This window comes from Saccopteryx bilineata, chromosome 4 (assembly GCF_036850765.1).
Source record: "Saccopteryx bilineata isolate mSacBil1 chromosome 4, mSacBil1_pri_phased_curated, whole genome shotgun sequence".
Lineage (NCBI taxonomy): Eukaryota > Metazoa > Chordata > Mammalia > Chiroptera > Emballonuridae > Saccopteryx > Saccopteryx bilineata.
In genome coordinates, this window is record NC_089493.1 from 17,263,842 (window position 1) to 17,408,020 (window position 144,179).

The 144,179-nt window shown below is 40.5% G+C and overlaps 1 protein-coding gene and 1 non-coding gene across 7 annotated transcripts; one reads left to right on the forward strand and one right to left on the reverse strand.

Annotated features, from left to right (window-relative positions):
- Positions 1-16,043: 16,043 nt before the first annotated feature.
- Positions 16,044-16,119, forward strand: TRNAY-GUA (transfer RNA tyrosine (anticodon GUA)). The gene has a single exon. It is a non-coding gene; the product is annotated as a tRNA-Tyr (tRNA).
- Positions 16,120-21,081: 4,962 nt separating this feature from the next.
- On the reverse strand, positions 21,082-117,028 carry FLRT2 (fibronectin leucine rich transmembrane protein 2). 6 transcript variants are annotated; one of them, XM_066272436.1, is made up of 3 exons: positions 116,800-117,028; positions 116,078-116,401; positions 21,082-23,876 (listed from the first exon to the last, which is right to left on the reverse strand). In XM_066272436.1, exon 3 carries the CDS (start codon positions 23,480-23,482, stop codon positions 21,500-21,502), a length of 1,983 nt encoding a protein of 660 aa, XP_066128533.1. In that variant the 5' UTR covers positions 23,483-23,876; positions 116,078-116,401; positions 116,800-117,028; the 3' UTR covers positions 21,082-21,499. The 6 variants fall into 6 exon arrangements, with proteins under 6 accessions (XP_066128533.1, XP_066128536.1, XP_066128534.1 ...); XM_066272439.1 differs by lacking the exons at positions 116,078-116,401; positions 116,800-117,028 and adding exons at positions 70,057-70,165; positions 112,668-113,340; XM_066272437.1 differs by lacking the exons at positions 116,078-116,401; positions 116,800-117,028 and adding an exon at positions 112,668-113,340.
- Between the last annotated feature and the right edge of the window lie 27,151 nt (positions 117,029-144,179).

Consider the following 144,179-nt stretch of genomic DNA (forward strand, 5'->3'; position numbering starts at 1 on the left):
GCATGAGTCAAACATTGACCCAAGTGCAGGTCCGAGCACGGGTCTGGGTGGGTCCGTGCAGCACTGGCCAGAATGCAGCAGGGAGCAGGACGTGCTGGACTACTGAAGCCCAGGGTGATGGCATTACAGTGGATCACTGGATCAGTGACCTGCCTCATGCACACGTATGTTTATCAGGCCCAAGACTTCCTCCATAGTGGGTCAGAGCTGAGCCATCAGCCCTGGTTGAGGTCCTGGACACTTGAAGACCTTCCTTTGTTTTTGCTCAAATAAATCTTATAACTACACCTCATCATGCTTGCTATGCATGGGTCCTAGAAATGCTTTTCTCGTAACTCTGTATAAAATCCTATTTCCACCAGCAACATTATGATGGGAGCTGGGAATATGTGTCTTATCCAAATAGAACAATTACTAGTGGAGGATGGAACAACAGATGATTGAGTCTGAATAGAGAAAATATATAGAAATGGAAGAATTTGGGGCACTGGCCACTAGTATGGACAGCCACCTGAAGGGATCCCACTTTTAGAAGCGGCATCAAGGACAGCAAGTTTGCCTGTGTGGTTGGCATTCTAGCAAGTGCCTTTGTGTAACTGGAAGAAGCTCAGAGCTGAAGACGGTATTCACCAAGTTTGTTTCCACCTCCCCAAGCTATACTTACATGATGACTGGGCATGGGGTTGCGAAAGCCTGATGATTTTACCCCAAATGCGACCAGCTCTGAAGGATCATGTCATCTTGCAAGCAGGTCTCAGGTTCAGTTTAGGTTTCTCCTGAGATTTCATCATGGTTTCACTTCTCCTAATTTTAGCCCAGTGGTAGTCAACCTGGTCCCTACTGCCCACGAGTGGGCGTTATAGCTTTCATGGAGGGCAGTAATGGAGTAACCAGAATATAAATTAAAAGATAGATTTAACTATAGTAAGTTGTTTGATAAAGATTTATTCTGCCAAATTAGTGAAAATCCAACATAAAGTACTTGGTAAGTAATTATTATTATATGCTTTAACTTGCTGTAACTCTGCTTTATAAATTTTATAAAGTAAAGTTACTTCTCTACTTTACAAATCATCATTACTGTGGAACCCGTAAGTGGATAGAAAATTTTGCTACTATCAGAGATACAAAAGTGGGTGGTAGGTATAGAAAGGTTGACTACCCCTGTTTTAGCCCATCCTTCCTCCTTCCCATCCCTTTCACAGGTGTTGATGGCAAGTGCCCTCCTTTATGAACCTCACATACACTAATCTCTGTCTTTGAACTCAGTTACCTGGAGCCCAACCTGCCACAGTCCACACTGTAGTTCTACTCAAGGCTGTCTTACATGAGATGGGGCTGTGAGTATACAAAAGAGAGAGCCTGAACCCCGAGGTCCCCATGTGATTAAACAAAGTGAGGTAACATTAACTTTATGTTATATCCTCAGACTTTTTAATTCTCTGAATTTGAATGATGCACATGAACATTCACAAGGCGTAAATTTCGCTGTGTGTTTCTGGCAAACCTATTTTGCCTAATTTGCAATTGACCTTTCCCCTTCTCTGATGAGTGTCAAATTTCTAAGGAGATAATCCTAATATACCCTAAATATAAAAATTAAAAAAAATATTCCTGAAGTACAAAAAAAATAGTCTACATTCAGTTCTCTGACCCAGTGAAACCAAATTTATCAACTAGATGAAGATAAAAATGTCTAAGCAAAAGGCAAGCAACATGATTGGTGTGTTACGACAAGTGTCTCCTGTGGATAGATATAAACTAGAGTAAAACCAAAAGAATTTCTGGAGCTGACGGTTTCTACTCCATAACAATGTTCTCTCACAATCGATTTATTGTAACTATTCCTGCTGGGTCCCAGGAATTTATCAGTCATTGACTGGACGTTAGGAAAATGGTGGCTCTCATTCACGATTGCTGTTTCTTTTCTCCAACCCTAATATTACTTGACAATTTCAGTTAACCAGCAAGCAAGTTGTTTATGAGCATGCCTTCTCATTTGGTTGATGAAATATTGACAGGAGTAAAAGAGAATTGCATTTTTTTTTCTGAGTGATTTAAGGGTTGTCCACATGGGAAAAAAGTAGATGAGTAGTGTGACCATCAGGTACGCAAAGTGCCAAATTTCCTTTCTATAAAGCATGTAGCAAAAGGGGCCCCACCAATAACTCCATGTGCCCACGGAATGGTAGCAGTGAATGATTTGTCTCAACTCAGTTAGAGAGTGGCTAAATTTTCCGTATGGTTTACCTAGGATTTGAGCATGCATTAATAGTTTATATTTATTGACTGTCTTGCTATTGTTAAGTGTATCACCCATTTTAAAGATGGATAAGTTGAAGCTCTGTGAAAGGATGGTGCATGCTATAACAAGAAGGAGTGGAGTATGCTTCAAAATACAAGGCTTAGGATTTCAAATCAGGTGCAGTATAGTATTTCATTCACATATTTTTCTGGAAGTTATTATTATTACCTAATTCTCTACCTAGCATAGGCTCTACTGTGGGCTTGTGGTGGACCAATCTGCAGAAAAGGCCAAGGAAATTTGGAAGTGACCAACCTGAGCACTTTCTTCCCCAAATGGATATTTTATCAGGATAGTAAGGCATTCAATGAACTAATGACCTTATCAACGTGCTGACTACATTTGAAATCATGCAATTACTAGTTTTTAATGTGGAGCATGACCCAGCTTCCCTTGGGAAGTAAAATTTGGTCACCAAAGTATATATAGCAAGTGTTAGATATCTTGAGAGATTTTTAATCCTTGGTAGAGCCACTGAAAGCCTTGTCTCCAAAAGCAAATTAGAAGAGGCAGAATTCATTAATAATAATAAAAATAAAGACTAAGTTCTCTCATTAAGATCTCTTCCATTAACAGAACCATTTGCTGCCATAAATTTCTTACTTTTTTAATAAATGTGTCTTGTGAATATTACTCTGTGTACATGTACTGAATTCTCCCCGGCCAGGCTCAGTCTTTTCTATTACAGTCTAACATCTCTGCAAAGAGATTTAAGCCACTTGATTAAAACATAGCAAACTACGCAGACAACCTGCAAACACATCTTTAAAAGCCACCTCCTATTCTCTCTCACTAATAGCTTGAGTGAATTAGTGTCAAGCTTTTTAAAATGCAGGTCCTACCATAAGCTTCTCTGCAGTGCAGCTGAGTTGCCTGTGTGAAAATCCTGACCTGGCTTTCTACTAGTCATGTGAACTTGGGCAAGTTGCTTCAACTGGCCATACATTCCTTATAGGTTTCCTGTAAATACTAAGTGAGTTTAAATGCGTGGAAAGAATGTGTAACATCCAGGGAAGTTCTCTATTAGGCGGGTGGCAATGTTCTCATTCCTTCCACAATGTATTCAGGCTGTGACTTACTTCTGCTAAAATCCACTAAAGTGTAAACTAACAATAGAGAGGGCTTTGGAAACCATGACAACCTCCAAGGATCAAAGAAGGGAACCTGATATGGAATGGTGAGGTAGCAAGCTACTAGAGTCAACTTTTTAGACAAAGCCTTAGATATGACTGTTCATCATTTTAATTCCTTCTGGACACTTTTCTTTCCCAGAGGAATCAGCCACATTTGCTGGACCGCTATGTCTGCAAGGTTCAATATGGGAACTAGGCTCTGCTGATGATAAATGTATATATAAAATTGTCATTGCTGAAGTGAAGTGGAATTTATCTACCTGTTAATGTTCAGGCTTAAATAGAAGAGGCAGGCAGGCAAGGTAGCCATCTTCAGTGTTGCCATGTCTGCTTACTCACCTCACTGAGGTCAAGAAACAGTAGTCAGAGCTAGCCCTGATTTCTGGATAAAGGCTACAGCAGAATATCCCTGGAAACAACACTTTAGAAGGTGGCCTCAGATTTCTACTTCTTCATCACTTCCACTGAGTTTGTACAACCTAATATATACTTTAAATCTTCTGCTTAAAAGAACTGGAATTATTATTATTATTTTTATTTTTTAGAAAAGTATATGGTATCAAAATTGGTTGCAGGGTTTACTGACTCAAAGGCATGACTTTGGTATTCGTTGCCTAACCTGGTGGAGTATGAAAGAGGAGACCCGCCTCTGACTGTGCAATGGAACACTGGTAATTCTTGGCTTGCCATGAAAAGGAAATAAATCAGCTACTGAAATGATTACCTGAGTCACTTGGGATGAAATACCCATTAAAGCCAAAGTTTTGGTGGACTGTGATGTCTTCAATGGAATGTGATGATGGGAATATAAATATAATAATTGTGGGGTAAGCTACCTCTTTCTGACTAAACTGGAAAGAGTAGAGAAATAAAGCAACAAGCTCAGGGTTTTAAATACTTTGCTCAAGGCAAATCAGAGGCTTAGGGAACATCCGTGACTCTTTCCCATAATCTTCTGTATCTTGTAGCTGCAGGGCAGCTATTGGCACAAAACGGCACACAGCGTCTGATCTTGTTGATTGCTGAGTTATAATTTGGGCTGAATTACTCCCTGCTAGGTCTTGTGTGTGTGTGTGTGTGTGTGTGTGTGTGTGTGCGCGCGCACGCGCGCGCGATAGTTATGGCATCGATTGAGAATGATCAGGAATCCAGAGAATTTGAATGTGAATGTTAGGTGGATTTAAATCATTGTGCCTATACTGAACATCCGCAGTCCACTGAACTCCCCTTGTTAATAGAAGCCTCTCACACATGTTGTGTAAGGTTGATCCTTTCTTGGAGAAGTAATTCCCCTAGGGTGACTAATGCATAAGGAATGCCATTTCTCCTCATGTCTTTATCTTGCTAACCCACTGCCTTTAGACCTAGAGTTAGAACTGGTTTCCAGTGAATTAGTAGAGGTCAAAGTGTGCACATGAAAAAATGACAAGAATTAGTATCTGTTTACTTGTTTAATCCTAAGAAACCTGGGGAATATTGCAGCTTTGGATTTGAAAGAAACTGCGGCAGGTAGGAAAAATCATAAATATACTGGTTCAAATTAACCATTATGGGTGAACCTACCTAAGTCTGTATCAAATTAGGCAAAATAGGTTTGCCAGAAACATACAGCAAAATTTAGGCCTTGTGAGTGTTCATGTGCATCATTCAAATTTACGGAATTAAAAAGTCTGAGGATCAAACGTGAAGTTGATGTTACCTCACTCTGTTTAATCATATGGGGACCTGAGGGTTCAGGCTCTCACTTTTGTATACTCACAGCCCCATCTCCGGTGACATGTAAGACAGCCTTGAGTAGAACTACAGTGGGGGCTGTGGCAGGCTGGGCTCCAGGGAAGGGAGCTCAAAGACAGAGATTAGTGTATGTGAGGTTCATGAAGGAGGGCTCTTGCCATCAACACCTGTGAAAGGGATGGGAAGGAGGAAAGATGGGCTAAAACAGGGGTATTCAACCTTTCTAAACCTACCACCCACTTTTGTATCTCTGGTAGTAGCAAAATTTTCTAACCGCCCACCGGTTCCACAGTCATAGTGATTTATAAAGTAGGGAAGTAACTTTACTTTATAAAATTTATAAAGCAGAGTTACAGCAAGTTAAAGCATATAATAATAATTACTTACCAAGTACTTTATGTTGGATTTTTGCTAATTTGGCAGAATAAATCTTTATCAAACAACTTACTATAGTTAAATCTATCTTTTAATTTATACTCTGTTACTCCATTACTGCCCGCCATGAAAGCTATAACGCCCACTCGTGGGCGGTAGGGACCAGGTTGACTACCACTGGGCTAAAAGGAGAAGTGAAACCATGATGAAATCTCAGGAGAAATCTAAATTGAGCCTGAGACCTGCTTGCAAGATGAGATGATCCTTCAGAGCTGGTCGCGTTTGGGGTAAAATCATCAGGCTTTCGCAACTCCATGCCCAGTCATCATGTAAGTATAGCTTGGGGAGGTGGATACAAGCTTGGTGAATACCATCTTCAGCCTTGAGCTTTCTTCCAGTAATACGAAGGCACTTGCTAGAGCGCCAACCACACAGGCAAACTTGCTGTCCTTGATGCTGCTTCTAAAAGTGGGATCCCTTCAGGTGGCTGTCCATACTAGTGGCCAGTGCCCCAAATTCTTCCATTTCTATATATTTTCTCTATTCAGACTCAATCATCTGTTGTTCCATCCTCTACTAGTAATTGCTATATATTTGGATAAGACACATATCCCCAGCTTCCATCATAATGTTGCCGGTGGAAATAGGGTTTTATACAGAGTCACGAGAAAAGCGTTTCTAGGACCCATGCATAGCAAGCATGATGAGGTGTAGTGATAAGATTTATTTGAGCAAAAACAAAGGAAGGTCTCCAAGTGTCCAGTACCTCAACCAGGGCTGATGGCTCAGCTATGACCCACTGTGGAGGAAGTCCTGGGCCTGATAATCATACGTGTGCATGAGGCAGGCCACTGATCCAGTGATCCACTGTAATGCCATCACCCTGGGCTTCAGTAGTCCAGCACGTCCTGCTCCCTGCTGCATTCTGGCCAGTGCTGCACGGACCCACCCAGACCCATGCTCGGACCTGCACTTGGGTCAGTGCTTGACCCATGCGGCTGTTGGGGAGACAGAATGCACTGACGGATGAATGAATGCATCTTACCCAGATGGGCCTTTATTAAGCTTTGATTGTATTATCTTGGGCTTGGGAGAGAGCAGGCTTTCTTTCAAACTATCCAATCTCTTTTCTAATCCTTTCTGGGCTTGTGCTGGGTATTTCCCTCTATACAATCCCTGTCTTTTTCTCAAGTTTTCCAGGCAAGTTTTCCTCTTCCCCTTTATGTCACCATTTTGGCTCCACTGCTCATGCTTCATTTTCCCTCATGATCTGGTTTCTACTGTGCGTACGCTTACCTCCCCCATGCCTTCTTGGTTTTTACTGGGCATCAACTCAGCACAAAGAAATTTCTCTTTTATTGTTTATTCATCCTTCCAGAATCTCAGTTAATGACCAGTAGCAGATTCTTCTGCCCACTTTAATTTTTTTTTTATTTATTCATTTTAGAGAGGAGAGGGAGAGACAGAGAGAGGAGAGATAGAGAGAGAGAAGGGGGAGGAGCAGGAAGCATCAACTCCCATATGTGCCTTGACCAGGCAAGCCCAGGGTTTCGAACCGGCGACCTCAGCATTTCCAGGTCGACGCTTTATCCACTGCGCCACCACAGGTCAGGCTGCCCACTTTAAGATTTAAGTTTCCTCCACAGAGGATGCAGCAATCCCCTAGGGATCTTGCAAATGCTGTTCTCTTATGAATCAGGCTTAATATCTGATTCCATTTGCTTCCTTCCTGAACTAACTACATAGCTACCTATGCAAACAATAATAGCTAATGAACATCACTACTTGAAAATCTAGACAACCTGTACAATGTTGGTAATGTTACCTGAAATCAAAGGAATAGAGATACTGGTGGAAATTCCAAGCATAGTAAAGGATGGTGGAGTAAAGAGTATGTACAACAGAGAATTGAAGCCGCTTTGAAATGGCATAATTATGTAGTGCACACTGTTACCCCAACAATTGTTAATGTTTGCAGATTACACCATGAAAAATTTATGAACACATGTGCCCCATCAGAAGCACAAGAAGAAACGACTGTATTCTGATTCTTAATTTAAATCCAGCAGCAGATGCACAAATCCAGAGTAGAGCAAGATTGGTGGATTCATGGTCAAAACTTCACGTAAAACCGCACATCTCTGAGGGTCTGTGAGATGTTTGTACTCACTAAAAGAGTACAAGAAAGCATATGATTCTACCAGGAGTGATGGGGGAAAAAAAAGAGTTGGGAGTGAAAGGAAGAAATTGGATAGAATTAAGATGGCTAAGTGGCAGCTTTGTACTTCTAGGTACTATGATGGTTGACTTGAAAGAAATTCTCCCGCCAGTACTGTGGTAGGTGTTGTGTTGCTATTATCCTATTTTAAACATAGTAAGCTAAATCTCACAGAGGTTGGTTATTTCGCTAGGGACTGCAGCTAGTAAGTGAAGAAGCCAATATTTGAACTCCAAAGGCAATAATACTATTTCAATTCCTTATTTACCATGGGGATTCTTGAGTAACTTTTAAATAACAGCAGTTAAACTTTCTAGTACTGGAAGAGTTAAAATTTTAAACTACTGGTTAATATTTTTGATAGCTTCTTGGTCTAGATGTAAATTTTTTTTCACAATTTCTAATCTAAACCTGATTATTTAACTTGTACTCATGCCACAATTTATTTGTATGTTTAAATATGTTTATTCATATGTCCACAAAACATGTTGCTTATTTTTCCTAAAAAAAAATGTATGTCACACCACAATTTACTTGCCTACTCTTTGAAAACTGTTCTGCAAAACATGCTTTTTTTTGTTTTTGATGGATTGTTTGTTTTTAGGTGTTTTTTTTCTTGGCTGTTAAAATATTGATAACTTCTCAAAAATCTTTATTTATATATTTTTTTCTTTCTTGTACTGGTTGATTTTTGCTTACTTCTTAGTTTATAATGCTTTTTAGAAGGCTTACTTTATAGCAACTATTTCATTACTCAAACCTTTCTTTATTAAAGTAAATGATTTTAAAAGCATGTTTCAAGTTTTGAATTTTCCTCAGTATAAACAATAGTTAAGATTAATAAGAATGTGCTTTTACCCCAGACTTCACCTTTGATTTACTTGTATTTAAGCAGTGTTAAAGATATTCCTAAACTTTCAGGTAAAATGTTAATGTTTGGAAAAAAACTATTAAATAATTTTATAAATTATGCTTTGATAAATTCTTTTTAAATGTTATTTTGTTTTGTTATAGAGGTAGTATAGTACTAAACTACTTTAAAAATTGTTTTACTGATTTGGTTACATTTTATTAAATTCTCTTTATAGAATAAAGTTTTAAAATTTTTATAACAAAAAGCTAATAAATGACTATCATAAATAACAGCTTGTAAAAGAGATAAATAGATAATAATACCTCAGTTTGAGTCCCAAAGAGCACTTTCCAACTACACAATTAAAAGTCATTCATTTGAAATATCAATCATTAGACTGTTGTAAATTATTGAAAAGTCTGCAGTATATAAATATTTTTAATGGAACAGTGTTTCATTATTATATTTAGGTGTATTATATAATCAAATGAAGTTATTGTTTACTGGTAGGAATTCTTAAGCAACAACTTTAAGGCTAAAGATTTTGAAATTAACATTCTATCTTACTTGTTAGGCTGTTTAAGAAATATTTTTGAAGGTTCTAGATATATAAGTATTTTCTAATTATTCTAAAAACTTATAGTTTATTTTTAAATTGATTTTAGAGAGAGAGAGGAAGGAAAAGAGAGAGAGACAGGCAGAAACATTAACCTGTTTCTATATGTGCCCTGAAGGGGGATCAAACCCACAATCTTGATGTATTGGCATGATGCCCTAACCAACCGAGCTACCCTGCCTGGTCACTTGTCCTTTATTTTTTAAGACCATAACTGTATACTTTTCTTTAAGGTTTAATGATAAGAAATGACAGAGTCAAGTGTTAAAATCTGTCCTATTTCATCAAAAATAAACCACAGTTAACAGTTAGCTTTTTTCCAGATAGTCTTCTCATAATTCCCTTTTCTGTTGAATATTTAAAGTTTGATAGCTGTTACATAAAAAGGCCTTCAAAGAGAGAAAACGCATTCAATATTTTAAAAAAACAATTTTACTTTATATTATTTTCATTGTAAGGAAATCTATCTTTGATACTTTTTTATGGAAATAATGTATTTTATACATTTGTCTACTTAGTAATATGGCTTGAATTTCCCTACTTTAAGGGAAAGGTATCTGAGTTAGTAAGAGTTGTGATTCACTTGCTTTTTAATTCTATTCATTTGTAGCTTTTCAGCCATAATGAATTTAAGTGACTCTTACTAACTGCACTGAATGAACCCTTGACATAAATTCTCCCATTGACTCCTCACAAGTATCAGTACTTTATTTCACATGCAAGCCAACTGAGGCTTAGGGACATGAAATAATAGCCCACAGGTACAAAGTGGGAGTTCTTCATGATTCCCCGAATCCTTCTTTTTAACACCGAGCACATTGCTTCGCAAACAAATGAAGTTTACTAATGGGAGGCCTGCCAGTCTTTATAATAAAGTTGATGAAACTGAGTGTTTGAATCCTTTCTATTTTTTATCCCATATACATCTTCCTGAAATTCACAGAACATATACCAGCCCAATTAACTAAAACTAATCTTCATGAAAAATTAACAAGGATGAAACAAAATTGAAAATCCAAAAGAACTTAAGAAATCAGTCAAACTCATGCTTTTCACTAGAAGAAATAAGCCAGAGAGATGAGTCATGCTCCCTGAAATCCAAGGAAGACCTGAGCTATGTAGCCTGACTTATTTTGGATATCAATTTCATATGTTTTTCAGATAGTAGCTAACATCTCTTGAGCACTTGGTATGTGTTAAACATTACACTGTTTGGTTCTCGCTGAAGTGAGTTTTGTAATTTCTCCTTGTACAGAAAAATAAACTAAAGCATACACATGTCCAAGGCCCAAGGTTAGTATGGGGTGCAGCAAGAAAGGATCTAGCTCTAGACAATTCTGAACTCAGAACTGAAAAGTTTCATTATGTTTTCATACTTCAGCTCCCCATTCAATAGACTGTGTAGAAACAGCTGTTCTCTCTCAGTTGCACCTGACCTCCGTTTCAAGCACCTGGTTCCCCTTTCAGATACACTAGTGGAGCGCACTGTATTCCAACTACGAGAGCTGATATGTAAAATATTTAACAATAGAAAGAGCTGGGGGCCAATCTATCAAAACAAGACACTGGCCCAAACAGAATAGAAATTGGCTATGGACCATGGGAATGCCAGTATTGATTTATAACTGCCCTGAAACCAATTAAATTCTGCAGTCAAGGACTAGAAAATAGTTTTTCCTCTAGCATCCAAATACCCCATCTCTCTCATTTATAGAACAAGGAAGGACAAAATAAAAAAAAAGGAAAATAATGCTCACATAGACCCCAGGAGAGAGCCGTCTTAAGACGATTTGAACTACCATCAACAGAAACTGCACAGAAGGAAAAAATAAAAATACCCAGTTGAAGAAGATACCTGCCTCTTTTTTTTTTAAATATTTTATTTATTGATTTTTTTAGAGAGAGAGGAGTGAGAGAGAGAGACAGAGAGAGAGAGAAGAGGGAGGAGCAGGAAGCATCAACTCCCATATGTGCCTTGACCAGGAAAGCCCAAGGTTTCAAACTGGCGACCTCAGTGTTCCAGGTCGACGCTTTATCCCACTGCGCCACCACAGGTCAGGCGATACCTGCCTCTTAATTACAAGTAGACTTCAAGATTAAGAATGGTATTGATTGCAGTAAGTGTGTGACAGCTCCTATACTATCACATCTACATCACGGAGACTTGAAAATGCTCCTCCTTTTGGTCGCTTCCATTCCCACTATCTGCCAACTCAATGTAGATATAGATCCTATGTTTGATCATGGAGTAGAATGAAATAAAACCAGGTCATTTAACATTAGATATGTTTAAAACAAAGTCATTCTCTTGACTTTTTAAAAATGTTTCAATCCGAACACTCATTTCTGGGGACCAGTTGATACATTTTTTGAATTGCTTTTCCTCAATAACCACACCTGTCCATTCCCTTCATGTCAGAGAAGAAATAGAATACATTGCAGAGACATCTAATGTGGTTCAGTGATCTCAATCACCATGAGGCAGAGGACCCTGTAGGACCTTACCTCCCCAGGAAAAAACAAGAAAGACTAGGGAAAATGGAAATCTCCCTTTCAGACTTGTATTCACAATGTTTGAACAGATATGTGAGATTTGGGATGTTAATTGCCCTTAAGTAAGTGATCCTTACATATAATACCTGTATGAATACTCAAAGAAGCTTGGTTTTATCACATAAAATTGGCTATGTCACCCTGTGCTGGGTTTGGCTGAACAATCTATGATGCTTTGTATCATTTATTCAGCCCCAGCTCCTGTGTTAATTGCTCTATAAGCCTTCCATTCTGACAACCACCACATGTGTTAGACTTCACCATCTCCATTTACAACAAAGGAGACCAATGACCATAAAGTGTAAGTCATTAACAAAGCCAACTGGCAGGTCAGTGGCAGAAGCAGGTTTCCAAAATAAGTCATCCTTGAGTTAATAACCACAGTTAATAACCACAACTGTCCACGGCCTCCTTCTTTATGGGAATCTCATTTCCAGAAAATAACTATTTTCATGGTAATGACCTAGAGATTACACTGTGAACCTTTAAATAATCTATACTGTAGTTAGATATAGGCTACGTACGACACAGTGAATAAGGACTGTCCCTTTTGATATTGCTGATGGAACACCCCCCCCCTTAAAAATAAAAACACCTACCTCTGCTTTTACATGTGAAGAATTCATTTTGACTAGCAAACTGTCAAAATGTTTTACTTTGATTTGTGTCTACTATACTTTTCATGATGGTGACATTTTGTTACAACAATTCTTTGAGATATTTCTTTATGTGCCTTTCTGCAAGATGGCTCAGAGCTTTGAGGCTGTCTGTGAAATGTAAAAAGGATGTTCTTCAAATCATTTTAATAGTTCTCCCAGCCTTCCCTGTGGGTGTATACATATCCTGATTCCATCTAAAGCTTTCAAGTCAGATTAATGTGTGGCCAGCAAATAATCCCCACAGCAAAAATTCTGTAAAAAAAAATAGTAACGAGTAACCGAGAGATTTTTAAGAATATGTATATGTTCTGCTGTTTCTTGTAAAGTACATGTTGTGGTGTTTGAGCAAGCCTTATTCCACATAATTCAGAATTCCACAGCTCTTTCTGAGGTTTATTTTGAAGTCATCCAGCCATAGACATGGACAGAGTAGTTGTTATTTGAGCTGCTGCTGTAAGTGGAGACCTTATCCCACAAGGAGCCTGCAGGGCCCCTTGTGTTCCATTCACACTTTCTCGAAAAACGTGTTCTGGGCACCTGCCAGGGGCTAAACACTGTACTCAGCACAGAACGAGATACAATTGACAGACTATGTGCTCCGTCTCCACGGGGCCCAGAGCAGAGGCATCAAACAGACCCATGAAAAGTCATAATGGAGAAGTGCTATAAATAAAACTAGTTTAAGGTTATATTTAACTGAACCAGAGGAGTCAGATGATTGACAGGTGTGATTAAAGAAGCTTTCTGGGCTGGGGGATGGAGGACATTGGAATTATATCTTGAAAGAGGGACTTGTCAACTGGCAAAGGAGAAGGTAAATATCATAGTATAAAAGCTTTAAGCAAAACTACAGCAGTATGAGGAGCTCGAGATCTCTTGATGATAGCCTGAGACATTGTTTGCTTATTCATTTTCAGTACATACCCAGCTCTGGCTGGGTAGTCCGGTTGCTTAAAGCACTGTCTCTAGGCACAGAGGTCGCTGGTCTGACCCCCAGTCAGGGCACAGACAGGAACAGACCGATGTTTCTGTCTCTCTCCCTTCCTCTCTCTTAAAAATCAGTAAATAACTTTGAAAAAAAATAAAACACATAATGACTGAGAATAAAAAACTAGTAGAAATGCCAGGGAGAAATGTGTGGTATGACATACATGTGACACAAAGAGTTTGGATTCTACCTTGACAGCAATGAAGTATCTTTGAAAACAAGACCATCCTACCTTCAAGCATTCCTTAGAGAGTACCCTTCGCCCTGCAGTGCGTAAGAAAGGTTGAAAGGCCCTGGCCGTTGGTTCAGTGGTAGAGCATCGGCCTGGCGTGCAGGAGTCCTGGGTTCGATTCCCGGCCAGGGCACACAGGAGAGGTGCCCATCTGCTTCTCCACCCCTCCCCTTCTCCTTCCTCTCTTTCTCTTCCTCTCCCACAGCCAAGGCTCCATTGGAGCAAAGTTGGCCCAGGCACTGAGGATGGCTCTATGGCCTCTGCCTCAGGTGCTAGAATGGCTCTGGTTGCAACAGAGCGGCCCCAGATGGGTGGAGCATTGCCCCCTGGTGGGGCCATGGATCTTGGTCAGGCACATGCGAGAGTCTGTCTAGATTCCCCATTTCCAACTTCAGAAAAATACAAAAAAAAAAAGAAAGAAAGGCTGAAGCAGTAACAAACTAGAGGAAGTGTCCTACGTGTTAGAGAAGCACACACGAGACAGCATGTTAGTGCTGGGACTCAGACAATGGGCTGACTCAATGCAGGACGGTGAGTGCTCAAAGGCATAATGCAGCGACCTCCTAGACAGTGTGTTTGTTGATTATTAGCAGCTTCCAGGAAAGATTTTTGATGATACAAAGTTAACTCTCCTGGAAAACAGTCTTATTCAGCACCAAAACATATCTGGCCTCAGCAAATATTTGCTGAATCAAAACAAAATGAAACAAAAGCTCATACTACCCAAACCAGGGAGTTCAGTAGACTCTGAGCTAGCAGTTTTCTATTTGATTAGGAAAAGATTGACCCAAAATGGAGGTCTAATATGCATTGAAATGATAAGAATCTCCCTCAGGGTACACTGAAATTTTTATCTAGTTTATACTTCCTATCAAGAAAATACACACATGAAATTATCGGATGGTGTGTGTGAAAAAACGATATCTATTTTGAAGTGAAGTGTAACATTAAAAATTCTTGATCCTGAACTTTGTATGTTTGTGTAATAGTCTCTAAAGCACACATTCTGTATTTGTGCTACAAAAAAAGGTAGTATAACTCTAGAAACTGGTTTGTTACTTCCCTAATAGATCCAGACATGTGAAGATCTTCAGTAGGATCTACAAAATACTTAGAGCAACATCTCAAGCATAAAGCAAATTTATTACTAAAAATAACCTAACTCGAGTCCTTTTAATAGTTCTGTCAGCTTACCCTGTGGGTGTAGACACGTCTGCGTTCCATTTGAAGCTTTCAAATCACATAAACATGCAGCCATCAGATAATCACAAACACAGAATTTCTATGAAAATATGGAAATGCATTACCAAGGGATTTCATAGACATGAATATTTTAAGTTTTATAAAAATATTCCCTTGATTTGTCACAAACAATACATCATATATGCATTTAGAGTAAAGTTGTATCTCCCTCATCAAAAATCTTAAACATTGACTAAGAAATTGTCCTAAAAACTAGTAAGTCTTAAGGCTAATCAGTTTATTAAGAGGTGAGTTAAAAAACCATGGAGTCATGCTTGGGGTTAATTCCTGACTGTCATTTTCAGGATGCCAAGTTTTAAAATCTGAAAAATTAAAAGAATAAACCTCACAAGGTTAAAAGGAAAATGCAATCATGTATGTCAAAGCATGTGGAATACAGTCTTACATATACAAAGATGCTCCATAATTGTCAGGTGCCATTTTTATGTTTTTAGTTTGATTCCCATTCTGGTGCTCAATGGGACTATAAGAGGTTGCATGTGTAATCATCAGTGGCAATTCTTACATTTTAAATGACTTGGCCTAAATTTGAAAATTTAATTCAAACTGAGTTCTGATTTTATCAATGCACTACCACTTTTTTTTCATCTATTAAATACCATGATCATCTAATATATAAGTTAGTTACATCAGCAAATTTACCAGTAAGTATGTTATGTCTCTTTTGTTACATTTGATATGCTGTTGAGTTTAACGAGAGAATGTTAAGTCATTACATGGGCCCTGAGACACTAGAATAAGTTGGAACATGTGTTTATTACACGATCTGTGAGCTCCTTAACAGTGGAGCCATGTTTTTCTCAGAGTCTTCAGTAGACCCTAAGATAGTCCTCTGCAGAAAGTGGATGAGGAGTAAATACATTGAATGAGCAAACAGATTTCTTTAGGAATATTGTGGGATAGAATGCTCAATTTGGATAAGACCGCATTTTATTCATCTATGATACCTCTGAACTCATCCAAGTGCCTGGAACAGAGCAGGAGTTTAATAAATGTATTTAAATAAATTATATTTCTCAACTAAGGGTCTGGTCTTCATAAAATAAAGTCTGTAATTCTTGATAAAAATGGCCAAAACACATGAACATTATTTAACATTAAAAAAAATCTCCCTGCCCTGGCTGGTTGGCTCAGTGGTAGAGCGTCGGCCTGTAGTGCAGGAGTCCTGGGTTCGATTCCCGGCCAGGGCACACAGAAGCGCCCATCTGCTTCTCCACCCCTCCCCCTCTCCTTCCTCTCTGTCTCTCTCTTCCCCTCCCGCAGCCAAGGCTCCATTGGAGAAAAGTTGGCCCGGGCACTGAGGATGGCTCTGTGGCCTCTGCCTCAGGCACTATAGAGTGGCTCTGGTCACAACAGAGCGACGCCCCGGATGGGCAGAGCATCGCCCCCTGGTGGGCGTGCCAGGTGGATTCCGGTCGGGTGCATGCGGGAGTCTGTCTGACTGCCTCCCCGTTTCTGGCTTTGGAAAAATACAAAAAAAAAGAGAAAAATCTCCCTAGATATCATGATTTTATTTTCTGATTCAATCTCTGTGAAATGTAGTATTATTGAAATGGCCAAAAGGGGATAAGAAAGGGGGTTCTGGAAGAACATGAGATTAATACAGAGTTCAACTTGAGCATATAAGTAAGTAATTTTCCATGAGTGCTCATTAAAAGTATAGGTGGATGAAAACAAAAAATTCTGAAATAGAAAAGGACCATGAGAATTCTTCAGGAAAACCGACATTTAAAACCAACAGAGAATAGAGGAAAAGACTACTCTGATTAGATAACTACATTGGTGTTTTCCTACATACTAAACATAGATTTCACAAATACAAAGTAATATGCTCAAGGTATGACGTATATTTAAAAGATACTTGTAGGAACAACACAATTCAGGAACTAGAACATGAAGATTTCATGTAAATCCCACCCAAGGAGACTCAAATGGTCTTAAGACACCAATGTTGTCTTCAAGATAGGAAAAACAAACAAACAAAATTCTATTGCTTCCTTCATTCCTACCCACCTCCTATATGGTCTGGAAGCATCCCTTATTTCTCTTCAACATCACAATGTTAGTTGTAACCCAATAAACTTACTCAGATAAACACAATGTGGTTTTCTTTTAAAATAAGCCTTTACTGAATATATCAACAAGGTACTGTATAGTGTAGAGTGAATTTGTAGTTAACAAAGTGTGCGACATGATAGGTCTCAGAGGATGAGTGGTGCAGAATCTTCCAGCCCCTTGCAGTCCCTTGTCAGCAAGAATGCACTAAACACAAACCAGAAGCAAATCAACATACGAGTTAAACAATAACAAATCATCAGGATTAACTTTCGGGGAAGATATACTGGTCCTCTGAGGGACACACGGTGGCTCCGCATTCACCTTGCCTCTTACAGGTTGTAAATCTGACATCCCAGATATACCTCCACAAATGCCCCCGTGCGTGTATTTGTGTGTGCGCACACATGTGTTTATATACTTCTTTGAAAATGCCTGTTGCGATGCCCTTGCTTTGTGCTCTTCTGGTGGGTGTGCTGCTAGAAAAACGAAACGTTTAGCAAAACAGTCTGATGCGTGTGTTATAACAACAGTATCAGCGTGTACACAACTATCTCCCCACAATGAGTGACAAGCATCCCCCATCGTCAGCATTGTCTTTCCATCCTGCTGAAGAAACCAGAGAAGGATGTAAATGACAAGATTAAGGCCTGGAAGGGGCGGTTCATCTGTTTTGTGTCTCTTTCCCAGTTGGGCACTCTTTGCTGCTTTGCTTTCCCACGCAGCTAGAAAGGTAAATCATGAGCAAAACCGTTATTCTCACCTTCTAAAGTGAAAGTTAATGTCTCCTTGTTATAGGTTAGAGAAAAAGAAATGTTATGAAAGAAGTCAATGGAAATTAACCACTTCACTGTCAAAAGTTGCAAATGGGCTCTGCAGCTGAGCTTTGCTGGCCAAGGGCCACACCTGCTCCCTGGGGGCTGCAACCAAGTTGCCTGTGTTTGGAATGGAAGCTCTGCTCCCATGAAGAGTGTATCCTCCTCAGTGGGGAAGGAAGTTCTGACTTCCGTGAAATGTCTAAGACCCTTACGATCGGCACTAGTAGGAAATGGAGGCGTAACATTAGCTACTTCATTTAATACTTCTTACCAGACTGGTCACATTACACTTTTTTTTTTTAATCTCGGGAAAAAATAATGTCTAATCTATTTTCAAACAACATCCAGATCATTTAAAAATGGCATTATTTCTCACAGGATAGAATGTTTTCCACTTGTTACACAAGGAAAAGAGGCAAGGGGAACACACTCCTCTTTCTGCCTTCCATCTGACGGGCCACGGCTGTGTCGGACAGTTTTGAGGAAACCTCAAGGTTTTTCAAACACATTTCTCTAGACAAGCAGGTATTAATGACAACCCTGGGCATGACTGATGGTTACTAATACCTCTACTATCATGATGATGCCTTTCCCTTTCAGAATTTCCTCTGCACAGTGGTGCCTTACTATGTGAAGTCACCTCACTTGGTCAGATAGCATTCAGCATTTAAAAGCCAGTGACTGTGGCTTTGTTCATGGACTTGGCTTGCACCTTCAACCTTGTCTTTTAGCTAAACACCTCAAAATACATAATAATGTCATCAAAACAAGCCGAATACGGAGCAGATGTGTTAACAGAAGACATTATGTTAACTAAAACTGTCAATCAAAGCCCAATCCACCATTGATGGTGGTTCAGCAGTTTTCCTAACACACGTAAGATATTACAAATCCCATGATGTGCTTTCTATCATGGTGTAGGTCAGAGTCTCAGGTACGTTATTGCAAAGGGGGGATTGGTTTTCATTTCAGCCATCCTTGTCATGTTGTACACAAGATGAAAGTAAAGCCTGCCACCAGATTCTCTCTCTTCAGAAGCACCTTCTAGCAATAGAACCTTTTCAGATCAACCTAACCATTTCACATGACTAGATCCGCAATGTACCAGTAAGCCCCAAATAGTTCTTTGAATCCTGTAAGGCATTAAAGACACCTCTCCAACCTTGGTCTTCTTGGCCCAGAGCAAAACATTTCAGCAGCCAAATATCCCACTAGGGGTTATACACACAACACAAATAAATAAGAATGATTATTTTGTGGATAAAAGAAAAAAAAATACCTCAAAAGTCAAAGTACCATCATTTTGAACACATAATTTTATCTACACAGCCAAGGGGAAGAGGGCCATTGAAGAGAATAATCCAGTTAAATACACAAAACCCCATGTCATTGTTCTGAATTTCAGGTAGCTTCCTGTCTCACTGACCACCTTCATGGACTGCCTTATTCCTTCACTGTGTGGGGGCTAGCTTTAAAAAAGCAACAGCCAATACTCACTAGCTATTCGACTACGATGGAAACCAAAATCACTGCAGAATTAATTCAAATTAATTCATAGTTAATTTTGGCCCAACTGACTGCACAGTTTCAACTCTTGTGTTTAGAACATTGTGTCTTCAGTTATATTTTCTGCTTATTTGGAGAGACAAAAGAGATTAAAACATAGAAGATGGGCTATATTATTAAAGAAAAATAAAGCTCTTACTCTAAAGAAAAACTTGCATAGCATTTTATACCTAAACTTTTACAAAGAAGACACGTCACAGTTCTATTTTGTTCCAAGTGAGTGAGAGAGAGGAAGAGAGTACAAACACAAAATGTGAGAGTAACTTTATGGGTCCATAAAATAATGGCTCGTGGTATAGGGAATGTGCCACACAGAGAGAAATGCCTCAATTTGATTTTGAAAAGAATTTTCCAAGGTTGTATATTTTAGATAATAGTTGTGATCTATAGCCCTTCTAAATCTAAATCTAAGGAATGGAAAAAGTAAGTGGTATATGCTTTCTAAAGATGACATTGCTTCAAAATTATCCAGATAGAAGCACGAACACCCTTCTCTTCTATGTGCCCTCAGCTCTGTACTCAGCTGTGCCAAGATGAGGGTAACACACCCTGGCTCTCTGACTTGTTCATTTTTCATCTGTTATCCTGTTAAAATAAGATTGATTATCCCTCCGCAATTCCCAAAGAAGAGGAACATTTCAAGATTGAAAAGAAATAACTAAAATTTCAAAAAATGGGACAGGCTCAAAGTCAATCCAAGGAGGAAACTCAATATTGTTTTTTAAAGAAAAAAAAAAAAAAAAACCCAAACATACATTATTTCGGCCAGCTTTGATCTGTTCTTTTGGAATTATTAACAGTGAAAACTATTATACATTTTAAAGTATGTAAGTGTCTATGAATATTTTGTGCAACCAAGACTGGCATCCATAATTTTCTTTCAAATTTTGAGCAGGGGGGGTGGAGAAAAACAAACAGCATAAACTCCTAATTACGAAAATATATGTGCGGTGATTGGAAGACAAGAATTTGCAAGGGGTTTAAGGTATTATTAATTCAAGCTATTTCAACATGATACTAACAAAAGCAGTTGACAGAGTATAGCAAAATCACTGATTGCTTGCTTTTGTCTAAATATAGTATCAATACTTTTGAAATAACAAGTTGCTTGAGTATATTCCACACATTGATTCCCTTCTTGGTCTAAATATCATGTTGACATAGCTGAAGTGAATCTACCCAAATAATTCTCATTATCAAAAATAATTCCATTCAATATAATCTTCCCATTATTTGTATTAGCCTCTTCTAAAAAAAGTATTCTAGAATATATCTCTGTTGAATGTGATTCAACCTGACATATAATTTGAACAGTAACACTTTTAAAGGGAATATTCCTGCTGGGACATCATACCTGTCCCTGAAGATGACGCCAATCAGACTTCGGTCTCTTAACTCTGTTATCCCATAGGGCCAGGCAAGCGCAGGGAGTGATGTTTAAGTTCCTGGTCAGAATGCCAACCCCCAAGTTTAAAGGTCTTTTCAAAATTCATCTCATTTTCTTGATTCCACCACATTGGGTTAACTTATCTCACAGGAACTGACTTCCTTGTGATGCTTTTTCCATTTCCTGTTTTAAGTCAAATCAAGGTAACTACCCCCTTTCTTCTATGTAGGAATTTTTAACTTTTCTTCCAGACTAGGAAGTATAGAAATAGCCTGAAGCTATCTGGGCCCTTCTCTGTTTGACCCTTATAATTTTTCCGACCCTGATGTGTCCATTTTCATCTGCCCTTTCATCTGACCACCAGCCCTAGGAAAGGGATTTACTCTGACAGCTTCTACAGCGAAGTGGTTAATGCGCACATCTTAAGCAAGAATCACTTGTTCTTTCGCCTTGGCGTTGGGTTCTCTTTGTACAACCCTGTACAGTACTTCAGCAACTATTTTTTTTTTTTAGGTTTTAAAAAGCAAAGAGTTACAAAACTGTTTGTAATTAACTTGAAATAGAAAAGATAGCACTTTTTTTTTAAATCCCATTATATAGTACACCGTATAAATTACAGAGTATTCAAATGCACAAATGCATCTGGGGAACATTTATCAAATGTAATTGGCGAGTCGTTCGGGCACACACGCGTGTGTTCTCAGGCGCGTCACTGTCCGCCTGTGTGACGCTGCACCCTGGCGGTCACGTGTGGCAGTGCTCCAGGTCTGGGACGCTGCTGTTGCAGTATCGCATGTTGTTGGGGATGTGACAGTCTGTGTAATTGATGCCCCCGTTTGGGGTGTAAATGGGCTGCAGTCTGAAATCTCCTTTAAGGAGCTGATCGTTATTTAAGGAGACGATCTGAAAGCTGGTTTCCGTCATCTCCAGGATGGAATTGTCCTTCTTGGTGCCCGCCTCGCAGTAGTCGTCTTTCCGCCGGCCTCGGTTGTACTTCCACTTCTGGGAGGTGTAGCGCCCCTTTTTGTGCATGTGCCAGCAGAAGACGCTGAGCAAGACCACGAGCACAAATATCACCGCGCCCCCGATCAGCCCCGCCAGCAGAAACGGGGAGCCCATGCTGTGGGACGTCGTCTGCTCATGGCTGGAAGCGGTGTTGCTGCCATTGTTCAGATAGGAGGCGTGGGTGGTCGCCTCGGAACAGATGGTATCTTCCACGGCGCGGTAGTTAAAAGCATCCAGTGGCACCAAACAGATCCGGTAGGTGGACCTGGGCTCCAGATTCACCAGGCTCAAATGCTGCTTCTCCCCACTGACTATGCGTTCCTGAACAATGCCCCCGACTAAACTGTGGCCCATTTTCACCCACGTGAGTTTGTAGGCCATCACCGTAAAGAGAGACAGCCAGCTGACTTGAATGGAAGTGTCATTCACAAAATGGACAGACAGCTGGATCCGTTCCGAAATAGGCGGAGTCACTCTTTCTCTGCCATCCCAGTCGGGAATGGTGGGGAGTTTGGAGGTGGTAGGAGTTGGGGGCGTATAGCTTTTGCTCGGGGTTGGGACAGGGAGTGTGGGCAGCTGTGTCGTGGGCGGGGCCGTCGTTGGGGCTGGGGTGAACACAGGCAGGCCGGGGGTGGTGGTGGGACACGACAGGAGGTTGAGATTCAACTCCCTGACAGCCATCCCCCGGACTTGCTCGGGACCCTGGCACATGAAACCTCGCACGTTGAGAGAGGACGGGATGTACTTGAGCCATTCCGTGACCCATTTAATACTGCAGTCACAAAACCAAGGGTTATTCCGAGCAGTGAGCTGTTTCAGGTTGGAGAGATTATCGAAGACCCCTTGAGTCAACATGCGCAGCTGATTGTTGGATATATCCAGCCGTTCCAGCTTCCGGAGGTTGGAGAAGGCTGTCAAAGGGATGTGGTTAATCTGGTTGTCCTGCAGATACAGCCGGAGCAGATGCGTCCCTGGGAGGTCAGGTGGGGGGTGGGAGAGCGAATTCCTCACCATGGAAAATTCCTTGAGCTTGCTGAGGTGGCTGAAGGTGCCCTCGGCGATGCCCTTGTTGGTCAGGAGGTTCCCGTCCACAATCAGACGCTCCAAGCTCGTGAGGTTCTGAAAGGCCATGTCTGATATGACAGCGATTCGATTTTCATCCACTCTCAGCTCCTGCAAGTCCACAGGAAGCCCAACGGGTACACTGCTCAGATGGTTCTTGGATAGAAACAACAGTTTGAGGCTAACAGCCTCCCGGAAGGCCCCGTCCTCCACTCCCACCGTGGATATCGAGTTGTCATCCAGGTGGAGCTCTTCCAGCTTCAGGAGCTGAGCCAGAGCCACCCGTGAAATGGTCTGAATGTTGTTTTCCTGCAAATGCAGAACTCGGACGTTCTTGGGGAGGTTCATGGGGAATTCATCCAGTTGGTTGCCATAAAGGTAGACCGTGTGCACCGACTGTACGTTGTGCAGTTCCGCAGGAAACCCAGCATTATTAATTTGGTTGTTGTGGAGGTAGAGTACGGTTACGCCCTCCGGGATCCCAAGAGGCACTGAGGTCAAGCTTCGCTCGTTACAGTAGACAAAGTTCCTGTCGCAGCGGCACACGCTGGGGCACGCCAGGAGTTCTGACACTTGTGAGTAGAGCCCCAGGAAAACGAGAAGCCAAGATTTCAGGAAGAAAGCCCCATGGCTGGGCCACGGTGTGGTCTGTAAGCCCATCTCTGAAGTACGGAAATAAAATATAATGCGGTAGGAGGGAAAAAAAAGAAAAAATATATATATATAGATAGCAAAACCAAAATGACTAGATGGAGTTCCGTCAAAGTCCAGAACGCCCACTCGAGGAAAAGTCCCAAAGGCTTACGGTAAAAGAAATCTTCCTGCGGTCTCTGGTCTTATCAGCCTGCGTTGCCCTCCTTGCTACTGTCTTCCATGTGCAAAAAGAAAAAGACAAGAAAATTCAATAGAGAGAATTTTCTACACAGGCAACGAATGAAGCCCAGTTATCAGCGGTCAACAGGGACTCAGGTGGGCAGGCAAAACACTCTTCCGTTTGTAGGTCAGGTCCGCGTCGGTCAGCATATGAACTTCTCGGTTAAGCTCAATCTGCAATCTGTTGTAGGAAAGTAGAGAGAGAAGAGTCAGTTAAGGGTAGTCACGGAAGAAGTGCTGACCTGACTGTACACTTTTCAGGAATGATGTGACTGAGAATAGATGACTAGGGGCAGGTGACTGACATGAAGTGATTATTTTAAGAAAACTAATTTAGTCAAGAAAGTATTCAAGAAATGAAAATGATTCAGTTATCTTCAGAACAAAACTATACTGTTACCTCTCATTATCAATGACTGCATCGTGAAATTGACAATTCCAAACAGTACGTACTATTGTATATCTAAATAGATAGGCATACAACTGAATCAAATAATGAGATCACCCATAAATCCAAATGGTCCAAGTCTTGTTTCATGATCAAATAAGTGACCGAGGAAGGAATAAAATTTATGGAAATACAATGTGAAACCTTTTCAGCTTATATAAATAAATAAACAAATGCAAAAAGGGGACTGACAAAGTCATTTGAAATGGTGCAGCTTTTTGCCTTGGCTGGGTAGCTCAGTTAGTTAGAATGTTATCCCAATGCTCCAGGGTTGTGGGTTCGATCACAGGTCAGGGCACATAAAAGTATCAACTAATGAATACATAAATAAGTAACAACAAATTGATTTCTCTCTCTCTCTCTCTCTTTCTCCTTTCTTTCTCTCTAAAATCAATTAAAAAGAAATAAGTAGGTAGATAAAAAGATGCAGCCCTTTGACCTGACCCCATGACAAAGCACTATAAATTAAACTTAAGTCACAGACACACGTGTGAAGGCAGACAGGAGAATTTCCTTCCCCACTTCTTGCCTCCTCTCATCTTTTGTCTTCCTCCAAAATAGCTAATAACCGAGTTACCAAGTAAAATGACCAAACTCTAGTCCGGGACACATTTCCACGTATCCCCTCTTTTGGAACCTCCAGGTGTCCGTGAGATGTGCCACTGTGATCCCTTTGAGAGTTGCAATGCTCGTGATTGAGAATACATTATTTCTTAAAAACACGACCTTCTTTCTTCCCATCTGTGAATGTGTACTGCTTTTAAAGGAGGACTTCAGTACACTTTGAAATGACAGAAGACACGGTTGCAGAAGGAAAGGCAACCCACAGATCGTAATCACGGCTTTAAGCTCCAGTACGCGTTCCATCTGCTTTTAGCTCAGAGAGGCAAAGAAGTTAATTGAGAGGTGCCAGATTTGATTTTTCTACAAAATAAGCTGACATGACAGGACATGGAAAGCTATCAGTCTCTTAATTCTCACCAAGAGCCAGAAATTGAAACAAGTTATATCAAAAAGCACAGAGGAACTATTTAAAATTGTTCCCTTAGCTATCTTTAGAAACATAATTAAAAAAGAAAAAAAAACCGTAAGTGCTATTTAAGTGTCAAGAATATTATAAATTTGCTCTACAATTTAAAAGATTGTGAACCATCTAAAAAAAAATACCTTGGAAGACCAAAAACCAATAAAATTCATTACTTATTTTTCAGAAACCTTTTTTAAAAAAGAGGAGTAGACATCTCCAGGCAAAAACAGATCACGTGATACTTTGTAAAAAATCAAACATTATTTAATTTGTTAAAATTGCAAATATATAGTTTGCCAATGAATAAAACCATCCCTTCCAGCAAAATTCCTCTATGCTTAAAGAATAATTTATAGTATAGAAAAAGAAAATGAGTTCAAGCCATAAGTTTGGAATCATCCTTAGCTCAGGTTTCAAATTTTTAAACCATTTTAATGTTCCCTAATAGTTTTCTACTCAAGCTCATCATCCTTGGTCCAGGAGCATGAGCTTGACCTCAAAATTTGATGGAAACACAGAATCAACATGTTAGCAAGAGCATCAGGGATGCACATTAAAATTTGAGAAACATGGCCCTAAACAGTTCCATCTTATTTAGTTGTGCAAATGTTTTCATTAACTACATGTAAATTAAGTGTAAGAGCAGGTCAAATGACTTTTTCGAGAAAAAGTCATAAGGCATAAGGCACACTAACCACTTCTCTCCCCAAGAGACAGTCTAAAATTACATCTGACATGTAAGTGACATTTTATAAGTGGAGCAGTGCAATGACTATGTATGTCTCCTGACCTCGGTGGACTTTGAAAGGTGTTTAGAAAAGCCTTTGAATGACAAGCGCTAATGGCTGGCAGAATTCATTTGTAATCAAAGGAGTCCACTTTTACAAAGCATGATTTATTTACGAAGAAAAAACAATTTCATGCTGTTAGCATCTTATTTTTTAAAAAAAATAAAATAAATGGAAAAGAAAGGTTACAAAAAATGAGACCTAGAATATTTTTGAGTATTCCACAAGCATCTCCCAAGTGTGACAGAATCACCCAGAAAATAAAGTTGCCTAAGGGGGAAAACAGCTGCTCCAGGGTCTCTAAGTAAGTTCCTACAGAAAAAGAATAGATGCTTACCTGTGCTAAAATGCCAAATTTAGGGCCTGGAAACAAGAAGCCAATACTTGAGGATGACAGAATTTACTTGGAAAACTTCTAAGGTAACTGCCTTCAGACAACAATCACTGGGAGCTAACGGGGGACACAGGTATGGACCTGGGACTCTCATGATGTACCCACACTGTAAATTCTTCCACTTGCCTGAGCTGTGACTCTGGTGGAAGAGGAAGGCTCCGGCCTGAACCCTTGCGGGTGTACTGAGTGATGGGTGCGTCTTTTCTAATCACGTGAGAAGAGGACATGGTCCTGAAGAGGACTCCTCATAGGACTACGTGGGACAAAATTACTGTTCATCCACCTTCCTAGAAGAAAAGTCTCATCAAGATCACAGTGTGTTGATCAGCAACGACAAGGGCAATTTGGAATGACAACAGACACTCAAGGTTTTCTTTGAGTTTCCTGAGAATCCCTCAAAAGAACCGCACAGTAGATTCGCCCTTGGATCAACAACAGCTGACCTGTCACGTCGGACAAAAACTGGATCTGTGTTCAAAATCACACAAGTGTAAAATTACAAACACGGAGACAAGAAACATTTAATTTCAGTAACCTACAGTTTCCTCTGTATTTTCAGCTCTAATTCCTACTGAATAACAAAGGCAGAAATCTTTTTAGACCTTAAGCTGGAAACTGTATTTATAGAGAAAATAGTCCACAGGAGAAGTCAATACACTGGGCCCTGAGTTCTAATCCTACTTCTGACTGCCATTTGCTAGAGGACTTGGATTAATTAATCTGTTAGGTCTCAGTCTTCCCACATGAAAAATGAGACTAAGCCCTGGCCGGCTGGCTCAGTGGTAGACCATGAGCCCAGCGTGTGAATGTCCTGGGTTTGATTCCCAACCAGGGCACACAGGAGAAGTACCTATCTGCTTCCTCCCCTCCCCCTTTTGCTTGTCTCTCTCTTTCTCTCTCTCTCTTCTCCTCCCCTCCTGCAGCCATGCCTCAACAAGAATGAGTTGGTCAAGGTGCTGAGGATGGCTCCATGGCCTTCACCTCAAAAGCTAAAAAAAAAAAAATGGCTCTGGTTGTAATGGAGCATTGCCCCCTTGTGGGCTTGCCAGGTGGATCTCAGTTGGGGTGCATGGGGGAGTCTGTCTCTGTCTCCCCTTCTCTAACTAAATTTTTAAAAAAAAGAAAGAAAAATGAGAGTAATAGTATTTCCTAACTCACAGCATTCTTGAGAGGATTAAGTGGAATGATATGGTGAAAAGTTGGTATAGTTGCCTGACCCATGGCAAAAAAGCGTAATAATTTTAAATGATTGTTCTATGTAGTTGTTACTATTAGTGCTACCCAAAAAGGTAAACTGCGACAGAAAAAGCAAAAGAATATCACCTTTGACCTGTCAATATCTGTGCCTTTTTACCTACCCCAAGATTTCTCAACCTCAGAACTACTGACCCTTTGAGCTACATGATTCTTCTGTGTGGGGTTGTCCGAAGCACCCAGACATGTCTTCAAACACTGCCATGTTATATAGTCCTTAGGATGGCAAAACCTCCTCCACCTTAAGACCACTGGCTTGCCCCACCTCCTATGAGCCCTAGAAGGTTAACATGATGATTCTGATTTTACACAGAAAATAGAACGTAAGTTTCTAATAAATGGAACCTAAAAACTTTCCTTGCCATATGGACATGGAAAATGCAGTATGTTTTTCATCCATTTCTTCCACCAATATTTACTGGGCACTAGAATGAGGATACCGTCTTTTGCGGAGCTGATGTGGTTTTCCGCTTCATGAGGTTTAAATTTTAGTGAGGGGAATAAAACTGAATATGCCAGGAATTACGGTACTGTGTCAAGAACGCTAACCTAGCCCATGAGGCACCAAGAAAAGCATTGAAGGAGAACGACTCTCTCTGTGACTATCTGAAGGGTAAGAAGGTATAAGCCAGGGGGGACTCCTGAATTCTTCACATAGATCCAAGCTGGTCAGATTGTGGCTCTAGAGGCAAAACACAGTCCAGCAGAGAAAAGAAACAAAATTTGAACTTCTCCCCAACTTTGCTCCTGTCCAGCAGAGAAAAGAAACAAAATTTGAACTTCTCCCCAACTTTGCTCCTCACTGAAGTAGTCTAGTTTCCAGAGGATCATAAAGAAGCCTGTGCTTCAACATCACTAGCCATTTTGTTTGTAAGTCTCTAACAGCTAGGAATAAAAAAAGATTCTGCTTTACAAGACGAATTTTAAATATTGAGAGCAAAAGTAATGGTTCTTCTTTTTTGCTTTCTGATTTGTTTGAACGCTGAATTGACTACACGCCCCCTCCAGGAAACTGGCCATTATGAAGGACGGCTTCATGGAAGGCACTCAGTAAAAACAAGAAATTTTTATTTAAAAGCATAAAACATGGTTTCAAAAGCCTGAGTGTAAATCAGCAAGAAACTAATGCTTGTTGGAGACAGCAAGCCCTGGGCCTGCCAGTCTATTAATGATGACAGAAACAGCAGAAGTTTTTCCAGACTACTTTTCTCTGAGACTCAAAGCACACAAATCACAGAAAAGCTTTCTGCAGAGTGTCTCTTCCTTAGTGCTGCCTAAGAAGGCTTTTCTTTTTGTTTTTTTTTTTTAATTGTAAGATCCTCTATTCCAGGAGCACTTAATAAACTCAGACTATACAAATCATAGTTCAGAAAATAGGAACTGTCAATAAAGACTGTCGATTGCATAATATAATGATACTAGAACAGACCTAATAAAATCGCAATGGTTTTGGCATTGACTGGATTGGGACAAGACAGCCCAAGGCAGAAAGTGATACAAACAGGAAAGCTCCCACGATGAGGGATCCTCCCAGAAGCGCTTCCCTGGGTCCATCAGACTTAGAGCTTCCGCAGGCAGGCAGTTTGCGCTTAAAATCAGACACACGCAGGTGCAGGACCCATGGGCCTCACTGCATTGCACGTGTCTTTGTTACAATCTGGAAATACTAAAGCAATTGTAGATCTTCGGCACATTTCCATATTCCTGAAGGTAGGTTATAAATACTGTGCATACAACAATCAGGAGAGTTCTATCAGTAGTTGGCCAATATGTGAGGCTTACCAGAGGAATTTGGGGGGAAAATATAACAATAGCCTTCCCCTAACTTGAAATCATCTTTCCCTTTCATTCACTGAACCTCAACCAAGCCCCTTACAGGTTCTTATTAGACAAATATTTTTTCGTCTAAAACAAAGAAAGAGAAAGGAAGAGAAAGAGAAGGAGGGAAGGAGGGAAAGAAGGGAGGAAGGAAACACTTTATTTAACCAGTTGACAATTTCCTGGCTCCAGGCCGTCTAGAACTGAACACATTAAAATTGAACAACAAAAAAAGCTATTCTCCTGGCAAACATAAAACTCTCCAACACATTTGAAGAGTTGTTCTCCCAAGATTTCCAATGCAGTTGGTTCAAATAATAGGGATAAGTGTAGAACAAACGACCAGTGTTACAAACTCAAAAGCGTAAACTTTGAAGACACACTCACTACTGCCGCAGGCTACTCAAAATCTCTCAATCCACCTGGGAGCTCACACTGACCATCCTTTGGGTCCATTAAAATCTGCATAATCTATATTACAGACTGGGTCTTCAGTGTGTGCAATAAACCCAGTGGTGAACAAACACTAATAGAGAAGAATTTTATTGAGACAGCACCAGTAAAATTAAAGGAAAAATAAATAAAAAAGCCATGTCCCAGCATGTACCTGGAGTAGGGAAGGAAAGAATAGATTAAATCATCTTGCCTCTCCCTCTTTCCCTTTCTTTCTTTTTTTGGAAGGTAAATTATGCTGGCATAGAACAGAAATTTGAACTTAATGTTTAGACAATTATTGATAATTCAAAAACAAACAAACAAACGAAGAAATAAGTAACTACACTCACATGATTCATCCGTAGGCTCCTGTGCCATTTCCAACCTGATTTCAGATGCAGCTAAATATTCAAATATCTATTGAGCGTTAGTGATTGCTAGTAGTGTGAAATACACACAGGATATGAAGAATAAGATGTTATTATCTTTGATTTACAAAGGAAGAAACAACCTGGGAGAAATCTGTGACTTAATCAACTTCAAATAGTAACAAATCTTAGAAGTGGAATTACAACTCAGTTCTCCTGGTTTTGAAAAAAAAAAACAAACCAGTCTTTCCACTGAATCACATTTCTCCCTTTTCAGTTTAGAGCTCACAATTTATCATTTTACAAATTCTGCCAACACCCCAGTTTCCCTGGCTTTCTGTTTTTTTGTTTTTTTTTTTACTTCACCTATCAGGCAAACATCTCCCACCCAAACACAGCCCGATCTCCCCTCTGCCAGGGTTTCAGATTCCCACTAGAGAAAGTCATTTAACAAGACAGACTAGCTCTACCTGGAATTAAAAATCTGCAGCTTAGAGTGAGACCTCCCCCTACCTAGCACTCTTATTCTACTTTCTCTAGAAAATTCCCACTCCCCCGTTCCTCAAAGTTGGTGTCAATCTTTTCTCTTAGACCACTAAACCTTCCCCCTTCACTCTCAGTAGACAATCTGATTTTTTTTAAAAAAAAACTAAAGGTATTGGGGTGACATTGGTTTATAAAACAATACAATTTTCAAGTTTACAACTCAACAAAAAGTCATCTGCACATTGCATTGTATGCCCATCGCCTCAAGCAAAGTTTCTTCCCTTCCCCCCGTACCCCCCTGTCCATCCCCAATGAGTCTCCATCTCCCTTTCCTTATGGCTCCTACTACCATGCTCTCTGTGACTATGCGTCATGTACCTGTGTTTTTTAGCTAATGCTTTCACCTTCTTTCATCTACAGCCCCCTCCCGCCACCCCTCTGACAGCTAGACAGCCTGGTTTGAATCTGCAGATAACTAGGAGACATCAGACAGCATCTCCCATGTCTTTCTGTTTCAAAACATATGAGTCTACCTGCATCCGCACCCACATTCCTCTCCTTAGAGGTTGATTACATGAGTTCTTCCTTGGAGTCCTTTCTTTACAGACTTCTGCAGAACATAATTCTCTATCTCCTCCTTTGCTGTATGCACAACCTCCTGCTCTCAAACTGGATCCACTTGTAAACTTTCTACAATATTTTCTACTTAAATATAATCCCTTTGGACCAAAATCTTACCCCCTGGCTGTTGACACTCTTCTCTCCTTACTTTTAGTCAAATTCACCCCCCCCCCAAATAGTTCATCATCAATACCTCTGTTTTCTCATCTCCCACCCATCACCATCACCACCCACACTGGTTCCTACCCTACTTTCTCACAAGCACCTCTCACTGATGTCAGCAGTCAACATCAGGTTGCCAAATCCACAGGGCTTTGCCTGTCTTCCTCCTATTTGGGTTTATAGCACCATTTCGATTTGTTGTGCATGCTCTTCTTAAAGCATCAGCATTTCTTGGTTGTGTTGACATCTTAGTGTGCTGGTTTTCCTTCTATTCCATTTGCTATTTCTTATTCTGTAGGCTCTCTTTCTTCAATTCTAGCCATTCAGTATGAGTTCAGTAAGCTTGGGTCCAGTGACTGGTCTTATATCCTTCTATAGGAAATGGCTTCCAAGCTTTCAGCTTAAATTATCATCTTATGCCAATGAATTGTACACTTTAATCTCCAGCCTAGGCTGTCCTCTCAGCTCCTTACCTGTACATTCCAACACCCACTTGATTTATTCACTTTGGTGTTTCAAGATCACTTCCAATTTAGTATGTATAATTTTAGATAATTTTCAGAACTTTACATGCACTGACTCATAACAAAGCCATGCATTTTCTACTGTAATTACTCCCGAAGAAGGAATGGGTGCCCCATGTTAAGTCGCGTCTCTTGGGCCAATGAGGAGATAAGAGCCAGAGATGGGATTTGAACTTGGATGTGAACTGGAGAGCCTCGCTCCTAACTCACGTCATCCTGACTCCCTGAAAGCTCTGTGCAGCCAGAGACAGCATTTTTCCAACTGCTTTCACCCACTGTTATTTCTCCTGAGCCTACAGCAGCTTGTGGCAGGATTCCAGAAGTTCACAGAATAAATGAACGTATCAAAAACGACTTTCAGATGATTACTTTGCTGGAAAAGACCATCTGTAAAAACACTTCAAAATCTTCAGTCTGAGGTTCCATAAGGAATCATCAAGGTAATATCTCAGAACAGACTACAAGGGGTTTTAGCCTACTCTAACCCATTCAGAGACATTGAGGGGTAAAGAAATGGATGAATAGTCCCCGAATACAAAGAAGCTCGATGACCTTACAAAAAGGTGTAGAACATGCAACTGGAAAATAATTGCAATTATGACAGTACCATTCTTGTTTTACAAATCATATCAAATTCTGTGTCCTCATTTATTTATTTTTTTCTGAATTGAGAAGCAGAGAGGCAGAGAGACTCCAGCATGCCCCCAACTGGGATCTACCAGCATCCCACCAAGGAGCGATGCTCTGCTCATCTGGAGCATTGCTCCATTGCAACCAGAGCCATTCTAGGGCCTGAGGTAGATGTCATGGAGCCATCCTCAGAGCCCAGGCCAACTTTGCTCCAATAGAGCCTTGGCTGTGGAAGGTGAAGAGAGAGATAGAAAGAAAGAAGAGAAGGAAGGGTGGAGACAGATGGATGCTTCTCTTGTGTACCCTGACGGGGAATCAAACCTAGGAGTTCCATACGCTGGGCCAATGCTCTACAACTGAGCCAACCAGCCAAGGTCATGTGTCCTTATTGACCCACAGTAGTGCTGACATGGGTCATTCTGACCCACTGTTACAAACCTCATTTGCTGAAAGGCATGTCTGATCATACCAGATACATAACACTGCAGTTCTGTGATGGTTATGACCTGAATTCAGTCAAGTCTTTAAGATCTATCACACAAAAACTACATGTTTTTTGCTCATATAATACCAACAACTTATATATTTATATAGAGTCAGTGTGACAGTGAACTGTGTTTTAGTTGCATATACTTTACCGCTCCACAGGGTTAGAATCAATACAAAACAAGCCAGCATCTTTCAGAGCTATGGAAATGCTTATGCACTAATCACAAAAGTATATGCACCCCTATGTTCACTGCCACATTATTTACAACAGCCAAGATTTGAAAACAGTGCAAGTGCCCATCAGTGGATGACTGGATAAAAAAGCTACGGTACATTAACACAATAGACTACCACTCAACTGTAAAAAAGAATGAACTCGTGCGTTTTGCAACAGCATGAATGGACCCAGGGAGTATTATGTTAAGTGAAATAAGCCAGAGAAAGATAAGTACTGTATAATTTCATCTATACATGGAATCTAATGAACAGATTAACAGACCAAATAGAAACAGACTCATAGCCCTGGCCGGTTGGCTCAGTGATGGAGCGTCGGCCTGGCATGCAGAAGTCCCGGGTTCGATTTTCGGCCAGGGCACACAGGAGAAGCGCCCATCTGCTTCTCCACCCCTCCCCCTCTCTTTCCGCTCTGTCTCTCTCTTCCCCTCCCGCAGCGAGGCTCCATTGGAGCAAAGATGGCCCGGGCACTGGGGATGGCTCCTTGGCCTCTGCCCCAGGCGCTAGAGTGGCTCTGGTCACGACAGAGCGACACCCCGGAGGGGCAGAGCATCGCCCCCTGGTGGGCGTGCTGGGTGGATCCCGGTCGGGCGCATGCGGGAGTCTGTCTGACTGTCTCTCCCCGTTGCCAGCTTCAGAAAAATACAAAAAATAAAAATAAATAAATAAACAGACTCATAGAGACAGAAAGAAGACTGACTGATGTCTGATGTCAGAGGGGAGGGAGGTTGGGGAGCTGGGTGAAAAGATAAAGAAATTAAGCAAAAAGAGTAAACCCTTATAGACACAAATAAAAGCATGGGGATTAACAGGGAGAAGGAGGTGGTCAGCTTGAACAGAATTAAAGGGGGATAAATGGTGATGGAGGGAGACTTGACTGGAGGTGGTAAACACACAATACAATATACAGATGATGTATGCATATTGTGCACCTGAAACCTGTATCATTTTATTAACCAATGTCACCGCAATATTTCAGTAAAAATTTTATATATGTATATATATGTGTATATATATATATATGAGCAAAAAGAAAGGCTTGTGAAAAATATATATAAACTGGATCCCAAAATATAAACATGGCCTACTTCCATAATTTCCCACCAATATATTGCATCCTATATGTAATATACATAATGGTAATGAAAAAAGTCAGGTGTCTCCTTCATGACAAGAATACAGATTTGACTCAGTGACATGGATTAGCACCTTGAATGCAATTACACAGAGTATTTCCAGGTGAGTTACATGGTTCTGAGTCTAAAATATGAAAAATGTATTGCTTAAATCTATTTTGGTATCACTGGGAAGGTTCTGAATGTAAGTACTATAACATTTCTCATTGAATAAATGAGTTTTATAGTGCATCTTTTTGTCTTCAGAACACCTGTCATGCCGACGTGCCAGGCTATGTTCAGGGACTATTTCTGGATGTCGAGGATAAAAGGGGGCAAAACAAACAGGGAAAAAATGATTATTTCTTATCTTTGACCCTCTCTTTCTCTCAAGGACATTTCTCCCCCTAAAATATGATCCCATGTGGGTCAAAATAAAATCAAGTGATTTCCAAGACATAACATAAAACCTTAGATGAGAAGGTTCAGTAACATATTCAGTGTAGCTACACAGAGCACTCAGGAATAATTCAATGGAAAATAGTGAAAAGTTAGATTTTTTAAAACTACCGTTAAAATAAATCTATGCTGGTGGTCTTTTTCATTTGAATAAATTTTGGAATATGTTCCCCAAATATAGAGGGGTTTAAACATACAAGGAGGCCCCTTTAAAGTTTAATACACAGACAGAACACTGCTTTCATTTATGGCTAGCTCAGGTTTCAAACTTTACTGCAAATGCAAGATGCTTGTATTATCTTAACAATATATCTGTTTCTAAAAAAAACAAAAAAGCAGTTAAACACACACACACACACACAATCAGGAGAACATCATTTTTCTTTTCTGTAAGGAAAGCAAGGTGCAGTGTGAGTCAGTCCACACCTCCCAGGCCCCTGTGCACATAGCTGCCACCAGAGGGAGGCAACACAGCTGAAAGAGGGTCCCATCACACACACACTCACACTGAAATGCACACACACTCTGTCTCTTTCACACACATACACACAAATACTCACACTCAAGTCACATGAGAAGACAGTCTTGACTGGCTTTTCATCTTTGTCTCAGCTACTTGATGGCAATCCAGAAAAAGAGTTCTAATCATGCTCTGGCCAGATAGCTCAGTGAGTTGGTGAGAACATTGTCCAGATTTGTACAGATTGTGGGTTCGATCCCAGGTCAGAGCATGTACAGGAACAGATTGATGCGTCTGTCTATCTCTCTCTCTATCTCTCTTCTTTTCTCACTAAAATCAATGAGCAAATAAAAAAAAAGAACATATTTTTTTAAAAAGTTAAATCTTCACTTGTAAATAAAACTAATAACTGAAATATTAGAGAGTAATGTAAAATCTGGGAGGATAAAAAATTTAATAGATTGAGACTAAAAAAGGCAGCATCATGTTTGAGATCAGATTGGATTACTTATTCCTTCCTTAGCTAAAACTACAACTGACTGAAATGCAGGCCCCCAGTGCTCAGGAGTATTGGAGCGGGTGTAGCAATGTTCACCCCCTAAAGTATTAATGGAAGTAGCAGATCTGCTCTTTTAAAACATTCAAGAAGAAACAGGTCATGGAAAAAAGACACATGAGTGGGCAATTACTTAATGTGATGTGAATTCCCAATTTGCTTCTGTTGTCTCTAAAATCTTTCTCACCAGTTTCTGAATCTTAAAATTTTATAATAATAATCCAATTCCTTTGGATTAGAATGCCATCCTCTCTATACAGGCAAATATTCTTGGCAGACATTCTATCTATATATCAAGTGAATTGTATCTACCATTCCCAAACGCTAGTACTTCACATTCATTCGTTCATCAAACACTTGCTAAAAGGCCACTTTGGACCTGATACAATGCAAGGTCCTTGTGATGCAAGGTGAACAAGACAGATAAAGACCCTGCAGTCAGAAAGGAGATGTTTAGAAAACAAGACAGAAAAAAAATTTATTAAATAAAAACTACAAACTTGAGATAAGAAATATTAATATTAGGAACCATGTCATGAAAGACATAATGAAGTGTAACAATATTCGGAGGCTGTGGGTGTGGGTTAGATATGGTGGTCATGGACGGCATCATGGACAATGGGATTCCCAGAGAATGAGTAGTGTTACTGGGGGATCCAAGACAAAGGAAGGGTGCATGAGAGGAGAGAGGCTAATGCAATAGTCAGGCCTAAGTAACAGCAGGTGCAAAGGTGTAAGGGGAGAAGAGCCTGCCCTCTTCCAGGAAAGATCAACATGGATGGAGACATCCTATACAAAATGGGTTAACTGGAGGACCAAGGATATGAAGGGCCCAGTCAAGCAAAGGCTTGTGGCTTTGGCAAATCACTAGAATTTTATTCTAAGGTCAATGGAAAGCTTACACTTACATGGACTAGAGCCAGGAGGGTATGGAGAGTGAAGATAAAGATCAAAAAGAACCACCAAATCTATACAGCAAAAGTTGAAATCTATACGGGTGGGAAAGTCTGATGAACTTGAACAAGAAATGTCATCAAGAAAAGGAGCTTGGGGAGGAAAAGTGAGCTCCAAACTTCTTCTGCCAGAATTTTCCCTTCAAATGTCCTGTTCATAGAGCCTCCCTAATATACCCCCCCACACACACACACATGCATTTATACCAGATGTTGAAAATTCTCTTTTGAAATACATGATGTATGAATAATAACTAAATAAATGAAATGCAGCTTGACTAAACAAGAACTTTGGTGTCAAGGTGAGACACCCATGCTGGGTAAAGACAGCCACGTCATTAATTAGAAGGGTCTCTCCCCTCCCACCAGGAGCACTGAAGCCTGCCACCCTGCTTAGCATCATGCCCCTTCCACAGGAAAGGCAGACCACCTGCTGTTTCCTAGCAAGCAAATTGGTCCCTACCTATAAATTATTCTATGTGGTGAAGAAAAGCTTCTTCTTCTTTTTTTTTTTTTCCTGAAGCTATAAGCACAGCCTGGTAAGCAACCATAGATAATTTGAAAGGCAGCTTTTAGTGACCCTAATGACAAAAACGTTACAAGTGCAGTGCAGGGGCTGACAAGGCTGCATCGTTCATGAGCATCTGAGCTGTCTGACCTGAGCACAGGGGTTGCCCAGGCTCAGTGCCAGTGAGGGGGCCCTCACTCGAGAGGTTCAGGAACTCACACATTACCTATGTCTACCTGAAACCTGTTCACAGATTTCTAGACCCAAGACTCCTCACAAGTAGTGAGGTACTCTTTTGGGGGAGTCATGGGTGCAGGACTTAGTGAAGTACATTTCTAGGTGAAGCAAACCCCCCCCCACGCCCCGCTTTAGCTACCTCTGGACGTGGTAAAGCCCCAGGCCTGGGACTTTCTCAGAATGTTCTGTCTTCCTAACTCTCCTGCTCATGCCTCAGGGAAATCGGAGAATGGGAGTAATCTCAAAAGTAGTGGGAGCTCCTTCAGGAGCTGAAACTGACCACAGTACCACGCTCAGAGCAATGACCCACACCCTCCCATCAAGACAAGTCATATCCTCGTGGTACGACAGTCTGAAGCCTGGGGCGCCCCTCCTGGGCTATGCTCTATGTAGACAGGTTCCAAAATTTCTGCCACTAATCACCTCCCAGTGTCTGGGTGGACTTCTCCACTGGGCCCTTCCCCCAAGGTGATGGCACCTCTATGCCCGGTCATCTAGGGGAAGAAGTGTGCAGATCTGGTGTGTGTGTGTGCAAGGCCGCTTTGGGTGTCAAGATGGTTTGGGACCAATTCTCTCTGTGCTGCCACTTTCCATGCAGAACTTGGTAGAGTTTGAGAATTCTGAAGTCAGTCCTACCTGGCCTTCCACAACACTTAGAAAGGCAGATCAGTCACAGGAAAACTGTACATACTTTTTAAACAATTTGTTGATATGATTTAGAACTTTTGATAGATCAGGGCCATGGTAGGCCTCTCTCTAGCTCGTGCCCAAGGCCTACAAACCTCTGGGCAGGCTCCTGATGGCAGTAGCTCTTCACGTGATGCGTTACTGAATCAATAAAAACATCGCCATTGAATTTTATTTCCTAAGCATATCTTCAGTCTGAAAAAAATATAAAAGTTTTAAGAGGCTTATTAGTAACTCATAAGTATTGGTAGAATTGCTAATTTCCCAAATTTAGCAAAATTATTCATTCATTCATTCACTGTTCAATGCATACTATTATATATGACAGGTAGTAAACTATTATAAACTGAATTGTATTCTCCAAAACTTATTTGCTGATATCCCAATCCTCAGTGTCTCTTATTGTGACCCTACATAGATACAGGATCTTTAAAGAGGTTACTAAATTAAAATCAGGTCATTCAGATGGGCCCTAATCCAATCTGACTGGTGTCCTTATAAAAATACAGAGATAGATGCTTACTTCAATAGTTCATTATAAAGTGGAAAAGAAAATATGCCACAGAAGACTCGGTGATAAAGCAATGGCTCACTTATATCCAATATTCATAGCAGGACTGTAGAGTAAACTTGATTGTAAAAAGAGGAAGAGTTTGCCGTCTGGACACCCACTTTGGACCTCATTTCAGCCTAGCAGCCTCTGAAGAAGCATGTCTCATTCCTGGAGTTCAATATCTTTCCCCGGGTGCCACGGTCATACCCCTAGCAGTTTCAAGAACCCTTTCACCCCCTACTTTTCAGACTAATAAATAATGATTTCATATTATCAATGACAATCCATTAACAAAAAATAAAAGCTACTAAGTGGTTATTAAGAATAGTAGTAATGACTGATTCTAATCACTTTCTCAGACTCTAAAAATCATTGATGTGCTTCAATCCTTTCTTGGGTTCTCCAAGTCAACAACTCCCAAATCTAAGTGTCTTCTCAGAGAGATAACATCCATGGGTGGAGAAAGCAGACTTCCAGGTCAACACTTGCTCAACCTTGTGTTATAAAGAGCCAACCCCACTCTGATAGTGGTGTAATGCCTTGTGTAAAGAGATATCATCTGAAATCCAACAGATTAAACATTCTCAACAAGGGTGATATCATCCCCACAGGGTAAAAATGGGGACTCAGGGAACAGAGAAGCAATTCTTAGATATTATAAGAGTTTATGGCCTTCCAAGTGGTCACAGTCTATAAATACATACACAATATATCTGCTGTATTAAAATGTCATAAGCAAAGAGGGGCTTTAGGTGAAAAAAAATAAGCAACCTCCTTACAGGAGTCAATAATGAAAAAGGTTTTAGAGACACTGCCATAGCTGATGAAGCAAAGAAGAAAAATAGCAGCAAACATGCGCTGAGTGAAACTACACAATACACAAAGCCACATGCTGAGATCTGCCAGCTCATCTCACTCTCATGGCAACCCAATGGGATAGACATTATTATCGTATAACCATTTTAGTGATATAGAAATGGAGTTATAAAGTGTTTAAGTAATTTTCCCAAGATTACAGAGCTTAGATATATAGTAGCTGGCACATCTGTAACAGAAGCTTTCTTACCAATATTCTACTTGATCAATATTTTGATCAATATACCAGAAAGCGCTGCGCTCTCATGCCCTAGTGAAATACACAGACCATACCCCTAATGTTCCAGCTGTTGGGCGCTGCTAAGATATTCTCCTGGTACCTTCACACATATTCTTGACCATCAAGCTCTATGCTTACCAAGAGATACAAACTATATTATGCCGATGACACTTGTGCACTGTAATTATATAGTAAGAACACATAAATTGGAAAGCAGTAAAATAAGAGTAAAAAAGAAGAGTTACTGCAATGAAAACCTAGTTGGATGGTTTAGGAAAACATTAATGGCAAATCAGTGACATTGCTGGTGGGGGGTGGGGTACTGGAGATAGAGATGGAGAGGATAAAATCTTAAAATTCCTTTATGATTTACACTCAGATTACCCTCCGACTGCTTAAATGTTTTCATTCCAATATAAGAAAGCAAACAAAAAATCAGAAATAATGCATTTGGTGGAGAAAATATTATTAGTCCAGTCAGTGGTTCCCTATATAGACAATGACTTGGGCACTACATCAAAAGTTTGACAAATTCATGTCCACTGAAATGTCTTTGTGTGTGTGTGTGTGTGTGTGTGTGTGTGTGTGTGTGTATGTTATTATTAAACATTTTAAATGATTTCATTTTGTTTTTTTTAGAAAATGAAACTTAATGGGGTGACATTGGTCAATAAGAGTACATAGGTTTCCGGTAAACATTTCTATAGTATTTGAACTGTTGACAGTGTTGTGTGCCCATCACCCAAAGACAAAACATTTTCAAATGCTTTCTTCACTAAAATAACTTCCCAGTTATATATGATGGATAGTAGGTGGCTCGTACACTAAATACATTTTCAAAAAGCGCATCATGGTTCCACCAGCCTTAAAACCTGGAAAACCTGTGACTTATTGAGGCTAAACTCAAGCAAAAGTGATAAGCACCATCCAATGGTGAGAGCTACCATTACCAAAATAATAATAATAAAAAAAGCTCTTTATTCCCAGCTAAATTTTCAAGTTACTGAAAGCAAAATGTAGCAGAGAGAAAAGAAAAAAACTGGGCACTGTAAGTGGGCTTTCTCCACAAAAGAGAGAGAAAACAGATAGAGAAAGAAATTATAGAAAGAGAGAGAGAGAGAGAGAGAGAGAGAGAGAGAGGGAAAAAAAGACATTAGGGGGGAGGTGGGGAAAAAGAGAGAGGTATAAGTTTAAATAGAATCAGATGGAAAAGCCTGGGTTGTTATTAAAGAGAAAAATGAAAAAGCCCAGTTGAAATCTTCTAGACCCAGGCACTTCAGACTACCTGAATTATTTATCAGGTGCACTGTAGTTAAACCCCAAAGAGCTAAGGGTTCTCAGCTGCGTCTCCTTTGTGCCCTGTGATGATTCTGAAGCCTACATGTCAAAGATGGGAGTTTTTGCTAACCAGCACTGACAGCTAGACAAGCTGGGCAGGCCACTGCCCAGTCCTCCCATTTCCTTTGCTAATCCCTGCATTCCACCGCTCAGTGCACACATACAGCAGCAAAGATTAATTCCTCCCCATTTTCCAAGCCCTCTTTGAAGATATTTCTCTAGCCCTGCTCTGAATGGTGGGTATTTAGAGCAATTTAGGTTATCTGCATCCGTTATTCCCTCTACCATTAGTCCAATTTCAAGAATAGTAAGAACATTAAAAAAAATTACTCTGTTTTAAAAACAATCCTTGTCTTGTTTATCTTGCTTCTAATGTTAGTTTTTTTTCCCCTCCTTTTTAGGGAAGTTTTCTTTCAAACTCTCCATTTCTTCACCCACAGTAATTTGTGTAAACAAATGCTGCCCAAGGCCATCATTAATCCTTAAAGTGTGACCTACTGTGAATAACAATGTTCAAAGACTTGGGTTTGTTTGTGAGAAGTCAAAGATACGGAGTCCTTGAAAAATTTACAATTTAGCTGGGTAAATAAAGTACGCACACTGGGGAAGATTACCAGGCAACAGATGAATGCGTGAAAAATCCGTGAAATAAGGTATAAACCAGAGGAAGAGTTTGGAAACATTTTACTCCTGAACAGTCCACTGAAACAAGCATGTCACTTAACTTGCCTGGGCTTCACACCACACGGCTCTTTGGAAGGAGAAGGACTCGACTATATCTAAGCTTCTTTCCAATTCTAAAATTAGTGACAATTTCTAACACACCCCAACCGCCCAAATCAACAACAGAAGACCTCCACAAAAAGTATTTTTAAAAATTAATAAAACAGGGTGAGATTAATTGAGAGAGAGCCTTCGAAGTCTTTTTCATAAAAATATACTAAAGAAAACAACTCACCCAGACTTCGACAAAAACAGTACATTTCAAGACGTCAAAATAGGTCCCGTCAAGATGCAATGAAAAGTCACTCTCTTTGTTACCCAGAGATCTGTACAATTTTAATCTCTAAACTTTTCTCTGTTCCTAATCCAGGTCTCACTTACCTGCCAAGATCTGGAAGAAAAAAAATAGAAGAGAGAAGAAAAACTAAAGAAGGAACCCCTTCATCTTCTATCAGAAGTTATTTATCTGCCCTTATCTTGTCCTCAACGGAGAGTTTCATTTATCAATGAACAATCAGAAAGGGCAAGTTCTTATATGCTAGTTTTGAGTTTATCAGTTATTCAGTCATTATTCTTGAGAGCATTTTGACACATCTTTTTCTCCCTCTATTTTAATAATAAATGCCCAGAACCTCCACTTTCCTCTTCCCTGTGAACACAAGCAAAGGGGCTCCTATCTATTGTTCTCCAAAATTTACATCACTAAACAGCTTCTGCAGTTAGGAACTCAGCTTGTCCTAAGTGGAGGGCTCTGTACTATGTGTCTTCAGGGAATTCACAAGTGTACCAATTCAAGTCCTTCTCTGCATGATAGTTAGGAGAAAGGAAGACAAGGAAGATGGATAGATACCTAACTGAAGTTAGAAAGTCACAAACCCCATAAGTAGAGGTATCCACCAAATTATATCCAGGCAGAAAAGGGATGGAATATTTGATTGGGGACTTGAAGAAAAATGTCTGTTTAGTTCCAAAGAAGAAAATCACTTCAAGACTTCCCTAACCTCCCTCCCTCCCACAACTAAACCTGAGAAGAGAGATGATCATAACCTGGGGTTATGAGAGATTTTTCTCTGCAGTATACCTTCCAAAAGGTTATTCGTTTCATTTTATAGGAATGAAGGATTCCATGCAGAACTCACAAGCATCCAAGTATACAATGTCCACTTAGAACATTTTAGCAAATTGGTCTCTAATAAATAAATTGCCAGATCCATTCAGCTACCGGACAAATTGGTCACTGGTGTGAATAAAAGCTTCCAACAGCAAAATTATGCCTACCCTTTCTATTTCCCTCCTCCCAATAATGGGATGTTTCTCCAAATCATAGTTGACTGGACTGAACGTAGAGCCCCGTTAAGCGACTCTCACTCAGGGAACTCTAACTTGGCCTTGACCAAACCCCGACAAAGACAAAGAGAATGCAGAATGTAACCAATTTCTCCAATTTGTTCCCCAAGCTTCAGGGTGCTTTCATAAAGTCAGAGGTGCCACCTGGCCTTCTAGTGATGACTCCGGGAGGGAAAAGAGCCAGGAGCACACCAGGCGTGACTCCGTCAGGGTAACTCCAAATCAAGAGTACAGGGAGAGGTGGTTTTAGCAGGAAGCTGACACTGAAAACCTGGAAGAAATGCATCCTCACAGGAAAAGCCAGTTTTGTCAACAGTAAGCAAAGAAAATAAAGTAGCTGTATAGATATTTTCTTGTAACACACATGTACAATTTTATATGCCTTTGTGTGAATATATCGTATCTATGTAAATATATGTACATACACAAAATATATTTTATTATCCTGTACTATAAATGACAAATTTTAGCTATACTTTAAAAAAAAAGTGTCTATTGTGAAAAGAACTTTTCTTCCAGACCAACCAAGAAGCTCTGTTTGTCCCAGACAATGGACTCTCTAACCTGACCTTCAGGAGCAACCACTGGTATAACCTGGTGTTCAGAACATTCCATGGAAGACTCAAGGATAAACCTCCCATTTCCCAGCTATGGGCCATATACAGGGCCACCCTTTGCTAATACTGTTCTTTGCAATCCACATCTCGGTGGCTTCACCAATATAATTATGAAAGAGTCAGCATTTGAATAAAACATACAGAATACTCACCCATACATCTCTATTAAGACAGGTCTCGTCATCAGTCCCGTTTCAGAGTGACAAACTGAGGCTCAAGCAGTTCCACCCATTTGTTCAAGTTTGCCTAAGTAGTGGGTAGCAGAGCTGGGATTGAAGATCAAGTGATTCCAGGGTTGTGCTTTTCCCTTTGGGGCGAGGCCGTTAAGGCTTTTCTCCCAGGCCACTAATTCAGTGAAGCTCGCCATTCCCCACTGCTCCGGCAGCCTCTGTCCTCTACTATCCAGAGACCGGCAGTCTCTCTGGGGAACTGGTGATGTTGGGCAGAATTTTAGTCCTGGCATCCTGGCTGTGTTCCAAGACCTCTTTATTAGGATCATGCTGCGTCATTTAAAGTTCAAAGGGGCTTGTAAGCAATGCTGATCTAATGGCTCAACAATGGTTTATGAGTCCATGGAGAGTTCAGCCCAGCCCTGACGGGACTGGACTGCCCCTTTACTGCCTGCCTCGGGACACATCCCACCAGTTGGTCTTCTGCACGTTTTACTTTCTTTCCATATCATCCTCCACTCCCTTCAGCACTTTTGCCTCTATCTCTGCACCTTCATTGCCTTCCTGGGCCTTCCTCCCTGCTGAGCGAGCAGCAGAACCTACTCCCTTTCTAAGTTAACCTTGTCTTCTTCACTCCAACTCCTCCTAACCCCCCTGCCTACTCTAGGACATGGCTTCTTTTCGTTCATTTGATTCTATTTTTAAATATATAAAATGAGGCTAATATCTCTCTTTCTGGATGGATAAAAGACAAAATTAGTCATTCGACAAACATCTACTAAGCATCTGGAACAGATCAGGTGTGCAATGTGTGCATATGTCAAAGATTTGCTTTCCAACGAAGCTTTCTTTGATGACAAAGATGATCAGGTCTTCACTGTTCCAAAACCTCTTTCCCAGCACTCAACGTCCAATGAACTTGAACTCTCACTCCATCTTTCTCTGTGCATTCATGGAAATCATCTCTATTTCTTCCACACTGGCTCCTTATAGCCCATCTTACACTACCCTGAAATGCTTTTATAACTCTTCCTTAAAAATCCCAAAATAGGATTTCAAAATACAAAACCCAGTGGTCTTTAACCCTCCTTCTTGCTGCCATCCCTGCAAGGATGGAGCCTCCTGAACACTTTTCCTGTCCCTGATCTCACCTCTGCCAGTTTCTCTGATAGCCTGTCAGTCTGCCTCTCACTTTCCGACCACATCTGTTTTTCTTCCCAACCGCTGGATGTGGACAGTCCTCAGACTTCTTGCCTTATATACTTTCTCTTCAATACATGAAAAAAATTCTACCACTTTAATTTTACAAAACTGGTGCTCAAGTCCTCAATGCAGTTCCAACATCTGATCAGAAATTCAGTTCTATATTTCCATACTCATGGGCATTACCAGCCATACCTCCAATCTGGAACTTCAAACCAAATCTCTCAGGTTTTTCTTCTGACTTCTCCATTTTCGATTGACGGCAGTGACACCCTTTCTGTTGCCCACAGTAAAGAGGTCATCACTCCTCCTCTGCCCTCCTAACTTACCACCCAGAGGAGTCATGAGTGACGACAATTCTTTCTTATCGCCTCCCTCTTCAGATATTTATTGCTTCCCCAATAAATGAGCTAAACTCGCCTTTGCCCCATACCTCATTGTCTCCAGTCTCTTTTCCTAAATCACCCTCAGCTACGTGCAGGTAAACATCCTGAAGTGTCATTGTGTCACCCGACTTAAAACTTTATTTCTCCTGCCTGTGAGGATCATGTCACTTCAACTTTTCTATTGCTGGATGCCGCCTATCTTTTTAATGGGGTTTTGGGTTTATATTCCAGACTGACCACTTCCTAGCTGTGTGACCTTGAGGAAGTTACTTAATCTTCCTGTGACCTGGTTTTCTTGTTTATAAAATACACACGCATTTGTTAACTCACTGATGAAAGAAAAGATGAATGAATGATTAAACTAAATGTCTAAGGTGCAACATAAGAAGGAGATAACTTGATTGTGTGTGGTATTGTTAGACCTACTTGATAATTCTTCAGCTATAATTAGTCCTTCAATTTTGCTAGTCCAATGTGTACAGAGGGAAACATTAAGTTTTATAGTTAGAGAAACTGGAGTTCAATTCTTTTTTTTTTTTTCTTTTTTTTTTTCTGAAGCTGGAAACAGGGAGAGACAGTCAGACAGACTCCCTCATGCGCCCGACCGGGATCCACCCGGCACGCCCTCCAGGGGCGACGCTCTGCCCACCAGGGGGCGATGCTCTGCCCATCCTGGGCGTCGCCATGTTGCGACCAGAACCACTCTAGCGCCTGAGGCAGAGGCCACAGAGCCATCCCCAGCGCCCAGGCCATCTTTGCTCCAATGGAGCCTTGGCTGTGGGAGGGGAAGAGAGAGACAGAGAGGAAAGCGCGGCGGAGGGGTGGAGAAGCAAATGGGCGCTTCTCCTGTGTGCCCTGGCCGGGAATCGAACCCGGGTCCTCCGCATGCTAGGCCGACGCTCCTTGAATATTCTAAAGAGTAGCTGTATGATACTGGTAGTCATTTAACTGAACAGTCCAGGTTTTCTCCTGGTGAATAGGGATAATGATACTTACCATACCAGGTTACTTTAAAGACGAGGAATAGTAGCACATTTGATGGTAGTGATTAAGATTAGTCTTGAGAACGGTCTAAGGAATAAGCAGACATCTCTGACATTAGAAAATATTTTTAGCTCATTGGATCAAGAGTATTTCATGGGGATAAAAGCTGTTTGCATTTATCAGCTGAATTTTAAACAAAGCAAAACCCATTTCCCTTATTTCATTGTAACACAGCTGCATAAAATTTGTTATATATGGTTAAGTCATTTACTCAACACTACTTTTTAAAAAGAAGCTATCTGAATAGCAGAAAGATGTAAAGCCACAGGTTCCAGAGGCATGGGTCTTGGTCTGAGTTTTGTCACTAAATAGATGTGTGACTGGCCTGGCCTGTGGTGGCGCAGTGGATAAAGCATTGACCTGGAACGCTGAGGTTGCTGTTTCAAAACCCTGGACTTGCCAGGTCAAGGCACATATGGGAGTTGATGCTTTCTACTCCTCCTCCCTTTCTTTCTCTCTCTTCTTTCTCTCTCCTCTCTAAAAATGAATAAATTAGAAAATAAAATTTAAATAGACATGTGACCTTAGGGAAAGTCATTTCACATTTCTGGGCTTGAGCATTTTTATAATGCCTGAGGGTGCTTGTGGCCTGAAAACTCGATGAGTTCCAGGAATAGAGTCATCCACTGCATCCATTTGAGAAGTGTCTTTAAGATTGGGAGAATTCAGTGGACTGGATTGTCACCATCAGAAGTTAAGCTCTGTGAGAAATACATTGGACATAAAAAGCTGATGATGATGACAGAGAAGGCTTGTTTTCCTGAATCTGCTTCCAGTACCTACTTTCTCATAAGTATCACTTAGGCATTGCAACTTAAAATCACACAAATATCTAAGGAAGTTTAGAATTCCAGCAGAATGATTTTACTCAATTTGAAATACACCTGTTTGAGTCTAGGATGAATAAATGCAGTCAGATAGACTCATGCGTTCAAGTATCTTCTCTGCCACTAATGAGTTGTGAGCAACTATTACGTAAATAATTATACTTCTTTAATTCAAAAATCCTTTACCACATGGTTATAAAGATTACATGAGGGCACTTATGCAAACCCTTTACTTAGAAAATGGTCTGAATTGAGTAAATGCTCAATATATGGTAAAAACTATTTCATCATCACACTTGGGCTTTGTCTATATGAATTAACTAGATTAACAGTTTTAAATGAAGCAACTTAAATGAAGTAGTAACCAGGGTAGACAAGCCATTAAAGAGAGTCTAAAACCAAGAGGATCAAGGGTTTATTTCCCAACTGCAGACAGCGATGTTTATGACTGTAAATAACTCCACTTTGTTGGTGTAAAAAAAATGCCAACACAACATATCATCGCTGCACTCCTGCTCAGCTGTGACATCCTGTCAGTCAGTATATAATTTTAAGCCACACATCTTACTGTATAATTCACCAACATTTTTGGATTTCTGGAGAAGCAGGAATGACTGAAGTTGAGAGAAAACAGGGCGTCTCTGTGAACAGACCAGACTTCTCACAAGTTCTTTACACGCTCTAAATGCCTTAAAGTCAACTGGATTTTGTTATTTCTGGTACTATACCTTTAACTATGAAAATAGTGCAGTAGAAGAAGAAATAACCTCATAGACTTTTGCTGTTTAGCTAGGAAGGGCGACCAGCAAAAGCCAGGAGAATAAACAGAAAAACCAAACTAGTAATGACACCTCCATGGTGTCTTTCTTCGTAAAAAACTCAAGTGTCTCACCTGACCAGGTGGTGGCGCAGTGGATAGAGCGTCGGACTGGGATGCTGAAGACCCAGGTTCGAGACCCCGAGGTCGCCAGCTTGAGTGCGGGCTCATCTGGTTTGAGCAAAGCTCACCAGCTTAAACCCAAGGTCGCTGGATTGAGCAAGGGGTCACTGTCTGCTGTAGCCCCCCCCCCCAGTCAAGGCACATATGAGAAAGCAATCAATGAACAACTAAGGTGTCGCAATGAAAAACTGATAATTGATGCTTCTTATCTCTCTCTGTTCCTGTCTGTCTGTCCCTATCTATCCCTCTCTCTGACTCTCTGTCTCTGTAAAAAAAACAAAACAAAACAAGTGTCTCCTAATGGATCACCTCACTTACACTTTTCTCAAATATTAATAAGAGACTACACGCTGAGTACTATAGAGAAATATAGCTCATGCCTAAATCACTAACATTTCTCTTCATCTTTCTTTCATGCCTTGACATATTTTTTTCTCATTTTCCAGCTCCTTGAGCTACATTTTTCCCTATTATATTTTAATTGACTTTTTATATTATTTTTCTTGAAAGGATACTTTTGAGTTCAAAAGCACCCAAGTAGTCATACCTTCTAATAAGCAAAGTCAAATATCTTATTTAATTTGTTCCACATTTTGATGGCAAATTCCGATTTGCCTCTTTATTTTTTCCTTTCAACCCAATAAAATAAGGCTAGAGCTAAAAATAATAGAGAGAGAGAAGAAAATAGTTTTGTCATTCAGACACTGATCAGATTCACCTTGACGTTCACTGCCGCAAAACTATTGTTTTTAAATCTGTGTTTGCTTTCTCCAAATCAAATAGCTAAAGCCACATGCTACCTCCCAGCTCTCCACTCTACCATTTTAATCAATCAAAAGTAAACACATCATATAACAAGGCACGGTTAGCATGTATGGATCTGTCTAGAAGCTTGGTAAATGCTCGCCTCCAAAACATCCGCATTCTCCCAGGTACCACGGTGATAGGCAGGAAGAATTTCAACAGTGAAAATATTTTTAAAAGAAAAGAAGAAGAAGAAGGAGGAGAAGATAAAAAAGAAAAAGAAAGAAAACAAAAGATCTTTCAAAAGATGATAGGTTCAGCTACTTTGCACATTGGACAAATCCAGAACACAAATTCACACACTGAAATCCTTTTTTCATATTAAAAAAAAAAAGACTTCAAAAAAATTGTTGTCTTGCATTTCTATGTACTGTCTAGTTTAGTCCACAATTCTGCAAGGCATAAAGCATGACAAATAGCAAACAAAGATACTGGAGCATCTCAAAAACAAGGGGAAAAAAATTACATAAAAAGCATGTGTCCAACTGTTTTTATATTTAGAGGAACATTAAATTTCTTGTGAAGATGAGGGCTGGTAGCTATTTAATGAGTCCCACCTGACTCCCTGAGGAAGGTCTGTGTCATTCGCCAGATCTGGAAGAGAAGATAATGTGTGAAAACAAATGACTGTAAAACTCAGAGGAGCCTGTTTCCTGGCCCCTGGGCGAGGCGCAGCCTCCCTGCCCTGTGCAGCGAAGGAGACAGTTTGTTTGCTGTACACCAGTATTTTAAAAGGCTCTTCCGTGAACAGTCAAAAAATGAACTTGAACTGTAATTTCCTGAGAGATGCAGCCGCAACCCTGACTGAAAAGGAATGAAAAGGAGCTTGATCCCAACTGCAGAATTCTCAAGCATCTCCAAACACACCCCAGGGGGACTTGTGGAGGTTGACTCTGAGTGACAAAGCAAGCGAGGAGCATGCTCACCTCTTGCTAGTTAAGTGAACCGTTCTTAAACCTTCATGGCGTCAAGAAAATATATATGTGAAACAGGAAAACAGAGCGAAGCAGAAACGGCCTAGTTTTCCCTCTGGGCCTGTTATTTGATAGTGAGAATTTATCCCCCTATAGAAATATCTATGGCTTTTACTTCTGGGTTCTTCTATCTTAGGACTTCAAAGAAAATTCTGGATATTAATCCTATTGATGCCCTTTGAACATGGTAGACATTTATACCTCAGATAAAAGCAGGACATCAAATCCTAAGCTCTTTTCATATAGACTTCAAAAACTTCCTCCATATCTTTGAAAGGGATCATGGTTTCTCGTAGCTATGTGCATACACACATGCATAAATAAACAAATGTAAATGCACATTCAGAACATGTGCCTACCAATGATGAGAGTGTGCTCAGTGCCAAGCATCGTATCAGCAATACTCACAAAATGTGGATAGGCCAGTATTACTAACCTATTTTTCAGACTTTTTTAACATCTATGAACCCTGACCCGTTGACTCAGCAGTAGAATGTCAGCCCAGTGTGTGGAGGTCTTGGGTTCGATTCTCAGTCAATGCACACAGGTGAAGTGACCATCTGCTTCTCCCCCCTCTCCCCCCTCTTTATCTGTCTCTCTCTCTATATTCCTCTCCCACAGCCATTGCTTGAAAAATTGGTTCGAACAGAGTTGGCCCTGGGTGCTGAGAATAGCTCCATGGCCTTGCTTCAGGCACAAAAACAGTTCAGTTGAAGAGCAATGGAGCAACAACCCCATATGGGCAGAGCATTGCCTGGTAGGGGCCTTGTTGGGTGGATCCCTGTTGGGGCGCATGTAGAGTTTTTCTCTGCCTCCCTGCCTCTCACTTAACTGAAAAAAAGGAAAAGAAATATCTACATTTAAGGAAAGTGAAATAATTTGCTCAAATTCACACAGACTATAAAACATCAGCTCTTGAATTTAGGATTATGCAATTTCCTTCACTGAGGACCAACTTGAGCAAGACCCTGGCAGCCAACATCAGCCGTTACACCACGACCTACATTTCCAACCTCCTGCTAAAGTGCCACTTCCTGGACAGACTTGGAACCTGCCTTCGGGTCAAGCCTCTGCCCCTCTCGTCTGTAGAAATTCTTCTATTCCTCCTTTGCTGCCTTCTCCTTGTATCAGATAGATTGTCCCATCTGTCCTTTCCTTTTCCCAAACACCTTTCCTGGACCTATTCTTATTCTAAGTCAGAAGTCAACACTGTCTCATTTTAAGGGATCATTAATAGTAGGAAACCCTCTCTAAACAAGATAAATTATTGCAAAATGTACTCTTATCTGCAGCAAGGCCCCAGGGATGCATAGAAAGGAAGCCACGTTGATGAGTAACAGACACTGGGCTGGTGTTTGGGGCAGAACATGCTGCCCCATGTGGCTCCTCCCGTCAGCCCATGTTACATGTTCTCAACCATGGGAAAAGGCTCATCTTGCTCACGTCAACACACAGCCTAATCTATATTTCACATGACTGCTCAATTACCTGTGTCTACCAATTGCCGTCCGAATTTTTCTGAAGAAACTGGGTTGGAGAATTTAAATCTAAAGTTGGTTCATGAAAATACTCAGAAGACCATAATTTGAGCAGACTTAAACTTTCATTAACTGTGGGAAATATAAATGTTCACTTAAATTATTTCAGGCAAAAAAATATTTGTGGTCATTCAATGTCAAAAGTTTCATTACCCGTCTGCATGGTATTATTTAAATATAATAAATTTAATATTAAATGATATTGATTTTACGTAAATTTAGAAACACATTAATAACATATTTATGACCTGAATATTCTAAATAAACAGACAAATGATGGGATCTACAGAATGTAAAGTGAGTAGAAATTGTAAAAACATTATTTTTAAAAGGCAGATGCTGAATTCTTTTAATGCTCAATGCCAGGTGTAAAATTCAAGAAAAAAAAACCCACAGGAAATAAAGAGCTATGTAAACAATGTTATACAACCAAAAGAAACTGTTAGGGTTGGCAATGACGTACCAAGTCCAGGATCTATAAAACATTATTAATTGGTTCCCAGGTAGTCTATAAATACCCAAGAATATCCCTTGGTTTCAGTCCCAAAACAGTACATGACATATTCAAAGTCCCACCAACACTTATGTCTCAATACATTTTGAATCACATCAAATCAGAAGGGCTTTACTAGTAAAGAGAAATCATCTGAAAGGTATGACAGTCTTAAATTAACCTGCTGGCCACAGAGCCAGGAGATGCAGTATGAAAAAAAGAGTTTGAATATCATGGGGAAGAGGCAGCCATTGATGAAATTTCAAAAGCAACACAGAATGAAGCTACAAAGCCATCACAGACAAATTCAGAAATGTTAGGAAAAGTTTAAAATCTCATTAATTAAACATCTGAAAGCCACGTTCAAAGGAACAAAAAGCTAACCTGGCGATATTGTATAGACATCTAGCAAAGAATTTTTTTTTTCTTTCTTCTGAAGTTAACCAAAATGTTCTTTCCTCTGGAGCCCCCTCAACATTCTGGTCAGCATCCTGCAAGAACAGGCACAGATTTGATGTGTTCATTTTTTATTGACAGAGAGATGCCAATCAAACACTACTTTGCACACATCAGACCCTATTGATTCTCTGAGTTGATATACTTCTGTCACCAAAGGGGAAAGGGTGGACCAGTTCTCTTACTTGATAAAGAAAGAGGGAAGGTCTCCGTTTACTGTGTGCCCAAACTGCTACCAGACTGGGAGAGAAAACAGAGATGTGTCTATTGAGATGTAAAGAACAGAAAAAAAGAGGAGCTATCCCCTTCTTTCTCTGGTCCTTTCCTTCTTCTATTTTGTCCTCCTTCATCGCAGAATATGATGATTAATGTTAAGAAATATAAAAGTCGACTTTATCTCATCACTTGTTTTCCTTTTAATCTTGTAAGATTTTTGTGTTCTTATTGTCACATCTATTTTAATGACCCATTTCAGAAAGGGTAAAATCAAGTACTACGTACAGAATTATTAATTTGACACTTCAGAAGTCAATTTGTAATTTGTAATTGACTTCGTTATATCAATTTGGTGGAGTGAGTCATTTATTTCTTGACTGTTATACATGTTTAAAACAGTAAGATAAATGCAAATAAAAGTTATATAGCAGTCTATGTAACCCTAATGCCCATTTTTCCCCACATCTGTAAGACTCAGAGTTTATTTAGCTCACAGAATATTTATTAAGCAATAAAAATGCTGTATATTCAGCAGACAAAATTCCAACTCACTTATAAATCAGGTTGCCATGTACTTCTTTCACTCAGTAATGAAAAAGCAATTAAGAGAAACTATTTAGTCTCCTTCTGATGTGCATATATGAGGACTTGTTTTATGCTCAATGAACTGTTTTTTCCCCCATTGATTTGACAGAGACAGAAGCGTCAACTCATTGTTCCACTTAGTTGTTCCACTTAGTTTCGCACTCATTAACTGTTTTTCATATGTGCCTTGACTGGGGATAGAATCCTTGACCTCAAAGCATTAGGACGATGATCTACCTACTAAGCCACTTGGTCAGGGCCTAAGCAAACTCTGTGTGTGTGTGTGTGTGTGTGTGTGTGTGTGTGTGTGTGTGCACGCGCGCATGCGCTAATTGCAAAAAACAACTGGATGGCTCTTTTGCAAGCCCGAGGTGATGAAATTTGTGATCAGCTAAGTATTCATCTAACTTATGTTTCATGTGTTTAATCAGAACTTCATCATAGCTTCCCAAGCAAGATGCAAGGCTATGGTCTGTACACCTTGAGGTCTTCAAAGTCCCAGCTCTTTTCCACTGCTAACTTTCTAACCTAGAGAATGGATTCTCACAAGACAATGCACTTCAAATGCATTTAGACCGAGAGAGGACAAGTTGTCTCCTCAGCTTCTGTGGAAAAAAAAAAAAAAGATGATACCAGCATCAAGACACCACTGATGTGTGCTTTCATTCTGTTTTTCCAGAGTGGTTTTGTGTTTCTCCAAATGTTCAGTGACTAGAAAGGCTGAGGAAGTATAAACCGCTAAGACCAAAGCCAGCTTCTGGATGGCTTGGGGAAGAAGACTGTGTGCTCCCTCTCGACCTCCTTGTCACAGTGCTTTGCATGCCGATGGCTCACCAATGGAATACTGATCTGTTTCATCTTCAAAATTAATTCTAATGAATACGCATTTATTTTTTTCAAAAATTATATTTGCTTTTCAATAAATGAAAAGCCTTAGAATTCCTTTTCAAAGTGTTTTGCAGTTATTATCCCATCTCTCTTCACACTCAAAGGTAAGAAGCCTTACCATAGAACAGGGGTCCCCAAACTACGGCCCGTGGGCCACATGTGGCCCCCTGAGGCCATTTATCCGACCCCCATCGCACTTCCGGAAGGGGCACCTCTCTCATTGGTGGTCAGTGAGAGGAGCATAGTTCCCATTGAAATACTGGTCAGTTTGTTGATTTAAATTTACTTGTTTTTTTCTTTTAAATATTGTATTTGTTCCCTTTTTTTTTTTTTACTTTAAAATAAGATATGTGCAGTGTGCATAGGGATTTCTTCATAATTTTTTTTTTATAGTCTGGCCCTCTAACGGTCTGAGGGACAGTGAACTAGCCCCCTGTGTAAAAAGTTTGGGGACCCCTGCCATAGAAGATAGTTTTTACTTCATCAAAAAGAAAAATGAAAAAACATAAATGATTCAATGACTTGCCCAAGGCCACTCACAATTCAGAGGAAACAGTGATGAGACATCTGTGAACACGTGATTTTGTAACCCAAGCACACATTCAGCAAAGGAAGAGAGATGAGCGATTTCAAAAAGGCTACTATATAACTTCTCACCCGTGCTATTGTGCCTGTGTGTCCCCTCCACAATACATAGAACTCCTATGCCATTTTCAACTGACTACACCCACAAGGAGAATAGCAAGGTACTCATGAATGCACTTAGCTCATCTTCCAGATGAACAAGCTGACATTAGTGATCACTTACTAAGGGCTAAAACTCTCTGTGAAGAAGGAGAGAGAAGGAAGGGCCAGGAGGGAGAGCAGAGACAAGAAGAGGTGACAGCTGTAGCTAAGCATGGTATAAACGGACACACAGTATCACACCAGAATGAAGAAAAAGGCAATTCATCCAAGACAAGCTCTGCACGGTCACAAATGCAATGGTTCCCAACAGGGGAGGCTTAGCCTCCTCCTATAGAGGATATTTGGCAATGCTGGAGAAAAAAAAATTTTTTTTTTTTTTTTACAGAACAGAGAGAGAGTCAGAGAGAGGGATAGATAGGGACAGACAGACAGGAGACAGGAATGGAGAGAGATGAGAAGCATCAATTATCAGTTTTTTGTTGCAACACCTTAGCTGTTCATTGACTGCTTTCTCATATGTGCCTTGACTGTAGGCCTTCAGCAGACCGAGTAACCCTTTGCTCGAGCCAGCGACCTTGGGTCCAAGCTAGTGACCTTGGGTCCAAGCCGGTGAGCCTTGCTCAAACCAGATGAGCTCGCGCTCAAGCTGGCGACCTTGGGGTCTTGAACCTGGGTCCTCCGCATCCCAGTCCGATGCTCTATCCACTGCACCACCGCCTGGTCAGGCAGAGAAATTTTTTGTCATAACCAGGGATGCTACTGGCATTTAGTGGGTAGAGTTCATGAGTGTTGCCCAGTCTTCTACAGGCACAGCCCAGTTCCCCCCAACCAAGGGCAATTCACTTCAAATGGCTGACAAGGCTGTGGGGAGGGATCCTGAACTAGTGAGATGACACTGAACAAGTTACTGAACTTCTGGAAGCCCAAGTCTCCTTCTCCATGTCATACTAGTAATAGTACAGCAGCACCTACCTTGAAGGCTGGGTGAGGAAAGTATAAGAGATAATTCAAGCAAAACCTTCTATCCAGTTCGTGGAATGCTGATTGAGTTGCCATTATTCTGACTCATTTTATTACTATTAATCCCCTTGTCTTTCACTGAATAAATATATACATGAAGAGAGACAAGAAAAAGACAAGACACCCCAAGAATCATCACGTTTTACATTGACAATAGTATTAGAAAAATAAAAGTCATTACTCAAATAGTCACATCGGGTTCATTCTAGAACGTTTAGTCTAATCTCATCACCAGCAGTTTAAAGAAAAAGACGCTAAAATAAAAGCAGTCCTCCAGAACATTCTCTATCATTCACCATGGGAGAGCGCCACAGAGCTCAGTAGGGTGACCAACGTAATACAGACTTCTGGGCAGAGTTTAATCGGGAGAAACGTACACTAAAAGAGGCTGTTAAAAAATATTATTATTTTAATATCATCTTTGAAATATGAGCTTCCATTCTAAAGATGAGCTCTTATTTCAAGTCTTGAGGGTTTGAATTTCATTCTTTTGAACTGTCAACTGTGACGACCACATCTAAAGAGACAGTTTGCATTTGTCTGCTGAACGTGTGGTGGGATTTGAGTAACAGCAAAGTGTTCACTTAAGGAATAAAAAAAAAAAAAAATTCCACACTCAGGCCCTTTAATTTGTTGAAATAGTTAGAACTTGAGGAGCAAGTTCCAGTTCAAACGACCGAAGATTCAAGTATGTTTTTCTGCTTTAGGTGGCAGAGAGGGCCAGAAACCACAAGATTACACATTAAACGAGCAAACAAAACAAACGGGGGAAATGTAGGCGAGCAGCAGCCGCCCTTCCACGGGAATGCTTTGGAACCGTTGGCATGCTGGTGTCTGCTGTCAGTGCCAATTAGAGTGACCGAGATGAGCTCGGCTTTTTCTCATTCCTTTAGCCAGCTCTGAACTGATGACAAAGCAGTTTCAAGGCTAAAATCTCCTTTTGCCCATTTCCTGAAATGCTGAAAGAATGTAAATGTGGTAAAGCTTTTTTCTTTAAATATCCTTTTGAAAACAGGGTCAAAGTGAGCTTTCCCATTTGATAGCAAAACTAGAAATTACAGTGCGTAACCAAGGTACTGGTTATATAAAATAGTATAGATTTCCCTGTGTCCAGGCCAGAGAATACTGATCTATAAATGAAAGCCAACTCCAAAAATTAAAAAAAAAAAAAATCTCTGCTACTTTTAATATTCCCATGTCACCGGGGTTTTTGACTTACCTAAACTCCATGAAAACTAGCTTACATTCCAGTGTTGACCTTTCAGATGTGAACTCCTTTATTCATTTTTTTTCTTATTAAGTGAGAAGTGGGGAGGCAGGGAGGCAGGGAGGCAGAGAGACAGACTCCCACGTGCACCCTGACTGGGATCCACCCGGCAAACCCCCTACCAGGTGCTGCTCTGCCCATTTGGGGCTGCTGCTCTGGCAACTGAGTTATTTTAGTGCCTGAGATGAAGCCATAGAGCTCTCCTCAGCTCCTGGGGACAACTTGCTCAAACCATTCGAGCTATAGCTGTGGGAGAAGGGGAGGTAGAGAAGCAGATGGTCGATTTTCCTGTGTGACCTCAATGGGAATCGAAACTGGGACATCCACACACTGGGCAGATATTTTACTGCTGAGCCAACCAGCCTTGTCTTGAACTCCTTTATTCTGACTTGGAGAAATACCACAGCCCCATTGTTCAATGCTAGATTGAGAATTTGCCTGACTGGTGTTCTACTTTCAACTACTTTCAAATAATATTAAACAGAGACCCCATTTTTATATTTTACTTTTTTAAATTTGAGACATATATAACAAAATACCATATTTTCAATTCAATAGAGTGAGTTTTAGCAGGGTCATGAAACACCAATTTTAGGTATTACTTACTTTCTTCTTTTAAAATTTTTTTACATTATAAGGATAAGAATACTTAAGATCTACTCTCTTACATTTTTAAGGGTACAATACAGTATTGTTAACTATAGACTGAATGTTGCACAGCAGATGCCTAGAATTTACTTACTCATCTTGCATAATGGGAACTTATTTTTTTGCTTGTTGAGTGAGAGGTATTTCTTATCCCAGCACTATTCATGCAGTAAGCAGAGTAGGTAACACACAAGCTGCAGAACCCCCTTGGATAGAAGCCCGGCTCCACTGTGTATTGGCTATGAGACTTGTGGGCAAGTTCTTAACTACTCTGAGTTCCATTTTCCCAGTCCATGAAAAGAACTAAACAAATCATACATGTGTTAAATGTATGTACAGTGTGTGTGTATATATATAATATATATAATATATATAATATATAGTATAACTCATATATGTGTGTGTATGTATTATATATGTATGTGTGTGGTATGTCAAACCAATGCCAAAGAGATACATTATATAAAAACATTTGCTAATCACTACCACTGACGACCAGCAAACCTGAAGCATTGGTTCTGAAAAAACATTAATAAAGAAAAATGTACATATAATTACATTTGTCTATTACTCCTCAAAAAAGTTGTGTGTGTGTTGGGGAGACTTAAAATATGCCACTCATTTTTGGTTTCCTAGCTTTTTTACTTAGATCTTTTTTAAGGTTCCAGGACCAGATGAAATTGACAAATTTCTTGTGATTTATATCTATCTAAATATGAAGAAAATAAAAGTTATCCATTCTTAACCTTAAAATTTTTTGTTTTGCAGAATCCAGACCCCTACATAATATATTAAGTGACATAGACAGGCCAGACTCTCATTCATATACAATACACATCTAGACACATACACATATATAGTGATTCTTTCTGTGTCTCAAGATTATAATTGCTGGTGATTTGATTCTTTCAGTTTGGATTTTCTAAATTAGCTACAATAAACTTGCCTTACATTTGTGATCAGATAGGAAAAGGTTGGTGGTTTTAAATTTTAGAATTTAGGAGATTGTTTTTGTATTCTCATTATACCTTACACCACTGACCGTGCTCTGAGTGGGGGAGAGTGCAGGAGCCCGCGGATGATATACATACTGCCCCAAAACATGACAATCTGGGATAAACCCAATGTAAGAGAAATAAACCCTATCTCGCTCTTTCAACTCGGAAGGCAGATCAGCAGTTCAGTCAAACTTGAGGAGTGGTGGCTTCAAAAGGCTTAAGGACTGGAGACACTTATTAACTGTTGAGGACAGATGACTTGACAAGCGTCATCTCCCTTCATTTCATCTCTACCTCGTAGGGAGCTCTTGGGAGCCCCATTTTGCACGTCAGGAAACCAGGGTTCAAGGTCACACGGCCAGTTAGCAGCCACGTAGAATGACAGTCACATTTTCAGACTGTAAGTTGAATATCCCTTTACTGTGCCTTCCCTCAGCCTTCTCCTATCTTTATTTATTGCCTCTCCCACACTCCCCCTCCTTCAGCCCGCCCCCTTCCATGCTTTTTGGAATGCTGCCCCATTCGCAAGGAAAAGTCAGCAGGGTTACAAAAGCCTCATATAGCTCCCACACAGAAGGCCTGGCTAAGGTAGGGCCAGAGCTGCCCGAACCCACCAGTATTCCCGCCACGTGCAGCTGCACGCATGCACACCCACTCTGCAAGGCTCATAAAGCAACTTTCAGCACCACTTAGGCCCCCGTGTGCACGGGCACTGCAGGGGTGACCAGCCACCGCACACTGAGGGATTCTCTGCTGAGCCTGGCGGGACTGCTGGCTGAGCAGGAGCGGGTACAGGGGCCTGGGGAAGAGTGTCTGTCTTCCGTGGCTCTGGAGGGCATATTGTCACATCCTGAAAGGCAGGCAGAGGAGAAGGAGCTGCAGAAATGTCTCAGAACTTCCAAGTCGGAGCATCTCGAGTCACCCAACCTAGGCACTCACGGTCTACGGCTTCACACGAGCACAGAATCAAGACTGCATAGGAAAGGCCTTTCACGGCCGTCATTGGCCCCCATTGTTCTCATTTATACTTTTCAGCAGTTTTTTTTTTCCCATGTAGTTTCTTCTGCTCATTACTTAAACAGGGAACAAAGTGCAATGTCCTGAGTCAATACTATATGGCCACGGATGTGCACATTTCATTCATAAAAGGCATTTCTCAGTTCTGAGCAAATATTAATCAACTCCTACATTTTGTGCGGCATGTATCCGAGATGACCCAGTTTGCCAGGGCTTAAAAGAGAAGTTAAGACAACAAAGCAATTTAATTACAGAGCCTTCCTGTCCTGGAAAGCTCTCAGGTGAGAGAAAGGGGAGCCATATTCCCTGTGAGATAAATAAATAAATCCTATTGCCGGGATACAGACAGTCCAGAGCACCACAGAGGCCAATCAATATCCAAAGACTGATTCCAATCACTCGCCTGTTCTTAAAACATCCATATAATCATCACCGTCAGATTCTGATTAGCTTGAGAAAGGTCGGTTTTCTCTTCCCTCTCCCTGATTTTCAAGAGGTAGCGATGGTACCAGAACATCACAATCAACACACATGGCACTCATGTCATAGAAAGTTAGTTCTATTTTCTTGCCTGCACAGTGCCTGTAAGAATTATCGTCAAGCGAGCTGGGTGCCTGATCTTTACTCGATTCTGACAAGGATGTGCTTGCATCCTCTCCCCTTGGTACCTACTGCCTGATTCTGGGTATATCTGGGGCTTCGAGTAACGATCACCAAAACAAGAGTGTCCTATTTCTAACATTCATTGCTGTCACCCACATTTGAATTCTGTTCATGGGACAGAGTCCATCAGTTGTCCAATGGATTAACTCCTTGGCTGCTACTATTGGGGAAATCTGTCCACTCTAGCTTACCAGCAGCAAGGGTTCCAAATGGGTTAAAAGGGTTTCCTTAGACAGACAGCGATTTAACTTTGGGTGATGGGCACACAATATGATCAACAGTTCAAATGTTATAGAAATGTTTACTTGAAACTTATGTATTCTTATTAACCATGTCACCCCATGGTTTAATTTCTAAGTAAAAAGAAAATAATAAAAAAAAGTGTTCCCTTAGTTTCTGCTTTAACAAAATGGATGAACTTTACACATTCCTTTTCCTTACCTCTGATCTGATTCTTTAAGTAGTATGACCCAGCATAAAAAAAATGAAGTAAAATTAATTAAAATTAATTATCCTACATAAATAAATGTGCCTTCAGTATTTACTATGGATTATTGAGAGAGACAATCTAACATTCAGGGCTGATCCCTCCCAGTAATATTCAGCATATTATAGAGATTATGGTTCAAGGATTTTCTGCTCACCTTTTCTAGAGCCTAAGCCCTTGAAAAGACAATTTCATTCCTCACGTGGAATTTTCTCTAGGTTCTCCTCTTTCAGTTGGCTTTCTATTTCAGATAAGGGCAGGGAGAGAGGTGTCAAGGAAGAAGCTTAGCTTTATTCTCCAAAACTGTGCCATGAAACAACACGAAAAATTTTATTCTGGAAAATTATGAATATTGTAGAAATATATAGTAAAAAACTAAAATATACCTAGCATACACAGAACCCTATAAAACAATGCCCTTTTTTGAACTACTACTTAGTATCTCTCAAAATCTGATGATTTAATCCCAAATTATTAATAAAGAACAGCTAAACTATACTGAGCACTTTCTTCACAAGACTAATTTATGCATAAATACCTCATCTAATCTCCACAATTGCATAATCTAGGGCTATTATTGCTATTATACATATCAGAATTTCAACCCAGACTGACCTTATTCTATACTACTTAACCACTTTACTATATTACTTAAAACAAACAGAAACTACAAATGAATATCTGAAGTGGAGTTGAAAAATATCTCTAAGAGTTATTGGGAAAATAATTTCTTTTGGCTACTGAATAGAATGATAGCCAAACTCCATTTATTCTGCAATTCAACTGGCCCTAAGAACAGGACTTAAGAATACCTTAAACCTAGTATATTATACAAGATATGAAATAGTAGCTATTATTATCTCCCATTATTAGAGGTTACTGTTCCCTATAAATAGTCTCTCAATAAACTTCATGAGAACATGCCAGAAAGAAAGCTTATGTAAAATTTAGAGGCATAAACACCTAGATTCAGAAAAATAACATCAAATAAATATTTAAGATTAGTTCTTTCTCTAAAGCCTGTGCTTTTTTCACTAATAGACTGAACCAATGCTGCTTCCCATTTGCTACGCACCCAAGAAAAATATGGCCAGTGTAAACTATGAACTCCCTGAAAGGAAAGTCATAAAGCCATATCATAACATATAAAAAGAGATGTGTAAGTCATTGCCAAGCTGCACCCATCTTTGCAGGCACATCTGTCATCCACAGCAAAGACTTCATCTCTGCACAGGCCATGACCCATGTTGAAATGAAAAGACAGAAACCCATTTACTGCACATCCTAATTGCACTGTAAGATGACCCGAAATATTACACTTTTTTCATTCAAGTAAAATGTAGAAAGGGAATTTGAAGCACCATCCTCATAACTCCCATAAATAAACATATATTTTTCCCAGATTAAAAAAAATTTTTTTTTCAAAAATATTACTTAGGCATGACCAGGTGGTGGAGTGGTTAGAGCATCAAACTGGGATGTAGAGAACCCAGGTTCAAAACCCTGAGGTTGCCATCTTGAGCACAGGCTCACCTGGTTTGAGCAAGACTCATCAGCTTGAACCCAAGGTCGCTGGCTTGAGCAAGGGGTTACTCGGTCTACTGTAGCCCCCCCACTGGGTCAAGGCACATATGAGAAAGCAATCAATGAAAAACTAAGGTGCCACAACAAAGAATTGATGCTTCTCATCTCTCTCTTCTCCTATTTGTCTGTCCCTCTCTCTGTCTCTAACATAAAAAAAAATCACTTAAACTCTATTTCCGTAAAATTTAAAATAATTGTCAGTGTAAAAAAAATCTTTATAAAATGTATGTAATGATACTATTGAATAAGAAAAATTTAATACTTCATTCCAGAATACCATGGAAGACTTCATCCTAGAATCAATCTCCAATGCTCACATTACTGTATTTGTGATTATGAATGCCCCTGAGGACTAGGGCTTTGAACCTAAGGAACGGGAATGACCGCCATTTTGTTCCAAGTGAAGACGTGGTAGAATGTTCTCCACTGTTTGAACTAGGATTTAATTGTACCGTCAAACTATTGTTTTCCTTTCTCTGACCACTAAATATAGAGGCTGGGCTTTTCTGGGGATAAGTGGCATTCTGTCATAAGCCATCTGAAGCCACAGGCTTGTCATTCAGAGTGCTGCTTGCTCTGTTCTAGAATCCGGGAATATTGGAAGACTGCTGCCGCCTTGGGACCCAGCTCCAAACAAATGGGAAGCTCATTTGCATAGACCTCATTTTCATTGCATTCATCCCCTGCCCAAATCTAGATCAGGACATTTAATAGCATCTCACTGTGGGAGGTTGAGGGAATTTAAAGAGCATTTGTGGTCAGTGATTAGATGGCATGGGTTCCAGATCTGAGTTTCTTAAAATTAAAAGCTGGAATAAGAGAAAGCCTGTTGCAAGATACCAAGGGGGGAAAAAAACAAAACAAAAACAAAAGATCAGCTAAAATTATAAACATGAAGGAAACCAGAACCATCGGTATGGTCTTTTATCTCCACTAATGAGCTACAAAGCCACTATTTAAGGAATGATTATGATGTACACCAGACACTCTACTTGTGTGTCCACATTTAAGCTTTTTTTTTTTTTTACTCTCTGATATACAAATAAAGACCCAGAGTATAAAGAAAGTCAAAAGGCAGGTGGTTTCCTCAATGACAAACATCCTCCAAGCAACAGGCAAGATTCACACACTAGCGTTTGCTTTAGCCGGTTCCCTTTACCCACCACTCCAGATGGCCCTCTTCTGCTGACCTGTTGTTTTCTGAAATTAGCCCTTCATGGAACAAAAATGTGTCCTAATAAGTGTAAACAAAAATTTCAGGGATTCACACATAGCATTGGAGTGTTTCCTTCTCCTTGAATATTGAACAGGCTGAGATAAACTGGTAACTTACTAAACTCTAGTTAGGTTAATTAATGAACCAGATTTTTTCGGTGTGCATGAATATTATTTTCCAAGAATGAATTGGCTGAGTGTCATAATAAACATATGCACACACAAAGAAGTGCGTGAATAACTATCAACTCATTTCTTGAGCAAACATGATCCCATTTGAAGACGAAAATAAAATTATTTCTGAAAATGCTACAAAAATCCTATCCTGCAACCTCAACAGCACCTTCCCTGGCTCATTAATTCTGGCCTAAATCTGCTACTGTCAGGCAAATCTGAAGCACTGGCCAGCAGACACCCACCTGCTATTAGGCTGAATGTGCCTGGCATCTTGACATTCTATTGATTCCCATTCAAAGCTCATGTTAAAAAAAAAAAAAAAGTAGCTCAGAGTCCAAGAGGAATTTTAGCCACAAATACTTTGGAAGAAATCCAAACAACTAAAAACAGAAAGAAAGACAAGATGCAAATCTGAGTGACAAAACTGAGACAACCCCAACCAGACTGGTGAACATTCAAGGACACACCTACACAAGGACCCCTGCATCCTCTTCAGGTAACTACTTGTTTCAGGAAATGCCAATAGGTTTGTGCATTGAATAAGCACCCCTTCCTAAGATGGACTATGGTATATGTGTGTTCACAAGAATAGTCATCATTATTCCAGTGGTGTTGCTTTTAAAGAAGAACCTGTCAATTTTTGACCTCCAGACCCCTTTACATATTCAGTAAAATTTGATGTACCATGAATGCAGTCCTGATCATGATAAAGCATTCAAATGTTTAAGCGGTTAAGATGAAGCAGAAACTGTATAAAGTGCTTAAGAATGTTACATCCTTTCATCTTCAAACAACTCTTACCAGCTGAGAGCTTTATTTCTGTTTTACAGATAGAAAGGGAGGTAAAGTAATTTTCTCCAGGTAGCTGGGGCTGAGATACCAGCAAGGAGAAAACATCAGGAGTCATTTATAAATTTTGTTGATACCTCCCAAATCACCCACACTTAAGTGGAATGGGTCCACATCCAATTTCCAAATCGTGGCACTCATGACTTTGGCAGCTGCCTGTCATCATCCACTCTGCATACATAGACTGGCTCTGGAGGTATTCTTTAAAACCAGCCCAATTCTGACTGCCTTACTGTAGCCGAGAGAAGGCATACAATTCAAAATAAAAGTGAACATACATTTTCTTTTTAAGGAGGAAGGGAAACCTCTAATCCCACCAAGCAGCATGAATCTCCACTGCCCCGTCCCCGCCCCCCAGCTCTTCCCTCCCACCAACCACTGAACAGCTCTCCCTGACTTCAAAGACAGCCCAGGGAGACAGGAGCAGGAGGGCCATCAGCACCAGCTGGAAGGGGGACCTTATGCTTGGGGGAGGGTGGAAGAGGACTAGAGAGTCACTGCTGAAGCCAGTCATCTCAGTAAAAGAAGTTCAGTGTTTTCCAAAAGCTGATTTCTATCAGGGCTACAGGAAAGATCAGAAGGCATACGGTTTCAACAAGGAGGGATGTGTTTCTGCTGCCCGGAAATTTCTCAGATTTGCAACATGGGTCCAGGTTGTTTGAGTGCCAGTCTGGGTTGGAAGCGCAAAGACAGTCATCTAGAACAGTGGTCCCCAACCCCTGGGCCGCGTACCGATACTGGTCCGTGGCCCATTTGGTACCGGTCCACAGAGAAAGAATAAATAATTTACATTATTTCCGTTTATTTATATTTAAGTCTGAACGATGTATTATTTTTAAAAAATGACCAGATTCCCTCTGTTACATCCTTCTAAGACTCACTCTTGACACTTGTCTCAGTCACGTGCTACATTTATCCGTCCCACCCTAAAGGCCGTCCGTGAAAATATTTTCTGAGACTAAACTGGTCCATGGCCCATAAAAGGTTGGGGACCACTGATCTAGAAGTCAATGAGACCCAATTTCCCCCTTTCACCATGAGAAGACAGCAGCAGTATTTCACCCTGCAAAAGAGCTGTCTGTGATTGTGCTTTTGTCATTTGAAGCAATAGTATTCTTACTGTTTTTTTAAAAAGATTTTATTTATTCATTTTTTTTTCAGAGAAAAGAGAGAGAGAGAGAGAGAGAGAGAGAGAGAGAGAGAGAGGAGAGGGAGGAGCCGAAAGCATCAACTCCCATATGTGCCTTGCTCAGGCAAGCCCAGGGTTTTGAACTAGCAACCTCAGGTCGAGGTTTTATCCCACTATGCCACACAGGTCAGGCAATACTATTGTTATTTAAAAAACAAACAACAAAAAAAAACCGCTCCTGAATTGAACCGCACAAAGGAAATACATCAGATAACCAAAAAAGTCTTTAAAATAGTTTACTTTCCCAACCCCATTCACCCCACACTGCTGCAGTATCTATTTCCTTTGCCTGTATGTGGGGGTTGGGGGACGATCTGGAGGCTCTTCCTGGAAGTCTGGCCAATGCACCCTTCCCTCCACTCTGCCTGATTTGCAAGGTAACTTCTAAGAGACAGCCACCTAGCCATCCAGTCTTGGTTTATCATCCATCGGTTATCATTTTTACTGCTGCCATTATTATTCAAAATGATTATAGACTTGTAAAGACATCCTCATCTGGTAATAATGTTTGCAATATGCTTTTTACACTGTCAGGTTAACACAGTGTGCCCGTGATTTTTGTGCTGCCACAAGTCCCAAAGCTGATGCAGTGGAATGCTTAGCAGTTTTCTGAATAGTTTTACAAGAAGAACTACGAGCTGGAGAAGGAAAAACAGGTCCCAATGCATTTTTTTTTAAACAACAAACTTGGTGTCCCTTTGTGCATAGGTGACAGCAAATTAAGGCAGTACCACACGTGACATTTAAAATATCTGTCTCTCTGTTCCTCAACTCAGAGTTTGACACATTCTCTAAGGGCAGTGATAGCTACTTGCTGAATAAAAGCCCGTCTGTCCTTGACTTTCCCACTTAAGTCCTATTGACAACAGGGGAAGTAGAACACACATAATGAAGTCAGGGCATGCATGGTCGTCGGAGGTTAATAAACTGACCAAAAGAGGGTAGACCGCCCGGAAAGCAGAATATCCAAGTGGAGTGAGGCTGCAAGAAATTAATGAAAATCCACACATCTCCTTTAAAAGGCAGTGGCAGTGGGCTTGTGACTAGAATTCTCCTCTTCATGCACGCACTCAACTCTCCTTAATGTCAACAGGAGTTCTGTTAACAGCACTGTGGGAGAAAATGGATGCAGATATCACTTAAAATGAATCATTTTGCTTCCTCTCCTCCACTTTTATATACATATTGACAAAATATAAAAATACATTTTTAAGAAATCGATTCAGCTTTGTAGCATTCTACTCCAACAGCAAAAGCAGGCATTAACATGATAAGATAGCCTTTGAATAATTATTTAAATAGGGTCACTCACATTTGGAATTCCAGGGACCTCAGATTCACCAACCCAAAATAAAAAATGCAAATGGAAAAGTGTTGCAAATCGCTTGCTCCTTATTTATTTTGAGATTTGAATTACCATTTTATTTTTAACAAGAGCATCACGGTTCACCGACAAATGTCCCGAGCTATATTTAGAGGAGTAACAATATATAAGATCAGGAGCACACATGGCCAGAGCTGGCTTTTCACTTTCTGAACAGAAATACAAAGCACTGTGCATACTGGGTAAATTTCATTTCAAGAATTTGGGTCTACCATCAAAATTTCTGCTCCCCTCTGAGCTCAGGGTGTCAGTCCTCTTCAGGGTACATCTGGAACTCCTCTACGATACGTTTGTCATGACCTTTCTCAATGCAAGAGACTATTTCCAATATAAAGCAAGCAATTAGTTTTAATATGGAGAGCTGCACATCTGAAATAACTCTGAAAACAGAAGGACAAGTGGCTTGTTAACCTACCCACAAAAGTTACCGCCAGTTTGTACTGCCATTACTTTAGGAATTAGATTTTCAGATATTGGAAAACACAGTCTTCGGCTTTCTTTGAAAGAATGCCCGAGGCAAGGAATATGTTGATTATTTTTTCAAAGGAAGAAAAGAAAGTGTTGAAAGCTCTTAATAACTATATAAAGTTCCCAGTTTGCCAGTACCAAACACTAAACAGTGATAATGTTTTAGCATGTTTATAGTGGTAAGTCATTCTGGATTTGGAAACAGAAAATAGTTTTAGACAAATTATAAAGCTCTGCCACTATGCCCAAATAAAGTGAAACAGAAAAATACTGTGAGGTAGGAGAAGATGCCCACGGTGACGAAAATCCATAACTCTAGTAATGAAAGGAAAAGTAAGAAAACACATATATCATATTTTTCACTCCATAAGACGCACCTGACCGTAAGACACACCTAGGGTTTTAAGGAGGAAAATAAGAAAAAAAAAATTCTGAACCAAATGGTTTGCTAAAATATTTAATAAAATACCATATGTTTCACTCCATAAGATGCACAGGCTTTTTCCCCTCCACTTTTTTTGGGGAAAAAAGTGCATCCTATGGAGGGAAGAGTACAGGTAATTCGATAACAATGAATCAGAAAGAAAGCTGGGTAATGGAGGATTTGATCAGAATTTAAAACTTAGCATAACCAACTTCCAGTTACAAAATAAATAAGTCATGGGGATGTAATGTACAGCATAAAAAATATAGCCAATAATATTGCAGTGACTTTGTGTGGTGACAGATGGTGACCATACTTATTATACTGATCATTTATTTCATAATGTAGATAAATATCAAATCACTATGATGCACACCTGATATGTCAGACCAATTAGAATTCAGTAAAAAAAATTTAAATAAATGTAATAAATGTTTCTTTTAAAAGAAAATGTTATTCTTTGTCTCTGGCAATAAAAAATATAAAAATTAAATAAATAAACACATATAGCATCGTTTTAGAATAAAGCAATATCATTTCATCTCAAGATTGATCACTAGTCAACTCCAGGGTAGAATGTTGAGCAGAGGACATGCACAGTATAAATTAACATGCCCATGAATAATCTCTGAAAGAGTTAGTGCAATAAGCATCCGTTCCAATTGTGGAATATGCCCTCTCAAATGGAGTTTTACAGGCAAGAGAAAATTACGGTTTACTGAACTCCTTAAAAGCCATGTTCCTCCCAGACATTGTGTGCTCAACACAATTAAATTAAAGATTACTTGCTTTAATCTTCTGGAATAGACCTGCCAAGTAGGCAGTATTATCGTATTATCACTTCTTTGCAGATGAACAATTGGACACTCAGAAGGGAAGCGTTTAGTAGCGGAACTATGGCCAGGACATGGCTGGGTGGGGCGGGGGAAGGCGGGCCCCATTCTGTCTTCCCTCCTGGATACACTTACTCTCCGCAGTTCCCAGGGAGAAGCTTAAAATTGTTGCCTCAAGTTGTTCATCATTAGCCACTGGCCCTATGGGAAGAAGTCCAGTCTAGGGCAGGGTTTCCAATACTTGTTGTCAAACCTCAGGGATTCAAACTGCTCATCTCTCATTATTCCATTTAGCCACCCTTGGCAGGAGATCACCTTTGGGAGGCTATTTCGTTTCTGCAGTTCTAACTTAGCACGTACTTGGCAAAAAGATGAATCAGACTGGGGATACTACTTTCTTGAGCTGCAAAATCCTTAATCCATTCTAAAACAGTGTTTGGAGAAAAGAGAAGGGTATTGTTAAGTATTTCTTTAAGTTTGAAAAAATCTTTCAATAAAAATAAATCAAACTGACATCAGCCTCAGAGAGGCAGACTCTCATTCCACCGACCCACACTCCGAGGTACTGAGACATATCACACATACGTATTCAGTATTTACCTGCAATGTAACATAGGGCCTGTTTCGGACAGAAGGATTGTGTGGAATGATCTGGGTTCAGGTTTCAAGATGTCAGAGAGATGGTGAAAGATGTCCCAAGATGTCCAACCTTGGGACAAAGGTTGGAAACAAACAACCGTCAGATAGATGACAAGGTTGGATCCAGTTAGCTGAACTTGGCAATCACTGTCAGCTATGACAGGCTCTGTGCTAGTATCTACCATATTCACAGGACAAGTGTGCCTATTCAGTTCATAGAAAATCCCATGTATAACTAACTGATAAGAGCCAAAGAAAAAATATTTGCTTATCTAATGGCCATAGGCCTTTTCTGCTGAGTCAGTTTATGATAACCACAAGAGGTAGGTGCCCAGAGATTAGCTTCGGTGGAAACGCACCTCAGTGTTGTCAAGGCTGACCTGGTCGGCTCCGGAACAAGGGCCAACGCCTCTTTTCTTACCTTACCTGGTATGCCCTGGGTAAATGTTTTCCAAAGGAGACCAAAGAGATGCAATTCAATGCCAGTGATAAATATTCCACTTGGAAGAATAATTATTTGGGAAGTCAACAAGTTGGTCAATAGGGAGCTCTCAGATTCCTCATAAAGCTTCCCATCAAAATAGAGCTGTGCAATCTAGAAGGTGGATGTGTATTCACACAAGTAACAGTGAAACGAATTTCCATATGAAGTTATAGCTTACTAGGAACCATGTGACTAAATTCCTTTGCACTCTAAAAAAAAACCCCCAAAAACCCTTCCATTTATTTTTTTTTAAAGTGAATGCAGTCCTGGCAAAATGCAGCATAAAAAGGAGAAAACAAATGAAAGATTAAAAGAATAAAGCATCATCTTCTATTTCTTTCTGATATAATGGTCCTCATAAAGATCAAGATACGGTCCAAGGGCAAAATCAAAGCTTCCACCAACATCCATTTTGACCCCTTGGGATTAACACTGTGAAAGAACAGAGACTGTCCTGTCTTTCTACAGCATGAAAGGTTGCCAGGTGACAGAAAATAAGATTGAGTGCATGGGACACAGGTATGCAACAAAATAGTCATTGTTTTATCAGAGATTCAAATTTAACTAAACATTCTATATTTTTATTTATTAAATCTATCTGAAAAGAATCAAGCAGTCATGAGCAAGTTTTAAATGAACTGTTTTTGACCTGGTTAATGGTGCAACCATAGGTCCTTAATCGCTAGTGTCCTTTGTGGTTTCTTGGGAAACTCTTAGAAGATGCATTCTCTTGGGATCTCCCCCTTGAGATTTGCTCTCTTATAAGCCAAACACCACTATGTTTACAAGCTCCCAAGTGAGTCTTAATGCATACACATTTGCAAACAACTGTTTTAACCCAGAGTAATAAAAGGAATGAGGAAGACACAAGAAGCCAGATTTTCTTTATAGCTAAAATTACTCCATTCAGCCTTTAGAAGTGGCTCAGATGTCTTAAACCTTAAGACAGTGCTAACTTGAGAATGTCAGAAACAGATAATGTGAAAATCCAAATACTGGTTAACAAACTATTGTCATAGACCTCTTCTGCATTAGCCTCGATGAGGAACAGAGGGAAAACCACTCACTCTAAATTAGCAATCCAAAAGGACAACTAAGAATAGACTCTGTGACACTTGATGCCAGAATTCACCCCATGCTGTCATTTCTAAACAAGTCCTCCTTACATCCTGTCCCTTGAACAGCTGAAAGAGTTGGCACACCCAACAGAAGGAGCTGAGACATTCTTCTGCCCTTAGTTAATGTGTAAACTCCTTTACCACAAACTGTCTGATCAAAACACAACATAAAGAAATCGTATTTGAATTGGGAATTACCTCAACAGGTGCAATTTGTTTCTTTATTTTATCAGTAAAGGCTAATAATAGAGTATTAAAAGTGAATAAAGGAAAATCTAATTGCACTTCACTGAAAATAAAACTCAATTACTTTCTGCTTCCAAGGATGTGTGTGAGTGAGTGTGTGTGTCTGTGTGTGTAGGTAGAGAATAAGGACAGAGAAGGGAATATTTTCTTCTCTTACCACCAGCAAAATCTCCTCTCTGTGATAAAGTAACCATTTAAAGTAACTCCTCACTATCATTCCATTTACAATTGATAAGAACCCCCCTCCCACAGAGGCCATGTTTGACAATTCTGGGTTGCTAAATCTGACGTCCAAATGTCCAAAATAATGACGCAGCCAAGGAAAGATGTTAACACAGACACTGTGGCTAACCAGTGATAAACATGAGCAGGAGCTGGAAAACTAATACTGAAGCATGGGCCTGTATATAACAGGACTTCAGCAGAGCAGCGAACTGCTTTATGTGTGAAGTACCAACTACAGGGCATGACATATAGCTTATTAAACAGAGAGATTGAGGAGCGAGAGTGTACAGCTCTGTGGGCCCGATGGGTCAGGAAGTCAGTCACCATATATTTGCCAGTAACTTAGGTACCAACTTACTCTGTTTCTAGCAATGTACAGAGCAAATGAGCTATAAAGGGATATCAAGACCTACTTAATGTCTGCACATAATTGTCTTATATAAATCAATTATCCACTTAAGCAATTAACCAATGCAAGTTTGATAACAACCCCTGCCATGAGCATGAAGCCTGATTAATTGATGTAGATGATGCCAAATGTTCTAAGACATGCTGCCCTGCACCCCGGGTCTTGGTTGAGAAGATAACACATTCCTACTTCAGAAGCTAATGAAAATGATGGTTAAATAACCACAAAAAAAAGACACATAAAAGTATAAGTAGCAGTTGATGAATGACTGATGAGTGGAGAAGGTACTGCCTCTGAGCTCAGAGAGAAGGGAACCGCCATGACTTAAAGCAGCCTGGAAATCCTTCATGGAAGATGAGCAACTAGACATTGAGATAAGCAGAAGAGGAAATCCCAGGTTTAGGACACATGTAAAGCCTCAGAAATGAGAAAACAGGGCTTAGCAATGACTTAGAGATACACAGGACATCATCCAAGTCTTCTGTAGTACTGAGAGCCAGGCACCAAAGTTGTATCATTGCCATTTGGGCCCCTGGTTCCCAACATTTGTTAGTCTCACTACTATAAAACTGTTGGATAATAACAGTGGTCATTATCAAAGCTCCACACAAAACAACTGGGGAGATTGCATAAGATTGGTTGTAGATTATATAAATATGGCACTACCATATCTTTCTCTTCCTCCAACTCACAAATACACATTTCTATTTTAGTGACTGGAAAACAATGGTGTCTCTTGGCTGCCTTGGGTAATAGGAACCAGGAAGAGCTCTGATAAGCCAAATCAAGAGGCACCTGATCAGGAAAGAAGGTGCTGTGTTCTTCTGACATCAAATGCACAGCAGAGGAGAGTGCCTGCTCCAGGGCTCTTTCCCAGTGGACTTACCCCGTCCACCTTGTTACGGTTCCTCCCACTGTACCATTGAAAGAGAGTAAAGAAAATGCTCAGTACTGGGTGAATAATGATTATTCTTGCTTCTCTTGTTTGGAATCAATCTTCAGTCTAGCCTTTGGGCATTTCAATGGAAGGGAAGAGCCCAGAGATTAGACATGCCGTTCCCCCATTCTTTTTTCCTACATTAACTGCCCCAACCATTGGGCTACACTCATTTAAACTGCCAAGTTTTAACTGTTAAATAAAAATGTCACAATATGCACAACTGGTCCACCTCATAAATCCATATCCTCCCTACCCCACGACATTCTTTATGATTACCGCTTGTTAAAAGTTTCTAAAAAGGAATGTATAGTGTGGTAATTTCCATTTTAAAAGAAATTCTAGATTGGAAAATTTTTATAGCAGATCTAAATATAGAAAGGTTGTAGCTATCAATGTAAGAAATACCCAAACCAGTAGAGAACTTTTATAACAGTTTATCTGAACCAAACTAAAGACATATACCTGGGAGCAAGCCCTCAGGTGCCCTGGAGAGTCAGCTTTGCTGTTTCTTTCATGCACTTGAATTATGAAGGGAAGGGAAAGAAGATTACATGGTGGTGGGAGAGAGTACAGTGGGGACTGTATCATAGGATGGTTAATAAGATTATGTCATTTCTCCCAGGTAGCCATGCTTTAGAAAAAAGGTCTTAAGTATAGTTGGGAATTGCAAGAAAGGGTTTGAAAAAAAAATCTCAAAGTTCTGTTAACCTAGATGCACAAAAAAAAAAATTTTTTTAATTTAAAAAATAAAACAGACGGGGCTTAAGGCAAAAAGTTAAACCTTTTACTAAGAAGTTATATGCCTGGAACATAACTACGCACCATGACCTGCCCAGTTAGAAATTTATGATTTATTACGGCACCCAATTTTCACCCCCTAGCTAACCCAAGCTAACATCACAGTGACACTTAAAATGATGAGATCTTCTACAGAAACACATGAGCAGACCATGTCTTGTGTGGAAGTAAAGTGTAACCATTTTAAACCACTATAGCCTTGAGCAAAACAGATGAAGAAAAACCTTGGGTTTCAAATCCTTAGGATATCACCAGGGCTCACGATACACTATCATTGCCTTACTGCACTCAAACATAATACCACTGAGACCATCAAACAGACACTTTCTTTAGAGACAGGTCTTACAAACACTAGAAGCGACAAATACTTGAAAACCTAAACTCTTGACTCAGGGTGGAGTGCAATAAAAAGAAAAGTCTAATGGAATACCTTAAGCAACCAGAAGTGTTTTCAAAGAAATAATGACTATTTAAGAGAAAAAACACATAAAAAATTCCTTAAAACCATGTACTCTTTGCTTTTTCATTAGGCATGCAAATTAAAGCACACCTGTACAGAGGTGTTTTTTTTTTTTAAAAATAACTGATTTCATTTAACTGCTACCAATACAATGGTTCAGTTGTGGTAAGAACATAAAACTGTGAAATCTATTGCCAAAAATGAAAAAGGAGCTGAATTATTACCTGTGTAATTTTCATTTGTATCTACTAAGTTATTTACAATATCCTCACATAAATTCTAATCTCGAGTTGAAATTTGAAACCCAGAAAAACGAAGCGTTTTCGCCTTTAATACTCAATGTAAAGTTGGTAAAAGAATGAGAGAGCATTTTTGAAGGAACTAAAGTATAATTTCTGTGTCAAAAATGACAACTCTACCTTCTTGGGTGACAGTTGTCAATACTGTAAGCCAGCAAATGAGGATGGTAGAGTTACACAATCTTATCTGGTGTGAAAGCTTGTCATTTTCTGTTCTTGATTTTTTTTCCTAAGGCCGAAAGATGGTATGACTGTTTGGAAAAAGCTTGTTTAAAGAATACTGTGGTGAATGAAATGGACATGCCAATATCTTATAAATACCGCTAAGGTTCACTGTCTTATTTAAATCGCTTGATCCCAAAACTGAACTGGTCAGAACATAACAAATAATAATCTTGGTAATGACAACACTTGTGACCACTTTTATGACTAGTGCAAAACTGCTCTGAAAGTACGGGGGGAAGAATGCTTTCGTAACATTTCAGGATTGGTATTCTGCCATCGTGTCACTGGTGTTTAGCAAGATAAATGTACTTTTTTTGTAGTACTAATAAAACCAAAACAAACCATGGTAACCAAAGGGAACAAAATAAGCCTCATCTGAAATCTTTAAGACATACTTCTTACTGTGATTGTCACAGACTTTTATTAGGACTCTAAATTGTGCTCACAAAGTCCTGGTTCTAATGGTACCTTATTTCTGACGTTTGTCTCTAAAGACCAAGTTCAATGCATGCAGTGAGATGTGTACACAGGAAATGATCTGTTGCTTCTGCTGTCTTGCTCTGCCTTGCTTCCACAATCCTGGCACAGAGGACTCCACCCCGGTTTCCACACTCCTGTTGCTCACGGTGCCATTAGCCAGACAGCCTAGCGAACTAGATGAACTCAAATTTCCCCTTCACCCTATCCCAGGCTGGAAAAAGAAAATGTGCAGAGACAATGGCAGCCTTAACAATAGAGGGCCAGCTGCCAAGCTTGTGGGTTAATGACAAAGCTGCTTTCAGCAGACACATTTCCTCTTTCCTTTCTAGGGGAAATCCAAGAACAGTGCCCAGAGGCAAAATGAAGATTGCAGGTAATGATTAAGGTGCCATCGCTTTGCCCAACAGAGCCATCCCTCACTAGTTTACCACAATGCCCAAAAGGTCCATCATTAATACAGGCCTTCTTTTCAGAGAAGGTTGTAGTTGCTAGAGAAATTACTATTGAAGTGTTACTATTTATCATGAAAGAGTTTACTGACCCATTGCATCATAGCCCGAATTTCCAAGATAAAGGAGAGACTGCAAATCCTTAAAATAGGAGGTAAAGGAGACAGGGTGACTAAGAAGCAGAGAGAAGGGTCTAAAAATGCTAAGCACTATGCTAGATACTTACGTCCATTGTCATTTCTCTCTGAAGCCAATAAAGGCTCTGCCATTTTGCAGAAGAGCAACTGAGTTTCAAGAGGTTAAGTAACTGACCCAAGAAAGGTAAAAATCCCCCAAATAGGAGCAGACAGCAGCCAAGGTAGGGCTCCACGGTGAGGTGTTTTCATCAGTTGGGAGGGGAAGCAGGATGGGGCACTGGTCCCTGAGGCAGTTTATGGAAACAAAGAAAGACAGAAGAAGCTGCAGGTAAGCAAGGTGTGAAGCTTAGTCACCATCTTTTTGGCCATTTGGTCCACAGCTGATCCAAGCTTTCTAAATGTGGGCATCTTTTTAAGGAAAATTCCCATCTGCTGCATCATATAACAGAAAGAAAATTACATTCATTTGGAAATGTACCTAGCAATGACCATTGTCTTGATACTAATGCTTTACCCAAGGTCGTTAGGTTTTCCTATCATCTTGTAATGTCAGTGTTCAGTCCCTTTACAACAACCCTTTCCATAGATCCATCAGGGCAGACAGTTCCTGTTCAGGCAGAAATAGAGTGACTCACCCAGGGCAGAACCAGAAAAAGAACATGTGTTCTACCTCAAAGACCCATGTTCTTCCCCCAAAACCCTCCTTCCCACAAGCCACAAAGCTCCACGAATAGCGGTAGTGCTTACTACCCTTTTCTTTGTCTCCTTGAGGAACAGGCAAGGGACCAAATTCCCAAGGGGCTCACCACAAGGAGAACAGGATGGCTAATTTCCAAGTACGTTGTAAGACTCCTTGCTAGTGGGTTCCGCACAAGCCTTCTGTAACTCACCTGCTGGGGGGGAGGGGGTAAACCATGCTGTTTGTTCGTAGAGGGTAATGAAGAAAAATGTTCTCCTAATCTCCAACATAGGAAAATAAATTTCACTCTGCTAGGCCCCATCCTAAGCCGTTCACAGATGTTAAGTCATTCAATCCTCACAACCCTATGTGTAGGTACTATATCTGCATTGTACAGAGAAAGCTATTGGCCCGGAATGATAAAGGAACTTGCCCAAACTCTTGAGTGAGTAAGTGGCAAAGCTGAGGTCTGAACTCAGGTGGTTTGGCTCTGGCATCCATGCACTTCATTGATATACAGTGGCAATAAAGCAATTCAAAGGCACATAGAGACAGGGCGTGGTCTTAGAAAGTTCCACTTTGGTCAAACAGAGGAAGTGTGCTGGTGATGAGAATATCTTGGTGTTTAAGATACTGCCCAGAGGCTCATGAATTGAGGGCACATGTCAGATGTGGCAGTGGAGCTGTGATGGTACCACCCATTTCTCCACAGCTCGGGTCTACCCTATGAACCTCAATGTAAGAGTGTTTGCACACGGCTTTCCCGACACCAGCTCTTTTGAGGAAAATATTGACCACGGAGCACAAGCATTATCACATTTTTTTACTTAAATAGTTTCCAAGAGCTGTGTCCTTCCTCCAACTTTCAATGACACTGGTTGAATCATGAGAAATTTTGTGTGACCAGAGGAAATTATTTTCATTACTTTTTAGTCACAATATAAATACCAATACTGTTTGAAAGTTCCACACCATATTACCCTTCATCTGGCAGAAATGGACTGCTTTTTCATCATGAGTGATTCACAAACGATCAAACTGAAAAATATTTACACTTGTTTCGTTCCTGGGAAGCTGATACATGGCAGGAATACGTCTCTTATTATTCATGCCAAAGATTTAATAGCACTCAGTACTGAGACTATTTTTCAGCCACCAGATGACATTCTCTTTCCCTGCAATGAGACCAGGAATATCAACTCTGTGTGTTCTAACATACATATTTGGATCAACTACTGAATAATACCAAATATTGTATTTCCGACATGCTTTCATCAAAATAGAAGCAGAAATCTCCATCTTTCTTTCTCTCTCTCTCTCTCTCTCTCTCTCTCTCTCACACACACACACACACACACGTGCACAGCTCTTTTAAGATGAGACATGACAATTTACCAAGTATGATCTTACAAGCTGAAGAGTCCAGATCCTCTGGATGCCTCTAAGAAGCAATTTTATTCTTGAAGGACAGTTCCTGATTTCAGTCTTGAATGGAGTAATAATGTGGTACATTTATTTCTCAATGAAACTCTCCTTGTAAAGTTTCTACAGTCAGACTCACTTATCACCCAGTGATACCATCTTCCCTGACATATGCATGCGAGACTTGTCAGGGTCCTTCCAGCCACAACTCTTGACCTTTTCCCCCCTTCTAACACATCTAGAACTATAGTTTGTTAGCTCCCGGACACTCTTGAAGGCCCCTAACCGGAGTGAATCAGCAAGTGAATATGGGAGTGGGTCTGTCAGGTCTATTCAACTTCGTCCTACACTCTCTATTGTCTGACTCATCAGGATGACTCACGAGAAAGCTACTGCTGACATAGTAGCATTTGCTAATTCCCTAAATTTGTCATCTTCCTATTCTGGTTTATCTGTCAGCATGGCCTAGATTGGCAGAGGACGAAGATCCATCTTTATTATTCTAATGTTTGTGGGTAGGAGGGAATCTTACAAAAACTGCAATATTTTTGCTTGTTTACCCTCTATGGAAAGGAGTTCCCAAGCAGTGAAGTTTCTGTCTGGAGGACACACAAAGAAATGACTTTTCTGACTTAAGAGATATGGCCTGTTGATAGGAAGCTTGTAATAAATTCCATTATCGTTTCTAAACCTTCCCGAGGCCCCACGGATTCAACAGGTATGAATACATCAGTCACCTCAAGTACATTTTCCCTCGTGACTCAGAGTAGCTCTTTCAATCTTGGAGTCTTTTTATGCTATTTTCAAGTGTCTTTTAAGCATAACAACCCAAAATAGCAACTCTTTTTTTTTTTATCAGCTAACCACCTGAATTATAAAACCGATAACCTAAGCACAAAGACTCTCAAACATATGCATCTTAATACATCTTCATGTATTTGATTCCTGACATCACTTGAAAACTTTTAAAAATAAATAAATCTGGTCACTAGCCATGCATGTAATAAAGAGGTGATAATGTTTCTCCTAATATGATAAAGGAACTACCAGGGTTCTAGATGCTACATATTGCTCTGAATAGTTCCATTAAGGCCATTGTTTTTACAGCCAGGTCATTAAAACAACTGCAGAATCTACTTGTTTTATATCCACATTGTAACTTAAAATACATGTGACAGATCTCTTATGACAAAAGTACAACACACCAGAGATGTTCTGACAAAGCTATTTTATGACTCCATACATACTCAGGATATTAAAATTACTCTTCTTATGCAAAAAAAAAAAGTGTGTGTGTGTGTGTGTGTGTGACACATCAACCTGCAACTCATTTGGGTCTGGAAGTCTACCATTATCCCCATCCTAAGGAAAACACAAAAACAAAAACAACAGTTTCTAAAGTAAGGTGTTTCATTCATTTTCTACTGAAATTCCCTGAAAAGAATAGAGATGAGAGAATTGGAAGTCTAGTTTAAAATAAAACTTTAGGGTGTCCATGGATTCGCGCCTTGACTGTTCTATATAATCTTGTAAATTTTGTTCCTGAAACTGACATTGTTCGTAACTCCTCTGCTCTTTTATTGCGGTCATAGAAATGGTAAGACAGAGTCAAGATAGAACCAGTGATCATATGATAAATATATCCTCCTACTATAAAGTGACCAGTGTACATTCAACAGCTTTCCAATATTATTTATAAATTAGGCAGAATCCATCAATCCAGGAGCTGTAATTCTCTTTAATGCTAAGGAAGCAATATTCTTTTATTGATTGACTTTAGAAAGAATGAAAGGGGGAGAAAGAAAGATAGAAACATTGATTTGTTGTTCCACTTATTTAAGCATTCATGAGTTGATTCTTGGATGTACCCTAACAGAGAATCAAACCCACAACCTGGTACATTGGGATGACTTCCTAACCAACTGAGCTACCCAGCCAAGGCAGGAAGTGACATTTTAAAATCCTGAAGACTTGATTGAATTCTACATTTAAATACTTTGGTAAGGCCAGAGTTGCACTGGAGAACTAATTCATGGCTATACAGAAAACATGAGAAAGTAATTTAGTGAAACAAAAAAAAAATCAATTTAAATTGGGTATTATTATATACACTAAAGGTATGACAAAATAAGCCACATGAAATATGGCATAATGTATGAACTAACCCATAGAATCAGAATAATAATCACCATTAGGACTTACCCACGAGTAGTAATCTTCAACTTGCAAATTACTTTTAGATATAGTCTCCCATCTGAGCACTACAAAAGACCCTTTGAGAGTAGGACTATTATACTCCTCATCATATAGATGAAGAAGCTGATTTGCAGAAAGAATGTAGAGCGGCACAATTTAAGAACTATTACCTTAAATGACATGTCATTTGTTTCAATCATAATAGGCATAGCAGTAGTTTTCTGTAATGGTGTTACCCGTGTCTACAAAAGACAGAGAAAATGGTTTGTAGGACAAAACCTTACTTTCAAATATTTTCTTTTAAGTTATCCATGAATCTGATGGCATACTCAGAAAACCAGCCCCTTTTGCCTGAGTCAAAATATCTTCACAAAGATCTTCCATAAATATATTTGTAATCGTCTTAGTTAGCCCAATAGAGTTGGAATAATTTAGATTTTTAATTACCTATACATGTTTCTAATTTTGGTTGTTAGTAATGGTTTTTATTTGTTGAGGTTTTTTTATTATTATTATCCTCTCTTTTTCTAAGACAATTCATTTGTAAAATAAGGGAAACCAGCATTTCTTTTAACACTCCCAAATCACAGTTCACCATAATGGGCTGAAAAAGCTTGTGAACCTATCCATCCAATTCAAACAACATGTACTTAGTCATTGGTGTAATCAATTCATGAGACAATAAAAAAAAAAAAAAGAAAAGAAAAAGTCAATTGGCCCTTCTATTCTCCATAGACAGGCAGAGAAGAGCAGGTAGCTAAGAACCACTTTGGTTTTCTGACTTATAAACATTGAAAACACAGCCACTGAAGAAGGGAAACCTTGCTAACCCTACAGTTCCCTTGATAAGATCATCCTATGGATCAGTCAAAGCAAGGGGACCAGTGCCCTGACTTCCAACTGTCCATTCCAGCGTCAAATATAGAATTGCCTTCTTTTGAAGGGCCATTCCATGTTAAGACTCTTATACATGCCAAGACCATCTCTCTTTTAATTCTAGTATCTCCAAGGAACATTGGAGTCAACTACCACATAGTAAGTTATGTATAAACACCAGACACATCCATGCTTTTTACCTAGGAGAAATGGATACAACATTTCACTTTTTTTTTTTTTTTTTTTTTGCATTTTTCCTAAGCTGGAAACGGGGAGGCAGTCAGACAGACTCCCGCATGTGCCCGACTGGGATCAACCTGGCACACCCACCAAGGGGCGATGCTCTGCCCATCTTGGGGCATCGCTCTGCCACAATCAGAGCCATTCTAGCGCCTGAGGCAGAGGCCACAGAGCCATCCTTAGCGCCCGGGCAAACTTTGCTCCAGTGGAGCCCCGGCTGTGGGAGGGGAAGAGGGAGACAGAGAGAAAGGAGAGGGGGAGGGGTGGAGAAGCAGATGGGCGCCTCTCCTGTGTGCCCTGGCCGGGAATCGAACCCGGGACTCCTGCATGCCAGGCCGACACTCTACCACTGAGCCAGCCGGCCAGGGCCTTCATATATTTTTCTAGAGAAATTCTTTTAGCTTTATCTGAGTTTTTTTTTTTTCCTTTCCCAAGATCACACAAAGTATTGGGGTTTGGAAATAACAGAAGATCTGAACTATGTCAGTCATAAAAGTTACGACAGGCCAGGGCAAAGGTGGGTATTCAGTCCGGCTGGCATTTGAACAATAACAAAAACTTTGGAACCGGATGCAACTGGTCCTGTTCCAATATCATCATCACTTCCTGGTTGTGTTGCCCAGGTGACAGGGATAACTGCTATAATATTACTTGGGGATAACCATTATCATTTATCCTTCCTAAAGCTTCTGACATGATTAAGTTGAATAAAGCAACAGTGTTCAGAGAACCATAATTTTCACAAATATGTTTCTTTTAAGGAGTGGATAACTTATAGATGGTTCTGGACATCTATCATTATATGAAGGGGAAAAAAACAGATTCTAAAAATGCATTCCTTTAGTATGTGTCCTTTTAGCTAACATTGTGGAAACAGTCTTAAAAATGCAGAACAAGAAGCCCTGGTTCTGGTGCACACGGCTTCTCCATCACCTCTAGGTCTCCAGGACTCGAGAGCCTGGTCTCTTTCCTCACAGGGTCCTGTTACAATCTATTGATTTTTCCTCACAGTAAAAAATTTCCTTTGCTTAATTTCATTGGGTTATTTCCCCTGGGCCATTCTGACCAATTATTTTCCTTGTTGTTTACTGTTCAACCATCAATAGATTTCATTTTGAAGAACATGATGCGATCACGTGATGGCATTCTTTCCTGTTATTGAACTACTGTTCCCTGAAGAATGACCTAAAGAACAAAAATAATTGATATCCATGAACATCATAACCTTTAAGACAATTAGGAAGTAACTTAGGATAGTGTAGAATTAGCCTCCGGTAGCTGATATTATATACTCCTCTGTTTTCTCCCTCACTCCAAATACTCATAACCTCTCACTTAATCATCACAATGAGTCCAAGAGTTAGTAGTGTTAACCTCAGTTTACAGAGAAGGAGAGTGGGTTTCCAAAAAGTCATATAACCTGCATCAAGCTTCACAGCCAAGAAAAATGATAGCAATGGCGCACAAACTGGGTCTTCCACAGAAAAATCTGGAAGGCAAAAAAATTTAATTTTCATACATAACATCCTAATTATGTTTTGTTTGAACTGAAGAAATGGTTACGTCTGCGTGAAGAGAAACGTCCTCTTGGAAACCTATGTCAGGTGGATCCAACAAAGCTGACCGAATGCGCAGTCAACTTTTGGAAGAACGTGATGATTCCCTTTCAAGAACATTCTTCCTCTCTGTTCATTAGCTGCCAAGCATTCCATTTCGGAAACTACCTGCCTTTACTCCAAGGCCTTCCTCATAGTTTCAGAAGGTAGATTTATTCTGAAAACTGACATTCAGCATTGGTGTCAGTCATAGTCACTGTAGTGAGAATCAGTTTCCAACTTATCCTGAGTCCAGTTTTATTGGTAAGATAACTTGAGGACAGGAAAAAAAGGAAGGTGGTGATAGAATGCCCCATCAGTGAGGATGGGGAACTCTGGAATATTAGGGACACTGAAGCCAAACAACACAAACTGCAGAGACAACAATAACAACAAAAACAATTACATCATTTTACCAAAGGCTGGGGCTGTCTAGCAAACTCATGATTTTAGGAGCACATTATTATACATTTTAAGATAAGGGAAATGTTTGGAAAGGCTTCCATTTTATCTCATGCCCACTTTATCATTGTATTGTAGGCAGCTGTTCTGCAAAGTCATTGGCTGTTAATGGTATCACCTGCTGTAATAATGGAAGGAGAACATCCAGCCAGGTGAGGCCATGCATCAGGGCGCCTTGGCGTCTACCTGCCACGATTCTGCGCATGTGCTCATATATTTTAAACCCCCATTCTGCACAATTCATAATCCAAGAGACAGCACCATTAAGCAAGTGCTCCTGGTAGTCAGTCTCTTTGAAAATGAGGGCAAAGAGATGCAGAATAAAAGGAAGTTGACTAGAATAATACATGCCCTCATTCCTAGAGTATGTTGACAATGGCTGACAAATTTCTAGCGGATATCATCTCACAGAACATGCACAGGAATGTTTTACAACAACATAAACTGAGATTGTAAGATACCTTGATAAATAGCTACTTTTTCACCCCAGGCTGTACTCTCCTCTCTCCAGATACATGCACAACTCCTATTACCATCAAACAGCCAGGGGAGAATTACATACTGCTCAGGAGATCACTTCGGAAAAGATGTTAAAAAGCTGCATTCAAATCATGGGGTGGTGGAATACAAACATGTTGTACAGAATGTAATACTGTTTTTGGAGGCAAAGAAATATACAGTGCACTGTTCAACAGAAAGTAATGGGGAAAAATATAGGAGTGTTCTTTGTTCTGACAGTGAGCCACGAGCAAGGGAAAATTACCCAATATTGGTGCAATTCGTAGCTCGCATTTTGTGTTTGGGGAATTATGCTAATGTGACAAGGTTATCGTTATAATTGGGAGAGTAATTAAAGTAACGGAATAATTGCTCTTCTTCATTTTTCTTAGTCAAAAAGATCTAATTGTGGATAAAAGAAAAAAGAACATTCTTCATTTAGCATTATTATTATTGTTATATAATTATTATTTCTCACACGCATCAGAGAAGTCAAAAGCAGTCAGAGTAGTCCCCTGTGTACATAGCACCTCTTCATTTTCTTCTCACAAACAACATTTTTTTTTTTAGCTTTTACACATTCCTTGTCACACAGTATGGATTCCATGTATGAAGGCTGTCTATTAGAAGCCCGAACATTTTTATATATGATATCATTTCTAATTCTGGTGGTTTAAAATGTTTTTCTCCTCCATGCCTCCTGATTCTGAACTTAGTTCCAATTAATCATAAGTTCACACTGTCTCACTGGGAGAAAAAAAAAATGAGAAGAAACCAAATTGTTTCACTTGGGCAGGTATAAATCCACATGTAGATAAATAAAAATTTAAAAATAAATAACTCAACTAACCCATCCTTAAAGGGTTGAGCTGGGACAGACAAGGTCTGTCTGGCAGAAACATGTACAGAAATGAGGACAATGGGCTTGAGAGATTGGTTTACATTCCTGGGGGTCTTAAGATGGTGAACACACAATACAGTATTCAGATGATGTATTATAGAACTGTACATCTGAAACCTATGTATCTTTATTAAACAATGTCACCCCAATAAATTCAAGAAAAATAAGTAGACATAATAAATTAAATAAATAAATAAATAAATAATTTTCCAGGGGGAGAGAAGTGGACTGAACAGAGCTACAAGAAAGACCCCATTTTTGCTCAAATTCTGTGGTCTTTCTGAAACAGAGAAAAAGCTTCTCCCACTCAACAAGAAATAAGAGGGATGGAGTCCTGGCCGGTTGGCTCAGTGGTAGAGTGTCAGCCTGGCGTGCGGGAGTCCCGGGTTTGATTCCCGGCCAGGGCACACAGGAGAAGTGCCCATCTGCTTCTCCATCCCTCCCCCTCTCCTTCCTCTCTGTCTCTCTCTTCTGCTCCCACAGCCAAGGCTCCATTGGAGCAAAGTTGGCCTGGGCGCTGAGGGTGGCTCTATGGCCTCTGCCTCAGGCGCTAGAATGGCTCTGGCTTCAACAGAACAATGCCCCGGATGGGCAGAGCATCGCCCCCTAGTGGGCATGCCAGGTGGATCCTGGTCAGGCGCATGTGGGAGTCTGTCTGACTGCCTCCCCATTTCCAACTTCAGAAATAATACAAAAATAATAATAATAAATAAGAGGGATGGAGGCAGGCCCAGGAAAGTCACTAACTAAACACAGCTACCCAAAGGGATCCTGTGGTCAAAGCTCTCACCTGTAATCTGCCACCTAGCCTCAGAGTGGCAGTGGGCAGCACAGACCCAGCTCAGAGTGGTGAGTCCCAAGCTCATCACTGGAGGAGCATGGAGCCACATGACTGTGCAGGTGGAAACAGTTCTGACAGCCTCCTTTTTCCTTACCTGAAAAATGGTCCTTAATATCTAACTTGCTGAGCTGCCACGAAGCAATAGGAAAAAAAGTGAAAAATGGCTTTATAAATAACATCTATATAACATGTATTCATATGTATGTATTGCCTATCACACATGACCATTGCTACAAGCAACCACGGTTTACCTCCCTGGCCCCCTTTCCTCTGGGCAGGAAGAACAGCGAACTCAAAGAACACCCACATATCTGGAGACAAAAGAACTCATTCATTTAGGTGTAAATTCAGCCCCAAAGTGATTGCTTACTGCACCTGGTAGACCCCTCTTAGCTTGCCCTTTTCTGCTTATCTACTTATTTCTGTTCCTACATCAGGAACCATCTCAAAGGTTACCTCTTTATGGAGCCTCCCGAGGGTCACAGAGAAAGAATGAGCCCCATTTCTACTGTGTTCTAGGCTGCCGCCTGCAGCTGCCACCATCACTGCTTCTGACACTTGCTCCCTTGTCTGTTCACAGCCGCACTGTGAACAACATGAGACAGGGGCTGAGCCCTCTGCACCTCTGCACCCCTAGGCTGAGCATGTGCTCGGGAAGAGTGCGTTCACTGGGTTTCCGAACAAAGTCTGTAGCATGAGCAACTCTGGCAGTTACATATGTACGTCTGTAGGTGTGCGTGTGCACATGTACATCTCTACTTGCTGTGTGTGCTTATATGCTTATTTGTTTCTCTGCCGATGTAAATATTTTTTAAACACAGCTTCCTTTGATTAGGATCCTAGCCCCTTAGGAAGCCACCAACCACTCACATCACCCAATCCAGAGGAGATGATGTGAATAACTGTTTCTTTATTTCGGAATACATTAGTTCCCCAGGCTCATCATCGGCTGTGGCGATGGCAGAATCACAGCAGTCACTAGAGAAACAGTGTGCCCAATATGCACGACTCAAACGCACTGGGAGAACTAAGTGGAAATCTAGAGAAGAATCATGTAGCAGGAACTCTCTGGTGAATAAACACCTCAACACTGAAGCCACGGCTGCTGTTCTCTGAGCAACTGCAACTTCCCCTCTCTTTTGTGATGTGATTTTAAACCGAAAGCGTTAGGTAGCAAGGAGCACTGTAATTAAAGCTTCAAACAGAAAATGATTGAATACTGAAAGAGACTTCTTCTTTGAAAGTGCATTTCAATTCTCTCCGTGTCTCGGGAAGAAAAATGCCTCTGACAGTCTGTATTTTCCCCGTTTCATTTAATAATGCATATCGACATTTATCCAGGAATATCGGCTGCTGCTTTACTTCTCGTTTTAAAGCAGCTAACTACCAACCGAGCACCCATGACTCCAACTTTCCAACCCTCCACACACACCTATGCAGTTTATTTTCTCTGGTCTCTTTACTTCTTTTTCAAATTAATTTTTAAAGCAAGGATAACTGTTGCAGAGTCAAAACACAAACTCCCTAACCATCTTCAATATAACACCGGGGGCAAATGAGAGCCCTTTGCCTCTTGTTCTGCTTACAAAAGAAAGAACAATGCCTTTGAAAACGCAGACACACTCAGGACATATACATTCCAAGAGCAAACAGAGTACACAGAGGCATCACTGTTCTCACGTTCTGTGCTTAGAACATCACACAAGACACTTAGTACAGAACTCCATTACCTGCTTTCCCGAAGAGGACGCCAGTTTAACTTCTATTTCTACAACACCCATTTCCCTTCTAATACGAACTAGTGTTATACATGAAATAGTTCTCAAAAGTGTCTCTTTTGTTTTATTTTATTTGTATACTCTCCAAGTCTGTGTAGTAAGGACATGACCTAGTCATCCTCCCTTATGAAAATCAGGGTACCCTACACATACAACCTAATGCTCATAACGTAAACTTAGGGAAGAAGTTCAAGCAGGTATACTCATCACTCCATCCAATACTCGGTTCGGAGCAATGGATGGATTGCAAGATGATGACTAGAAAATAAACCTTTCTCTCAAGTTATCTGCAAACTAGGTATGTAGCTACTGAACAAGAGATGTTTTAAAAAAAATGAACTCTGTGAATTAGTCATGGCTTTAAACTTCCAATTGAGTAAGAGTCTGTGTTTTGGGGGATTTATCACTTAGAAACCAGGAAGATTCACAATGTTATTTACTAGAACAATTATAAATAGGACAGGAATTGTGTTAGTAAAGCATTATGTATAACTAATGGTAACACTTAATATATTGTGTGTCAGGTCTTCTGAGCACACTGCATGCGTGAACATGTTTAATCCTAAACAACTCTGTAAGGTAGACGTTACTTCCATGCTCTGGATGAGAAAACCAAGGCACGGATAGACCAGTAACTTTTCCAAGGTATCTGCGTACCAGAAGAGGTGGTAAAGGAGTCTGGCCCCAGGACACACTTAACCATTTTCTAACATTGCCTCTAGGTACATGTGCACCCCTGCAGAGGTAACATTACTGGGTTAAAATAGTCTCTCCTCAAGAAACATGCATGATCTCCAAACCAAGCTCTAGCTTTGATTCAATATTTAAAGCTAAAACGTGTTTATGAATAGAATGTTGTCACTAATTTTTTGAAATTAATAGAGTGCCACTTACATGTGAAATTTAGGGGGAGAGAAAGCAAGGTATTTAGGATGCAGAATAGAACTTGTTAAAAGTTAAGTAAAAACTGTCGCCAACATATTTGGCCATACCACCCTGAATATACCTGATCCCAGAAAGATGAGTATGTAAAATAAAGATTCTACCAAAGAAATTCTTATGCCTGTCACATACTCATTGCAACACCCAGTAGGCACTGTCTCAGAAAGATAAACATTGCACATGAAATCTATATAATTGTCTCTAAAATCCCAAACGTTTTAAAAATTTTAAACATCCAGACAGCACTGCTTATTACTATTGCTTTGATTTAGTTTTAAGAGAACCATCTGTATGATCCAGACAGTTTTATGTAAGTACAAAAGTCTATATTCACACAAATGAATTTGTCAACTTAATGGTACGTTTCTTGATTATATGCATTCTATCCATATTTTGTTAAAATTTCACTGCCGGAAAACACAAGAGTGTGTGTATGTTCCTCTAATCATTGAAAGTTTAAACAGTTGTCTCTTTTCCAGTTTTTAATAATTGGTTTTCTTTCCATTTCCTTCTATTCCTACCAAATCCATTTTGAGATTTTAGATAAGGAAGAAATAGTTATGTTGCTGACCTGTGGCATTTGTAGGAATCTAGGCACAGTCTAACACCGACGAGTCATTTCTGAAGGTATAGAGAAATTATTAAGGCTGCTAACGTCTTTTGGCTCATCACATCAGGGTATCAATCTACTGTGAAATTTGATGTGAAGAGTTTACAGTACTTTGCCACCTGTAGACTGTCCAACTCTCTCTTTCAATAAAGATAGCTTTTACACAAAGTGTAAAATCAAATTTCTAACTTGCATACCTAGTCTCTAAGGACCCAAATTACATGATCAAAATGATGTCTCTCTCCATTAGACAGGCATTATTAGATGATGTTCTAGGTCTTTAATTCACATCAGTGCCTTCTGTGGGCTGAATGTATACCCAAGGGGTGACGGGGTATAAGCTGGCATGTGACAGAGTGCCAGGTCTGACTCTGAAGGACAGTAACCACCTTAGGGCAAAGGGACCTCAGAATCTGACCTTCAACATCCTGTGGTGATACAGAAATGTTTGAAGAAACAGGCTGAGTTTATTAAGATCCATAGCAGTCACTCTCTGTTTCCATTTAGAAAGAACTGGCTAATGGGTAGAAAGCATGCCTGGAATTAAACACCCTGCCCCTATGCACAATGCTTGTGGTTTAGGTCAAAGACAGATAAGTTAATTTGTATAAATCATGGTTCAAGTAGAAAGAGCACAGTTTTAAGAGGGTGGGAGTCTCTGGTCTACAAGATGAGTTGACTTCACTGTCAGCATCAACTGGAACACCAGCTATCAGTTAAGAAATGAGGTGGAGCCTGACCTGTGGTGGCGCAGTGGATAAAGCGTCGACCTGGAATGCTGAGGTCGCCTGTTCGATACCCTGGGCTTGCCTGGTCAAGGCACATATGGGAGTTGATGCTTCCTGCTCCTCCCCTTTCTCCCTCTCTCTCTCCTCTCTGAAAATTGAATAAATAAAATCTTTTTTTAAAAAAAGAAATGAGGTGGAGGAGTCAAAGCAGGTGTTCAAACCACACAGAAGGACTCTGCTAGGACCTCAGAGTCACCTGCGTGCTGCTGAATGGCTTGAGGAAAAATGAGACTGTTGTACCTTCCTGGACCATGTATTAACATGTCAGGAGGTGAAGCACATGGATACATCCACTCTGTAGGAAGGGCATTTGCAGCCTGTGATCGTCAATGTTTATCTTCTATGCTGTCTTTTTTTTTGCAAGATGACAGTTTATTAAGTCCCTCAGGAAAGCCACTAAACTAGCACTTAGAACTTTCTGGCATTTGGGACTTCAAGAAATACTTGTTGATTGCTGGCCCAATGATGAATCGTTTTTATTTAAATATATGTGGTGTCTTGAAGAGCATAATGAAGCCCTTTAATCAGTTAAGCTCTTTGAAAAGAATAAAGTAACCCCATTTTCCCCTTTCTTCTAGCTGAGAATTAAAAGAGAAGGGAGGCATGGCTTTCTATTCCTGATGAGGTTTTTTTTTTTTTTTCCAATTTAAACCCTCAAAATCAACTTTGAAAAGTGTCTGCTCCACCCTTTCAGCTAATTAATATAAAATTGAATCGATTCTATTTTTATACTAATCTGGACAACTATGTCAAGCACATAGGCAGAACTGAGTTTTAATGCACTCCAAACTTCATCTGTTATGCTATTTACTTAATTAGAACAAAAGGGTTCGATCCTTTTCCCAAATTACAGTGCAGAACCAACACCACCATCACCAATAAAACTATTTACAATCACCTATTGGAGGTAACCTGAAATCTTCCATTTTTCCTTCATCCTCAATCTTCTCTTCCCCTTGCTCCCTCTCTCACTACTTCTTCCCACAAATATTTGTTGAATCCCTACTGTATACCTGATTGGTAATGAGTCTGAAGTTAAAAGTATGAATCAGATGGCCATGGGCACAATGGATTCAATGAAGGGACATGACCATTAAATGATCCAATGGTATAGCCCCATGGGGGGGAGGGGAAGAGAGGTAGAAATAGAACTAGAGAGTGAGTCAGAGATAGAGAGACAGAGAGAACACATATGTATTATTGGAATGAGGTTTTTAGAAGTTGGTCCCTAATAAATACTCTATTTGCATTTTAAGAATATTTTATCATTACATCTATCCTAAAACTTTATGCTTATCACTGCAGTATCCTTTTGCTCTGCCTGAATGCTGCAAAGGAGCATGCATGTGCATTTCATTACAATGACTAATACAGATACTTGTATAATCTCACCCAAATCAAAAGAAAAGAGCCAACAGGTAGAAGATAGCTGCTCTTTGAGTAGTTCCTTCATTATTCACTGTATCTTTTGTGCCTACAAGTCTTGAAATTACAAAAATCCCAGTTAAAATTTAATATGAAAGTCCTATACTGAGCACTGCATCAAAACACGCCAATCCCCTGTAGTCTTCTAAAACTGGACGCTGGAGGTTATCCTGGGAAATATTTCAGAGACTTAATGCTGAGGCAGGAGCACCAGATATATGACAACGAGACTCATGAGTTATAGCAGTCAAGGGTTCTTGCAAGGATTACTGAAATAGCTCCTTCCCATCAAAAGTTTCTCAGTCAGCTTTCCAAATCCTGCTATACACCAAAAGCTCTCTTTGTCTTACCTGTCTGCACCAGGAAATGCCATGCCATCAATAACAGAATCATTAATATTATCATCATTTCACATGTGCTGAACTTCTAGAGGGACCTAGAAGGACCATATCTCTTCATGAAGAATCCTGTGGAAGGCTCCTCTATGGACAGCTGCCCGTGGTAGCTTTGAAGAGCATGGTTTAGGCTGTTTGGTCAGTAATATAAGGAAACATTAATATCTATTACCTTATGACAACATCAGTGATATATACCTTACTTATTTTTGAATAAGCCATGTTGGAAGACTTGATAATATTGATTGAACATTAATTGCATCAGGTCCTATGCCAAATGCCCCACAAGTGTTACCTCACTTCGTTATCACGCCAACTCATTAAAGAGGTTTTGATTTTGCTATCCCCATTGTGCAGATGAGAAACGTGAGGCATATGTAGATTAAGTACCTTGTCAAGATGGCAGGTTGGGAAGCTGTGAGTGCAGCTCAAGCCCAAGCAGACAAAGTCCAGAGCCAAACACCCAACAACTAATGGTAGATCCGTAGATTCTGATAATTAGAGAATTACTGGAAGTGCTCCATTTTGACCAGATAAGGCTCAAAAAAGTTGAGCAATTTGACAGAAATTAAAGAGGTTTTAGACACTACATAAAAACTAGAACTCAGACTTCTGCCCAGCAACCTACTGACCTTTTGACTGTCCCACATTGCTTGTCTAATTCAATTCATGGTATCAATTATTGATAAGATGACTATTTGGTATGCAGCTCCACAAAACAAAAAGAGACATGACCTTCAGTATTTAATTTTTCTCCATGGGAATCTGTAAGATAAGAGTAATTATACATGCCCTACCTGCTATAGGAGAGAGAAAAGTAAAATAGTACACCCAAAATACATTGCTCACAAAAATTAGAGGATAGTTTATCTCTTCATATTCCTTTTGAAATATCCCCTAATTTTTGTGAGCAGTATAAAATACAGTGGAAAAAAAAGTTACAAAGATGAAAAAAAATTATGAAAAATGGTTTTAACCTTCAAGTTTCTCATTTCATTCCATATTTTGTCTCTGGCAATAAGTAAATTAAATCTTCAGTTATTCCATTCCATTAATCTCATCTTAAACAAATGAATTTTTTAGTTATTTTAGGGCAGAATCACTGTATATATTTATCCATTCCATGCATTTATCCATAATGTATTCATCCATCCATTTATTTAAAAAATTAGAATGCAGGGGTAATTAGCCACACATAAAATAAACACTAATGTACTAAGATCATGCAATGCATAATACCTTCCATAACTTATTTTACTTAATCTTTACAAGAACTCTGTAAGAGATTAATGTCTTCATTTTACAGAAGAGACTGACAAAACTGATAATTTTTCCAAAGTTTCAGAGTCAGGTAATAGTAAGATTGGGATTCAAACTTAGTTCCATCTAATTCAACACTGAACAACCATGCAGTGCTTGAGAACCGATCTACTTGGAATCTTGTGGGTGTGCCCACGACCACAAAGGCTCACCTTCTCATCCCTTCCTATTAAACAACACAAGTGCAGGTGATGTTGGAACCTCTATTGCTCTCACTTGGGTTTTAGAGTTCAATCATGGAGTGACATGGAAAAAGGAAACATTCCCTTTCTTTACAAATTTCCAATAAATATCCTTTGGGGAAGGATAAGAGCTACTGTACACAGAAAAAGAGATTCTAGAAGGTTATTTCTACCAGTGTCACACCTGTGTCCTTCTGAAACTTCTCCTCCACTGCCATTTCCTAATTTTTCAAACAATCTCACTGCTTCTATCATTTAATTTATTACCTAATGGCCCTGTTCACAGTTAAGACATCAACTACTACTCTTCTACTCTTCTACCAGGAATGTGCCCTGAACTTTGAAAATGGAAAGAAATAAGATTTGAAGTTTAAATCTATTCATCAGTTTTGATAATCACTTGGTAAAAAGAGTCAGAATCAAGCCCAACTACCAGTTAAATTAGGGATATCTCTCTAGAGTTTATTATTTACAATTCTCTCCATCACTTATGAACAAAGAATTATCTGAATACTAATGTTTCTCAGGAAAGAATTTGTTAAATATTTTCATACAAATTCCATTAATTACTTAGAAATTATAAAGCCAGTAGCCGTGGCCACCATCACAGCCACCTGGCCCATGCAGATTCACATTTGATTCAGACAGACAGTAATGAAACAACGGAGCCAAGAACTGGTGGGCCATTAGCTTTAATCCTAGTTTGCACCCGGTGGACAAGAAATACACACAGAGGGAAAACACTTCCCTTTCCATTCAGGGCTCCAAAAGCCACTGACTTATCTGAGTTTCCTAGAATCAAAGGTTTCTAGCTCACCAGCCTTATTCACCTCTGTTCTCTGCAAAAACTCTGTACAAACTGGCCTCTCCTTCAGCACTTCACCATCTTGGCTGCTTCTCCTCTCCTCCATGTGGTCTTTCTCTGCTCTGCTTTCTCTGCTCTCTCCTCTAATGCTAATCTCAGGAACCGGAACCGAGAGAGAGCAAGCTCCTGGTCTGCCCCATTTTATAGTGTAGAAATCAAAACCTTTAATCCAATATACAAACAAGGAAGTCTCTGATACAAAGTCACTTAGAGTGGGAAAGGCTTAGTCTTAAAACTAAGCCTTAGGGTATAATGACCCTGCCTGCTTACAACCTGTCCCCCACACCCAATGCAAACTATAAGCAAGCAAACCTATATATCATATTTACAAACTTATTTAACCAACAGAAATACTGAATCATGGAACAGGAAGGGACAATGACAAACCAGCTTGTTTGCACACCTGTCATAAAGACCAAATTTAAGCTTAACCATCAAGATAATTATTTGTTCTTTTAAAAATCACTAATGATGGCAATGCTAAAATTTTCCCATGAAGCCCTCTCTAGATTTACAAAGCATTTTATACGAGATCAGTATTTCCACACATGGAGAAATATCATCAAAAGGAAGCTCTAATAATATGTTTGTTGAAATAAGTCATGTTCTAGATATCCATCTTTATCTTGCAACATTGTGTTTCCAGACTACGGACAAACCTTTAAACTGAACTCTAGAAAAGGCTAAAACAACACTGACTTTTCATCAGAAATATAACTGTACATAACTGGGGGTTTTTGATATGCAAAATACTTTCATTACTTTAGATGACACTAACATTATGCAGAATAAGAAAAAAGTTTCATTAGCCAATTATAATTACATCAGTCATTCGTGCTAAATGAAATGTGTCTAATATCACTTCACTTTTTCCACAATGCAGGTCTGCAGTGAAATTATTTACTTGATTTGCCATTTTTGCTTCCCTCTTTGTAATGGCTTTTGCTTGCTGTTCACCTGTTTCCTAACAGATAATTCCGCAGGGTTCTCTCTCACAGTAAAGGTTCATTCTTAGAAGCTCTTACTTGAGAATTTCACCTACTGGAAACACTCACCACAGCACTGTCCCCATAGACTAGATTATGAGCTTTGCAATTTTCATGTTGATAAATGACAAGCTGAAATTTAGTAGGAAAATTCCTTTGTGCCTGTCGATGAGTCAGACTCCTCTGCAGGAAGGTGTTTTTAAGAGCACTTTCTTTGGGAAATTTTTTTCTAATAATCCATGACACCCACTGTTTTTGAGGGGATGAGACTGCTGGATAGATTTCCTTTTTTCCCAGAAAGAGAAGAGATTTTAAGAGCTCTTCAACAGAGAGTGCCCTAATTGAGACAGAGTGATGACTATTTCTAGGATAGTCTATCCTCTTCTGGACCCCAGAAATAAGTGCTGTTATGCAGAAATCAGGGAAGAGGCTCCACAGCCCCACAGAAAACTCCTTTGGAGAAATAGTGACACAGCATCCAACTTTCTCCATGCAGAAAAAAAACACAAAAACACCCCTAATAATTTATAAGCCTGTAGCATTCATATTATTTCAAGTTGGAAGGCAAAAGAACAGAAAATCCTTGATGTATGATGGGCCTCCCTAATGTCTTTGTCACAGTGATCCTTTGAGATGCGTATTATCCTTCCTGTATTTAAAAATTGATGTAGTAGCCTGATCAGGCGGTGGGCCAGTGGATAGAAAGTTCGACTAAGACACAGAGGACTCAGGTTTTTAAAACCCTGAGGTCACCGGCTTGAGCGCAGGCTTACTGGCTTAAACGCAAGGTCACTGGCTTGAGTATGGGATCATATACATGACCCCATGTTCACTGGCTTGAACCCAAAGGTTGCTGACTTGAAATCTAAGGTCATTGGCTTGAGCCCAAGGTTACTGGCTTGAGCAAGGGGTCACTTGCTCTGCTGAAGCCTCCCTGTCAATGCATATATGAGAAAGCAGTCAATGAACAACTAAGGAGCTGCAATGAAGAATTGATGCTTCTCATCTCTCTCCCTTCTTGTCTGTCTTTCCTTAACTGTCCCTTTCTCTGATTCTCTGTCTGTCAAAAAAAAAAAAAATCTGAGGAAGTAAATAAAAAATGAAGAAACATGTTTAAGTTACCCTAGCTCAATGAGGCAGAATAAATCCATTCTATATGAATCCAAACTCCATGGACTTCATATTCTCCCCAAACTTGTCTTTTTGCAACTCCCTTGTAAAAATACCATTATAGAGTCTGGCCAGGCAGTGATGCATGGATAGAGCGTTGGCCTGGGATGCTGAGGACCCAAATTCAAAACCCCAAGTTTACTGGCTTGAGCATGGGCTTGCAGACATGACCCTATGGTTGCTAGCTTGAGCCCAAAGGTCACTGGCTTGAAGCCCAGGGTCATTGGCTTGAGCCCAAGGTCACTGGCTTGAGCAAGAGGTCACTGGCTTGGCTGGAGCCCCCACGGTCAAGGTACATATGAGAAAGCAATCAATGAACAACTAAGGTGCTGCAACTATCAGTTGATGCTTCTCATTTTCTGCCTTCCTGTCTGTCTGTCTGTCTGTCTGTCTCTCTCTCGTGCTCGTTTTATATATATATATATATATATATATATATATATATATATATATAGCCATTACAGAGATGATAAAAAAGCATGTGATTGCTGTCTTTTTCAAAACATCCAGATGTCCTTAAAGATTCCACCAAGCCAGAGTCCCTGGTTTTGCAATATTGCAAACATGTCTTTCAGTATAAACTACCAAGTCACTAATTCTGACTATCAAGCTTCCATTATAAGAATTGAATTCAACATAATCAAGTTCTAATGCCTGTGATGATTTCTATTTGCTTTTGCCTAGGGGCCTGGAAAGACTACAGGTTGTACAAATATAAACACAGGGCTCATAATGCTGTTGGAATGTTCCACCTTCCTGTTTTCAAAGCCAGGGCAAACTGCTTTGACACAGGATTCCAGAGAGAACAAAGAAAGCTTCTTCTATTAGATAACTTTAATATTCAAATGTATAAGAGCTCTGGACACATAAGAGTTCTTAACGTTGTTCATGTTAATTTGCTTAATATTTAAAATATGTTGGGAGGTAGTATGTAGAGAAGAGACACAGACTCGTGCTCTATGCATGTATCACGGAGGTTAGTTGGAGTCAGATACAAGAGTTCAATTTAGCAACTCAGACATTTATTGGGCCTGGCCTGTGCCCTAAAAGAGTTCACAGATAGCAGAGGTAAAGCATTGATAACATTTTAAGCAATGAGACTGCTATAAAGGTAAAGGTAAGGACACACCCTACATTTAGTTCCTAAGAGATTAACTTTTGTGGGAGAGATTAGGAAAAGCTACAGAAGAAAAAGCTTAAGTGTCAAACTAAGAAGTTGAGACTTAACCTTGCAAATCATGGACAGTAATCTCATCAGCACAGGAATGAGGAAGAGTAATGAACTGTGGTGTGAATGTCCTGGGGCAGAAAGACACAGGTGAGCTACCATGGGACACAGCAGAATGGAAATGAAATGACAAAAACCAAAGTTCTTACTTAAAGATGCATAAAACTGGCACTAAAACAGTTGAAGATGAATGAAAGAGTAATCAAGATGACTCAAAGTAGTAGTTCTAGACAGCATATGTATTTAATAGAGAGATATAAATTAAGCATAATGGAGCTTTGTTGGGAATAGTCACCTCATTCTAAAACATTCCAACCCTGAAGTTCAGCAGAAAATTCACGGGGTCCAGCACTCGGAGTGGAGGCGAGTAATCCTGAGTGACAGGCTGATACTTCAGAGATGCACATGGTCCCGACGATCCAGGGAACCACTTCCAGTCAGAGTGACACTGGACCGTGTAGGGTTCTGTCACATGGCCTCATCATGTCTCAGCTGCAAACTGCAGAAAGCAAATGTTTTGTTTCCACTTAATTCAGCTAGACTCCCACCGCCACACACGGAAACACCACAGAAATCACCCGAGGGTCAAACAGAGCTGGTGTTTTCGTGTGGTGGTGGAGCTGGTTGGCTGGGGAATCACTCCCCAAACTGTAGCCACATCTGGGCAGAGCCTGCATTCATGAGCAGCTGCATCAATGGACCCATCTCAACTGACCTAAATCAGCAATAATCTCATGCCATCCCATCTACAGACAGATAAAAATGCACACAGAGTGGCAAAATGACTTGGCAGTAACAGGAGCCACGGCCCGGCTGCCTCGGGAGAAATGAAGGAACTAAGGAATGGATAACTTAATTTAGACTGTATCTATAACATTTACAACAAATTTAGGCTGGACAAATAATTGAAGGACCTTGATTATAATCTCTGAATTCATAAGACACATCTCGGACCCGTACAGAGATGAATGCATCCACAGAAAGTGGGAAAAGGGAGTTCAATCAAAATCGGATTCAACGGGGTCAGACTTGCAAGCCACACTGCACTTCTTTTCAAATTATTGATGAGGACAGCCTTCTCCAGCTGCCTCTGGGTAATGTTTTCACCCAATAAAATCTACTGCCTGAGCAACTACACAGGTTTAGAAAAGGAGAGACTCTGATCTATTCATAACACAGTCAAATTCTCCATTATTTCCAGGATCTCTCAGAAGCCACTGGCTTTATTATCTGACCACTAGTCATTCCATTGTCCATTATCACCTCCATGGAGGAAAACAGGCGAATCTCAAATCCATCCATTTAACTGTTTGTTAGTAGTGCTGATAAAGGGTAAAGACAAAAAATGGCAAGTGTTCTCTGTAACAAATGTGATCCTTAACCAGTAGGCATTGAGCCACAGACTTCTGTTGATGCTCAACACTTGCTAAAAGTTGTCACATTTTTGATTCTTCTCTTTTCCCACTTTACAAAAATGCATTAAGAAAATGAGAGATCCAAGAATCTTTTTCATTCAAAACTGGCCAGAAGCAAACAATGACTTTTTAAAATGTTTGAATTTTATTAAAAATTCAGATATGGAAAGCTGGATCACAGGTCAACAATCACTGTGAAACTGGTTTTTAGGGTGTGAAGAATAAATGCAGAGTTAATTTTGGCAATTACCATGTACAAAGCCAACCTACAAAGATAATTAACAGCCTGACCAGGCAGTGGCTCAGTGGATAGAGTGTCGGCCTGGGATGCAGAGGACCCAGGTTCGAGACCTCGAGCTCGTCAGCTTGAGCGCAGGCTCATCTAGTTTGAGCAAAAGCTCACCAGCGTGGACCCAAGGTCACTGGCTCGAGCAAGGGGTTACTGGGTCTCTTGAAGGCCCGCGGTCAAGGCACATATGAGAAAGCAATCAATGAACAACTAAGGTGTTGCAATGAAAAACTAATGATTGATGTTTCTCATCTCTCTCCATTCCTATCTGTCTGTCCCTATCTATCCCTCTCTCTGACTCTCTCTCTCTCTGTTAAAAAAAAAAAAAAAGATAACTAACAATAGCCAATGGGGGTACTAGTATTACTACTAAACAGAACTTACTTTACAAGGTTTTGGTGAAGATTTAAATGTGATAATACACATGAACTACAAAACAGCACTCTACATAAACCTTATCTATGATCAATATAATATATATTGTTTATTACTATTATTATTATTCTCCCTGGATGAGAATGTGGCCTTGATGAAACTCAGTGTGATTTGAGAATCAAGTAACATACTGCTTCTAAAACTTCTTATTGATTAATACTATAAAACCTTCTGGGAGATGTTGTAAGTCCCCAGTACTAAAGCATAGTTGTTTATCAAAAATTATCTCAGATGTTATTCTGTGGGCTTCCTACTGGCACGAAAAGTGTTGCCAACGTATAGACAACACAGAGGGCATTAAGGGTTAAGGTAGAGGACTATCTAAATTGTTCTCTCATCATCTACTTTTTTTTTAACCACTGAAATTCTTCCTGAAAGAAAGGGGAGAGGAGTCTAGAGTGGGTTTACATCTGTACACAAACCCCACAGGCATGCAAGCCACCTCTATCCACTATCAGTAATCCACCAGGAAAGTAGAAAGGTGATGTTAGCATACTCTTTAGGAAAACAAGAATGATTCAAAGTCCAACTCTGTCACCATTCATGATCACATTAAACCCTGGAAGTTGAGAGTTTATTTTAACCTTCACATGCTCTTTGGTGTATTCAATGTCAAATCACGAAGACTAAGGTGGATCCTGCTGTTTGTGGAGACAGCGACAGAGGAGCTATTATTTCTTGCATTCTCTTCTCCTCTCTGGAGGGCCCTGGCTCCTCAGATTATCTCCATCAGGAAATAATGTGCCTACAATAAAATAAACAAAATAAAAACACAAAGCAGAAAATAAAAATAAAAGATAAACTGCACAGATTTTTCACAAGTTTCTGGCTCTCTTTAATTATGCCAAGAAAGATACACAGAGTTAATGTGATGAGCTAAATGTCTCAGTCTATGAAAACCACATCTGCATACACATCTACTTAACTAACGCTTTCATTTGATGCCAGAAAATATATATCATCAAGCAAATTAATTTTCCTTTAAACAAATCTTCCATGTGGCATCTGAACCCCCTCATGTGTGGCTTGGAGAGCTGGTGCTGATCTGGGCTGGGTTAACCAGCAGGCATTTGTTTGACAAACCTGCTTAGAGTGAGTTAGAAATGTAGGGGGGGGGGTATACATTTTCCTCCAAATGGAAATAGAAAGGCACTTCTGAAGAAGCACTCTGTCACTAGATTATGAATCTTCTTGTCTTCCAGGATTGGCCAGCACAATTATGAATTTAGTCACGCAATTACATTTGTGCAGAACCTACTGCATTGGACACTATTGTTCTCACTAAGGGGACAGAACAAGCCAAGTTCTTAATAGTCTAATGGAAGAGAGAAGCATGTGAACAGTCATATTACAATACAACAAACATGAAGAACTAATAAAGGTACAAGGTACTGTAGAAGCTCAGAGAAAAAAAATAATTAATTTCGGCCAGGAGAGGTGACATTTGTGTCGGTCTTAAAGGAAAAGAGTCTGCCAAATGGAGAGTAAGCCTGAAACATTCTTCAAAAGGGGTAAACAGCATCCCCATCTTCTTCTTGCTATGTATGGACAAAAACATGCTTTGACCATCTTTGGAGCATTCTTGACATCTTCAGAACATGGCTACACAGGATGGGTGCTTGAGAATAAGGTGTGAGTGAAGAATTGAGACCCAGATTGTCATAGGTCTTACATGTCAATGAGTTTGGATGGAATTTATCCAGACAGACAGAGAAAAAGGTAATATAATGTGGTTTGTCTTTTCAGGAAATGAACACCAGGGACATCAAGAACAGTACAGTACCATGGTTTAGGAGACACTGATGGATAATGGAAAGACCCCACCAAAGGCTGTAGCTACCAACGGTAAAGCCAGGCTTGACATTTGGCCCCTCCAATAGTTCATTCCTAGAAAGACTGCATTAAATCTAGCAATATTTCCTATGTGGCAAAAGACACAGTAAAGCTTGACAAGGCGGTGGCGCAGTGGATAGCACATCAGGCTGGGATGCGGAATAACCAGGTTCGAGACCCCAATGTCGCCAGCTTGAGCGTGGGCTCATCTGGTTTGAGCAAAAAGCTCACCAGCTTGGACCCAAGGTCGCTGGCTCGAGCAAGGGGTTACTCGGTCTGCTGAAGGCCTGGGGTCAAGGCACATATAAGAAAGCAATCAATGAACAACTAAGGTGTCGCAACAAAAAACTGATAATTGATGTTTCTCATCTCTCTCCGTTTCTGTCCCTAACTATCCCTCTCTCTGACTCTCTCTCTGTCTCTGTAAAAAAAAAAAAAAAAAAAAAAAGACAGTAAAAATACTCTCAGAAATTCATAAGTGACTATAAACCAGATAATTATAAAACCACAGTCTCTGGGAAAAATCCTCCTGGGAGCTTGCTGGAACCTTGCCTTCCTCTTTTTTTTTCCCAACAGGCGTGCATCTCCTAAACTCTAAGGGTCCCTAGGAGACTTGCAACCAAGGACTCAATGGGCAGCAGCAGCTCAGCCAGGGTTAGCCCCCCAAAACCTGTCCCCAAAGCCTTCTTTTCTCTGATTTCCCAGGAAGCTGCCATCAGCCTGCCTTGGCTCATTTCCTTCCCATGATGTTTCTAAAGAGCCAAAGCAGCCCCTCTTAGGCTTTCTATTGTTGTGTTCTCTGTCCTAAACCCTCTTTTTTTTGATTCACTGTCCTTAGCTTTAATAAAATGCTTTCAAAATTAAGAAAATAAAAATCTAAAAATTAGCTAAGTCCATGATTTCCAATCCTAGGAGCTTCTGCGCATGTACATTTCCATCACCGATTTAACAAATCAGAATCTCCAGGCCTAAGGCGAGGACCTTCTGTTTTAATCACTTTCTCCAATTAATAAGATGGATGAGTTAAGTTCGGAAAGAATGACTGTGGGCCGACCCATCAGATTTCTTGGGGGTCAAGAAACAAGTTCTTCTTGTTCCTGAAGCAGTCAGAAGCTCCTTTACTCACGAGTTAAAAATTACTTTCTGAAAGAATATCTTAAATGTCCAGTAGGAAACTTAGCATGGTGCCTGGCACACAGTAAAGGACCAATCTGTGTCAGATTCCCTGTTATAAGCTCATGACTCGAACGGAAGTATGCCTTGCATTCCTTCGGGACTCAGAGATTATTAGAATTGAGTTTTCAGTTCCATTGCTGTCAGCACTATTGGACTTGTTCCTTACCTATTTGGGTAAAAAAAAAAAAATTAAACCTTTTTCCAAAGAATTTTAATCTCTTACATGTTCTAAAGAAACTAAACAAGGTCTTATTGTTTTATGTTGGGTAAAATGGTGGTCTGAAAGCTACTTACTAAGATGTTAGCAATTTACAAAATACAGTCTACTGACCACTTCTCTCTGCTCCAATTGTGTTAATTTTGTATATACTTATATAAATTTCATATTCATATATGTATGTATAGTTACTTACAAATTATGTGATCTTAACAGGTAAAGCTTCCTTGCTTACAGATCCAATGTCTGGGGCATCCCCAACACCTTGGTAAATATAGCTTTCAACGTCAATAAATATACAGGTTTATAGAGTCAAAAAAAAAAAAAAAAAAAAAACCAAGTCAGGATTTGAGGAGTAGAATAAGAAAATTATATCATAATACACGCAATTAGAATGATAATAAAGTAGCCCCAGCGTTAGCATCTTGACCAGAGCTTCCGAGCACTGCCTTTGTTGCGAAGTATCTGCCACAGAAGCAGTCAGAAGCTCCTTTACTCACATGAGTTAAAAATTATTTTCTGAAAGAAGTATTTTCACACTGAACTGATAAGCCAAAAGCATCATTCTGATTCTAACATCTCTCATTAAACAGGCAACATATCATCTTTTTCTAAGTACAGAATTAGAGTTATATAAACATAACAATAATTTATGTGTTAATCTTCTGCAATAAAAGATTCCATAACTCTGCCAGGATCATGTTTGAAGAAAGCATTTATCATTTGTTCTGATAAAAATCTCTGAACATTCATTCTGAAAGTGTTTAACAATAAAAAAATGTATTTAAGAAATGACATAATAAGCACAGCCCACTGTGCCTAGTGTCACAGTGTAGACTAGAACTTGTTGCAAGCTGCAGGTATTGATTCTCCACGGGAGGGTATATGGAGGTGAGTGGGGATGTATAGAAAAGCATCCCTGAACTGCCAAAGGCTCTGTTTTCAATGTCAAAAAAACAATGACAGTTAAGCAGAACCCAGATGACACCACTTTCTGATTCACCAAACTGAGACAAGCGCTCCTTTCGGTCCCCCATCCCCTTTCTCTCTGTCCCCAATCACAGCATCAGCCTACAGGATGCACCACCAGCTATGAGCTCATTAGGCCCATGCATGGAGTTCTTATTTCTTCTGCTGTCTTTCCATGCTCCGTTACACACATAAAATAATGACATTTCATTTTGCAGAAGAGGCTGCATTCTCTTAGTGAACGGGTCCAAGGAGTCTAAAGCTTTCTTTGGGATTTTTGAGAAATGGCAAAAATATTTGTAGAGGGAGAGAGTGACATAACGGAATCACAACCATTTCAGAGACAGAATGATCTGCAGTCAACATTTATTAAACTTCTGTGTACATGACTGGTGGACACTTTACACAATTATCTCAATCTCAATCCTCAGAAGAACTGCTCTGTGAGTAGAAAGTATTTCCTCCCATTTTATACTTGAGAAAACAAAGACGAAAAGATGTGTAAAATTTTGCTCGAGTTCACAAAATTTACAACAGCCAGCATTAGCACTAAAGACTATCCCTTTTTTCCCAAAAGTAAAGCTCTTTCCATTAAGGCTCTGTGTTCCTGGTGCACTTACTGGGATGGACTCCATTACTTTTAATTATTATAAAACTCCAACGCAATTAGGGTTTGTGACTCCTTCTCTCCTCACCAGCCTGGGTAGCCTCAGGTAGATGCATCCTTCACTACCTGTTTGTTTCTCCAGTCTTACTTTATGACTGGTACATAGTGTTAAAAATCATCTTCTGGCCTGACCAAGCGGTGGCGCAGTGGATAGAGTGTCAATCAGACTGGGATGCGGAGGACCAGGTTTGAAACCCAAAGGTCGCCAGCTTGAGTGTGGGTTCATCTGATTGGAACAAGGCTCACCAGCTTGAGCACAAAATTGCTGGCTTGAGCAAGGGGTCACTCAGTCTGCTGTAGCCCCCAGGTCAAGGCACATATGAGAAAGCAATCAATGAACAACTAAGATGCCGCAATAAAGAACTGATGCTTCTCATCTCTCTTCCCTCCTGTCTCTCTGTCTCTATCTGTCCCTATCTCCATCTCTCTCTGTCTCTGTTACACACAAAAAATCATCTTCTGCCTGAATGAAAAAGATTTTTTCATCATCTGGTGTATACCTTCTGCCTCTACAAGCATAATATCTCCTTTGCGAGTACCAAGACATTCATTCAAACATATATTCCTTCATTGCATGTAAAATGGTGCTTCTCTTTATTTAGTTTCCCTAGACCTAGTTGGGAAAGAATATCTCCAATTAAACAGAACTGGGGTTATATCATTCTTCTTTTATATGGGGGCTAAATTAGCACCACTTAGCAGAAGGGTGTAACAGTTCTCTGTCCTCACAGCATGAGACGTTGTGCATTTCACAGATGCACACATGTACACACTAACTCCCCACCCCTACACCTACAGATTCATCTCATTTTATTAGCAGAACTCTTCAGAGTAGTAATAAACATTTCTCTTCTTCAAATATCATCACTCTGTCATTCAACACTGCCAGAGCACAAGGTATTCAGATTCTGTGAAAGTAATCTGTCACATTAAAATACAGTGCTGTGGCCAGATAGTTTACAATGTATTAGTAAAATACTAATCAACTTAAAAAAAAAGCAAGTGTCAACCTCTGGTAAATGCAAATGAGAAACTGAAAAGAATATTGTCAAATACAGACTGTTATACATTCAAATCACTGATAGATATAGTCCTTCTGACCAAGAATCGCGACCTAACTACACATTTTTAAGTACACACTTCACTTGAGAGGGTTGTCTGCAGGCTTCAATGAAGCAACCTTAAAACTATTAAAAATGAACCTTTACAAAGGCCTACCTGTAAACAATTTAGAAAGATAAAATCAGCATGCTCACTCTTGGTACATTTAAAAATTAAATTGTCTCAGATTTGACAATTATAAAAATAACACCTGAACAAAATATGGAGAGATGAATTGTAAAGAATGTCTCACAAGGATTTTGTAATGCTAACTAAGTCAAAATAAGGCCAAGTTTTGGAGATTATGTCGATGTCAGAATAAATCAAGTTTTTCCATTTTTTGGTAATGGGCTCAGGAGTTTTGCCAAACTACTGAAACGACAGTTGTTTGCTCCATCCTGCCGTATTTTGCAACATAAAAGTCTTTAAAATACTCATATATTCTATTAATGACTGTGTTTTTGCAAAGGGTAACTTGAATGGTAAAGGATAAACCCAGCCAAAAGGGGAAACAACCTTACTTCATGAAATGTTGATAGTACTTTCCCAAAAGTTCCTCAGTGAAATTCAACGTGATAAATCCTGTTTCCGACATCAAGCCAAGCTGTCGGGGAAGGAAAGTTTGGCCCTGCTACTTAACTCACCCCATTTACCCCTGTTACCTGAAAAGAATCCTTGCATCAAAATAGAGCTAAGTCCAGAAAGGAGACAGCACACCATTACATGAATGAAAGAAGTGATGAAGAAGGCCACCAGACGTTTGACTGGTTGGGCAATGTCCCCTATTATTCAACAGAAAGCTCCTGGAGGGCAGGGCACTCTGTCTTGGTCACCATGTTATTAATAAAAAACCATGGAATTATTCCAGCACATGACAGTCATAAAGTGATAAATGACATCAATTTGAATAATGCCTCTTTATGGGAATATAAAACTGTACTGTTATCCAGGTATTTTCACACACATTAATCTTATCTGACCCTGGGACAACCCTGTTGAACTCCGCAGAGAGGAAATTAAGTCTCCAAGATATTGAGCAATTCATCCAAGGTCATAAATGTAGAAAGGAGTGTGCTGACATGAGAATGCGGGTTTTCTTGATAGAACTACATCTTCTCTTTCCCCCCAAACAGCTTCCCCATTGCTCATTCCCCACCACAATGAAGGTCCCAAATCACAATGCCTACATCATAAAGACATCCTCACCCACAACAGGCAACCTTGCATCTTAGATAATGTTGAAGAAAGAGGGTAGGGGGGTGGGAGGGAAATCCTTTTTTTTTTTTAAATCTAAATATTTATATGACTGTTATATTTTATTTACTCTTTTAATTTAAAAAATCCAACTCTGATCATTTTGGGTGTCTTCATAAAGAAGGAAACTTTTAAACTGTTATCTGGAAAATTCAATATCTCTGTAATCAAATGTAACGTCCATCATTTTGCATAATGTGAAAGAGTTTCAAGAAGAACTCTGTGTAGCCTTCGGTAGCCTTCAACCTCTTTCTGGCTCCAGTTACCCAACGAGAGGCTGGGCGAGCAGGGCTTGTGCATACCAACGCACAGAAGCCGTTGCGAGGAATGAATGAAACCCTGTATGTGAGAACTGAAAAATGCCAGAGAAGAGGTACATATAAATGCTAGGTATGAATATGTTTTAAAATCAGTTTCATTGCTCAGGACCTAAACAGAATTTCCTAGAACCTCTAGGGTAAATGCTTGCCCAAGTGACTCCCCTAATTCTCTTTAGCTAATGTCTATAAGGAATATTCTTATTTTCTGCATTAGTTCCTTCTCCCAAGTAATCGAGTGCAAACTCTGGAGCAAAGCGGGAGAGGAAACGATCACAGAGGCTATTCTGACACCGGATTTCATGGAAGTGATGCCCCTAGACAGCTGGGGCTAAGAGTGACACCAACACGTGGACCTATTTCGGGGCTGACAGGAGCCTAATGTTTTCCATTCAGCCACATGACCTCCGTTGACTTCAATGGACAATAAATTTGTGAACCACTTTTAAGAGCCACTGTTGAAACGGGTTTCAGTGTTCTGGGGCCTGGTAGCATCTTTGGACTTTGGTATCTGCTATTTTTCAGTGGGTTTCATTCCAAAAGGCCTAAGGTACTTAAAAGTTTCAGACAGAATATTCTTCTGTGGCTTGAGAGCTCTCATAAAGAGAACTGAAATATAATGCACGACCTGTGACCTGAGAGAGAAAGGGACCCTTGCCAAGTTTTTTACACATTCCCTTAAAAGCAACCAGGAAAGAAAGTGAGAAAAACAGCTCGGTTCTAATGAGCACCTAATGAGTACACACACCGTCTATTTATTTTGTGAATGCTTCAGAAATGGCTCAGATCCTTAACCACCTCACTGTCAGAAAATGTGTGCCTTTATGATCAGCAGTATAACTGACCAGTGTTGGAGAACCATGAATGTGGCCTTTTGACTTCCCAAATTATGCAAGGATATTTTCTTTGACCTTCCCTGATTACAGATCCGTTAAAAAAAAAAAATGACACTGCTTTGCTCAGGCGACTTGGGACACATGGTGCGGCATGCTTCTGCAGAAACACATCCCACATTAAATTAAGTTAGAGGTGGTATTTGAAAAATAAATAAATAACGGAGTTCCAATTCACTGCAAATGGTACAGGAGGCCGGTAAGTGGGAAGCCTGCAAGAGAAGGACTTCTTTTAGAAAGATGTTTTACAGGACTTTTTCTGCATCATTAACTCTTCTGGAATCCTGAACATAACATGATGAATTTCTCTAAAGAAGTGGCTACTGTTTAATTCTGAATCACTTCAAAGAGCCACAGTAGAAGAAATCAAAGAAAACCAAAAAGACCAGTAGATGAGAAATTCGCCAAGGGAAAAAAAAAATAACCAAAAAACGTGAAAGTTCTAACAGATTTTGACCATGTCCTGAAAATACCACTGATTATTTTACTAATACAGTGTTTTACTGTTCCATAAGACTGAACTAAGTCTCTGTATTCATCGGAACACAGGATATTTTTATTACAATATTTGTGTCATAGTTCTTTAAAAAGAACCATATTTTAAAACCTTGAAAAGAATCTCTGTCTTAAAATGGTTCTTGATGTATATGTGTGTGTGTGTGTGTATGTGTGTGTATGTGTGTTTCGTTATAAACAGATACTAAATTGGAGGTCACACTGCTGGGAAAAAAAACTAAAAAATAATACTGATAGTCTTACCCCAATCCTGAACATGTAGTTCTTAGAAGAAAAATATAATTTAAAACAAGAAAAGCAATTCAGAGGGTAGAGAAAAATAAGAAAGTTTGATGAAGCATTATAATGGTTGTTGAAATTTAATAATAATAATGATAATAATAGGTGTTTAAAAATGTCTTTTGCACAAAACCTGCCCAAGGGAAAAAAAGAAAGAAAAGAAAACCTTTTAAAAATTCCATATCCCCAAATACCACTACATCAAAAACCATCTGGAAAATGTCTGATAATGGTATCCGCCCACCAAAGAAATGCAGCAAACTTGGTCTTCAATTACCATTTAGAATAGTCAACTCAAATTGAAATTTCGGTTTGAAAACCCTGAGAAGACAAAGCTGGATTAGGAATCAGATTTTAAAAGTCTCCTTAAAAGACCATCTGTTTATAGACACCCTTCTCACACCCACCTCACCCTTGATCTGTACCAAAAGTTACACAGCTGTATTTAAAGACATACACACAGCTACTATGAAGTCTGGTTACCACATACATGGTCTGGGCTTGAATCAAGTTTCCTTTGTTATGTAAGCACTTAGGGACAATAAAATTTCACTGACATCTAGCAGCTTTGTGAGTCTCAAAACATTAGTCTACCTGACTATACAACCCTTTTATTGACAGTGGATAGCTCTGGTGTTTTATTTACATTGATCATATTGTCAACGCTCTATGGAAGAACTGTTTACTAGCCTATTAGCCCGTAACATTTTTATTACTGTTGTTAAATAGCATTACCAACACTGAACTTCGTATTAAAAAAAACAAGTTTGAAAATCTAAATATCCAGAAAGAAGAGCTGTTGGTCACCCCCACACACACCCACACCCACACACACACACACATAATCTGGAGACTCTGATGAGAAGAAAGAAAAACAATGAGTATTCACTTTTCACAGACAGAGGTCAGTAATGGACTGAATTTGAATCAATTGTGGCAGTAACCACAAAGTTATTAAAGTGATCTAGTCAAAAATGAACTTGAATTGAAATTAAAGATACCAAAAAAAATGATCATCCAGGAAGGTCTGACCTGAGTAGAAATAAAATGACATCACCTTGACCTTTCTGGACTCTTCTAAGTATAACAAAACCAAGAGGCACCGGCCGCCTTGCGGTTTTTTAACTTCAGACACTGCTGATCTTAGCAGCAGCAGTTCCTCCTGGTAGAATAAGAACCTGAAGACTCAGACTGGATCCGATGGTCACGCTGAGTCTCCACAGTTTCAGGGCTCCTGGACTTGCACATACTTGAGCCTTTCTTGAAACCACAGCTTCAAACTGGGAAGATATAAGGTTGCTTTTGGGAGATGTATCTAAATCTTAAATCAAACTCTCCTGCAGGCCAGAATATAAATGTAACAGGCATCCCAGGTCCTTCAAGTTAGATCCAGCAGTCAAAGTCAAACTCGGATAAGATCACATCATCTAAAACCTAGCATGCAGGGAAAAAAACGTCACTGTCTTGGGAACTTCATGGGGCCCAACACGGTGTCACCGGAGAATCTCCTCTCTCTTGTCAAAACAGCCCCTGACATTTCTAAAACTGCAATGAAACTACTGAAGTGTTAAAGAGGTATTAAAGAAAAAAAAACCCCCAGCATTCTTCTCATACTAGTTTTATAATACGCTCTGCTACAGTGCAGCTAACCCAATTCTTTTCACAGTGTCTTGCACCCAGTGGTAGAGACATGGAATCATGTTTGAAATTTTGTCTCAAACCTCCTACAGTCACTGATATTTGCAACTCAACATGACAGTATGGTGTTGCACTGTCAACCATGATTATTAGAAATCCTTAAATGATTTAACCCTATCTTGTTTAGGGCTTTGAGAAGGGCTTGTATCCTGGGGAGCCTAACACTGTCAGGAAATAAGCAACTTTTTATGGTGTGTGTATTACCCAAGGATTGATTCTCTTCTAATATGGTGGCCTGTCGATCTTATAGATCTGGCGGGTGTTGCTTAGTGATAATAAAAATAAATAAATAAATAAGTCTAGTTCTAACACTTTCCATACTGACCTAAAAATTTACATTCATATTTGCAACCACCAAATAAATCCCTGGACAAATGCCAAGCTGCAATCTATTTACCTCAAAATGTTTGGGGGATCCTTTCACTGGAAATTTAATAAGGTCATACTGCTTAAATCCACAGACAATATCTTCCGGATATGGAAGCTAGCCTTCATATTAGCTTTTGGCTGGGAGAAGTTAGACATAATAAATTTAGCAATATGCCGGAGAGTGAGTGGACATGCCCCAAAGCTCTCTGAAACCCTGTGTGATGAAAGAGCCTCCCAGCTGAGCAGGGAGGAATAGATCCCATTTAGAAGAGGCTTTGCATAACAAATGAAGCATGTAAAGAAATCTAATCAGCACCTTGCACTCCTGGGCATGCATTTACACGGATTTGTGCCTTGCACTTGATTAGCTTACTGTAAGCTTTACAAGAGAGTCCCTCCACTAAAATTAATCAAAAGCTCTTGCAGACTGATTTCCATTTACAAGAGGAGGCACGATGAGTTTTCCAGGTGAATTAATAATGGTCCTAATAAAAATAATAGCAGCAAACGTTGAGCCGCTTGAAAACTCAAAACTCGACTGGGGGAGAGAGGACATTGGAGAGCTGGGGCTGGAATCTTTTCGCTTTCGAGTGAAGAGCAGAAGCTATTTTCTTAGCTTAAGTAAGGCCGCTGTGCGGGAACGTGAAGGTCTTCTCTCCGATGCCCCCTCCTCAGCGCACACACGCGACCACTCAACCTCCCCCCCCACACACACACACAGCTCCAGCACTAGGGTGCATCAGGCCACCAAGGAAAAATCACCCTCTCTACACCACCATCAACCGCCCCCCCAACACACACACGCATTGCAAATTCACGTCACCAATGGTTAGTGTGTTTCATCTCACCCTTCAATCAAAATGTGACTTCTAAAGTTCCTATTTTCTGACGCCAGAAGGTGAGTGGAAGGAGGGAGGGCCGCGGGGACATCAGAAGGGGGAAGGGTAATTTCTCCCTTTTCCTTGCAATGTTCACTCACACCTCTCCCGCCCCTCCGCCTCCCCACCGCCCCCATCTGCTTTTCTGCACCAGCTAAACGCGGTAGGCGAATGCGAACGGGTTCCTAACATTTTTTTAGATATGCTAAATAAGAGTGAGAGGGTAAGGGTGGCAGGGAGTGAAATCTAGCCAACATTTCTCTAGACTGAAGATTACTAAAAAGCCCCTGAATCTACATCCTAAATTCCCAACGAACTACAAGATCAGGCACCAGCTGGGGCCCAGGGTTCTCATCCGTTCCCAGGAGACAGTCGCCTCGCGGCACACTCGCCCACCGGGCGCTGAGAAGCGCCACTGCCCCCCTCCCCCAACGTGACTGTGGGTCTCCCTGCGCTGGGTGCCCACCCCTCCCTGGACCGTGAACTTCTTCTCCCTCTGACTTCCAGCCAGCCCCGGCGAGTGTTTGGAAAGGCGCCGGGAGGGAGCAAGAGCGCAGCGGAAGGAAGGGGAGGGAGAGGGTTGGGGGTGCCTATTACCTGGGAAGGTTCTCGAGGCATCCTTCCAGCCCTGGTGGTAATCCCGCTCAGCGCCGCGTCCTGCCTCAGATCCAAACTTTTGCTGGGTCCTCCAGGTGGCGGCGGCGGCGACGGTGGCGGCTGCCGGAGCCCAGCCCTGTCGCCCGCAGCGTCGGGGCGCGGGGATGCGGCGGCCGGAGCCCCCGAGCGGCGCGAGCCTCCCCGCAGCCGGCTGGCACCCGAGCGCCCCGCTCGCCTCGCTCGCTCTCGCCTTTCTCCGCTACGGAGCCGCGGCATCGTCTTCCCCCGTCCTCCGCCACCTCCGCCTCCAGCGCTCGGGCATGCCACTGTCTCTGGGTTCCCGCCGCCGCGGCCCCCACCTCCTGCGCTCCTCCGCCTCCCCCTCTCCGCCTCGGCCAAGCCGACGAGTCCCGAAAGGAGGAGGACAAGCAGGGAGGGCGGTGGAAAGCGACCCGGTCCTGCTGAGGCTCCTCGGACACGGAGGACTCCGGGGAACGTCTGGAGAGCCCGGCGGGCGCGCCTGCGACGCCCGGGTGCCGACCGCGCGCAGCCCGGCGTGGGGCGCTGCGCTGGGTTCGCTCCGAGTGCCGCGCCGGTCCCGCGTGGGTCCGGAAGCTGCTCCGACCTCACTGCTGCCTGGATCTGGAGCGGCCGGGCTATGTAGGCGCCGTGGCCCCACCCCCACCCCTCCTGACACCCCCGGGAGATGTTTACTGTAATGAATTCGCCGGATCGCCTCCGCCACTTCTGCGCTCCTCCTCTCCCTCGTCCCTCGCGCTCTGGCGCGCTCCCCTCCTCGAGCCCTCTTTCTTTCCCTCTCTCCCTCCCTCCCTCCCTCCCTCTCTCCCTCGCGGAGTCCCTCCCACATTTCTGGTTTAAAGAATGCTTGGGAGGCGCGGCCGCAACCCAAAGCTTTCCAAGAGGCAAAGTCAGACCAGGCTCTTAACCCTGTCCTCCCTGAAGAGAGTTGCAAAGCCCCAGAGTTAACACCAGGGATGCCACTGCGATCAGGCACGCCTCCTCCTCTTCCTCTCTCTCTTTCTATGTTTCTATCTCTCCCCCTGTACCTTGCACCATTCCCTCACCCTCCAACTCTTAAGGATAGAGCCCCCATCCGAACGCTGAAAGTCAATTTACCCTGCCTGCTTAGTGTCATGCTTCCCAGCCAGAGGGTCTATTACTTAGACACAGAGAAAGGATGGAAAGGTGAGATTAGAGGATAAAAATATTACAAATCTCTCAACCAAGATGGCGTTATGTCAAATGCAAGCAATCTGGATGATCTGCTCCCCACCGCATCACTAGTTCCCTGATCCCAGACTTTCTTAAACAACTTTAATTGGGAATATAATCCAAAATTCAATAAGGTGATTTTAAACACCCCGTTTTCTCCTTTAACTCTGGCTGTTGGAAAGAGCCTTGTTCACTTTCCCCAGAGATTACAAGAAACCAATTCAACCTCAAAGATTCAGGAAAACAGGCTCGACAGTTTAAAGAAGCCCGTTTTGTATACAAGCAACGTTACTCGCAATCTCTCTGTGAAGGTAAAAGAGTGATGTAAGAAAACCAGGTGCACGTCTCTTTCTTAAGAAAAAAAAAAAAAAAAAAAAAAAGGCTTTCTGGTTTCCTCCTCTCGTTTCGTTGCTGCTGCTTTCCTGCCTTCAGTAAGTTGCTGTCATGTTCTAACAAGTCTGCGGAGAGGCCGAATCTGAACAGAAGAGGGAGAGCGAGCTCGCGCCTCCCGCTGAGCTGCGCTCAGGCGCGCCGTCCGCGTGGCCGGGCCAGAAGCACCCGCGAACTTGAAACTGGCTCAGGACCAAGTCCCTAGGGAGCCTCTCCGCTCGCGCCGCAGGAGAGTTGGATCGGGGCGGTGGCCGCGACCGGCTCGGGATGACTTCCCCGTCCTCAGTGAACAGCCCGAGCCACTTGGCACTACTTCCCCAATTGTTTCTATTTCCTTCGCATCCCCGCGGTTGGGTCTATCGCCTTCACTTATTTGAGCGCCTAAATTGTGTTAAGATGACTTGGAAAAACGCCCGACTTGCCTCCCGAACACAAGACACGCGCGGATCCACCCCGACGCACGCCGGCACAAACGCACACAGCTCCCGGGTCCTCGCCCGCGAGTCGCTGCTCTTTCTCGTTGCGTTACGCAAAGGTGGCTAGGAAGAGGCTCTGACTTACACGGAGCAGCTCTTCTCCGCAGACCCAGTGTGTGACTAATATCTGGAAGAGGAGGGTGAGTGGTTGGGGGAGGTAATTGGACTAGGGCAGACAGTGAGTGCCATCTTGCTAGGAGAAACCAGAAGCGAAGCGCCAGCGACCACACCAGCGGCAGCCTCCGCCTCCCGCAGCAGCTGCCGCTGGCCCAGAGCCGCACGCGCTTCAGGAGTTTCCAGGGCATCAAGGGTACAGCCCGCCCCAGCCACCCTCTTCCCGATACTTCCTTTCCCCGGTTAGACTACGACTTCAACTGGCAACCTTGATCTTACGCCCAATTACAAAACAGAAGTGATGGCGTGGGTGCTGAAAGTAGCAGCGAGCTGGTCATCACCGCGGAGGAATCTTTCCACTAAGCCCGAGCCCTGGCGGGACGCGACAGCAGCTGGCGAGGCTCCCCGCCCGCCTTCCTCTCGGTCTTCTGGCCCCCCAGCAATCAGCGCCTGGGGGCGACATCCGCCCGGTCCCCAAGTCTCACGCACGCGACGCAGAGAACGCATTCGGGCTCAGCCTAGTAAACCCCCAGCGCTTTCACCGCGCAAAGGATGCGCTGGCCCTAGCTCAGTGCCCGGGCGCTGAACACTAGCGGGGCTGGAGGAAGACTTGCTTTGGAGAAAAGTAACCCCTTCCCCAACTCGAAGGAAAAAGAACTAGCCTCCTCTCGCATCATCTTAACCACTAATAGATCCTGGGTTGCGGGCAGGGGACGTGCTGGTGGCTTTAGACGCCACCTCACGATAATAACGCCGGTGACATTACCAGAAGATGGAGCGGGCGCGAGCGAGGGTGGGGGCGTCGGGGGTGGATGTTACTCCTAGAAGTTAACAGATTCATTCTGAGGAGGTGGAAGTCAGGATTCCAGCAAGTTTAATTTCGGGCTCTAGAAGCCTCAAATTAGGATGATGCTCCCAGCAGGGTAGCAAATTTGCATTTTGACTCAGTTAAAGAACTCCTTAGGGGAGGTGGATTCGACTTGAAAAATAGAGCACCCTAAAGTCGGGGTAGAGTTAAGCAGCCCATTTTCTTTCTGGAGCGGAGGTAAAGACTAAAACAGAGCATGCCACCCAACCGGTGACTATCCTCCACTGGTTAAAAAAGCATCATCTGCCCCCTGAAAACACCGCGTGGTGCCCGCGTAATGGCAGCCCGGCGGTTACTGGAGACTCCACCTGGCACTGCAGCCCCTTTACCTGGCGTCCGCGTCTCCCGGCCGAGGGCTCATCCGAATCCGACGGGGTCAGGGAGGTGGAAAGGGAAGAAGCTGGCGCGGCAGTAGCGGGGCTCCCGGGGCATGGTATTGTTTTAGGGGTCTCCGCCAAGGTCCCTCCTGCCCATCGTTGAGAACTGCCAAACTGGTCCGGGGGCTGGTGGACACGGCCTGGGGGCGAGGACGAGCTGCCTCGCCGCTGCTTGACACCCGGGACCGAGGGCCACAGTCGCACCCACGCGGGAGCAGCTCGGCGCCTTGGCGCGGAGATTGCGGCCGCCGATGTGATCTCCGAGCGCCCGTTCCTCTGCGATGACAATAGAAGACGCCAAACTCGCCAAGTGACGGCGACAGGTTTCCAACGTATTACTAACTGCGAGGTACCCAGCCGGAGACACTAAGCTGCCTTCTCCCTCCCCTGCCCCTCCCTCCGACGGGGGAGGGAACTAAGTTAACCCTGTGTGCGCCCTACACTCCCGGGAGGAGCCGGAGCGGGCTAGGAAAGCACGGGCGGAGGCTCCCGGGGCCAGAGCTTCGTTCACGTGCGTTTCCAGTGGGTGTGTGACTGTCTGGGGGCACTCGCGTGGCAAGACGCCAGCGGCAGGCTTCCAGCACCAGACTTCGGCGTGGAAAGGAGCCCTAGCGTTTCATCCGGACCAGACCCAGCCCTCGGAATCTATTTTTTTTTTTTTTGCCTCCAGTTACCAGATTTATTGAAGTTGCCTGCAAAGTTGGGTTTGATTCCTGTATTTCAATCCCCACCGCCGCCGCCGCCGCCTATACCACGCCGTGCCCGGTGCTCTTTCCTTTCGTAGCTGCGCTGTGAGGACGGGAGAAGTCTCCGCTCGCACTGACGAGCGTTTGTGACGGTTTTGCGAGTGCGCGAGGAATGGTGTAAGGAGTCTCCCACGCACGCCAAATTTAAGTGAAACAGGAAAGCTGCCTCCCACCCATGCACCCAGTGCCCTCCTGAGCCAAACGACCACACGTTCAGATAAGATTATACAACAGCGGGAAAAGGAGGAGAAGTCCCGTTAGAGGGAGTTTTGAGATGTAACTAGGAGACGGGAAAGTAGGGGCGGAGCGGGGACAGAGTCTTAGAACCGCGTAAACGTGGGAAACGCAAAGAGGGATGACGGTGCAGAAAACAGAGCAGAGCCCCATCACTGAAAGCATCACCGGGTCAGCTTTCGGAGTGTAAATTCTGATCGGCATTATTTCTCCAGCTCCTTTAGAAGCGATTTGCGTGTGTGTGTGTGTGTGGGGGGGGGGGGGGGGGGTAGTGAATACAGGAGCCTCCGCCTTGGCCACTCGGATGCTTTGCATTTTGTAAACAGCTTCAACTAAGTGTTCTGGACTCCCAAGAAGTTCACTTAAGCTGGAGATGAGTCATCTCGTGGACGCGGAATGGAAGCCTAGGAAACTGGCGCGTGGAGAGCCTCCACCGTCGCCGTCACACCCAAATGAGCCAGAGCGTCGGCCAGAGCGCAAACTCAGACGTCCTCCCCCGGTTCTTTTTTCTTCGTCTCCATTCCGGACTAGAGGAAGAAAGAAAGAAAAAAAATACCAAGCCTTTAAAAATAACTTAGAAGGTAACACGTGGATCTTGCGGAAACTGAGTTATTTTAAAAAGAGAAAATCTGTTTCTCCACCGGAAAGGTGTTCTAATTTCTCTCTACAATATACCCAAGCCAATGTGAATCTGTAATAGCCATTTCTAACGCCTCCGAGCCTCGCCGGCCCACCCAGAGGCGGTGGGAACAGTTTCCAGCCGGCCGGCTGCAGAATTCTGTTGTAAATCCTTCTAGTTTGCCAAGGGGGCAGCAAAGCATAGGGATAACTCGTCCGGTTGCAGAATCAACGCGCTAGACCACATTTTAGGACCAACACTCATATCTATCTGCTTTTAAACATTCATCTTCGTGTGTGTGTGTGTGTGTGCGCGCGCGCGCGCGCAAGTTACATAAGTATCCACACGAGGTCCTTTTTTTGATACCTTGATCTAAAGTAACAGTATAATTATTTCATACTTAAGAATACTGTTCATTTTTGTTTAAAGGCAAAAGTGAACCCATACAGGTTTTTCTGATTTATGGTCCTAGTAAATCAGACTGAAAAGGGGTTAAGGGGTTGTTGCAGAAGTACAGAATTTACCTTTTATTATTGCTGTTCCTAAATTATAAGTAAACAATGTGGTGTGGATACGCTTCTTATTCAAGATTATTGGTGCAATTATTGTAATCAGGACAAGGAAAACTGAGTATAAAAATAGATCACACCAAAGCTATGAACAGAATCGCTGGAACGAATTTCTCATCCACTTGAGTCAGCTTTAGAAATGGGTGATGGAGGGGCTGGAGGAGGCAAAAGATAGTAAATGTGGTTCAGGGGCTCCAGAGTGTAATACTTTTGCCGACTTACAAAACTGTGATAATTAAGTTTCTTTATTTTTATTAAGGAAACTAGCATTCCTACGTAAGGTTAGGGAACTATAGAGTCAAAAAAACACAGAAGCAATCCTTGAGCTTCAAAACACAGACAGCTCATTAGTTATTCTTAGACCTTCAGTTGAAATTCACCTGCATGTCAAATCTTTTCACACACCCCCTCCATGTTTCTTGTGCCCTTCCCCATGCATACAGGGACTCATACACTGGCCTGTCTTTTTAATACTTGGTGAAAGTAAAAAGAACACAGGGCTCTGATTCACAAGATGGTATTTTAAGCCCAAGGCACTGAAATTTTAATCTTGGATAAATTTCAGTTTGGAGCCACTGTTTATTCATTTATAAAATGGACATAAAAATACTTGTTCTATTAGCCTCATGATATTGTCACATCATGAGTCTGTGTATGTGAAAAGTGCTTTAGAAATTTCAGTTATTATTGCTAACAATATTATAATATCATTGCATCACATAGTCCCAGCCTTCAAAACAGAGGAAAATTATATCAATCTAAACGTATTCAGCTTCCCCTAACGTTGTTGTCTTACTTCACCTGGGAACATCTATTAGGAGGAAGAAACCAACACCGCCATGCTGCTATTAACTAAACTTCACACTTGACTCATATCTCATCAGTTTTTCCACTAATGTCCGTTTTCTGGTCAGGATCCCGTCTAGAAAAACTGCATTACCTTTAGTTACCGTGTCTCCTGGGCTCTGTGACAGTTCTCTGGTCTTGCCTTGCTCTTTGTAACCCTGAGAGTTTTGAGGGGCTATGGTCAGGCATTTCATGTCTGATATTGGGTCTCTCTGATTTCTCATCATTAGACTCTAGTTACGGGATTTGGGAAAGAATACCATGGGTTGGTTCAGAATTCCAACTTCCCCATGAAAAGATGACATCTGCCTGGCCCATGGAGGTACAGTGTATGAAGTGTTAGCCTGGAATGCTGAGGTTGCTGTTACGAAACCCTGGGCTTGCCTGGTCGAGGCACATATGGGAAGCAACTACTAAAAGTTGATGCTTCCCACTCTTCCCCTTCTCTCTTTCTCTCTCTCTAAAAAAAAATTAATAAAAATTGTTTAAAAAATGACATTTGTGACCTCTTACTTGTCTTTTCCATGCATGATTTTCTGACAGTATGGCATTCGTATCACATCATCTCAAAGTAACAGTCGCTACCTATGTGTTTGTCTCTGGACTAGATCTTAGTGTCTCAAAGACTTAGTGTCTTAGTTTTCTTTTGTCCTGACAAATGCTCAGAACAAGCTGTTGATGTAATAAATAATCTTCTTTCTTCTAAGTTGAGAACCTTTGTAAGGAAATCTATGGTTAATACACTCTGGAGAGATAGCTTCCCATTTCTCCTAATATGTGACACCATGTTTGTGAGAGTGGCTTGATTCATGTGGATCCATGGTATTGTTTCAATATCCTTCTGATTTTGAAACACCACACTATGATACACCATTCATCCACTTATCCAATAATCTTTCGTAATAAACACAGAACACATAGCAGGACTTTGAGGAATAGACTCATTCTCTATTCTGTCAAAACTCTCCATCTAGTGGAGTCACATGGACAAATAATCACACATTTGTTAGGTAAATATAACAATTTAGATCTATGCAAATTAATGCCTTGAAGTAGTTTCTCTCTAGAAGAAAGACTTTATCAAAATGATAAGGTTTTTTTTGACAATGTACTATTTTTTTTAACAACGTACTTATTTTTATACGGGACCTGGCAACATCATTTTTATATTCAGCCTTCTGCATACAGCAACCTCACATACCAATGGGAGTTCTCTGGCTCATGGAAAACTCTTTGGGCTAAAAACTAGAAAACCATTTTGGGAACAATTGTTTGACTATCCATTTCCCTAAGCCTTGGTGTCTTTGCCTTTCTGTGCAGGTTACAAGAGGTTTATAAGTGAACAAAAACAGAAGGTACATACTGACAATAAACAAACATATTAAACCATGGATATTTCCCCTTTCAGAAATCTGCCATTTGTTAAGCAATTGCTCTGTTCCATAGGGAAGCTGGCAACAACTTGAAACAAACATTTTCCTATAGTGCTGGGAAAGAAAAAGAATGGCAAAAGTCTTTTTTAAGAAGGGTATAGAACGATGTAAAGATGTAAGCCATTTTAAGAAGAGATGAAAGATCTACCTGAGGACTTATTCAAACCCATTGTAGAAAATATCACTGAGCCTTCTATATCTAACTATAGGTGTGATGAAGAGGGTGGTGCCATTTTAATCTGAGAAAACACAATTGACTGAGTACATAAGATTCTAAAGTTGAATGTATGCTTATATATATTTATACATGTAAATGTATGCATATATATACCTATTACATTTAAAACTTCCTACTATATATTGATATATATATACACACATACAGACATACACATATGTACACTTCCCACTCTTTATCAATATATTAGAAAAAAACAGTTGCCTTTTTTAGAAGATTAGAGAGAGTTTTTGAGACTTACTGTTTTTGAGTATTTTGAGAACAAATATCATTCCATTGAACTTTGTGTAGTTGAAAAGGCTCTGAACTTGGGCTGGGAAGATAGTACATCACATCTCTACTACTTTATCAGGGAAATCACTTAGTTGCATGAGGCCTTAATTTCCCTTCTATCAAATAAGCAAAACAAAATCTATTTGCCAGGGCAGGTATATAAAGAATAAGTGAGGTGAGTTGTTTCCAAATTCAAAATAAAAATAAACTGCAAGTACTTGTGCATGTGTGTGTTTCACATCATTGAATGTGAGAGATATTTTACTTTGGATAACATTAAACCATGTTACTATTTATATTGCTATATTCTGCTTTTCTGGTAACTTTGTTTTACATAATGTCTCAGAGTTTCAAAGATACAGAGTTGCTTAAATTTGGGGAAATCACTCTGAACAATACTTTTAAGTGCCATTCTTTGCTACCAAATTTTGAAATACCCAAAAGATAAACTACATCAGCCTAAGAAATTCTTAGTTTATCTTTGCACTATATCATTAAAAAAAATTTCATACAAATTGCTGTTGGCCAATTATTTTCCACAGTTTCCCCACTTAGCTAGTAGAAGTAACTAAAGTTTTTCAAGAGATTCTTTTCTTTTCTTTTTTATCTTATTGTTGAATTATTTTAGCACTTGATTTTTCTGGATTTAGTCATCTCATTTGCTTATTCAGTTGGAATAACTTAGATTTTAGATTTTCTTCTTTCTGCACTTGACACATTTTTGAAAAATAAAATTAACACTACAACTGGAAAATAAAAATTTTAAAGAGATAGTATCTGTTTATCTCTGTCTCACCTTTGAAAATTAAAAGAAAGTATTAGTATATAATATTTTGTAAACCCGCTATAAAGTCATATACTATATAAGTGAACTTGTTACCATGTAATTTTTCCTCTTCGTCATAGCACAGGGGCAGGGGTTCAATTCTCCTTCCAGAAACTAAAGGGCCACGATGGATCTCCGGTCTGTGTGCAGGCTGACAAAGCTCGGGGGCTCTTTTCTCGAAAGAAGTAATTACAAACTTGACTTTGAATGACCTTCTCATTTTCCTGGGTGTTGAGAAGAGATGTCTGGTGAATCCTAAATACAATATAAAACCACAGAAAGATCTGAATTGCACGGTACTTGGCTTTTGTATTTTATTTTTATTTCTAGCAATTATGCATTTTCATGTTTAGAAAGTGGGGGTTCCTCTTCTTTTCACTTGAAAGCTTCATACCGTGTTAGATTAAATAAACAAATAAGAGAATATGAATTATCAATTAGAGTCATTAGAAAATTAGGCATTTAACATGAAAAATATCTTCATTTGTAGAACTTTTATTTCTTGTAGCATTCCTACATGAATTACTTTAACCGAGAGCCACCCGACACCCCCCACCACTCACATGTCTCAGCAGCTAGAAGCAGATGCCGATCTCCAGAAACTTGTCCAGAGTTTAGTCCACTGTCTTGATGGCCATTTTATTCTCTCCTCAACAAGAATATATTTTCCTGTCACTATGGATAAAACCAAAGGTGCGTAATTTTTTTTTTCTAAATGCCTATGAATGGAAAGCCAGGCCCCTTCAAAGACACGATGTATTCCTCACATGCCTGTCCTAAACAGGTAGCCTTAAGAAGTACAGAAGTCAGCCGGTAAGTTCTTAGGTAGCCTCCACATCATCAAGGAGATGCCAACCAAAACCACAGTGAGATTCCACTTTCCTCCCACTTGAACGGCCCTAATGAAAAAAAAAAGACAATCGCCAGTATTATTGAGCAAATAAAGAAATTGGAACCCTCATACACTGAGGAGAATGTGAAATAGAGCAGCCAATTTGAAAAAGCTTGGTAGGATGCTGTCTTCACAAGTTTAACAGCAATTTATCATATGACTCAGTAATTCCACTCTTAGGTATAACTACCCAAGAAAAATGATAACATACATGTGGACAAACACCTTCACATGAATGTTCTCAGCAGCATTATTCATAGTATCCCCAAATTGGAAACAACCTCAATAATGATTAACTGATAAAAAGATAAGCAATATGGCAGATCTATGCAATGGGATACTATCTGACAATGAAATGTAAGAGTGTAGATATGAGCTAAGGCATGGATGAACTTCAGTAATTCTCTGTGCAGTGAGGGAAGCCGTTCAGAAGAGACTGCATACTGTATGATTTAATTGATAAAAATGTACCAAAAAAGCAAAGTTTATCAAGACAGAAAGTAAATTCATGGGGGGAGAAGAAACTGGTAGAGGGCAAAAGAAATAAGGATAAATAAGAAACATGCATAGAAGATCATAATGTGATGATGAAAATAATTTAAAATTGATTCACAATGATGGATGCATAAGTTGATAAATTTACTAAAAGGATCATTGAATTGCACACTTGAAAGAAGTGGATTACAGGATATGTAAAAGATGTCTAAATAAAATTTATTTTTTTAAATTCTAAGAAGTTTAGTCTGGGTAATATTATTATTAGATCTTTCACATCACCAAAAAATATGACTTGAATTATCTTAAGAGTATAAAGAGCGTGGAGAATATTCAAAATATTAAACTAATATGCAAATCTAAACAGTTCCTCCTATTCCTTCCTCCTCCAAAACAGCAGGCCACTTGCAATCTGATTAAATCCACCCCGGTGATCCGTTAAATTCAGAAGTGAAACAAACAAAATGAATACTGACACATTCTTTCCACTCATTCTGTAAAAAAAATGGTAACATTTTAAAAATTTCTATGAATCAATAAGGAAAACAAATTTTCTGCTTTTGTATTAAATTCTCTGCTCACCAGACTCCTCTGCCAAGAAAATTCTTTTATTTTTACAACCCATGGCACATTTGTTTACTATGGCTCAAGGAAACATGGTGTTTTATTAATAAAAAACACACCTTCGATATTAGTAGTTATCAATTATTTGAACACATACCTTGGACAGTTTAATTTCTTCAGATATTCGTCATTCAGGAACCGTCTTTCTTTCTGTCCACTTAGGGCAATATAAACATCATTTTGTAAGGACGTCAAAATTTTCTTTTTTCTGGCAAAACAAGAAAGCACAAGACAGATGGGTTAAGAAGAAAGTCAGACACAGTATCAGCTGCCAAGAGAGAGGGAGGAAAAAATAAAGACAACATCTTGTCCATCCAGGAGCAAAGAGCAAGAATCTATTCTCCAAGGACGACAGCTTCAGAGCTGTGAGCAACCAGAAAATAAATAAGCAAACCCATCAAAAGTGTTTCTCTAAGGTTTCCACTGTAATGTCTGCAATAAACATGTCATTTCACTAGGAGGATTATCTTTAAGAAAAAAAAAAAATTAGCTACAAGCAGACCAAGAAAAAAGAAAAAAAAATTGACTAAGGGAACGTCTGAACACTTTGGAATGAACTGTCAATACGCTTTCCAAGGTGCTCATGATGCAAATGTCCAGAAAGAATAATCTATGTCTACCTTCAACAATATAGAAGAGATCCGAAGTAAAGATGTATAGGCCTCAGCAGAGGAGCATCAGGACAACTGACATCGTTGCTCTCAGTGGAAAATGGGTCCTGATTAGTATTCTGTGCTCATTTTTCTCATACAGGAGTTTACCCACTGGATGCAGTGAAATCGAGTTTGTGTGCTCCTTAAGGGCCTTTTTACAGTCAGGAAGGCCTTGTTTTTCAGGCCTCGGGAAACTGTTGATGGAATGAAGGAGGTTAGAATCATGAGTAGATCTACTGGACCTGTGAGTTATCCATCACCCATTCACAACAGAGTCCCAGATGGGAGAGAGATGAGGGGAGGCACATTTAATGAGGTGTGAGCTTTGAATGGACAGAAAAACACAGTTCTGAAGGTTTTGAGATCAACTTCTTAAATCAATTAAATAAAAAAAAAAACTTTATCGTGGATGTAAATTCCATTAAAAATTTTTTTTACACTAATTCATGCTTTAAGATAAGAGACTAGGTTTGAAGAGATTTAGAAAATGTGTTAATTGACCATGTTCTTTGCCAACACCTTATAGGATGTGCTTCAGCATAAGAATACCTTGCAGTTTATCTGGAATAGAATCAGGCTGAGTTCTGGTATCAAATATAACTGAGTACTTAGGTCCCACTCAGTTTTCTTAGGTCTCATAGGCAATAATAATTTCTGGCAAACTTGTTCTTCATCATTTCGTAAGCATGGAATACAATGATCAATGTCAACATGAGAGGAAAGCATTTCTCTAAGCAGAGGTGTCATTCTTATTTAAAAATGAGGACACCTCCTCTTTAACCCCTTAGTTAGCTTGAGGATGAAAGCCAGGGCAGCTCCTCTGGGAAACGGATCAGGTTCTGCTTTACATTTCTCCTGTGAGGAGGGCGATAAAGGGCTGATCTTTAGATGTGACAAGTACAAAGTCTTACGCTTGGGCTAGAGCTTGAAGAGCCTCATTAATCATGCTCCATTGTGTTATAGGTTCTGTAAACATTGCGAAAGCATAAAGTACAGACCTTCTATTAGTGACATCTTTCCAGCCTAACTCCAGGAAGCCTTTGAGATTTCCTTAAATGACTGGGTTTCATTTCAGTCATTAGTTAACCTTGCCTGGTGGGTGACTCCGAATCCTACCAGGCAGGAGTAAGGGGATATGCATTCAAACAGTCTAAACACGGCTTGTCCCAGTCACACAACCATTGGGAACAGTAGGAGGGCTTTCCTTTCTCAGGATAAGTCAAATCATTTATGTGAATCCCATAATATTCGACTTTTTTTTTTTTTTTTTTTTTTGCCTTTGGAAAGTAATACTATAAAGTCATAGTTAGAAAAAAAATGTTGCCAGTCTTTCTCAGGGATAGTTTACATGGGATTAAAAGACATGTATTATTTCTTAAAGATTTATACATCCTACCAGTAAAGTGTTTTTAAGTATGAATGAGCTATTCTAGACAACTAAGCAGCCAGGCCACCTTGGAGACCAGGGCTCGGACCCCGTTCGGTATTTCCTAGGATTCCGCTGCCTAAGGTCCCTCCTTGTAGTTTGTTTACACTTAGCTTTCAAAGTCTCTAAAATCCTATCCTTTGTAAATATTTTATTATTTATTTATTAATACTTTATTAATATTTTTCTTCCTGGAAATGTCCTAAAGCTTATCTACTGGTTGGAATGGACTGTTTTTGTTTTTGTTTTTGAAACTATAATAGCAAAAGTCCTAACAGAATTAACGAAAACAAGACTTCTTAAATAACTGTTGGTGAAATTTGTACAGAAATATATCCTGTGTGTGTTACTATTGTGGATTTTGCAATTTAGTTGAAGCAGAATATTTTATAGCCCAGTTTCCAAGTCATTTTAGGAGGTCCAGATACCATAAATTGAATAAAATCATTCAGTTCTTAGCAGTTTTTCTTGCCTTTTACCCCTTCTATTTACTTACCCCTCCCCCCAGGAAAGGCCATGAATATTGTAGTTAGATATTAGATTAATACGGCATATGTTGGCATTTATACAATAAGCAAGCTATCTTCCTTCCCTATAGATAACAAGGAAAGCCTCGTGAGTTTTACAGCAGAATGACGTTTATACACAAGGAAAGAACATATGGCTGGATTAGAGACCTATGCATGAACGACTCAAGATATAAGACATGATGACAATGAGTCATAATTACTATAATGTTTATGGAAAATAAAGCATGTATGTCTTATACACATTCGTGGGTGATTCTAATGTGTATCTTCTAAAAGTTTGCCCCTTTAAAACTAACAAATACTTTCTATGTATTTCCAAATATTAATAGTAAAATTCAAATTAAGCAATTGCTAAGAAAAATAATAATTAATCACAATGCATATTTAACAATCGAAGTGGGTCAGTTAGAATCATAATAACAAGATAATATGGATGTGATAATGCCAACTTGCTTATAATAATGAACTGAGCCACATGAACCATAGCTATGAAATATTCTCCTGGTCCTTGCATGCCATAACCCAGAAAATATGTATGCTTCTTACATTACCTTTCTCATAGCTGCTGCATATTACTTCCTCAAATTTAGCTGAGTTTCTATATTCTTTCTATCACTCTTTTTTTTTTTTTTTGTATTTTTCTGAAGTTGGAAATGGGGAGGTAGTCAGACAGACTCCTGCATGCGCCAGAACGGGATCCACTCAGCATGCCCACCAGGGGGTGATGCTCTGCCCATCTAGGGTGTCGCTCTGTTGCAACCAGAGCCATTCTAACATGTGAGGCAGAGGCCATGGAGCCATCCTCAGTGCCCGGGCCAACTTTGCTCCAATGGAGCCTTGGCTGCAGGAGCGGAAGAGAGAGACAGAAAGGAAGGAGAGGAGGAGGAGTGGAGAAGCAGATGGGCACTTCTCCTGTGTGCCCTGGCCAGGAATTGAACCCGGGACTCCTGCACACCAGGCCAACGTTCTACCACTGAGCCAACCGGCCAGGGCCTCTATCACTCTTGAACCTTGTTTACCTCTCTTTAAATTTGATCGTTCTCTTTCTACTTTTATAAACTTTACCTGACGAATTTATTTATTTTTAGTATGTGCATGATATCCATGCTTTATTGCTTAAGTTGCTACATATTTCTGAAACCCTCCTATGTGCCAGGCACCATATTGAATGCTGATCTGATAAAGTGGCAGCAAGAAGCAGTGTTGCAGAGGAACAGACAAGTAAGTGAAATTACGGTGTAACTGTGGGAAGTGCTAGATTTAGGGGACACAACATTCTAAGAAGACCATAGAAGAGTCTTTTGGAGTCTAGTCCTTTCAGGTAGGGTGTGGAGTATTACAGAAATGTGAAGTTGTCAAGGAGAGGAAAAAAGGAAGAGACAGAAGCAGTAATAGGGCTTGCAAGGTGTGTTTTTATAGAGGAAAACTGAGAGCCATTGAAGGCTTTTAAGTAAGAGAATAATAAGGTCCATATCAAGCTTTGGCTACTTAACTCTGCCATAGAAATATGTAAACACAACTGTGCGTGTATTTCAATAAAATTATTTACAAAGCAAGGCAGCTGGCAGGTACTGAGCCACAGGCCACAATTTGCAAAACTAGAAAGCTCCCAATAAAGTAAAATGACAAGGTTTTGGTCATTGGCTAGAAATAAGGGAAAGGGAGAAGCCAGGTTTCTGGCTTAGTCAATGTATTTCGGGCTCAGTCAATAACTACCAATGGATGACCCTAAGTCTGATGATGGGTGTATGTATTTCTATATCATGTTAAATTTTGTAGAAGGCAATGACACAGCGAGTGAGGTGATTATAATTTGAAGAAAACCTTTAAATGTCTGTACGAACGAGTTAGATTAAGCACTGTAGAATCAAAGTGTGAGCTTGTCATTCTATATTTTTTCAAAAAATTATGACACTATTTTATACCTGTAAGATGAATAATCACTTTTGAAAACCATAGCAGTTGTGAAGACCTCATTTGTCTGAACAGCACCGAGTTCTAAGAGTAAGAGGTGCTAGATGCAGGTAAGGTACTGCAACGCAGTAACGTAATATTTCAAAATCCTTAACCAAGTGTCTCACATAAGCTGCAGAAAGAGGAGGTAAATATGGAATCAGTTAAAGGAAGGAAGTGACTCACAGGAAGAGAGTCAATCTGAAAGTTCAGGGAAATATAGGGAGGAGACCGAGGAGAAATCCAGAGTGGAATAACTGGAGAGCAGATGGTGCAATATCTCATCCTTAAGAGATAAGACGAGTGAAGAATCTGCCCTTTCTCTTCAAGAAGTTACATTACTTATACTTGTTAGTCCATTTCTTTCCTTTGGGGAGTAGCTTCACCAGTAATTTATCTTTATTCAAGTTTAGAATGTTACCGGTTTCCCAAATAATGTCACTGCTTTCACCTGAAAGACCAGGGATGCTCATGCCATTTCTTTTCCTGCCTCACTCCATTTCCATGTTTGTTTCTATCCTTCACATTCTGCAGTTGAACATAAAGTCAGTGGCGATACGCTGTAATGTGATGCAAAAATATTTTTGCATCTCCAATTCACTGTTTTCTGCAAGACATTTGAGAGATGTTATATACCACGAATAAGGGAAGCCCCTTCACCCTCCTCTTTGGCATACTTCTCTTCAGCGATCATAGTTAGACCATCCATGGGAGAAGATGTAGCTTTTAAGTTCTTGGCAAATGTAACTTACAATTTCAACCTTTTATTGGTTTTAACATCCACAATCCAGATATCCTGCCAATACCCCCACTCCTTGCCACTTCACCCACCCTCGTTCTCTGAAAACTTGGTGTCAGTATCTTCAAGCATCTGGAAACTTTTGGCATGGAAACCACCACCAAACAATGAAACATTTCCTTTTCATATACATTGAGTCACGTCAATGTGTTTTAGATCTTGAGAACCCCTCCCAGAACTGTCTAAATGCTCCCATTTTAAAGGAGGGCATTGATACAAATGTCAAAAACCAATGACAGCAGGGTTGATGCCATCCCAAGTGCTTAATTCCAACATGACAAGCCCTGAGTACGTCCAGATGTATGTGGATAAGGTTTCATTTAACTTGCCCAGAAAAAGAACTTGGAGGAATACAATTTAAGGCTGTTTATTTAGAGCCTATATATACATATATACATAGTCTATATGTATGTATGTGTATATGTGTGTGTGTATATGTCTATATGTTATTGTACTACATATATAGTAGTTTACATCTCTGGGGGGGGGGGGAATTTATTGTCCAGAAAGTAAAGTAAAATGTATAAATTTTAGTATTTGAAAAAGCAGATCCTAAGGCTTACTATTTTTTTTAATTTTATTTTTTTAATGGGGCGACATCAATAAATCAGGATACATATATTCAAAGATAACAAGTCCAGATTATCTTGTCGTTCAATTATGTTGCATGCCCATCACCCAAAGGCTTACTATTTTTATTTCATTTTCATCAACTTTAAAAAATCCTCCTAGTTATACTGGCTATCATGTAGAAACAAGTACACCAGTATAACAGCACATCCTGGACGTTTTTTCCTTAATGACATGGTTCATTTAAATGAAATAAGGCATAGGCAGAAAGAAAGAACAAAAGGAAGAAAAAAAGGAAGGAAAGAAGGAAGGAAGGAAGGAAGGAAGGAAGGAAGGAAGGAAGGAAGGAAGGAAGGAAGGAAGAAAGGAAGGAAGGAAGAAAGGAAGGAAGGAAGGAAGGAAGGAAGGAGGGAGGGAAGGAGGGAAGGAAGGAAGGAAGGAGGGAGGGGGGGGAAGGGAGGAAGGAAAGAGGGAGGGAGGGAGGGAGGGAGGGAGGAAGAAGGAAGGAAGGAAGGAAGGAAGGAAGGAAGGAAGGAAGGAAAGAAGGAAGGAAAGAAGGAAGGAAAGAAGGAAAGAAAGAAGAAAGGAGAAGAAAAGAAAGAGAGAGAGAAAGAAAGAAAGAAAGAAAGAAAGAAAGAAAGAAAGAAAGAAAGAAAGAAAGAGAAAAGGAGGGAGGGAGGGAGGAAGGGGGAGAGAGAGAGAGAAAGAAAGAAAGAAAGAAAGAAAGAAAGAAAGAAAGAAAGAAAGAAAGAAAGAAAGAAAGAGAAAGAGCTCTACTTTTCTTAAGAAGTATATTGTTGGAATGTGGCCGGGTCTGTCCAGGTTTAATTCCAAGTTCCCTGAAAATGTTTCTCTGTATTCGAAGTGTACGGAATACTTCCATTCTATCACATCTAAAATATAGCTAAAAAGAATATTGTATATGCTTACTTGAAAAAGTGTGAAGACTCGTATTCGTGTTGTTTTATCTGTTTTAAATTACATATATTAATATGTCCATTACTCTTGACTATGTAATGAGGATTAATATGGCTTAAGCCTAATTTAATTTTCTCACAACTAAGTGTCTGCAGAGAGCAGGCAGATTACCATATTTCTTTATTAGGTTCATTAAAACCACTGAAAGGTGATATTTACAATTAGTTGTAAAAACTTATGTCTTAGGCTGAAACAAATCCAGAGTTGATGGTCAAAACTGTAATTCTTCCAAATGTCATATCGACAGTGCTTGGAATACATTTTAGATAATTCAAAACCTAAAATCATTGCATAAAAAACACCATTTTAAAAAGTCATGTTTCAAGAAGTAACTACCTAAGTCACTGAAGAATATCCAGAGATTCATTGCTTACCATTTGCCTATTAATGTGTATTACAACAGGTTGGATTTTTTAATGTAGCAAACATTACCTCATTCATGTCAGCTTTGCTAATCATACCGATCTGTCTGTGAATGGAAATACATTTCTAGAAACCACTAGCTCTTTTCTAAAAAAATAAAATAAAATAATAGAAAAGTCAGGCAGCTTAGTCAATTCATGTCCCAGATTCTGCATTTACTTGAATGTAAATTTTATACCCTCAGAGATATCTACTGGTCTGCAAAAAAGAAGACTGGAGTTTTCCAGTCTCCTTCTTCTTCAAACCTCCAGGACTAACATAACTATCACCATCAGACATAATCTAGATACTCAAAGAGCAATACATTTACCTCAACAAATAATAACTTACCACACATGTGACACATGTCTATGACTGCTATTAGGGTGCAAAGCTGAGTAAGTTTAGTTTAAATACCTTTCTTTCCTTGACACAAATGATACATATGTATCACCTAAAATTTATCAGTTACATCTTACTTCAAGTTATTGGTTTGCTTTTGCTCTAGATCTAACCTCTGCTTTTATGAAGCAGGTATCTGCTAATTACATTAGCTACCTGAACCATATCAAAGTGACAAATTATTCTTGTAATACTTCTCTGTTGATTTCAAGACAAAACATGGTTTTAGAATATGTTGTTCTTGTGCTCTGCACTTCCCTGTGTGTTTACACAACAAACCCTGAAGTTAACAACTGAAGCTACAAAGAAACCATCTCCCAGTAAATAAATAAATTTCAAAACCTCTAAGGCTCAGCAAGGGTAAACACCAGGAGGAGAGGAGATGGTCCACTCTGCCTGCCACAGTATGTCTTAGTATATCTTTCTCGTAGGGTTTTTCCACGCTCAATACAGCTGCCAGTTTACTCTCAAAGCCTGTTGGATCCCTCAGCTGTGCATTTGAACCTTTTTCTCTAATATCCACATTAGGGTAAAAGGATCCAAAGCCCTCCCTTGGTTGTCTATTGGTCAAACTTACTCTGCAAATTCTCAGATCTTTACTGAATGGTCATAGAGAACAAATAGAAACTGAATGTAGAAAATTAAAGAAAAAGAGATGTAGCTCCCCTGCTAAGGTAGAAGTGTGTGCCTCTGTCAAATGTAGCATCCCTTCGCGTCTGCTAGCGTTATCTTGTTTAACTAGTTAATGAGCTCTAGAAGCTATCATGGGTACTGACGTCAATGGAGAGGAAGGTCTGGAGACAAAATAGAGTGGGTGGAGCTTCCAGGTATTACTTAGACAGCTTTGCTCTCATCTGTTCTGTTTGTTTAATTTTCTAGGTGAGGTTTCCTTTGAAGAAAACTTTCATGAGCTAAGAATTTTTAAAACCATTACACAAATCATGATGAGCTAGCTACTTTCTGGCTCGTGTGTGACAGACAGATGACATGAATCGTACTTAGTGTGTTTCTCGCTTCCATGGAAGGTATTCCTGCATTCCTATAGACCCCTCACTGAGTTCTGAAAGAGCCTCCACATCCTTCTCAAACCAGCATTTCAGACAGCTACGATGAGTGGTCAGTATTGGCCCTTTCTTAGAGTTCCTTACTTCCTAGCTCCAGGCTTATCTGATGGGGATGTCTTGACTCTTATATTTTCCTGTGGTACCATTTTCTGTTCAGTGTCATAGCTGGAAGTCAACATGTTAATTCTTTATCATAAAAGCTCTTTGATTAATCTGCTGCCATTAATGGTTTCCTGAATATTACCTTTCATTTCTTATGAAGCAATCTTTGGATTCCTGCTGTATATGCTGTGAAAAAATATTCCTTAGGCAAATATACTTGGAAAATGTTACATACTATCACCCTTTTTGAAGAGTACAATGTGTAACAGCTAAGGAAGGATTCTGAAAAGTGTTGTATTAAAGAACCCTGTCTGGTTTAGTTTAAACAAACCTTTCTCAAACTTATTTGTATTTGACCATTGCAAACTTTAACCAATGACAATTTTTGGCAAGTCTGGGAACACATGTTGGGAAATGCTCCAATAACTTGGCCAATTTCTTATACTCAGACCTCTTCTTCTTTCAAGCCATCTTATTTTCTGTACCCAGAATTATCTTTATAAAATTACATGGTTAATCATACAACCCCAGTTAAAAAGTTGTAAATGGTTGATTTTAGAGTAAATCTAAACTTGATTATTGTGTTTAAAGCCTGAAGTTTTCTCTGCAATGCATCTTTATCATGTGTACTGGCAAGGCAAACAATATTTCTTTGCACATAGTAGATAATTTTTCAGTGAGTCCACCTCTGCTCAACTCTAGGTCTTCCCAATTGCTACTCAGCAGACACTGACATTCTCACTTGCTTTTATGTCATTTGACTTCAGATCAATTAATTTCCTCAGCTTGAAATAGCCTTCTTTTTTTACCTTTGTCAACCAAAATTCTCATTCAAAGTGCAGCTCAAAGATCGCCACAGGTGTGACGTACTTCCTTTACCTTCTCCACATCCTTAAAGACACTAAGCGCTCTCTCAGACATCAGGCATGTTCTCTTTATATTTCATTTCTTTATACATAGATGGAAAGCTCTTTAAAGGATTCGTCAGAAGTTTCTCAGCCTAGAACTATTGATATTATGGACTGGATAACTCTTTGTTGTGTAGAGCTGGTCTGTGCATTGTGGGATGTTTATCACCTTTTCTTGCCTTTACCCACAAATGCCAGTACTACTCAACAGCCTCCACCAAGTCAGTCAGTAGTGACAATCCAAAATGTCTCCAGATATTGTCAGATGTCTTCTGAGACCACTCTTCTAGATCTAAACTTCCATCTCATTGATCTTGATCTCATCCCCAGAAAATAGCCTGTGTGTGTGAACACATTCCTAGCAATCTCCAGCCCCTAAAATTGATGAATTCACATAAACCAAGAATTTGAATTATTTTTATTTGTGCCTTGAAGGTTTGACTGAGTTGATAAGGAGGAAAAAAAGAAAACAGAAGGAAGGTATTAAAAAAAATTCTGTCATTTGGAAAATCTTAAGAGCACCATTATTTTCTACTTCTAGATTAATCAATGTCAAATTCGAGAGAATACAGGATGGGTTCTCCCCATTCAAAGATCATGCAGACCTTTGAAGTCTACTGCTCATTTCTAGAATTTTTGTTACTCAAAACGGGTCTTTTGGTTTGTATTCTCTCAAGTGTCCAGATTTGGTGAAGTGTATGCACAATGGAGGCTCTAAGAGTCCTTAACTGCACTGACTCGACTTTGCTTTCTGTGTCTCTGTCATTAATGGTACATAACGATTTGTCTCCAAATACTTTTTTTTTAAATCTCATATTTTCTTTCTTATAAAGCGTTGTCTTGTGGCATGAAGACTCATCAAGGTCATAATTACATTTCATTTGTCTGCATTGAGCTGTCTGTCATTGGTAAGCATCTGAACTTGGTACACATTTTTCTGCATTTCAACTACATTTTTGAGTTACTCACTAATTGGAGATAATTCATCATAGAGGATAAGCTGTTTCTTGGCTCTCTCTATTCCAGTCATTTGTAGAATTTATAAAATTTATAAAAAATTGCTAAAAGATATTTCTTGTTACTAACCTGAATGTTTGTCTGCATGCCCATCTGTAGTGATAATTTCTATGCATTATTCAAAAACATCCAACTCTCTATCTAGGTCAGCGGTAGTCAGTCTGGTCCCTACTGCCCACTAGTGGGTGTTCCAGCTTTCATGGTGGGCGGTAGCGGAGCAACGAAACTATAAATAAAAAGATAGATTTAACTATAGTAAGTTGTTTTATAAAGATGTTTTCTGCCAAACTTAGTGAAAATCTGACATAAAGTACTAGGTAAGTATTATTATATGTTTTAACTTGCTGTAACTCTGCTTGATAAATTTTATAAAGTTACTTCCCTACTTTATAATTCACCATTACTGTGGAACTGGTGGGCGGTTAGAAAATTTTACTACTAACAGAGATACAAAAGTGGGCGGTAGGTATAAAAAGGTTGACTACCCCTGATCTAGATAAATGGGTTGAATTTAAGAAGTTCTAAATGGCCTGACCTGTGGTGGTACAGTGGATAAAACATCGACCTGGAATGCTGAGGTTGTGGGTTCAAAACCCTGGGCTTGCCTTGTCAAGGCATATATGGGAGTTAATACTTCTTGTTCTTCCCCCTTCCCTCCCTCTCTCCCTCTCTCTCTCTCTCTCTCTCTCTTCTGTAAAATGAATAAATAATAAATTATAAATCAACATATAAGGAATAAATAGTAAAAAAATTAAAATACATAGAAACTAAAAAAAAAAAAAAGAGGTTCCAAATGCATTACAATGTTAAGATCTTCATCTAAACCTTTTCTAAGTAATCTGGACTTCCTGAATCTCATATCACATATACTGAGCTGGAAATAAGAGAGCAACCTCTTTGACTAGGTTTCCTGCTTTTAAGAAAACTAGCTAATACAGGGAGGATCCCTACCTTCAGAGAACTTCTCTTCCTGAGTCTCTGGTGTTTAATTAACACTACAATGGACACCTTATCACTTGGCTTTGTTTAGCAAGACATATTATTTTGGGGCCAGAAGAATCTTAATTTAGGATCCATTTGACTATCTTCAATCTACAAATAGTGAAAACCGTGGTGGAAAGGCCTGAAGTAGTTTGCACTATTAAAAGAATGATAAAATGGCCATTAAAAAGAAAGAGGCTTAAAATATATATATTTTTTTACTCCTTTAGCTTGACTTTTCAAGTTCAGGTTGAGATTTGTCAATCAGACACTTCTCATTTGATTTTGCCACAGGAGATACACAGATGTGATTTTAACCTAAACACAAAATAATGGCAAAAGAATTCGCCTACAGGCAGCCTCTTCCCTTTCTTCTTCTATTTCTGCTTTTACCTTAATTTTTATATTGCGCATTAATTTCATTTATAAAGACAGGGAAAAATATCTTCACCGGCATCCACACAGCCTTTTGGACCCATACACTCTGTGGAAAAGAATAGCATCAGTTGTAGTCACTCCCACTTCTCTCCACAGTTGCCCACTTAGAAATAAAGATTACCTATTGCGACCTGTGGTGGTGCAGTGGATAAAGCATCAACCTGGAATGCTGAGGTCGCCGGTTCAAAACCCTGGGCTTGCCTGGTCAAGGCACATTTGGGAGTTGATGCTTCCTGCTCCTCCCTCCCCCTTCTCTCTCTCTCTCTCTCTCTCTCTCTCTCTGCTCTCTAAAAATTAATTAAAAAAGTAAAAAAAAAAGATTACCTATTGCATGTTTCCCCCTATTTTAGAGTCAAAACTCCTTAACATTTTCCTTGACTTCTTCTAGTGTAATTGTATTTCTTCCAAGAATACTAAAAATTTGGAAAATGTCAACCCTTCTAGATCAGTGTTTCTTTTCGAAGGATAGTTGTGCCAGAACCATCTATTATAGAATGCTTGCCAAAAATGCAGAGTCCTGAGAGAATAGCAGAGTTTGCCACCATAAAATGCCCTTTAAGATACTGCCTGACCAACAGGTGGCACAGTGGACAAAGCATTGGCTTGGGACACTGAGGACCTAGGTTTGAAACCCTGAAGTCACTGGCTTGAGTGTGGGATCAGCAGTTTGAGCATGGGGTCATAGACATAACCTGATGATCAATGGCTTGAGCCCAAAAGTGTTTGATTTGAAGCCCAAGATTGCTGGATTGAGCCCTGAGGTTGCTGACTTGAGCAAGAAGTTACTGGCTAGGCTGGAGCCCCCAGTCAAGGTACATATGAGAAAACAATCAATGAAGAACTAAGGTGCCACAAGTACAAGTTGATGCTTCTCATCTCTCTCTTTCTGTCTGTTTGATACAGTAATATAATGTTATAGTAATTAAGTATATAGAAATGTAGAAAAATGTAAAAGATATCTATATAAATAGAAATGTAAATGTTCATTTGTTCAAAATCTTAAATCTCCGAAAGTTCTTCACCGATTGCTTTGAAATTTTGACACAATGTTGGATTCAAATATACGAGGGTGTTTTTATGTTTTTATATACCTACTATTATATAGATGTCACACCTGTGACAGGTGAAAACATGCTTTTTTGAAAAACAGCGCCATCTGTTGGACATAAAAGCAACACACGCTATACTAAATATTTTACAATTCCATTTCAATGTTATGAGAGAAATATAAATCACACATGGCTGAAGATATTTTTTGTTGAATATGCAAAGAAAATTCAAATATGAACATGGATTTCACAGCAGAAATCTACAACAAAGCATTGATAATGATTGAAGATTTGTGCTTAGAAATCACTAACAAAGTTCTCAATCAATTGGGAATGCCGTAACCAAATTGATCTGCTGTTGCTTTGTTTGATGTAGAATTGTGTCGTGAACAAAATTACAACACAGGTGATCTTTTGTCATATGTGCAATCACATGTTCCTAAGCTAACGCTTGAGCAAAAAGGCATTTACGATCAAATAATGCAAACTATCAATAACAGGGTTGGAGAAATCTTCTTCTTAGATGCCTCAGGAGAAAGTAGTAACATGTTACTAATTAGATTGATTCTGGCAGCAATTCGATCCCAAAATGACATAGCCTTAGTTCTTGTGTCGTCCGGAATAGCTGCGACATTGCTACCAAGTGGAAGAACTGCTTGTTCTGCTTTGAAATTGCCTTTGAACATGCAATTCATTGAAACTCCCACATGCAACATTTCCAAAGCATCCGGCATGGGAAAAGTACTGTAAAAATGCAAACTTATCTTTTGGGATGAATGCACAATGGCGCACAAAAAATTGCTCGAGACTCTTGATTGATCATTGCAAGATTTGCGTGGAAACATCACACCATTTTGGAACACATTAATATTGCTTGCAGGAGATTTCAGGCAAACATTACCTGTAATTCCTCGATCGACACCAGCAGATGAAATAAATGCTTGCCTGAAATACTCTACTTTGTGGCAACACGTAAAGACGTTAAAATTAACTACAAATATGCATGTCCAGCTGCAAAATGATTGATCAGCTGAGATATTTTCACATCAAATGCTGGAAATTAGGAACGGAAAGATGCTGGTTGATCTGACCTCAGGATGAATTTCGTTGCCTCATAACTTCTGCAATTTAGTGACATCAAAAGAAGAATTGGTTAAAAAAGTATTTTCCAATATTCAAACCAATTATAAGAATCACAATTGGCTGAGTGAACAAGCTATTCTTGTGGCCAAGAAAAAAGACGTCTACAAACTTAACGATATTATTCAGTCTAACATTCAAAGGGAGGCAGTCACATACAAGTCCATCGACACTGTTGTGGAAGCAGATGATCGGTTAATTATTCAACAGAATTTTTGAATTGATTGAATCTGCCAGGGATGCCACCACACATACTGCAATTGAAAATTGTGGACAAGGCCCACCAGGGGTGAGGACGAGGGAGATGCAAAGACCCAACTCTGGAGACTGGGTTCAGTGACACAGGTCCGCTTTATTCAGGAAGCAAGGTAGCTCATATACACAGGTTCAGCCTATAGGGTGTTACAGCGTGTTCTTCAAAGCCAATGGCTAAAAAGATCAGGGAGCTGCCTGATTCATGCTGAGTCACTTCCTTATAGCAGGCGAGCTCCCTCCTGGGTGTGCCTAGGAGGGTTTCAGGTGCTGGAGTGTTCTTACAGCATTGCATCAGCCACAGCTGCTAGGAATGGGCTCTGCACTCTACCTACATTTCCCCCTTTTCTTTTAATTAGGGCCAATTGGACTTGATGAATGACAGCTTGATTTTGTTGTCTTTATAGGCAGGTTAATACCAGCGTGGGGGAAAGCAGTCCAGACTTGGGGTCTGCCCGTGTCTGGGAGTTAGCAGTTACTATAGCACACATAAGCAGGAACAGAGTACCAGGGCCTGGGGGCTCCCCAGGGGCTCCCCAGGGGCCACTCTCTGGGCCCGCCCCGCCAAAGCCTCCACATCCCCCCAGGTGATGGGGCATGCACACCAGCCGCGAGGTCTTCTTCTGGAGCACTGAGGACCTCCTCCCCTCAGGTGTAGTCAGTGTGGAGGAGGCCAGGGCTGTGGCTTTGGACGGGTGGAGACTGAACCATTCAGTGGGTGCCCAAGAAACCCTGTCAAGCAGGTTGGGGGGTTCCTGGGATCCAAATTGGCTGAAAAACACAAGCATAACCTCTCCCTTGCGTTAGAGGAGGGTGTTGTCCCCACCACTGTGCCATGGCTGGGTCCTTCCAGTGTCATTTCAGAGAGAGGGGAGGAGGACAGAGAGAGTGAGAGATACAGAAAAATAGACAAGACAGACAGACAAATGAAGGAGGAAAGAAAAAAGACACATGGGGGCATATAGGCTGGCCCATGGGTCTATAGGTTTATAGTCTGAGGAATCGGGGTAGGGCCTTGAGCCCCAGCAGGGACTGCGGAAGCGGCGGTGGAGCTGATGGCACAGTTAGCAATTCGGTTGGTTTCGTTTCTGTGTGATCAGCCATGATTTTGTCAAACTCAGAGGCTAAACTACTTTCCTCCTCAATGGAGGGGGGCAAATAGGAAGGCAGGGGCTCCCCAGAGAGAGGGGTAACCTGTAATATTTTTGGTACCGGTGGAGGGTCCTAAGCAGGAGCACCAGTCAGGCAGACATGTATCACTAGCAGGGCAGGAATAAGGCCGAGAGAGAAGGTTTGTCCCCCATGTACTTCGGCCGAACACACGTGCCAGAAAGCTCAGCCCCAGTATCGGGGTCCCAGAGAGGTGCATCCCAGAGCCAAGGGTTGAAACCTGAGAGGATTTACCGGTAGTTACAAAGATCCTTTTCACTAACTTGAACTCGCCTACTCTGCGATAGGGCATAGAGGGCTTGAGCTTGTGGGGCTTGGGAATAAGGGAGAAGGTTTCCCATTGCAGAGGGTCCCTCACCCATCCCTTGGATGCCAGTTAGGTCCCTGTTCAAGGTGCCAGTATGTGGACAAGGCCCACCGGGGGTGAGGACAACAGAAACGCAAAGACTCGACTCCAGAGACCGAGTTCAGTGACGCAGATCCACTTTATTCAGGAAGGCGGCTAGTTTATATACACAGGTTCAGCCTATAGGGTGTTACAGCGTGTTCTTCAAAGCCAATGGCTAAAAAGATCAGGGAGCTGCCTGGTTGGTGCTGAGTCACTTCCTTATAGCGGGCGAGCTCCCTCCTAGGTGTGCCTAGGAGGGTTTTAGGTGCTGGAGTGTTCTCACAGCATTGCATCAGCCACAGCTGTTAGGAATGTGCTTTGCGCACTAGCTACAGAAAGTCGGCGTGCCAATTATCATGTTATGAAATATCAACCAGCCAAAGCTTTGCAACGGCATGTGGCTTGCAGTAAAAAAATTAATGAGCAATGTCATAGAACCAACAATCTTGACAGGACCTTTCAAAGGTGAAGATGTCCTCATTCCTCGCATTCCTATGATTCCAACGGATATGCCATTTCAATTTAGAGACTGCAGTTCCCAATTCGATTGGCGTTTGCAATCACCATCAACAAAGCTCAGGGCCAATCTTTAGAACTGTGCGGTTTAGATCTAGACACGGATTGCTTCTCACACGGACAATCATATGTTGCGTGTTCTAGAGTCGGCAAACCAGATGATCTCTACATCTGCACAGACAATGGAACAACAAAAAATATTGTATACGCACAAGCATTGTGAAATTAAACATATCAGAAACGTGCGCTTTCTCTTTTCTTTCTTTTCCATTTAACCAGACTGAGCCACAGCAACACGTGGCCAGGTACAGCTAGTATATCTATATTTATATTGATTATATCAGGCTTCTTATTTTCAAGAAACAAAAGACGAAGGAAAAAACCTTTGACTTTCCTCACAACTGCCTATCAGGAATTTAGACGGAGAACCTGCCCGGGAAGGTAGTTATCATCATAGAGAACCAGAGTTTAAAGTGAACTAGTGTGCTAGACAGGGAGAAACCTGGCAAGGCCCTTTGATTAAAGTCCTCTCTGCATTTCATTGTTAAAGACGCATCAGGAAAAATTTATTCCCAAAACTCTGTTTTTCAAACTCCATGTGAATTGCCGTCCTGCCTTCTGAAGTCCCAGCCACAGTCCCCCACCACCTTCTTCTTTGCTTCTGCTGGGACATAAGCCTCAACTGCCCAGTGTGGCCCAGTTCTACATTGTTAGGGAACACCCATACATATATATGGAGAAAATTTGGTTATTTTTCTCCTGCTAATCTGTCTCAAGTTCATTTGATGATTAGGGGCTAGCCAGAAAAAAGAACTTAGAAGGTGGGAGAAAAATGATTTTGTTGCCCCACGTCTGAGAGAGTTCATTCTGGATATCCTGATATACTGAATGGAACTTTTCTGAGCAGAGGTGCCAGGATTCCACACTTTCATAGAGTCCCTCCCTGGAGTTCTGGTGACTGTTTTAGGAAGAGATCTCTAGGTTCCCAGTGCTGGGTAGCTGGCTCGTGTCCACTATTCTGGACACCTCTCTTTCTTTCACAGTCCTCATTCAGATCTGTCAGCTTCTGCCGGTCTCACTATCTCCACTCTCCAAGTCCGGTCAAGGCACCAGCACTTAGGGCTGAGATCATTAGGAGGCCTCCTAACTTGTTTCCTCCTTCCATGCTTTGCTCTACTGTGGTCTGCCTCAAGCAACAGAGTTTTCTTTGAAAGTAAGTCAGGTTACATCCCTCCTACCTTCAGATTCCCCCAGGGGGCTCTCTGTCTGGCTCAGAGTAGAAGCCAAACTCATCATGCGATAGTCTTGGAAGCTCTCAAACCCAGCCTCTCGCCCATTACTGCCGTCTCCCTGCTCAGTGCTTTCCGATCACACTAGCTCTTTGCTCTTCCTGGACAGTCCAACTAGCTTCCACCTCAAGCTCACCCGCATTGACTGCTCTCCCCGCAGTTATCCGCTAGGCCTCTTCTTTGCTTTCCCTGGATCTTCGTTTAAAACTCTCTGCAAGGCTATTTCCAACAATCGCATTTAAAATGAAATAGCTAAACTTTTGGACACTTTCTATCACTTTCGCTTTTTGTTTCAAATACTAGAAATATATGGAGAATGCAAAGGGTTTCATTTGTCTAGAGCTAAAGCTATCTGAAGAAGCTGTTAGGGAAGGAATAGAGAGATTGGTAGGAGGACACACAGGGTGCATTAGGAAGTTTAGCTTTCAGAGGAAGTAAAGCAGGCTGTTTGAAAACATGGGCTCTATTTTTTTTAGCTATGCCCATAACCCAACTCCCATCTTGCACCCATCAAAATGTTCTCTGTATCTTTGAGTCTATGTCTGCTGTGGTTGTTCATTTATCTTATTTAGATTCAAATGCTAAAGGGATTAAGAAATACAGATTGGTAGTTCCAGAATAGTCACAGGGATGTAAAGTACAGCATAAGGAACATTTTATTAGAATATTCAATATATATTCAATAATATTCTAATAACTATGTATGGTGTCAGATGGGTATGAAGTTTTCAGAATGATCACTTGTAAGTTATCTAATGTTTCATCACTGACTTGTACACCTGAAACTAGTATAATATTGTGTGTTGTTAGATTCAGGGAGTACTGATATGCTGGGGCTGCCAAGAGTGTAACTATTGAAGGAACAGGGAGTGCTGATAGGGCCCCTGTGAGGCTGAGAACAAAGAAGGTCAGAGACCCTTATCAGAAGTTTATGTTTGAAATTCGCCACTAAGCTAAAACCGGCCCCTGTTGCTATGCTGCGTGCGACCTCCCTAGCCAATAGCTAAACTGCCACATCTGCTTCTGTCCTATGCTTGCTCACTTAGGATATATAAGGACCTGACTGTAAGCGCCAGGCATGGCTTCCGTTTGCAGCTCCTCGTGACATCTTGGGACATCTTGGGAGTTCGCCCCTGCGCAGGTTAAACTGGCCAATAAAGTAACATCTAAACTCCTGAAAGTCTCTGATGTTTGTTCTCATACCCAGTGGATGCAACATGTGTCAAATATAATTGAAAAATAATTTAATAATAAATATAAATAAATTTTAAAAATGAGAAAATACACGTTCTGGAGTCAAACCGTCCATAATCTGGTTCTGCCACTTACTAGGTAGGGGACCCTGGTTCTCTCTGTGCTTCAGTTTCCTCACTGATAAGTGGGGATTACAAGAGTGAAGACCTCATTAAAGTAAATGAGTTATGACACATAAACATTCTAGTGGAATAAGAATTCAATAAATGTTAACTTTTATTGTAATTGTCATTATTACTAGGGAGTAGAATATCATTATAGAGTCAGATGTGACTTGTCCAAGGTCAGAAAACAGGCCAGCAATACAGTGAGCAGAGAGTAGAGACTTAAGTGTCTTACGTTTGATTATAAGATTTAGCTTTAAATTTTCTGTGGAAATAAATACATATATTTTAAAAATCTTTGAAAAATAAGGCCACTTAGAAAGACCTTTTTTTATTTAGACAATTAATTTTAATGAGGTGACATTGGTTAACTAGAGTACATATATTAAGAGAAAACATCTCCAGATCATTTTGACATTTGATTATGTTGTATACCCATTATCCAAAGTGAGATTGTTTTCCATCACCTTTTATTAGGAAGACTTTTTTTTTTTAATTTTTTTTTTTTTTGTATTTTTCTGAAGCTGGAAACAGGGAGGCAGTCAGACAGATTCCCGCATGCACCCGACCGGGATCCACCTGGCATGCCCACCAGGGGCGATGCTCTGCCCATCGGGGGCTTCGCTCTGTTGCAACCAGAGCCAGTCTAGTGCCTGAGGCAGAGGCCATGGAGCCATCCCCAGTGCCCGGGACAACTTTGCTCCAATGGAGCCTTGGCTGTGGGAGGGGAAGAGAGACAGAGAGGAAGGAGAGGGGGAGGGGTGGAGAAGCAGATGGGCGCCTCTCCCATGTGCCCTGGCCGGGAATCAAACCCGGGACTTCTGCACACCAGGCCGATGATCTACCACTGAGCCAACTGGCCAGGGCCAGGAAG

Bases quoted from the DNA above. Each gene is read 5' to 3' on its own strand.
- FLRT2 (XM_066272436.1), bottom strand. From the start codon at position 23,482: ATGGGCTTACAGACCACACCGTGGCCCAGCCATGGGGCTTTCTTCCTG.